This window comes from Mesoplodon mirus, assembly GCF_964341445.2.
Source record: "Mesoplodon mirus genome assembly, chromosome: 7".
NCBI classification, from domain to species: Eukaryota; Metazoa; Chordata; class Mammalia; order Artiodactyla; family Ziphiidae; genus Mesoplodon; species Mesoplodon mirus.
The window spans coordinates 74,950,764-75,094,942 of NC_138983.1; the positions used below are offsets into that span (position 1 = coordinate 74,950,764).

Genomic DNA, 144,179 nt, shown 5'->3' on the forward strand with positions numbered 1-144,179 from the left:
GAGACTACTATTCAAAATATGAAAAGAACTTAAAAAGAATAAAGCTGGAGGTATCTCACGCCCTGACTTCAGACTATAGAACAGACCTACAGTAAACAAAACAGTATGGTACTGACACCAAAACAGACATATGGAACAGAATAGAGAGACCAGAAATAAACCTATATACACTTATGGTCAATTAATCTAAGACAAAGGAGGCAAGAATGTTCAATAGGAAAAAGGTCTCTTCAATAAGTGGTGCTGGGAAAACTGGACAGCTACTTGTGAAACAATTAAATTAGAACACTTTCTCACATCATATACAAAAATAAATTCAAAATGGATTAAAGACCTAAATACAAGATCAGAAACCATAAAACTCCTTGAAGAAAACATAGGCAAAACACTCTGACATAAATAATAGCAATATTATTTTGGATCTGTCTCCTAAGACAAAGGAAGCCAAAGCAAAAATAAACAAATGGGACCTAAATAAACTTAAAAGCTTTTGCACTGAAAAGGAAACCACTGACAAAATGAAAAGACAACCTACTAAATGGCAGAAAATATTTGCAAATGATATGACCTATAAGGGGTTAATATCTAAAATATATGAACATCTCATAAAACTCAATATTAAAAAAACAATTAAAAATGGGCAGAAGACCTGAATAGACATGTTTCCAAAGAATACATACAGGTGGCCAATAGGCACGTGAAAAGATGCACATCACTAATCAACAAAGAAATACAAATCAAAACCACAATGAGATATCACTTCATACCTGTCAGAATGGCTATCATCAAAAAAGACTACAAATAACAAGTGTTGGCAAGGATGTGGAGAAAAGGGAACCCTAGTACACTGTTGGTAGGAATATGAATTGGTGCAGCCACTATGGAAAACAGTATGAAGGTTTCTCAAAAACTAAAATTAGAACTACCATAAGATCCAGCAATTCCACTCCTGGGTATATATCCAAAGAAAACGAAAATACTAATCCAAAAAGATGAATGCACCCAATGTTCACAGCAGCATTATGTACATTATTTACAATAGCCAAGATATGGAAGAAACCTAAGTGCCTGCTAACAGCCAAATGAATAAATAACATGTGGTATGATACACACACACGCGCGCGCGCGCGCACACACACACACACACAGAGAGAAATATTACTCAGCCATGAAAAAGAAAGAAATCCTGCCATTTGCAACAACATGGATGGACATGGAGGGTATTATGATTAGTGAAATAAGTCAGACAGAGAAAGACAAATACTGTATGTTATCATTTATATGTGGAATCTAAAAAATAAAATGAATGAATATAACAAAACTGAAATAGACTCACAGTTATAGAGGACAGACTAGTGGTTACCAGTGGGGAAAGAGAAGGAGGAAGGGGCAAGATAGGGGTAGGGGTTAAAGAGGTATAAAATGTGTAAAATAAATCAGCTACAGGGCCTCCCTGGTGGCGCAGTGGTAGAGAGTCCGCCTGCCGATGCAGGGGATACGGGTTCGTGCCCCGGTCTGGGAGGATCCCATATGCCGCGGAGCGGCTGGGCCCGTGAGCCATGGCCGCTGAGCCTGTGCGTCCGGAGCCTGTGCTCCGCAACGGGAGAGGCCACAACAGTGAGAGGCCCGTGTACAGCAAAAAAAAAAAAAAAAAAAAAAAAAAAAAATCAGCTACAAAGATATATTTACAGTTCAGGAAATATGGCCAATATTTTATAATAACTTTAAATGGAGTATAATCTATAAAAATATTGAATCACTATGTTCTACATCTGAAAGTAATATAATATTGTAAATCAACTATACTTCAATTAAAAAGTGAAATAAATTCTTAAAAGCAAGAATAAAAAGGCAAATAACCCAATAGAAAAGTAGGCCAAAAATTCAATGGACCCTTCAAAAAACAGCAAATCCCAAAAGCCAATAACTATATTTAAAATTGTAAAATATTTATATTTTCACTAGTAATCATGAAAACTAAAATTCACACCATAATGAGGTACCACTACACACAGATGAGATAGGAAATATTAAAATAAATGATAACAACTAATGTCAAGGAATTTAAATATGAGTCACCACCACTGTTGGAAGTGTAAGTTGATTTGACCACTTGTCATTATCTTGTGGTTTAAGGACATATTTTCTCTGTGACTCAGCATCTCATTCCTGAAACTTCCCTGTAACCCAGTAGTTCACTCCCTAGAGAAATGTGTTCTCCTGTGTACTAGGATACATATATAAACATGTATCTTGTTCAGCATTGTTCATGACAGCCATAAATAGAAAACAACACAAATATCTATCAACAGTATTACAGGAATGTGCACATAAGTAATAAATCTACAAAGAAAAACAATGAATGGGTTAACATAAAAGTTAGGTAAGTGGTTATTGTTTGTGCTATGGGAGGGTTTTGTGATGATGCAAGGCATGGAGGGGATTCTTGGTTGTTGCCAATGTTCCATTTCTTGACCCGTGTGATTGTAACAATTGTTACTGCTTCATAATTTTCATTAAATGTACATAGAGACTATAGATTTTCCATCTAAACTCACAAAGAGAAACAGCTATTGTGCTTACTACCTAGGGAGTTAAGTACACAGGAATGATGCTACAGATGAATACTTATGTCTCCACAGCGATGCTTGCCGGCCACAAAAGCTAAAGCACCAGGATAACTGCCTTTCCTTATTTTCAAATTCCAAGTCTCACATAAATGCACTGAGTTTGTGGAATTTCTTTTATATAAAGATCCCAAGCTGAAAGAGGGTTTGGGATTTTTTTTTCTTAACTTCTAACCTCTGCCTTAGGAAGGTATACTAGAAAATGCAGTAGCCCCCTTATCCTCAGGGTATATATTCCAAGACCGCAGTGGTTGCATGAAACAGCAGATAGCACCGAATCCTATATATACTGTGTTTTTTTCCTATACTTACATACCTATGATAAAATTTATAAGATAGGCACAGTAAGAGGTTAACAATAACTAATAATAAAATGTAAAAATTATAGCAATATACTATAAGAAAAGTTATGTGAATGTGGTCCCTTCCTCTCTCAAAATATCTTATTGTACAAATTTCATGCCTTTTCCATCTTAACTAAGCACTTATCATGCACTGTGGCCATAACTTTTGCAATTTGAGGTGTGACCGCAAAACTAGCATGAATTTATTTTCCTTCTTCACAATTTCACGTACAGAAGATTCATTCTTACCATAGATCTTAGCAACCTCAGCAAATGATTTTTTCTTTCCTTATTAAACCAAGAACTTTCACCTTTTCACCTAAAGAAAGTACTTTACAGCTTCTCTTTGGCATATCCAAATTGCCAGCATCACTCCTCTTTTGCTTTGGGGCCATTATTAAGTAAAATAAGGGTGACTTGGACACAAGCACTGTGATACTGAGACAGTCAGTTCTATAAGGAAGATGGCTACTAAGTGACTAAGGGGTGAGATACGCCAGACAAAGGGATGGTCCATACCCCGGTGGGTGGACGGATGATACAAGATTTCATCACACTACTCAGAAATTTATGAATTGTTTATTTCTGGGAGTTTCTACGTAATACTTTTGGACTTCGGTTGACCGTGGGTAACTGAAACAGCAGAAAATGAAACCTCGAATAAAGGGAAATGACTATAGATCAAATAGATGCTGAATGCCAATCCACTTATTTCACTCTAGGAGTAATCTTGGATGAATCAATTATAATACCATCTGAACTCTCCAAATATCCTTAGTTCTTTCAGATTGGTAAGAAGTGGTCTTGTTAATGAGATAAGTAATTCCTTTTCCCCTTGTCAATAAACAACATGGTGCACATATTCACTGAAGTGTGTCAAAACTCACACCTGTTAAATGACATTTTCAAATTAACTTCCTTAAGGTGATCTTGCCCTTAGAGAAGTAACTTTTCTTGCTTTTTCAGAGTCCTTAACTCCAAGAATCAAGTTTATTATTTAACTATACCTACACTTCCAAATACTCTCAACAATAGCCACTGTCCCCAAAGAGTTTAGACTCTAGTGTTACCCTGAAGCATTTTTTCAAAGGAAAAAAAATCTCCCTAGAAAAAAGTATTTATATTCTCTTTAGGTTTAGTCTTCCTATGGGTATCAAATAATATTCACTCCTTCCTTAAATCTAACACAGACCAAAAAATTCCTGAATCTATACCATGCCAACTTCTGAATTCTGAATTTGGGATATAGTAAATTAATGATTAATAGTTTCTTCTTCAACTTCCTTTAGTACAAACACACACACATCCTAATCTTCTTAGTCTTTTAAAATACCATCACAATTGAATAAGATTACTAACTTCGATACTATGATATCATAATATAGGATTTCCTACTATGGTACCATAAAACATTGATCTCTGATGGCTCAATCACACTGAAAAGCTACAAACTCTACAAACTCTAGGGTTCTACAGCTGTAGTTCTCCTTTTGCACTGCTTATTGAGAGGAAAAATTTGTATTCATACCTTATAACTTCTCTTTAAACTTGCCTTCCATTCTTAGGTTACTTAAGATTTTGTATATTCAAATCTGTCCATAAATTGGAGTCAAATATTACTCTGATATTTGATTAGGTGCTAAAATCAGTGGAATATATTGTTTAAGGGAGTAAAGTCAAAATTACCCTTGAAAATCTCTTAAATCAATCATAATATACACTGTCCACTAAATAATTTATATCAGTTCCTCTAAAGCTTATTTAATCAATTTCCCTTACCCATCCTCTCAATTAATTATTCAGTGAATTATTTGAGAATGGCAGAGAATCATGAATTCCTAAATAATGCATTCTTCTTCTCACGTACTTACTGGCTGTCTTCTCACTAGTTTCAAGCCCTGTTTCAAATGTAGCTGGAGCCAAATACTGTATCAACTGCATTGCCCCCATCAATATTGCCATATCATTCAGGGACTTTTCCTCCGTCTTCATAAACAATCTAATTTCCCTTCTATCATCCATTTTGGATGATGCAGATACACAAATGACCTTCCCCAGACTTCTTCCCTCTCTTCATAGCCTGATAACAGCTTGTGAATTTTTCCTATGGGAAACTAATAAACTCACAAGAAAGTATTAACCTAGGCATTCATGTTAAACCATGCATTCTCAAACTTGACACTCGGCCAGTGCTTCCAGGCCAAGATTACTACTTTTCTCAAGTTACTCCCCTGCTGAAAGAGTATTCATTACATCAATTTACAAAAGCTGTGAGCACTCCCCTTCCTCAGCAACAATCTGGTAGTTTAGATAAACGGTGGAGTATTTCTTGGCTAATTTCTATGGGAGTCTTAGATGGAGGCACAGCCATATGTTATGTCACAGTACAGTAATCTCAGACAAGACCACAAGTATATAAATCCTTATTTATGTAGACTTGAATATCTGGAAGAGCATGAAAGTGGGTCTGTTACTAGAAGAAAAGCCTACTTTACGATACAAAACACATAGAGAACAGTGGAGAGCATGGATAGTGTTTTCCTCTTTTCCATTTAAAGTCTATACAGGTTTCAGCTTCAAGCTGCATCTCTGTAGGTTCTCCCTAACTTTTCTCCTCTTCACCATGAACTTGGTTTTTTTTTAGCTTTCTTCTTACTCTGCAAGACTTGATTAGCAGTCAATAGGCTCCTTTCATCTTCTCAGCAAGATAGGCTGTGGGAGAGGTCAGGTACCTTGAAGGTCCTACGGAAATACGTTTTAATCTTTCAGTTAAACATCTACAATCAAAATTTCTCTTTCAAATGTTGATAGCCTTTATTTGGTGTTATGATAATAGAAACTTTCTTTTCTCATCTAAGCTAAGGCTCTCTTCTAGGAGGGGGAAATGACCAAAATAAAGGGAGGGGGGACTTGGAGAAAACAGATCTTGTCTTACTGCATAACACTGAAGACAGAGAACAGAATTATATGGCACTTTTTCTTGAGGAGATGATGACATTACACTGTGGTATTCTTTTTTCTTCTTTAATTAATTAATTTTTATTTATTTTTGGCTGCGTTGGGTCTTCATTGCTGCACGTGGGCTTTCTCTAGTGGCGGCGAGTGGGGGTTACTCTTCATTGCGGTGTGTGGGTTTCTCACTGCGGTGTCTTCGCTTGCTGCGGAGCTCGGGCTCTAGGCATGTGGGCTTCAGTAGTAGTGCCATGCAGGCTCAGTAGTTATGGCACACGGGCTTAGTTGCTCTGGGCATGTGGGATCTTCTTGGACCAGGGCTCGAACCCATGTGCCCTGCCTTGGCAGGCGGATTCTTAACCACTGCGCCACCAGGGAAGTCCTGCACTGTGGTATTCTAATGAGAGAAGTGGAATTTTTTAAAAATTGTTTTGCATAGAGGGAATTTACCACCATAGTGGTGATATCTGACTTCTCTTGTGTCTTAACTTCTGAGACCTAAAGCCATTCAGCAGTGTTTTCTTGGTAGCTCTTGAAATACCAGACTGTAGTAGAAGAAATTACAGACCTTTGTCCAATGTCTAAAGCCAGTTTATTAACCAGAAGCACAATTTAAGGACTCTGTACTTCAAATAAATCAAATCCTTATAGTCTCTAATTTATACATAATCTTTCAGTTCCATTATTTTTCATTTCCAAAGATAATTTTTTTTAAATCCACTAGGCTATATTTTCTACCTAAACTATATGTTCCATTAAAATAAAAGTATGGGGGTTGCTAAATGGGCCAAGGTCCTCTCATGTTCTATCATGTATGTCATTAAAAATAATTTAGAAAACAATGCCATGTTTATTATCAGATTATGTGTCTGTTATAAAAGATACATTGGAAAACCAGGTTAATCATATGTGGTTTGATTGAGAAATTCAATCTTGATGAAGTAAAAAAATTTAAATGTTTAATTTTTTTCAGTAACTGCTACAAGGGAAATTTAATGCTTTTGCAGTCTAGACCAAAAATTACATCTAATTTTAAAGAATTCATTTAAGTAAATGTATGGACATTTCATGTACCACTATTATTATGTTATTATTTTTATTGGGGGGATATTTGTTCAAAGCAACAACTCCAAATAGCCAAAAAGCTTTCCACATGCTCTTCTCTAAATTCCTGTTTTGTTTTATTATAACCCTGAGTCCAGAATTAAAAAGAAAAAGGGGAAAAGAGGGAGACCCTCCTCTGACTACAAGCACAATTAGCTGCCCATTAGCAGTTATGATCCTGGTCTTCTGCCTCTGATATCAGTGGCCTCTAATAACATGGGCTGGGTTCACTCTGTGGCTTCAGCATGGGAAGAGTTTATGGTTCATCCTCATTCTTGCCTCTTTTACAACGGGAGAACCCCCCAAAGTGGAAGCCATGTCTTACTTTTGTCACTTCCAGCAATAACCCCCTCCAACTTATTCTCTGGGCTACTGTTCGACCACACTGAGTTCTCTTTTAAGCTCTCTGAGAGTGACAGTGAACTAACTGGAAGGACTGGTATTTTCATCATCTCTTACCCAGAAACACTGTTTCTTCTACCAGGTCTGACTGGTAGAACAAATGAAACAAATTTTCAAACAACAAAGTTTCAAACACACAAAACCTATCAAATGATTTGTTTGTTGCTTTGTTTTAATCTCAATAACTGTAGCTTTCATCTCTAGAAGTTAAATTTGGTTCTTTTATATATCTTCTATATTTCGACATAACTTTTTTTAACGTGTGTGGTACAATTATTGTGGTACAATTGACGTCCTTATCTTCTCATTCTAACATCTGGGCCAGTTTTGGGTCACTTTCAAGTGATTATTCTTATTATAGTTCATCTTTTCCTGTCCCTTTGTATGCCTGGTAATCTTTGGTTGGATGCCATAACTTATTAATTTTGCCTTGTAGTAGTGATGAATATTTTTATATTTCTATAAATATTATTGAGTTTTGCTCTGGAACATAGTCAAGTTACTTGGAAAGGTTTTCACCTTTTTGTGTCTTGCCTTGAAGATTTGCTCTGCTCTCAAAAACTTCATTAGTTAAATGTTTTATATCTATTGTTTAGATGATGAAAATGAAATTCCTAGAGAAAATGTAAAAGCCATGTACCTGGCTGTGGTAGGATCTCAAAAATTATCATTGAATAATTTGAATTCATATCCCTCTGATTCTAAAAACACCATGGTGCCACTCTTCACAACGTTCCTCTGTTTGAAATTAACTCACTTATTAGCTAGATGAAAAGTCCCTCAAAAGTTTCTTAAATATAAAATTTAAATACTGTGCTAAAAAATATATATAATTATTTTCTTACCACTGGCTGTAACAATTTACTCATCTAATTCAGGCTTTTCACTTAACAGTAATTATATATGGTTATAATATGTGAGAATATGCAACGAGAACTTATGTTGGAAAAATATCTGTTCTTACATTTCATATTATAAAAATGTTTTCACTGTACAGGAAAAGCCAGACATATTCTAAAATATTTATTTGCAGCAATGTCTTGGATATATATTTTCCTTCAATAATTAATAAAACTAAGAACTGACAATAGCATTGATTGAGAAGGAGTATAATTTTGAGGTTCCTGCCTCAGAGATGATGTTAATCTTCATGTTCACATTTCATGTAGTTTAGTTCAGAAAAAAGTTTTCATTTTCCTCTTTGTAACTAAAAGGATCCCCATTCTGCATTCAGAACAGTCACAGTAAAAAACAAAGGCCTACTTTATATAGTGTCAGAATTTATAAAGACACACACACCCATATATACATATATGTATGTGTGTGTGTGTGTGTGTGTGTGTGTGTGTGTGTGTGTATATATATATATATATATATATATATAAAACTTCCTTATTCTTGTTTCCAAAATATTATTGTAAAGAAAATTATGACTTCTGTGGTATTTATTCATGAATAAACTCTAATGGAGAGTTCTACTCCTCGTTTTTGTCCAGTGTGTGAACCCATATATAAGTTATGGAAATCCCCATCTTATGAGGAAGAATCTGTCTCTCGTTGTACAGACTGAAAATGCCACCTACTTAATCTCTGAGTATCCTTTAAAGCCATAGGCTAGCATATGACCTTAGCTCTGACAGTCAGTTATGTTCATTCTGGAGACTGGACTAGAAGCTACTGACAAGAAGAAAAGACTGCTTAGAATATATTCTGGAAGTGGAAAGCACACACTGTTTTCAGTATCCAGAACAAATGTATCAGTGATTCATATTACTGTATTTAGCATCCCCTATCATTGATATTTGTAGTTCTAGCTGAAGTGTCTCTGCCCAGTGACTCTTGCACTAGGTTGTTCCCTGGACCAATTCTACAGCATGATTCCTAGGCATAAGTTTAAACTTCCAAACACCAATCCTGGTTGTTGAATCTTTTATTTAGAGATTCCATAAACTGTCCAATATCTTTTTAATCATTTATTTTCTACTTAATTAACCCAGAGTAAGTCACCGATTGCTCTAACATAAAAATTGATACCAGGAGAGATCACAGACAACAGATCATTGAGGATATAGGGGAAATTACCATCAGTTATCTAGCCTGGTTGGCACTGGAGACAGTAAATCTCTAGTTGGCAATAAGAAACAAATTGAGAAAAAATTAACCTTAGAGTGTCCTGGAACTTAAAGCCTACTAGTGACCTGACTAGGGAAAATCAAGTAGTAACTTACATGTAAAAGTATGAAGGTCCTGGGACTTCCCTGGTGGTGCAGTGGTTAGGAATCCACCTGACAGTGCAAGGGACATGGGTTCGAGCCCTGGTCCGGGAAGCAACTAAGCCCACGAGCCACAACTACTGAGCCCGTGTGCCACAACTACTGAAGCCTATGAGCCTAGAGCCTGTGCTCTGCAACAAGAGAAGCCACAGCAATGAGAAGCCCACACACTGCAATGAAGAGTAGCCCTCACTCGCCACAACTAGAGAAAGCCCGTGCACAGCAATGAAGACCCAATGGAGCCAAAAATAAATAAATAAATTTATCTTTTAAAAAAGTATGAAGGCCCTGGGTATTCCAAATCTGTAGGGTGTCATGGTTACTTCTAAGGGCACTGGGAGAGCATCCTTTCCTAATTGTATTCTTAGCTCCTTTGTCAATGATCAGTTGGCTGTATGTGCATATGTTTATTTCTAGTCTCTCTATTCTGTTCCATTCGTCTGTCTTTTTGCCAGTACCATGCTGTTTTGAGTACTGTAGGTTTGTAATATATTTTTTGAAATCAGAAACTCTTATGCCTCCAACTTTGCTCTTTGTCACAACTGACAAATGGTGTTGGTGAAATTGGATATCCACATGCAAAAGAATGAAACTGGACTCTTGTATCATACACAAAAATCAACTCTAAATGGATTAAAGACTTAAACATAAGATCTGAAACTGTAAAACCCCTAGAAGAAAACATAGGGGAAAAGATCCTTGACACTAAGTTTGGCAATGATGTCCTATCTATATGACACCAAAAGCACAGGCAACAAAGCAAAAATGGGCAAGTAGGACTACATCAAACTAAAAACCCTCTGAACAGCAAAGGAAACAATCAACAAAATGAAAAGGCAGCCTATGGAATAGAAGAAAATACTTGCAAACCCTGTATCAGATAAGGGCTTAATACTCAAAATTTATAAGAAACTCCTATGACTTAATAGCAAAAAAACCCCCCAAATAACCCAATTTAAAAATGGGCAATGGGCTTGAACAGACATTTTTCCAAAGAAGAAATATAAATGGTCAACAGATATATGAAAAGGTGCTCGACATCACTAATCATCAGAAAAATGTAAATCAAAACCACAATGAGGGAATTCCCTGGTGGTCCAGTGGTTAAGACTCTGTGCTTTCACTGCTGAGGATGCAGGTTCAATCCCTGGTCAGGGAACTAAGATCCCACATGCCACACAGTGCAGACCAAAAAATCCCCCATAAAACAAACAAACAAACAAAAAAACCACACAATGAGATATCATCCCGAACCTGTTAGGATGGCTATTATAAAAATAAAAAAATAAAGTATTGGTAAGGATGTGGAGAAATTGGAACTACAGGGTACTGTTGGTAAGAATGTAAAATGGTACAGTTGCTACGGAAAAGAGTATGGAGGGTCTTGAAAACCTTAAAAATAGAATTATCACGTGACCCAGCAATGCCACTTCTGTGTAGATAGTCTAAAGATTTGAAACCAAGATCTAGAAGATATTTCTGCACTACCATGCTCACTGCAGCATTATTCATGATAGCCAAGATATGGACAAAACCTAAATTTCCATTGATGGATGAATACATTTTTAAAATGTAATATATACATACAATAGAATATTGTCCAGCCTTAAAAAAGAAGGAAAACCTGCCATGTGCAGTAACATAGATATACCTGAAGACGTTATGCTAAGTGAAATATGCCAGTCACAGAAGAACAAATACTGCGTGATTCCACTTACATGAGATATCTAAAATAGTCAAACTCGTAGAAACAAAGAATAGAATGACAGTTGCCAGAGGCTGTATTATACACTTAAAAATTTGAGAGTAGATCGCATATTGTTTTCTTACCACAATAAAATTTCTTTTCATAAATTAATAAAATAAATTAAAAATAAAGACAACAGGATACACCAATGTAATAAGAATGTAATATTCCAGTCTTAAATTCCCAGCTCAAGGTAATGCCAAATATCATTAACTTTCTGTGAATGTGGTAAAAGTCTTACTTCTTGCATCCACAGGTTGAGATAGAATAACTCGAAACATTTAATTCTGATGACTGCTTTATTATGAGAGTTTAATTGGCATCTTGGAATGGGGCATTGACTGAAAAAGAACTGGACTTCTTTGTAGTGGGATGAGGATATAATGGTAGATTCCAATAAAGAAAGGACTCTCCAACCCTCACTTGCCATCTTTCTAAAGAGAAGTCAATTTTACGATATATAGTAACATTTTTTTCACCATGATTGGAGACATGTAATGACTTAGCCAAGAAGAGTTACCTAGAAAATGGAAGTCAATTTTTCCCATCCCAACCTCTTTACCCTTCCCTGTATTGATTCTTGGTACCTTCGATACCACTATTCTCCACTAGTCAGGGTGGAGACATGAAGATGATATGATAAATGGCAGTTTGACTTAAGTCTGCCTCCCAGTAGGTCTAGTAGGATGCCCCAAATGTCCATAAATATTTCATTAGTTTCTTAGTATATCATTAAAGTAGTACACTCAGCCACAAGCAGAATCACCATCTTGGCTGCATGTCTCAGGGAATAATATTTTTATTAGGAAGAGCCCAATAAAAGCCCCAAGAGCTTCCTCTATTTATTATAATAATATGTCAAAAGCATGATTAAATCCCTAAGAGAATCACAGTGATTAGTTTCACTACTGAAGATTTTACAAATTCAGGGTTGGTGATTTCTATCATATTCCCTTTTAAAATTTCAATTTGTCTACTGTAGAAGTCAGAGTATTCAGGAGTAAAACAGAAGACTTATAAATTAGATCAGCTAGAGACAGCAAATTGAGGCCGTTCTATATGTGGTCTCTTCACTAGAACAAATCAATAAGGTTCTAAGGAACCTGCTTTGCTTTCTAAGTAATCGATAGTTATTGATTAGGCACATGCTTTTATTCCTTTACTCTAAAAAGCTGAGAACACCAGAACAATTTGCTTGCAAATCACTAGGCAGCAGTATTAATTTCACCGTATTGTCTCAACTTTTTCATTCTATATCACAGCTTAGTTCATAGGGACCTTGACCTTCTGACATCACACTTATCCTCTATTTTAATGACATCATGCTCAGAGAACCTACAGATCAGTAAATAGACTATCCAAAGTGTCTTGGCAAGACCCATGTCTGCCTGAAAGTCACAGATAAATTGCATGAACCTTGTCCATTCCCTATGTTTTAGGAATCTCCGACTTTATGAGGCAAATCCACCTTTCACCATAGAAGCTAAACATCTCAAGTACTTGTTTTCTCAGCCTCCTTTGAAACTAGGGCATTAGCACAAAAACGGAATTCTATCAGTTGGATGCATATGCCCCAGATTTGTAATTAAAAGCTGCCAGTGAGTGAGTGGAAAACAGCAATTGTAGAATCGATTCTGGTCACACAAAAGAACCCTAGTGGAAGCAATATCCTCTTTCCAGCAGCATCTAACGTTCTGTGTTTGTGAGCTCAGCATTACAATCTGCAGAGTAATCAAGTAATCCAGCAGTAGTGGCAATCTCATCTTCACCACATCAGACCATGAAATAAGTTTAGACATTTCTCCTGGCTGATAGTTTAGACCCACGGTTCTCTGACTCTCGAAACCATTCTGTGAGCTACTCTATATCATTGTAATAAATTCATTTTCTTAAAGTTATCTAAGTCATATCATGTTGCTTAAAACCAAGAGTTCTGCCGATACACCCAATTAGCATTTAGTAAGCATCTTCAACTGGCCTTATCAGACCCTAAAGGAAACTAGATAGATAGGATACAAACTCTGTTAGTGCATATGCTTGTGGGGGAAACTGTGATGGTGTTAGAGTACACACATATGTAACAAACCATGGGAGTATAGCAGTAGAGATAAATATCTTTTAGATATGGGGATATCAATAAAGGCTGAAGTTTTACTAAGCTTACGGAGTTGAAAGTAAAAGGATAAGTATTGTTAATATCAATATTATCATTTAGAAAATGCTTTTTACATCTTATAGGCTTAGTTCAGAAACAAATAATGTTTTAAGTCATCTCCAAATGCTCAAAGGGCAAATAATTTATTCTATATATAACAATTATAATAACACAACACTTTGATTCCTTAAGTATGATTTGTAATTCAAACTTACCCCTCATTTATTATAAAAAAAGTTTATTCCTTTGATCTAAATTTACTAAAATAGATATAAATTGTCTGTGTTACATAATATTTTCAAATGTAACTTCCTTGTCTTATAATACCCTCACTTGAGACAGGCAATATAATAGATGTATTATTAAAATGCCTGCTCTTTCTACAATCTAATGGTTTTCAACATGACTTAGTCAATCAGTAAATACTTACATCAAAAGTTACTGAGACCAGGGACTTCTCTGGTGGTCCAGTGGGTAAGACCCTATGCTCCCAATGCAGGGGGCCCGTGTTTGATCCCTGGTCAGGGAACTAGATCCCGCATGCATGCTGCAACTAAGAGTCCACATTCTGCAACTAAGATTCCGCATGCCACAACTAAGAAGTCTGCATGCCACAACTAAGAAGTCTGCATGCCACAACTAAGACCCAGTGCAGCCAAAAAAATAAATATTAAAAAAAAAGAAAAAAAGTTACTGAGACCAGTGGTTTTTAAATTGTAGTTCTTGGAGTTTGGGGATTTTGTCAAGGACATTTATGAGTTTATGAAAGAGCGGAGGGTACAAATAATCAAAGCCACACTTATTTTGTATTTCATAAAGTTATTGGGATTACATGTAAAATTTTGTTTGAAAGATGGGATATGTTCTATTAAACATCTGGATGTCACTGACTGTACAGACGCTTTTCAAATGTAGAGGTTAATAATAATAATAATAATAATGCATATTGAGCATTCATTAAATACCAGGCACTGTTTTGAGTGCTTAAGACGCACTAACTTATTTCATCCTAACATCAATCCAGTGATCATTATCTCAATTTTAAAGACGTAGAAATCAAGGCACAGAAAAATTAAATATCTGTCCCAGTTAGTAAATGAAAGAACAATAATCAAACTCAGGCTGTTTAACTCCAGTACATTCACTCTTACCCACAACATTAATTCACTTTCTTAGGACCTCCTTAGAATAGAAAAATGGACAATCTTAAAAGTCAGAAAAAAAGAGACAAAATAGACTCAATGAAGTTTCTGATCAGAAAAGCAGCAATACAAAAGTGGTATTAAAAATATTCATCTGGGGCCTCCCTGGTGGCGCAGTGGTTGAGAGTCCGCCTGCCGATGCAGGGGATGCGGGTTCGTGCCCCGGTCTGGGAGGATCCCATATGCCGCGGAGCGGCTGGGCCCGTGAGCCATGGCCGCTGGGCCTGCGCGTCCGGAGCCTGTGCTCCGCAACGGGAGAGGCCACAACAGTGAGAGGCCCGCATACCGCAAAAAGAAAAAAAAAAAAAAAAAAAAAAAAAAAAAAAAAAAAAAAATTCATCTGGTAATTAATGTAAAATAAATAATAGGAGAACCTAACTTTGGGTATTTGGGCTCATTCATTTATTAATGAATATTAATTGAGCTAGTTATCATCCTTTGTGATTAGGCTACATTAATGAACAAAGCATAAAGAAAATTCTGCCCCCTTGGACTTTCTAATGGATCCAGACTAGTTACCTTGGCCCAAAGACCTGGCCTAGGAGGATAGCAAGGAGCCTACAGAGTGTTAGTTGAAAAAACAGTCAAAATTTTTTTCTATCTAAAGGCTATGGCAGAGATAGAAGAATGAGAAAATCAGAAAGAGGGACTAGGTTTGGAGAGAAAAATGATTTTGAATAGCTATCTTTCAAGGAATAGCAAAACATCCATTTATGAATATTTAGAAGGCAATTAGCAATACAAAGTTGGGGCTTTAGTGAGAGTACATTACATGGATACCATAGCCATTTCCCACTGAGGTAATAGCCAATCCAATGGCAGGTTTTAGCTGGAAACATAAAATTGAATCAATAGTCTGATAGAGGAGAACCAGTACACAAAATACAGAAGTATGGTGAATTCCCAAAATAGTGGAATGGAAAAAATCAAAAAGAAGCACTCAAAGTAACAAACTGATTTGCTAAATATGTGAAAAGAGTAACAGGTAGTACATAGTCAACACAATTACAGCAAAAAGATAAGAGTCATCTGTGAGGAGCAAAACATCAAAAGCAATTGAGATTTTAAGGTAAATGAGACAGAAGAAAAACCTTTGAATTTGGAAATTATAAAGCCATTACTGATGTGGAAAATGAAATCTTGGTGCAATGTGGAATGAAAGCAGGGTGAAAAGAGAACATAAAGAGTTCGTATATGTCATTTGTTTTGCACATATAGAAACAAGGAAGGGGAGGAGTAGACCATTAGGAAGAAGGGCATGCTTCATTTTGGTGGTAACTGCATCAAGAACACTACAGGACTTTGAAACCACAAATTAGCTGATGATTAGAGAAAACTTTACTTAGCTTTGGAAAAGCTGTGCTTCAAATAGCTTACGGATAGCCCAACTAATTCCTTAGTCTTTCCACTACTATATGCTACTTCCAATAGAGTAATACAAACCTGTCACTTGTTTTTAATAATGCTTGCTCATTGCCCCAGCAGTTTTCTCTTAATCTACTATCTTTGACTTCCTTGCCTTAGCTTACAGTAACACTTTAATACAGGGACTGTAACAATAATGCTGGACTCATTTATAATTCCATCTCTTCAAACACATTTTCCCACATGAAATGTTGTTAGGATTAATTAAAAAGAAAGTAAAGTGACAAATAAGAAAACCCTCTTTCAAAAAGATTTTTTAAAAGACCTTTGCTCTGAAAGGCAGATATGAATCACTGACAGCACACATTTGGGTATTAGCTAGGTGTAATAAAGTTCTCACACTCTTTCACTCAAGCTTTGTTTCAGTCCAACTGTGCCCTCTACAGTATTATCAAGTGAATGAAGGTGACTTTAGCTTGAAAGGAATCTGATTAAGTCTCTGATACTCAGTCCACACTTTTCAGACAGGAAAGCAATATTTGATTCTTTATAAAAATTTCCGACCTATTTAATTTGGGGGAACTCTCTAAGATAAAAGGTAATTAAATTTAACAAGTGGTACATTTGCTTGGCTGTGTGATGACCACTGGAAAAGAAAATAAAGTTTTATATAGTCTAATTGTGTCCTTCGATACTGAAAACTATTATTAGTGACAATGTGGAATTTTACCTGAGCCCTCGAATCCTGGAAAACAGCAAAAGTTAAGATATCCCTCTGCCCTTTGTGTTGTGGAAAACAGCTTATTCCTAAGAACCACCACAGATGCCTCCTCTTGTTTACCTATGGCAATGCCAGACAAAGATATTCCAAATTGCCATTTTTTTTGTCTCATAAATTATCATCTGAAGTGTTTATTCCTACTAATCAATTGGAACAAACTGCTTATTAATCAAACTGTAAAGTTTCACTCCTTCCTCCAGGCTCCAGAACTCTGACACACTGTCAGACTGAGTCAACATATAATCTCTCCTAAGAACATCTGACCTCAGGGTAAAATATTCTCTGATCTACCATCCACTCAAGCTACTCTTTTATCCCATTTTCCCACACCCTACACTTAATACCCTTGTTACTTCCTCTCAAGAGAAGAAAAACCCCTTTTGATTAACCACTGAGAGGCTTGCAGATCTTAGGGTCACAGCATTCTCCCTAATGCAACAGTTCTCCTCCCCCAATTGCAATAGGCCCCTCCTCGCACTTACCCTTTTGAGTAAAGTTTCTCCTTACTATGCTGCTATTGTTTGGGTTTTTTTAGTTGACATTGGCAACTGATAGAAGAAGTAAATATTGCTGCATCTGGATATATGTGATAATGGGGGATTGAAAGCTCTAAAATTTTTATTTGATTTTTATTGGAGTATAGTTCTTTTACAATGTTGTGTTAGTTTCTTGCTGTATAGCAAAGTGAAACAGTCATACATATACATATATCTGCTCTTTTTTAGATTTCCTTCCCATTTAGGTCACCACAGAGCACTGAGTAGAGTTCCCTGTGATATACAGTACGTTCTCATTAGTTACCTATTTTATACATAGTAGTTATATATGTCAGTCCCAATCTCCCAATTCATCCCACCCACCCCTTCCCCCCTTGATAACAGTAAGGTTGTTCTCTACGTCTGTGACTCTATTTCTGCTTTGCAAATAAGTTCATCTCTACCATTTTTCTAGATTCCACACATAAATGGTACTATACAATATTTGCTTTTCTCTGCCTGACTTACTTCACTCTGTATGACAATCTCTAGCTCCAACCACATCTCTGCAAATGGCACTATTTCATTCCTTTTTATGGCTGAGTAATATTCCATTGTATATATGTACCACGCCTTCTTTATCCATTCTTCTGTTGATGGACATTTAGGTTCCTTCCACGTGCTGGCTATTATAAATAGTGCTACAGTGAACATTGGGGTGCATTCATCCTTTCGAATTATGGTTTTCTTTGGATATATGCCTAGCAGTGGGATTGCTAGGTCATATGGTAGCTCTATCCTTAGTTTTTTAAGGAACCTCCATACTGTTCTCCATAGTGGCTGTACCAATTTACAGTCCCACCAACAGTGTAGGAGGGTACCCTTTTCTCCACACCCTCTCCAGCATTTACTGTCTGTAGATTTTTTTTTTTTTTTTTCTTTTTGCGGTATGCGGGCCTCTCACTGTTGTGGCCTCTCCCGTTGCGGAGCACAGGCTCCGGATGCGCAGGCCCAGCGGCCATGGCTCACGGGCCCAGCCGCTCCGCGGCATATGGGATCCTCCCAGACCGGGGCACGAACCCGTATCCCCTGCATCGGCAGGCGGACTCTCAACCACTGCGCCACCAGGGAGGCCCTGTCTGTAGATTTTTTGATGATGGCCATTCGGACTGGTATGAGGTGATACTTCACTGTCATTTTGATTTGCATTTCTCTAATGATTAGTGATGTTGAGCATCTTTTCATGTGTTTGTTGGCCACCTGTAGGTCTTCTTTGGAGAAATGTCTATTTAGGTCTTCCACCCATTTTTTGATTGGGTTGTTTGTCTTTTTGATATTGAGCTGAATGAGCTGTTTGTATATTTTGGAGATTAATCCCTTGTCAGTTGCTTTGTTTGCAAATATTTTCTCCCATTCTGAGGGTTGTCTTTTCATTTTGTTTATGGTTTCCTTTGCTGTGCAAAAGCTTCTAAGTTTCATTAGGTCCCATTTATTTATTTTTGTTTTTATTTTCATTACTCTAGGCGGTGGGTCGAAAAAGATCTTGCTGTGGAAAACTGTAAATATTAAATGATTTGGTTCATTCAGTGAATTATGAGTGTTAATGAATACATTAAACAGTCCACAAAGAGAGAGTCCTTTAAGCATCTGCTGTGTGCTAGGGTTTCCTCTACTAGGCCACAATTAGAAAAATCTGTTTGCTCAAAAAGCACATAGGTCAGTACAGAAGACTAACATAAAACCATCATGAGATGCATTGATAGAAATGTACACAAAGTGCTATGTTTACATTTGATAAAGTCATTTACTATGAGTGCCTAGGGCCTATGGCAGGAAAATGATGTGACCAGAAAAGTTTTAGAGTAAAGGTGATATCTGAGAAGACCATCAAAGAATAAACACGACTCTGTCAGATGAACAAACTGTGAAGAATCTGTATTTGGCATTGGGAACAAAGTGATCACAAAAAGCCCAAGTAATACCATGGTTCCTCTGGAGAGCAAAAGTAGTTGGAACTGACTCAACTGTAGCTCACATATGTAAGACAACTGAAGGGGAGCTGGAAAGATGAGCAGATACAAAGCAGCACAGCCTTTTACAACTATGAAAGTTGGGGACTGCACAACTCCAGGGGGTACCATTCATAATAATGTCAATGTGAATGACACAAGCTGGAGTTGTGTACAGCCCTGAGCAAGACCTCTGAGCAGGTACCAAATTAGTAGAGTATTTTTATGCTAAGTGTATAAGTTAGGATGCTTTTGGTAGCAAAAAAATGGAAACCAAATCTGTCTGTCTTCAACTTTAAGAGGATTTTGGAAAGAACATCAGGGCTCATGTAACAGAGGAGGACCCTATGGGGCCTTCCTAGGATAGAACCCTCCCCCATATCCTCTACTTTAGCTCCTCTCTGAAGTACATAGATAACAGTATTTGATGCACATTTCCTGCTTTACAGATGCTAAAACTCCCACCAAATGGAAGGTTAACTACTTAATGACCATGAGCACATAGCCCCCAGGCCTACTGGAGCCAAAGAATTGATGACGTTAACCCCTGTGACACTGTCCTGAAACCTCACCATCAACCAAACAGAGAACTGTGCACAAGCTGATCACATACACTGGGACTCCCCTCCCTCACCTTGCCTTTAAAAACACTTTGCTGAAACCCATCAGGAAAATGAGGCTTTTTGAGTACTAGCTGTCCCGGACTCTTTGTATGGCGCCTTACAATAAAACACGGCACTTTCTTTCACCACAACCCAGTGTCAGGAGATTGGGTTTATTGCACGTGGATAAGTGGACCCAAGTCTGCTTCAGTGACACTCACAATACTGCTATGGGGCTTTTGCACAGCAATGGAAACCATAAACAGGACGAAAAGACAACCCTCAGGATGGGAGAAAATATGTGCAAATGAAGCAACTGACAAAGGATTAATCTCTAAAATTTGCAAGCAGCTCACACAGCTCAATATCAAAAAAACAAACAAACCAATCCAAAAATGGGCGTAAGGCCTAAATAGACATTTCTCCAAAGAAGACATACAGATTGCCAACAAACACATGAAACGATGCTCAGCATCACTAATCATTAGAGAAATGCAAATCAAAGCTACAATGAGGTATCACCTCACACCGGTCAGAATGGCCATCATCAAAAAATCTACAGACAATAAATGCTGGAGAGGGTGTGGAAAAAAGGGAACCCTCCTACACTGTTGGTGGGACTGTAAATTGGTACAGCCACTATGGAGAACAGTATGGAGGTTCCTTAAAAAACTAAAAAATAGAACTACCATTCGACCCAGCAATCCCACTACTGGGCATATACCCTGAGAAAACCATGATTCAAAAAGAGTCATGGACCACAATGTTCATTGCGGCTGTATTTACAATAGCCAGGGCATGGAAGCAACCTAAGTGTCCATCAACAGATGAATGGATAAAGAAGATGTGGCACATATATACAATGGAATATTACTCAGCCATAGAAAGAAACGAAACTGAGTTATTTGTAGTGAGGTGGATGGACCTAGATAGAGTCTGTCATACAGAGTGAAGCAAGTCAGAAAGAGAAAAACAAATACTGTATGCTAACACATATATATGGAATCTAAAAAAAAAAAAAATGGTTCTGATCAACATAGGAGCAGGAAAGGAATAAACACACAGACGTAGAGAATGGACTTGAGGACACAAGGAAGGGGGAAGGTTAGGCTGAGACGATGTGAGAGAGTAGCATGGACATATATACACTACCAAGTACAGAATACTAGAGAGCTAGTGGGAAGCGGCCGCATAGCACAGGGAGATCAGCTCGGTGTTTTGGGACCACCTGGAGGGCTGGGATAGGGAGGGTGGGAGGGAGACGCAAGAGGGAGGGGATATGGGGATATATGTATACATATAGCTGATTCACTCTGTTATACAGCAGAAACTAACACACCATTGTAAAGCAATTATACTCCAAAAAAGATATTTAAAAAAAAGAAAAAGAAAATAATGGAGGGTTTGTAAAGAAAAGGGAAAAGCCAAAAAGTGCTGGATATAATTGAGGATTTCTGCATTAGGAATTCTGCAGCACTGTGAACTACAAGAAAATTGAGTAGGGGGATGAAGATTTAGGAATGTTCAACTTTTTATGAATTTAATTCCTTTTTTCACCTTTTTTTATGAGTAATGGTTAAAATTTGCATTCCTTTATAAATTACTTTTGGGTGATTAACTGTGTTTTTTAAAATGCATCTCTGTACAAAGACTCTCTCAAATTTATTATGGTGGCCTAAATAAATTAATACATCTTGAAGGTCTTAGTGGTAAATCACCATGTTTAATTCCAAGAGAATTTAAAAGGTAAAGAAAAATTAGTTTCAAAAATATTTTCAACAAGTTGACATTTATGAAAATTTTTGAAAGATGAGCAGCTATGGGCATACCACCTTATTTTAGCTGATGAACTAATGAATATAGACTTCACACATTTTCAAAGTATTGAACTGCCTTTTCTTCTATAGCAATCTGCAACATATACCAGGTTAAAAAAAACCAATCATCTTAAATCATGATTTCTTCCCTAAAATCCCCTTTCTACTAATTTATAAATCCTCCTTAATATTAATTTTTTCCTATCATATTTCTCAGCCTTGATTATTTCATGTATTTGATGTACAAATGTATTGAACACTTACAATATGTACAAGATAATTTTTTTTTCTCCGGTATGCGGGCCTCTCACTGTTGTGGCCTCTCCCATTGCAGAGCACAGGCTCCGGACGCGCAGGCTCAACGGCCATGGCTCACGGGCCCAGCCGCTCCGCGGCATGTGGGATCTTCCCAGACCAGGGCACGAACCCGTGTCCCCTGCATCGGCAGGCGGACTCTCAACCACTGCGCCACCAGGGAAGCCCCAAGATACTTTTTTTTTAAAGCTACATGTTAGTTGACGCTTTTGTGCTTGGCACTGGAAGATACACTGTTGGAAGATTCAGCCCCTGCACTCAATTTTCTCACAGGTTAAAGAAGATTCAGACAAGTAAATCCACAATTCAACACTCTACTATAAAAGGTATGAGAAAGGGTTGCCCAGGGGGTTTTGATTGTAAAGAGCAGGAGAAACTATCTTTTCCTGGGTATGGGAGGATTCCTAGAGATGTTACCTGAGAAAAGGAAGATGAGAAGAAATTGCTAGGTGAATAAGGGATATTTTTTAGCTTTTATTTCTATTCAATTCTCACACAAAAAGAAAAAGTCAAAAAAATAAATGAAGGTATGTGACTCTCAGAGCTCCTTAGGCTCTTTGGTATCTATATTTGTAGCTGGAGATACATGTGCCACAGTTATGTTCTAAGTTAAGGGAGTCTGCGTGTGTCATGCATCAAGCATGTAGCACAAGCTCATGTTAATAAAAATAGCCATTCAGGCATAATCAAGGTAGAAAAGCAACAACTCACTACATATTTACCGATACCTTTCCTCTAGTCTCCTCTCCTGTGTTCCTTTCACCCACCCAAATGTTTTGGTGTGTAAACTTTCCTCTCAAGACAATGGAGTCCACAGCATGGCCATCACAAGTTTGAGTGTTGAACAATAGGTGAGATCCCTAGTGAATAATTACACCCAGTTGGAGAAGACTAAACAGGGCTTGGAGCCAGGTGAGAGAAGTAGCGTTTGGCTTATCTGCTCTGAAATAATATCTGAAAGACTCAATCCATAAAGTTTCCATATGGTTGAAAGCAAGTTGAAGAGTGAACACTGGGTCTTAACATTGTGTGTGTGTGTGTGTGTGTGTGTGTGTGTGTGTATGTTTTGATTCATCAAATGTTAGGGAGAAACATTTTATGACAGAAAGAGCACTGGCCCCAGAGGCATGGGTTTAAAGTTCTGTATCTGTCACTCTCTTGACAGGAGGCTTTTTTAAAAGCTCATTTAATGACTCAGTTAATGCTTTTTTACATATGAAAAAGAATGAGCCTTTTTCAAACTTAAAAGTTGGATGATTTCATGGTCACTTTTAGTCGCAGCTTTTTAAGATTCCCCATCTAAATAAACTCTTAGGCTCCATGACGTGTGCCCAACCTAGACATGCCGAAGGGGCTTTGAAATCCTGGCCTGCTTTCAGCCAACTTTATGCATTTATATTAGCTGATTTGTTACTTGATAAAAATGTTCAGGATAATGCAGTCACTTTTTTCAATGTTGTAGAAGAGACCACTTCAGAAACAGATTACAACAGCCATGATAATGGACCGGAGTCCTGAGGCATTGAGCTGAGAATTCCATCTCCCCCTGCATGAGAGAGGCAGGTTGTTACCCTCTACAGAATCTAAGTTGGGGATTTGCTCCCTAACCCCCTAACTCTGGCTAACAGCTTCCCATCAGCCTACCATCTGTGAATGAATCTGGACCTGCAGATTTATAGTCTCAGTTGGTACCGTGTCTTAGGATGTGGAGGACAGCTCGCTTATTATTCCCTAATGCTGCTTCTTCTCAATCTTAAGAGCTAACTCAAGATTTAGTGAATAAAATATACACACGTTACATGAGCTACTCAGATTCCCTCCCACATCGTGTCTTCCAGACTGAGGAGTTCTTCCAACTGCCTATTCTCAAACCCCCAACCTCACCCACACCTTCAGCTGAGGAGCTGCTTCCTCAGCTGCAATGGAAGGGGGAGGCTTCTGGAAGCCTTCCATTGCCAAACGATGCAGGGGACACGGGTTCGTGCCCCGGACCGGGAGGATCCCACATGCCGCGGATCGGCTGGGCCCTTGAGCCATGGCTGCTGAGCCTGCACGTCCGGAGCCTGAGCTCCAAAGCAGGAGAGGAGACAACAGTGAGAGGCGCGCGCACAGGAAAAAAAAAAAAAAAAAAAAAAAACACAGGAAAGCATTGGGGCAGTAAGACGGGCAGTGGACATGAACAGGCCCTTCATACAAAAACAGAAAGACACCAGTCTGAAAAGACCACAGAATGAAGGACTCCAACTACGTGACATTCTCGAAAGGGCAAAAATACACAGACAGTAACAAGACCAGCAGCTGTCGGGGGCTTGGGGGCACTGGGCGGGTGAACAGGTGGCCCCCAGGGATGTTTCGGGCAGTGAAATGGTTCTGGGTGGCACTGCAGTGGTGGCTGCAGGTCATCACACCTGTCCAAACCTGAAAAGTAGGACACAGAGAGTGAGCCTTGATATAAACTACAGACTCCAGGGGAGAATTAGGTGTCAATGCCGATCCATCACTGAGATGATGCGCCACACAGGCCAGAGATGTTACCAAGGGAGGGAACCCAGAGGGACGGGTATAGGAAAGCGCTGTCTGCTCGATTCTGATTCTCCTATAACCCTAAAACTGCTCTAAAGACTGTCTACCAATTAAAAAGAAGAAACGGCTTCTAAGCACGTGAAAATACTCTCAACCTCATTCACGATTCAGAAAAACCCCAAGGGAACGTCCATACTGCTTACCGGGGCCTAGGATGAGCGGGAACACGCCGCGGCCTCGCCCCTTCCTGTCGGGCATCGCGCTGGAGCCCAGAGTCCCCCTGACTTGACCCACTGCACCCCACCCCGCGTTTCATGCCGTCCACAGTCTCTACACATGACATCTTTTGATCAGATGACTCACTGTCCCAATTACAAGGTTTCAGTTTCTCCACAGGAAGAAACCAAAACCAGCACAGAGGGGAGGCTCTTCAGTCAAACTCAGGGTCTGCCTGCCTTCACGTCCCGCTCTTCCTGACGGGAGGCCCACATCCTAAGGAAGGAGGTCCTTACCAGCACCTCAGGAGCCTCATCCAGTCCACCTCACGCTGCTCTGAGAGCCTCGCCAACCTCTGCAGCTACCCAAGTCCTGGTCACTTCAGGGCCGTCCCCCTTCCCCGAGTCACTGAGCCACGTGCTCTGACAATGCATTTCAAACCAGGCTCTCGGACTTCCCTGGTCGCACACTGGTTAAGAATCTGCCTGCCAATGGTGGGCACACGGGTTCTAACACTGGTCCGGGAAGATGCCACATGCTGCAGAGCAACTAAGCCCGTGCACCACAACTACTGAGCCTGCGCTCTAGAGCCTGTGTGCCACAACTACTGAGCCCACGACCCGCAACTACTGAGGCCCGCATGCCTAGAAGCCGTGCTCCACAATAAGAGAAGCCACCGCAATGAGAAGCCCACGCACTGCCACGAAGAGTAGCCCCCGCTCGCCGCAACTAGAGAACAAAGCCCGCGCGCAGCAACAGAGACCCAACGCAGCTGAAACTGAATAAGTTAAATAGTAAACAAATAAAAAATTAAAATGAATGAATAAATAAATAAATAAAAGCAGGCTCTGCTTTGTCAGCACTCTGGAGTTCCCTACGTATCGACGGGCAGGATTCCCGTCCTCTCCTGTAATTACGTCTGTGAAGTGCCTTTCCCGAGGAGCACAGAAGCTCCTGGAAGCAGAGAATTGCTTCTTAAGATCACATGCAGAAACTGAAGACATTTGATGCTTATGTCAAGGATAAAAGACACAACACTAGATGGTGTGAAGGGTCCTCGAGGCCAAGAGCCAGGCAAGCAGGACACTTCCTCTGGGGACCCTTCCATCAGCAGAGAAGAAAATGTCCGTGGCCAGAACTGGCACTCAATTCGCTTTGAGCCGAGAAGCACCCGTGTAATTACACAGGCTCCCCAAAGAGTAATTACTCCCACATTTAAGAAAGGAGACGGCTTTTCAGGCAGGGAGGCAAGTGCAGTCTTCCCAGCTGGACGCACTGTGTGCTGATGGTCACGACGGAGCTGGGCCCCCGAGCTCTGCTCTCCCCTCAAACCCCCAACCTCACCCTCACCCTCAGCTGAGGAGCTGCTTCCCTGAGAACACAGAAGCCATCGGAGGGCTTCCCCACCTGCAACCCTGCTCAGCCATCCCCTCCCCACTCCAGGACCACGGGCAGCAGCTCTCCCCTCCCCCACACGCATCTACTGGATCATTCCCACTGTTATTTCTCCCATCACAACACAACACAACACAACATCCTCCCCGGACCTCAGCTCCTACCCCAGCTACTGTCCAGTTTCTATTTTCCCCGTCACAGCAAAATGTCGTGAAAAAGTTGGGACCAGAACAAACCCAGTTCTCCCACTCCTCTCTCCTAAGCCTCTCCGATCAGGATTTTACCCCACAGATCCATCCAAACGCATCATCGGCGAGCTACGACCTCCCCCCAGTGCTGGGCTCGATGGTTAATGGCTCCGCGGAACGGCAACCTCGTTTGTCCAGTCACCCAGGGAACCTCTAAAGTGCTTCCCACATGCAGACAAAACGCTGTGATTAATATTTTAGGAGAAATACTCAGCGTGGAGAATACACTTGAGCTGCTGGACGAAAGAGGTAGCGGCACAGAAGAAAAGTTTCTGTAACTACAGGAATGAACAGATAAGCTGTTTTAATGGTAGCAAGTATGGGATGAAGGAGAACGAATAAAAACCATTCAGAAGACGACATTAACAAGCCTCACACCACAACGTGGTAACAGAGGATGGAGAAGGACTTTACAATGAACTCATTTTTCTGGGCAGGTGACAGGCTGGATGATGCAACGATGAGCCGCCAGGGACAACAGGACAAGGCAAGGGGCAGGGGAGCTGTAAATAATCGTTTCTGGATCTACTGGATCTAGTAATCCGAGGTGCCCTTTGGACAAACTCCATAGAGATGCTGGCAAGTGGCTGGACAGAGGCATCTATCTGGTCCAGGTGGGAGAACTGACAGAGTTGGAGGTGAAAAGCACCAGAGGGTGAGATCAGACAGGTTGAAGAGTCATGAACCAAGGGGGAAAAGACAACACACAAAGAGGGCGGAAGAAAGAATCAGTCAGGAAGACAGCAAGGAGAGATCTGTCACAGAAACCAACAGAGCAGACTCTGCAGATGGCAAGGCGACAGTGGTCTGAGGTGACGACTGGCAAATCTCCACTGCTTTGTATGCTGGATGCCAGGTCACCTCAACCGGATCAGGTTCCGTGGAGGGGCAGAACCAAGACCGCAGGCTGCACGATACAATTCAGCTGGGAAACAAGAATCTTTGCCAGAGACCTCACTGCATGGTGTGTAACGCGACCCTCTGAGATTGTAAGAGACAAAGAGCGCAATTTACTGGAAGGGTGACAAGGCTGTTCTTCCAGATGATCCTCATTGCATCCCTCGACTGAGCACTGGAAACAATGTACCTATGTGACAACGGTGTTCTACTGAACAGACAAGTTATATGCACTGAGTGCTCCCTGGACAGCACGCTCTCGGCTTACAGGAAGCACAAGGAAGGCACCAACGTCAACACGTTAGGGGCTGTCACTCAGGAAGGCTCGCGGCCTACAGCGGGATCCTCAAGGAAAGCTTTTAACGCTCGAGAACAAAAGTGCTTCGGCAGGACAATGTAAGTCAAGCAAGGGATGGTGTTTTGCCACAAATGTCAAGAACACGAGGCTTGTACTGTGGCTCTAAGAGGATCCTGGGATCTACACGTAGAACTTGCCAGAAACACTTGGTACTGACCTGCTCCTCTACGCTTTGTCTAACCACATCTTTTACCTACTCCTACTTTCCCATTTTAACTTTTGAACTATTCGCCTCCCAAGGTGTTATCACAAAAGAACAGCAGCAGGTAAACACATAAACAGCAAAACTCACCAGAGGCTGATTCATTTTCCGCTGCTCTTGGAACAACGTGCAGGACTGTGACAGTGGAGGCGGACCTGGAGAAGGAAAACGCAGGCAGTGAAGCTACGACTGAAGCGGCTCGGGGTGCACGAGCACCCGCCCCGCGCTCCACAAGAGACACCTGTGGGAGACCCATCCTTTCACCTTCAGAAGGGCCTGTGAGAATAAGGAGGGAGCAACCACCCTCAGGTCTGTAACTCCCACGTGACTCTGGTACCTGAGGGGATACTTTATTTTTCCGTAGCGAGTGTACATTGAATCCTATTAAAATAAACCTCCGTCATTAAATATGAAATTTAAAAACGCTTAGTTTACCTCTTCTCAGTCTGTTAACAACTTAGATCAGAACATCCACAGGATACCCAGAATAAAGGGACACACTCAGGTCCGTTTCAGTCTTGCAATGATTTGTACAAACTTTACAAACTTAAGTGCGACGCTCAAAAACATCTTTTATTAAAGCTGACTTTAAGTGAACAGAACACCTGGCCTAGGAGTTTGGAGTCCTGTGAGCGACCCCACGTGCACACCCGGTGAGGATCCAGGACAAGTCATCTCCCTTCTCAGGCCCCATCGCTTCCTTCCTCACCCGAGGCAGCAGGACAGAAGCTCTGCAGACTCGTCCTGCACCGATTACACTGGGCGACTCCACAGGGCACAACCCAGGGGGGCGGCGGACGCTTACAGTAGACAACCAAGGTGCTGACGCGCCTTGAGACACACGTGCGAGATGCCGAGACGGCGACAGGAGGGGGAGGACGAGGAGGATCGGGGTTGGACGGAGGGGAGGACGCGGCACGTCCCGGCCGAGCCTGTGGACCCTGCTCCACCAGGACACCCGGAGCTCACAAGTCCCAGGGGAGCCCCATCCGGAGCAGCCAGCCCTGTCCTCCAGCCCGGCCCCTCCACCTCCGGGAAGCGGTCAAACCCTCCCGGTGGCTCTACCGCGGGGCCCGGGACGGGCTACCCCAAGCCCTGCTCTTCAAGGGCCGCAGGCTCCACAACCAACTACAGGCCTGCAGACGCAACACCTACCCCGTCGGGACTCGCTCACCGGCCCCGGGCTCCCGAGGCTCCGGTCCGGGGGCTGCTCCTCGGGCGCGCTCCTCTCTCGGCGTCCCTCCGCTCCGCCTCCCGAGACCACTGGGCCAGAGGAGCCGGCTCTGGGCCCACGTCCCTCCCGGGACCTCGCTTGGCCCCGCGCTGCACATGGTCGGGCACTGCACCGCCGCCGGCCGCCCGGCCACTCCGGCCCAAACGCGGGCTCCGCGGCTCGAGCTCGGAGGTCACAGTTCCAGCCTCCGCCCGGCCCACGCGAACCCTCGCCCGCACAGCCCGCTCCCGCGGGCTGCCGGCCGGCCCGGACAGCGTACCGCCCCGCAGGCCCCGAAATGCTCGCCCGCAAGAGGCCAAGACGGGGAACGACGGACAGCGACGACCTGGGCACGCACAGCAAGCGAGGGCGGGGCGGCGACGGTGCGCGTGCGCCAACACGCACAAATCAGGAGGCGCACCTGCGCAGGCGGACGCCCGAAGTCCGCCTGCCAAAGCCCGCCAGGAGCGCGGGACAAGTACCCGGACTCCAGAAGCCTCCCAGAAGTCTCCGTGCCGTCAAGATAGTGAACGTATGAAATGTCTCCATCTCATCTGGCGCTCAAGTGCTGCTGTGCTGCGAGGGTGTGCCGCCTGGACCAGGGACTCCATTGCCCATTTGTCTTCACTCCTGTTAGGGATCAAGGAAAGGTGTAGCCTCAAGTGGGGGCTGTGTGATGGTCTCCAGGGTCCCTGGTCCCTTCCCGGCCCTGGGACATTTCGGGTTACATCTGAGATTCCCCCACCACCAGGAGAGGGGAAGGAGGGTATCATGTTCGCTTAACTGAAACGCTATAACTTTCATTCAAATCCTAGAATACAATAAATGCCCAGCCATGACACAAACTAATATTGCCCACGGAAGGAAAAGAAAATAGAAACTGTAGCTGTTTAGATTACACAACCAACGCATTAAAAGCTGTACGAAAATCAGAACGTACACACAAACCGAAAACAGAAAACAGATACCTGGGATCTTACCTCTTAAAGAGGATACTGTTTATGTTAGGTAAAAATATCATTTTTCAAAAATGGAATCAGAAGGGTAATGATTTATCACTATTTATCACTGGGGGTGAAATAATATAACTGTGTTCTTGGCCAACTGTTCCTTAAAAGCTGCTAGGGGAAAAGTTAAAAATAAAATCTCCAGGGACTTCCCTGGTGGTCCAGTGGTGAAGACTCCTAGTTTCCACTGCAGGGGGCACGTGTTTGATTCCTGGTTGGGGAACTAAGATCCCGCATGCTGCGCAGCACAGTCTCATTAATTAATTAATTAACGAACACACAAAATAAAAATAAAAATAAAATCTCTCGCCAACCGAGAAAATCCTCTCCACAAATGTAGAGATAAAGAAAACGGTTTTACTGTTGAATAACCATTAAACCAGACTGTGCTGTGCACCCACAGGTGAACCACTAATGTTTGTGCAAATGAAATCAACCTCACCTTTTTTTTTTTATAGCTCAGCAGATAAAATCTGTTGCATACAGGTTCTCAAGATAAACGGGAACTTGCCTCATGGGAATAGACTTGACACCACCATAAAAATGGCATACATTCTTTCAGAGTACATCCTAAATTCACCTGGTCATCTCGGTGGTTGCCCATGCTAGTTAATACCCTTTATCCAAAGGAGAAAGACAACTTCTCCTATCTCTAGGACAATCACGTACTTATAGCTCAGAGGAAAGTGCCTAACACCTAGCCTAAACTCCCCTGGTGACAGAGAGATAAAGAAGATAGCTCTCAGGTCCTTAACATAAACATTCCTGGGTTGTAATGCTGGCAAGAGACTGATTTAGCTTTTTAAAAGATTTAGATACTTACGAAAGGGACAGAGGAAGTATTTCTATTACAAGCGTCTTGAGGAAATCCTCTAAAAACGGAAATAAGAAGTGATGATTCATGCAAATGAATAAGCACCTAACCCATTCCTGATTTCCCCAGCTGAACTGCCACATTAAATGAATCCTGCACAAAATGTGTGCTTCCCCAAAACTGCTCTTGGAAGTGGCTGCTTAGAGCCACGAATGGTCTTTTCCAGTTCTTGCTGCTGCTGACTGTGGCCTCTGCCTGAATTCTCACCGATGAAATGCTGCTTGTGTGGGAATGACAGCGACCACACCTCCTCTGAGCCTGAGCCTGGCAAACCTCCAGGGCGCATTTCTCGCATTTTCCAAGTTCACCACGTAAGGACATCAGCTACACGGAGTACCTTGCTGGGAAGCGCCTTGGAAGGGCAGTGCGCCCATGAGCACGCCACCAGGCCTCCAATTCTCACCTCACCCACGTGCACTGACCGTGTCTCAGCAGAAGACTGGGGTGGCCTGTGAACCCCAGCTGTTGTGCCCACCTCCACACCTCACTCTATCCCTTCAGCCCAGAGACATGCTGGGCTCCCCAGCCCCCTGCCCTGGACACTCTCTGCAAGTCTTTCTATTACAAGTTGTCTTGAGGAAATGCTCTAAAAAAGGGAATAATAAGTACGGAGTCATCCCAATGAACAGGATGTCCAGCAGTGAGCTGATGTCTCTCACGACTCACCCCTCTCTCCAAAAGGCGAAAAACTGTCATTTCATACATTTCCCCCTTTTAAAGTTGTTGAAGCTAGGAGGGTAAACCTGGACCCTGCGATTTCACCCTGACCAGAAGCAGCAATGGCCACCTTTTAGTTTGCTTTCATTAAGATCTCTTCATATATATGGAGATTTACAATATAAAGCTTTCTCTTTTTGTATCTGCATTTCTATTAAATACAGATATTTTCCCTACTTTGTCACTTATCTATTTTTATTGAAGTATACTTCATTTACAATATTTCAGGTGTACAGCAAAGTGACTCAGTTACATGTATTTATGTAAGAATATACGTATTCTTTTTCAGGTTCTTTTTTCCATTATGGGTTATTACAAGATATTGAACATAGTTCCCTGGGCTATACAGTAAGTCCTTACTGTTTATCTATTTTACATATAAAAGTGTGTATCTGTCAATCCCTGTTCTTTATCTTTTTAACTTAATTTTTTACTCTCACATTCTGTTATACAGACACTTAAAAAGAGATTTTGTGTTCAAATCTTTCACTTTCACTTCATACTTTTCATCAGCTTGGACACTGTACTTGAAGAAGCCTTTCCCATCCTGCATTTCCTAAGTAGTTGCCTGTGTTTTCTCCTGTTTATTTTGGGTCTCTTAACATACCAATTTTATCAAGATAACTGGCACCCATCTTCAGGATTTGTAAAATCATTTTCCTCTTAAAGTCTCTCAGCCATTTTTTTCAACACTAACACATCTACCACAACCAGGAAACGCAATGTTTAAGAAGAAAACTCAAGTTTGTAATCTAACAGAAAAGGACAGGCTCTTCTTTGAAGCTCAGCGACATGTCTTAATTTAAAGGCAGGGGAGGGACTTCCCTGGTGTTCCAGTGGTAAAGAATCCGCCTTCTAATACAGGGTACGTGGGTTCAAAGCCTGGGAACACTGGTCCGGGAGCTAAGATCCCACACGCCACGGGGCAATTAAGCCCGCGTGCTGCAATTAGACACGATGCAGCCTAAGAGAGATAAATAATTTTTTACAAATAAAAATAAAAAAAATAAAGGCAGGGGAAGCAGGAAAGTGACCGTCTCATGTGAATTCCTTCTTATTCAAAATACAGGTCGTAGCAGTTTACTTGGGCTGCGTCACAAAATACGACACACTGGCGGGCTTAAGCAACACAAATGCACTGTCCGACATTTACGCAGGCTGCAAGTCTGAGATCAAGGTGTCAGCAGGGTTGGTCCCCTCTGAGGGCTGTACGGGAGGATGTGCTCCAGGCTTCCTGGTGGAGAGGGCGGTTTCCTCACAAGCACATGCACTATGTATGTACCAGGTAGGTGCCTGGGCTGAACTCCGATCCCAGGGCTGCTCATCCGCAGCAGCACCAGGCCGCTGGAGGGCTTGTCACGGACCCATTGGCAGGAGGACTGCAGGCTGACACAGACGTCCGCTCAGCTGTGGACCCATGGCCCGGCCACAGCCCTGACAGAGGCTGCCTGGTTGAAATCCAGGTCACGGTTCACCTCCCTCCTGCTTATTGCATTCAACGACGCCTTGAAGACCCCCTACTGCACCAGCCTGGGTGGCACATCCCACCCAGTCATTTCCAAATCAGAAGCATGTCAATTGAGAAGGTTAAAATTAGGCCCTGGCTCAGTGCTGTGGAATTAGAATCTGTGAGGCTGGGTCCAGGCATCTGTGTTGGAATATTTTCTCCACGTGACTCTCATGCCCAAAGGATTGTATTGACAAAGCACTTCTGCTTCACCCTACTGATATTTCTGCACGAGAGCTACAGCCGTTGTTATATTAAACTGCATCCACAGGAGGAAAAGAGAGGAGGAGAGGTGATAGTTTTGCTTATCTCCAAACACGCTGTTACTGAACCAAACTTCGGTCCACTCGCCCGCATGCACTAAAGCCAATCTACTGACACGGGTCACGGTGAAGGAAAGTGCCACGTTTATGGCAGGGCAACAAGCAAGGGGTCCAGGTATCTAGGGCTCAAAAGGCCCCCACTCCCCATCCCCAGTGGCTTTCAGGGAAAGGTGTTTACAGATGGGGTGAGGCTGTTGGTGGGAATGTACACTGGTGCTGCCGCTGTGCAGAACAGTGTGGAGGTTCCTCAAAACACTAAAGCTAGAGCTACCGTAGGACCCAGCAATCCCACTCCTGGGCATATACCCAGAGAAAACCATAATTCAAGAAGACACATGCACCCCAATATGTATAGCAGTACGATTTACAATAGCCAAGACATGGAAGCAACTTAAATGTCCATCGACAGAGGGATGGATAGGGAAGATGTGGTACATATGTGTGATGGAATACTACTCAGCCATAAAAAAGAATGAGATTATGCCATGTGCAGCAACATGGATGGACCTAGAGATTATCATACTAAGTGAAGGATGTCAGACAAAGACAAAGACCATATGCTATCACTCCTATGTGGAATCTAAAACAGTGATACGAATGAACTTCTTAACAAAACAGAAACAGACTCACAGACATAGAAAAAAAACTTAGGTTTACCAAAGGGAAAAGGTGGGGGAGAGGGATAGATCAGGAGGTTGGGGCTAACATATGCACACAACTATATATAAAACAGGAAATCAACAAGGACCTCCTGTAGAGCACAGGGATCTCTACTCAATATTCTGTATTAACCTAGGGAGTTCCCTGGTGGCCCAGAGGTTAGGATTCTGGTCTTTCACGGCCGTGGCCCGGGTTCAATCCCTGGTCAGGGAACTGAGATCCTACAAGCCACACAGCACCACGAAAAAAAAGCAAAATTCGGTAATAACCTAAATGGGAAAACAATCTGAAAAAGAATAGATATCTGTGTCCATATAACTGAATCACTTTGCTGTACACCGGACACTAACACAACACTGTAAATCAACTATACTCCCAATATAAAATTTAAAAAATGTTTAAAGTGAATTACAAACGAGTGGGGTGAGGGAGAGGAGGTTGAGGCGTGTGTGGTCAGCTTGTGGACATTCTTCCGATTGGTTGGTGGTGAGGTAATCTGAGGTCAACATCATCAACCAGCTGGTTCCAGCTGGTCTGGGGTCTACGTGCTTGTGGGCAGCATGCAGTTACCTTCCTCTCCCCTGCTGGGGGCTTCAGTCTCTGCAAAACAGCTCCAAGGACGTGGCTCAGAACAGTATCTACAGCCCTTGAGGAGGAACTAAAGGTCCTTGACTTTGTTTAACGGCTACACTAGTATTATTTGGTCTTTTGGGACTCTTTTCCTTGCTTTTGGCACTTTCTCCCTTCTCTGATTAAATTGTTTGTTTCCAACTCACGGAAGGCTAGGAGGCTAAAATTTTCTAAAGACAAGAAGCAGGCAGAAGACATGGGGAGAATCCGTCCCAGGAAGGCCCCACAAGGTCCTGCTCACTTACAATATCACATTCAATCTGGGCTGTTTACGCCATTTTTGGACAACATACCAACACATCTTAAGATGGGTCCCACCCGACTGTAGCACATTTGGACAAGGTGCGGTGGGGTGGGATTATGCAAATCCAGATCTGAAGACTAGATAAAGCAATCAGGGTATTTCACAGTACACAAGAGAAATTTTCATGGGGACAGAATACCAACCTTCTAATATTTGAAAGCCTGTTAGCCAAGAGGGAGAGTGAACTTCTGTTTTGTTATACAAGGACCCAATCAGCTGTGATGGTTGAAAGCATGAGGAACGCAAATCTGAATTCATTTGCCTCCTAACAATGCAACGTCTACAGCAGAGGGACACAGGTCCTCAAGCAGCAGTGCTTTTCCCAGCAGTGCAGACCCTGAGGAGAGCCAGGCTGTGGCAGCTCTGGAGGACCTCAGACACTCTTTGCACGGCCTCTGAGACCTAGAACATCTCAGAAAGTCCACGAGTGCAAACCAAAGAGACACTCAGTCCCTGCACCTTGGATGAACTGATTTGACTCTACGTATGCATTGCTTGGGCTAATTAGAAATATGGAAGTGATCAGAAGACAGAATAAACCTCTGGGCACATCCTGAACAACACAGATACTTCTCATCAAAGTCCAAACAATAATTCAAAAGCAAGATTCAGAGCCAAAATGTGGAAACAAACCAAGTGTTCACTGACAGATGAATGGATCAAGAAAATGTAGTGTATATATTCACACAACAGACATTATTCACCCACAAATAGGAAGGAAAGTTTCTAATTGATACAAAGACCATTTATGTATTTTTCAAAGATTGACATTTCTTTGTATGAACAGTGAAAATTTAACAATTCCAACTTTTAAGAGGAAAGGTTAGTGTTTCTTTGTAGAAACAATTAAGTCTCAGCAGTAGAGGCATAAGCACACACGTGCACACAGAGTAAACAGAACAGCGCCCCACTACCTCCCCGCAATCTGATCCCCCGATGAGCCCTGCTGATTCTCCCTCCAAATATAGAGAACCTGTTTACTTCTCTCCATCTTCTCAGACATCGTCTTCCTGGACTACCACGCCAAATTCCTAACCTTATCTGGGTCTCCCGACTTCCACTCTTACTGAATCCCCACCCCATCCATTTATGCAGCAGCCAAAATCAATTGTTCCCCTTTCAGTGCAAACTGGATCAGGACACCTCTCATTCACTGCTTTCCCACTGCACTTGGCAAACATCTGAACTTCTTCAGACCCACGGTTTTATTTCCTTCTCACTCACTGTGTACTGTGTACTGTCCACACTGGCTTTGGGGTCTAGGAAGGAAATTTTGACACAGGCTACCACACAGATGACATGCGAAGACATTAAGCTAAGTGGGTAAGTCAGATACAAATGGACAAATGTTACATGATTCCACTTCTGTGAGGTCCCCAGACGGGTCAAATTCAGAGAGACAGAAAGTGGAGTGGTGGGTGTCAGGGGCTGGGAGGGGGATGGGGAGTCAGTGTTTAATGGGGACAGAGTTTCACTTGGACAGGATGAAAACATTCTGGAGATGGATGGTCGGGATGGTTGCACAACAATGAGAATTCTTTTATTTTTCCTTAAGATTTTTGTTTTACTTATTTTCGGCTGCGTTGGGTCTTCGTTGCTGTGCGCAGGCTTTCTCTAGTCGCGGCGAGCGGGGGCTACTCTTCGGTGCAGTGTGCAGGCTTCTCATTGAGGTGGCTTCTCTTTGCGGCAGAGCATGGGCCCTAGGCGCATGGGCTCAGTAGTTGTGGCTCGCGGGCTGAGGAGTTATGGCTTGCAAGCTCAGTAGTTGTGGCGCATGGGCGTTAGGTGCTCCGCGGTATGTGGGATCTTCCTGGACCAGGGCTCAAACCTGTGTCCCCTGCATCGGCAGGCGGATTCTTGACCACTGTGCCACCAGGGAAACCCAAGAAAAAAAGCAAGACTCAGACCCAAAGGGGAGGAGTGGAAGTACGAGTTGGGAGGTTCAGAAGAAGCTTCCAGTGACACTGCATGACCCTGAGTTGGCTATTTTCTTCTCTGCATCTCGGCTACCATATACTTCCTACCCTCATAGAAAAATAACCTGTCTGGAATTGGAAATTTTTCCATTTAGTCTTTTTGTGCATGTGACATTTTTATTCAGAAAAATAATCTGTGTTGAACTGGAGTTTTTTCCATTTAGTATTTTGTACATGTGACATTTTTATTCAGGTAGTGAAATCTCTGGGTCAACAGTGATACCACATTCTCAAGATTTTGATAAGTAGAATAGAACTTCTTAACTGGAATCAAGGGGCAGGCTTTGGACAATCCATGGACTTTGTGACATCCAAAGGTGCCCTTTGTGTGTGTGTGTGTGTGTGTGTGTTTGTAGACACCCTTTGAAGGGTGCGTGAGCACCTGTAGTTTTCTATGATTTTAGCTTCTCCAAATGGCTCTTGGACTCAAAGGTGCCTGAGGGGAGCGGACGTGTACTCCCCCAGTACAGAATTCTGAACGCAGTGTCAGTAAACATTCAGCCAAAGAGCTTTGCCAAATGGCGTGTTTTAATGTAACTTTTTAATCCAGTGAGTCGATGTACCTGGGATCTTTTTTTACATACTTATCTCACTCTTTATTTATTTTTTTGGGGGGGGGGTACGCGGGCCTCTCACGGTTGTGGCCTCTCCCGTTGCGGAGCACAGGCTCCGGACGCGCAGGCTCAGCGGCCATGGCTCATGGGCCCAGCCACTCCGCGGCATGTGGGATCTTCCTGAACCGGGGTACCAACCCGTGTCCCCTGCATCGGCAGGTGGACTCTCAACCACTGCACCACCACGGAAGCCATTATCTCACTCTTATAAGGCTGAAACGTTGCTGCTTCCCCTAAGTTTCCTTGTCCCTCTCCCCACTCTCCCACCAGGCCGTGGAAGAGGAATGGGAGGGAGGGGGAGAGTCCAGCAGGGAGAGGACAGTGCACCTGCTGGGAAGCGGTAAAGAGGGGTCCAGGGTGGGAGGGAGGGAGACACAAGAGGGAGGGGATATGGGAACAGGTGTATATGTATAACTGATTCGCTTTGTTATAAAGCAGAAACTAATACACCATTGTGAATCAATTGTACTCCAATAAACTTGTAAAAAAAATTAGAACTACCATATGACACAGCATTTTCACTCCTGGATATATATCGAAAAAAATAAAACCAAAAAACATTAATTTGAAAAGATATATGCACGCTAATGTTCATGGCAGCATTATTTACAATTGACAACATATGGAAGCAAGCTAAGTGTTTATTAAGAGATGAATGGGTAAGGAAGATGTGATATATATACATACAATGGAATACTACTTAGCTAAAAAAATTTTTTTTTGAATTGAAATTGTATCAAGTATCTTTTCCGACCACAATGCTATGAGACTAGACATCAATTACAGGAAAAGAGCTGTAAAAAAATACAAACACATGGAGGCTAAACAATACACTACTTAATAACGAAGTGATCACTGAAGAAATCAAAGAGGAAATTAAAAAATACCTAGAAACAAATGACAATGGAGACATGACGACCCAAAACCTAGGAGAGGCAGCAAAAGCAGTTCTAAGAGGGAAGTTTATAGCCATACAATCCCACCTTAAGAAACAGGAAACATCTCGAATAAACAACCTAATCTTGCACCTAAAGCAATTAGAGAAAGAAGAACAAAAACATCCCAAAGTTAGCAGAAGGAAAGAAATCATAAAGATCAGATCAGAAATAAATGAAAAAGAAATGAAGGAAATGATAGCAAAGATCAATAAAACTAAAAGCTGGTTCTTTGAGAAGATAAACAAAATTGATAAACCATTAGCCAGACTCATCAAGAAAAAAAGGGAGAAGACTCAAATCAATAGAATTAGAAATGAAAAAGGAGAAGTAACAACTGACACTGCAGAAATACAAAAGATCAGGAGAGATTACTACAAGCAACTCTATGCCAATAAAATGGACAACCTGGAAGAAATGGACAAATTCTTAGAAATGCACAACCTGCCAAGACTGAATCAGGAAGAAATAGAAAATATGAACAGACCAATCACAAGCACTGAAATTGAAACTGTGATAAAAAATCTTCCAACAAACAAAAGTCCAGGACCAGATGGCTTCACAGGCGAATTCTATCAAGCATTTAGAGAAGAGCTAACACCCATCCTTCTCAAACTCTTCCAAAATATAGCAGAGGGAGGAACACTCCCAAACTCATTCTACGAGGCCACCATCACCTTGATACCAAAACCAGACAAGGATGTCACAAAGAAAGAAAACTACAGGCCAATATCACTGATGAACATAGATGCAAAAATCCTCAACAAAATACTAGCAAACAGAATCCAACAGCACATTAAAAGGATCTTACACCATGATCAAGTGGGGTTTATTCCAGGAATGCAAGGATTCTTCAATATACGCAAATCAATCAACGTGATACACCATATTAACAAATGGAAGGAGAAAAACCATATGATCATCTCAATAGATGCAGAGAAAGCTTTTGACAAAATTCAACACCCATTTATGATAAAAACCCTGCAGAAAGTAGGCATAGAGGGAACTTTCCTCAACATAATAAAGGCCATATATGACAAACCCACAGCCAGCATCGTCCTCAATGGTGAAAAGCTGAAACCATTTCCACTAAGATCAGGAACAAGACAAGGTTGCCCACTCTCACCACTCTTATTCAACATAGTTTTGGAAGTTTTAGCCACAGCAATCAGAGAACAAAAGGAAATAAAAGGAATCCAAATCGGAAACGAAGTAAAGCTGTCACTGTTTGCAGATGACATGATATTATACATAGAGAATCCTAAAGATGCTACCAGAAAACTACTAGAGCTAATCAATGAATTTCGTAGAGGTGCAGGATACAAAATTAATGCACATAAATCTCTGGCATTCCTATATACTAATGATGAAAAATCTGAAAGTGAAATCAAGAAAACACTCCCATTTACCATTGCAACAAAAAGAATAAAATATCTAGGAATAAACCTACCTAAGGAGACAAAAGACCTGTATGCAGAAAATTATAAGACACTGATGAAAGAAATTAAAGATGATACAAATAGATGGAGAGATGTACCATGTTCTTGGATTGGAAGAATCAACATTGTGAAAATGACTCTACTACCCAAAGCAATCTACAGATTCAATGCAATACCTATCAAACTACCACTGGCATTTTTCACAGAACTAGAACAAAAAATTTCACAATTTGTATGGAAACACAAAAGACCCCGAACAGCCGAAGCAATCTTGAGAACGAAAAAGGGAGCTGGAGGAATCAGGCTCCCTGACTTCAGACTATACTACAAAGCTACAGTAATCAAGACAGTATGGTACTGGCACAAAAACAGATAGATCAATGGAACAGGATAGAAAGCCCAGAGATAAACCCACGCACATATGCTCACCTTATCTTTGATAAAGGAGGCAGGAATGTACAGTGGAGAAAGGACAGTCTCTTCAGTAAGTGGTGCTGGGAAAACTGGATAGGGACATGTAAAAGTATGAGATTCGATCACTCCCTAACACCATACACAAAAATAAGCTCAAAATGGATTAAAGACCTAAATGTAAGGCCAGACACTATCAAACTCTTAGAGGAAAACATAGGCAGAACACTCTATGACATAAATCACAGCAAGATCCTTTTGGACCCACCTCCTAGAGAAATGGAAATAAAGACAAAAATAAACACATGGGACCTAATGAAACTTAAAAGCTTCTGCACAGCAAAGGAAACCATAAACAAGACCAAAAGACAACCCTCAGAATGGGAGAAAATATTTGCAAATGAAGCAACTGACAAAGGATTAATCTCCAAAATTTATAAGCAGCTCATGCAGCTCAATAACAAAAAAACAAACAACCCAATCCAAAAATGGGCAGAAGACCTAAATAGACATTTCTCCACAGAAGATATACAGACTGCCAACAAACACATGAAAGGATGCTCAACATCTTTACTCATTAGAGAAATACAAATCAAAACTACAATGAGATATCATCTCACACCAGTCAGAATGGCCATCATCAAAAAATCTAGAAACAATAAATGCTGGAGAGGGTGTGGAAAAAAGGGAACACTCTTGCACTGCTGGTGGGAATGTGAATTGGTACAGCCACTATGGAGAACGGTATGGAGGTTCCTTAAAAAACTACAAATAGAACTACCATATGACCCAGCAATCCCACTACTGGGCATATACCCTGAGAAAACCATAATTCAAAAAGAGACATGTACCAAAATGTTCATAGCAGCCCTATTTACAATAGCCCGGAGATGGAAACAACCTAAGTGTCCATCATCGGATGAATGGGTAAAGAAGATGTGGCACATATATACAATGGAATATTACTCAGCCATAAAAAGAAACGAAATTGAGCTATTTGTAATGAGGTGGATGGACCTAGAGCCTGTCATACAGAGTGAAGTAAGTCAGAAAGAGAAAGACAAATACTGTATGCTGACACATATATATGGAATTTAAGGAAAAAAAATGTCATGAAGAACATAGGGGTAAGACAGGAATAAAGACACAGACCTACTAGAGAATGGACTTGAGGATATGGGGAGGGGGAAGGGTAAGCTGTGACAAAGTGAAAGAGCGGCATGGACATATATACACTACCAAACGTAAGGTAGATAGCTAGTGGGAAGCAGCCGCATAGCACAGGGAGATCAGCTCGGTGCTTTGTGACTGCCTGGAGGGGTGGGATAGGGAGGGTGGGAGGGAGACGCAAAAGGGAGGGGATATGCGAACATATGTATATGTATAACTGATTAAATTTGTTATAAAGCAAAAAAAAATTAAAAATAAAGATGAAGAAAAAAAAAAAGAATAAAATTTTGCCATTTATGACAAAAAAAAAGAGGGGTCCGGATACCTTGAGGGGGGTTTTGGAGGATGGGCAGAGGTTGGGTCAGTGGCAGGAGATACCATTTACCCCTGATCTCTGGGACAAGTGCACGCATAGGTCTGACAGTTACTTGTGCTTTCCTTCAAACTGGTTTCCTTCAAACTCCGATGATGACATCAGAGGCTTCCGACCTTCCCGATTGGATGGACCAGACTCCTTGGTGCTCGGCAGCAGTAGTAGACAACAGAATCTCGCCAGAGCTTCTCTCCACTGACAGTTGCCCCGCAGCTTGGAGAAGGGACGACCACTTGTGTTTAGCCCAAGTCCAGAAGAAGAGTTGGGACAAAGCAGAGTCTAGGCTTCGAGGAAGGGAAGAGTCTGGGAGACATCATGGACAATCGTCAACCGACTTCCCAGGCTGAGGAGCTGAATTCCCAGTCCAGCTCTTCAGGGTACCCCCTGGAGTTGACTGTCTATGAAGAAAGCCCAGGACCGTCAGGTGAGGGAGCTGGCATGAGAAGGAATTTCAGAGATTTGACCAGTAAGGAGGAAAGGGTACAGAGGTCGGGAAGGAGCACCTGCATAAGGTGCCTATGAAAGAAAGGAGACATTCAGAAAGCCAGGGATTGAGGGAGGAGAGCACAGGAGCTGGGGACACGGAACACCTGGGGAGCAAGAAACAGGGTTAGGAGATGAGATCCAAGGATGAGAGAAGGGGAGAGAGGAAACAAGGGGAGGGTTCTTTTTTTTTATTCCTGGTGGGAGAAATTATCTACCATGAGAAAGAGTTTCGAGGACGGGAAGCTGGACAAATGACAAAAAGAGTCAGGGGAGGGATAGGTAGATGTGGACAGAGAAAGATGGAAAGATGACTTGGGGCAAGGTCAGCGGTCTGTGAGACTGGAAAGCACGGGGGTGCTTCGGGGGGGAGGCGGAGTCGGGGTGGGGTTGGGTGGTCACCAGTGGCTGAATTCCCAAGACGAGAGCGTCATACTGTAGTCTCTTCTCCTTCGTCAGCTCCCTGGGCTGGTTGCAGCCCCGCGCCTCAGCGCCCCGGCTGTAAGAGGAAGAGGTCAGTGGCGTTCAGAGCGGAGGTGGAGGGCAACACGGCCGCTGAGGCCCAGGACACCTGGGTCGTGGAGTTGCTGAGTGGGTTCAAGATGAAGCTGAAGCGACAGCGGGTGTCTTCAGTGCTGCCTGAGCACCACGAGGCCGACACCTGGGTCGTGGAGTCGCTGAGTGGGTTCAAGATGAAGCTGAAGCGACAGCGGGTGTCTTCAGTGCTGCCTGAGCACCACGAGGCCGACACCTGGGTCATGGAGTCGTTCAGTGGGCTCAAGATGAAGCTGAAGCGACAGCGGGTGTCTTCAGTGCTGCCTGAGCACCACAAGGTCTTCAAGTGGATGCTTGGTAAGGACCCACCGCCCTGCCCAGCAACCTCCAATCCTATACTTGAAAAACAAACAAACCAAAACTTCCCATGACTACACTTTCCCAGTGGAAAAGAATTCCCTGCTACTTGGTGCGCTCTCTGTCCCTGGCGGACTGTCTACGGATACAGGATACGGGGGACACATAAAAGATACAGGATGAGGTTAGACTTAGAAATGATACAAGACTAGGTTAGATTTAGAAATGATACAGGATTAGGTTCGCTTGGTTTCAACTGTACCCGAGACTCTAGCTCTTACTGGCCTTTTGAATCTTACTGGCATGTTCGGGGTGGGGGGAGGAGGGGCTGACAAGCCATCTTCACCCCCTGACGTGACTGTCAATTGAGACATTGGCTGAGAGTATCTTGATGCCCTCTGCAGGTACGTGAATGCATGATGAAGGGGCATCACTCCCTGTCACTCGGCCCCCCCAGAAGGGGAGTCACCCCCTTTCCTCCCACAGTGAATGGTCTTCCCTCCCCTCTTTCCGTCAGCTTCACCCTGGGCCACATCTTGGCATTTCCCCAGGGGGGCGCGGTTCACCCTCTTGGCTCTGGAATGCTCCCACGACAGCCCTGTTCCCACTGGCAACATCTGCCCTTTTTTCACAGAGGATCCCGTCGTTAGGAAATTCCTCGCCTGGGACAAAAACCTGGAAGTATCTGACAAGGTAAGTCACCCACTGAGATGGATTCCTGCTCCAGCGCCTGTTCTAGGTGGGCGCGCTGGGTGCTTTCTACACCCACGTTTCCACTCCCCTCCTAACCTCATGCCTTGTCAACACTTCCCTCCAGGGGCCTCGAGGTCCCCTCTGGGATCTGAGCCCCAGGAGTGCCCCTTTGGTGGTTGCTGCCTAAGTCCCCTCTCCTCTCAGCTCCTGGGGACTCGCCTTGGCTCCGGTTCATCGAACACCGTCCTGTGCCCGCGGCCCTAAGTCCACGCCCTCAATCCCAAAGCCTCCCATCCTTGGAGCGCCGCCAACTCTGACCTTCTGTCCTCTCCCCTTCCCCAAATAATCAGGCTCACCCCACACGGGGGTCTCTCCTCCAACTGGCACCACCCATTCCTCGTCCCCTGCTCCCTTCTCCCTCCCACTCTTTCTCCTCTTCCAGGATGTGACCTCTCTCCTACGTTTTTTCCCCTCTTTCCATCAGTATCTCCTGTCGATGGTGATAGCGTATGTCAGCCGGGCCGGGCTCCTCTCCTGGCAATTCCAGAGAATCCATTTCTTCATAGCTCTGTGAGTACCTTGCTCCATCCCCGCCATCAATATTCAACACCCTGGGAGGGCAGAGGGAGAGACGTGGGGCTCTGACCTTTCATCTATTTTTTTAAACCCCTTTGTACTGACTCTAGGTGTGAAAATGACAGGATTACGGTACCGTGGTTTCTTTTTCAAACCATGTTCTGTTTTTTATAGCATTCATTGTCAAAACAAACTACCCTAATGTCAATTAAAACACTGAAAGAAACAAAGCAAAACGCAAAACTTTCCTAAGAGGAGAGGAAGAAAGAACTGACACCATCCTGCCCCCGAGTAACAGACTTGAGACGTTTCCGGTTCGAATTCTCCGGTCTCGGGTCTTCCGACATCAGCACCAAGTGTGATTATCTTCCGTTTCTGCATTCCCACGACAAATGCCACAATCGGGGCCCGTATCACATAGCGCGGATTTGGTGTCAAATGCTCCCCACTGATGTTTCTTCCAAGTCTCCCAAGCCAGTTGGCTCTATTTGCCTGAACATCCTTCCAAAACACAGGTCTGACCGCTTCACACAATTTCATTGGCTAATGACATGCCAAATCAAGGCCAGAGTTCTGCGTTGGGATTTAACTCTCTCTGCAATCTCCAGCACACCGTCCTGATACTTTATTCCTGTGTTTCACTGCTCCTTCCAAATACCCTGCCCTCTAAGTTTCTATTGAGCTTTCTATCCAGGTATCTTTGCCATACATTTATCTGAAGAAAACGACCTTATCCTTAAAGTGGGTTCAAACACCAAAACCTTCACGATGCCCGATCTCCCTAACTTCTGCATCCCAGAGGCACTTTAGTTCAAATTGTATTATAATGTGATGCTTTGCATTACAGTCATTTCTTATCTCCCCCCTTCCCCTTCCCCGGTCCCACTAGACTAGACACCATGTGGAAGGCAGGTCTCGTCAAAATGTCAATGCATTCCCAAAACACTCAGCACAATTCTTTTCATTGGGCAAATGTTTGTTACTGTGAGACTTCTAGGTAATCAGTATTGCATTTGGCCATGAGATAAAATGTTCATTCATTCATTCATTCATTCATCTAACAAACCTTATAAAGTACACCCTACATGCTGGGGAATATGAGGTGGTGGGAACAGAGATTCACAAAAGGCTGTTGAATTCATGCATCAATATGAACCAAGCCCTAAATGTGTCATTTGCTAGGAGAGGGATGAATGCAGAAACAGATCAGATCAGCTCCTGCCCTCAGGAACTGTACATGTACCTACAACATAGGAAGAGAGGTGTGTGCACATAAAACAAGTTGAAGGGAACGGGGGCTTTGGATCGTGTCCTCATCATCAAGGTGTGAGAGGCACCCTTCCAAAGGTCCTGCCTGGCAGTGGCTCCTTGATGACTGGGCGGCTCCCGGTGACGCTGGGCAGGGCTGGGTGGGTCGTGTGAGGATGCTCAGCCTGCCTCTTTTCTGGGAAGCTGATCTCAAGTGGAGGCCCTTCCTGTCCTGATGACAGCGACCTGATGTCTTTCCCCAGCTATGTGGCCAGCGACATGGAAGAGAACAACCAGGCCCCCAAGCAGGCCATCGTTTCGTTCCTCTATGGAAAGAACAGCTCGCAGCATGCCTTGTTCCACAAACTGCGTTCCCAGTTCATCCGTTCCATGGGCTGGAAGACATGGGTCACTCGGGAAGAGTGCGAGCAGGTGGGTGGGCTGTGGCGGTCTCGGGGAGGGGGAGGGACGGAGAGGAGGTGGGGATCATGGGGGACTCGGTTTGGGACTTGGGGACAGACGAGAAAGAACCGGAGGCGGGGCAACGGGAGGCAGCGGCATCCTCATTGCCAGGGGCTGTTTGTCTTTCCAGATCCAGGCTTTTGATCCAGAGCTCTGGGTGTGGGGAAGAGATCGCGCCCTCTTGCCCCAGAGGCCCCAGGACCACGCAGGCCTGAGGTCATCGGCCTGCGCAAAGGTAGGTCTGCGTGCGCAAAGGTGCGGGTGGAATGACGTGTTGTCTACTGAGGAAATCGGAGGAATCCCACTGCTGGACCCACATCACCTCTCACACTGTGAAGGGGGCCAGCCAGGCACACAGCCACGTGCCGACTCTGCGCCAGCCACGGACTGACAGCCACACACAGACACCAGCACCGCGAGGCCCGTGGGCACCAGACCTCGGGGAAACCAGTTTGTCCCAGACGCATGGGTCTCACTGAAGTTATTTCACCCAAAGCAATTGGGTCCAAATAACAGCTTTGACGAGATGGTGATTCTTTTCCATATACTGCGTTTCCAGTTTCTCTTTTTCATTCATTTTTGGCCTTACATCCCTCAGGGTTATGGGTTCTAGCATTTATCTACAACAAAGTAAATGTCTACAAACAGGATATTAGATAGAACAGCCCACACGTTCAATAAGAAAAGATGAATTATGACTAGCTTTATATTCATCCAAATTTACTTTCAAATTGCCTATGGCCAGATCACCTGTGACTCTTTATTCCCCCTGACTCACCACTTCTGGACCAATGATTCCTCTAGTACAATTCACCTTTTCCCCCTCACGTTTATGGTCAAGGGGGTTTATCACAACGACTGAAGGTTAAGGAATGCCATCTTCAGCGTGGCTTATTACAATTGACACATTAGAGTTCTAGATGTGGGCAGAGGATTGAGCAAACATTTGGTTTAAATCTTGCAAACTAGCTGTCTTCGTCCATTCAACCTGCCCTACTACAGACCGCGTTGCTTAGAAACAACACAGCACGGTCTCTTTTACAAGGGCAATAATCTCATTCATGAGGGCTCTACCCCATGACCTAATAACCTCCCAAAGACCCCACCTCCTAATACCAGCACCTTAGGGGTTAAGATTTTAAGATTTCAACATAAGAATTTTGGGGGACACAAACATTCAGCACATAACACTAACCAAGTTTAGGGCTGAGTATTATTTAAACATTAGGACCCAGGGACTTCCCTGTTGGCACAGTGGTTAAGAAACCGCCTGCCAATGCAGGGCACACAGGTTTGAGCGCTGGTCCGGGAAGACCCCACATGCCGCGGAGCAACTAAGCCCGTGCGCCACAACTACTGCGCCTGCGCTCTAGAGCCCACGAGCCACAACTACTGAGCCTGCGTTCTAGAGCCCGCAAGCCGCAACTACTCAGCCTGTGCGCCTAGAGCCCGTGCTCCGCAACAAGAGACGCCGTCAGGAGAAGCAACGGAGAGTAGTCCTCGCTCACCACAACTAGAGAAAGCCCACACACAGCAACAGAGACCCAATGCAGCCAAAAATAAAAGAAAGAAAATAAGTAAATAAATGAAAACTTAATAATAACATAGACATTAGGATGCAGGGTTGGGGTTAGGGATCCGGCCTCAGGTCTCCTGGTCCACGATGTTGACTTGTCAGTGATGTCTGTAGTGTGCTTCCAAGTTCAGAATTTAAGTGGTGCCAAAGGACCAAGGTGAGTTAAGACTAAAGCAGCCTTCTCCAAATGCCAGCTCCCTGAGCAGAATCACCTGGAGTCTGGGCTATAAAGCAGATTACTGGGCCTGACCTTGGGTGCATTCAGTAGTTTTTGGAGTCAGGGTCACCAAAGTCCAAGAATCGCACTTGAAAACAATGAATGGTTCAGGACTGGGGTTCAGAATGGAGAATTTGAGATAAAACTCCAATCATAAATGAGTCTCAATTCTGGTTAGAATTGACTAAGAATGTGAAAACCTTTATATCTGGACAGTTGCCACTTTGAAATCTGACATCCTTGCTCCTTCTCTTACTTCCAGATCACAGAGCCCAGGAGAGATGAGGATGTTCAACAAGAGGTCAATCCAGACACTGACGACAGCCGTGAAGAAGGAAGGGAGAAGCCTCTTGTGCAGATCATCGAGAAGAAGCCAGCATCTTCTAGAATGAGCGGAGGCCAGTTTTCGTGTTATACTCCTAGGAGCGGGGTGTGCTTCTAGGAGTCTGTGGCAGGACAATAAGAAAACAGGGTTTATTCAGATTCCACCCTTTTGGAAGGCACCACCTCAATTTTCAGATCATTTCATTTCCATCTCCCCTGAGACGAACATTGGAGGTCCCATTTTTTATACACTTGTTTGCCCCAGTCTAGAAGCATTTGAAGGTGGAGTGTAGCGGCTCAGAATAGGAGGGAATAACATTAAAATATATAATTAGGAAAAAATATATATATATATAATTACAGCCACAGGGTCATGACTCATGACTTAAGTTTCACTGGCTTATTTTGAAAATGTCACCTATAAAATTATTGTATTTTTATATTTTATATTTATATATTTATTTTAAATAGTTTTGAAATAGTCTTCATTTTGAAACATCTTATTACTACAAACTTTTGTGATGAGAACTGTAGCTGTTGTATATTTACACATATATACAATTTTACTCACATTTTCAAGAGAGATTGTTGATTTTATCTATTACATCATATTTCCATTCTACTTATAGCATAGTGGGTATTTCCTCCCAATTCTTGTAAGCATAAATTTGTATTTTTTTAGTTCTCATTATTGAATTGTGGGAATTCAGTCCTAATTTTTTTAACTTGCCTCAGCATGTTTGTATGTTATTTTAGATTGTTCAAGAGTACCGTGCGATGCAGCTTTTGGGGAACTACAATAAAGATGAAAGTCTTCTCAGAGTCAGGATGTGTGTGGTCATTACCAGTCGGCTTCGCCTCTTTGCTGTCCAACGAGGTGTTACTTAATGGCGTTGTGATTATCCAACCACATTTCTTAACTCTGAAAAATAGTCCTCAATTATTTTTCATGTAGAGAAAACTACAGAAGATGAGGCAGGTCTTGCATCATTCAGGACTCCAATACTGAGAGACAACTCTTGGGTAAAAGGAAAGATAGCTTTATTGAGGAAGCCGGCAGTCCAGAAGAGAGGTGGACTCGTGTCCCGAAGAACCAACTCTCCCCTCCTGAAGTTTTGCTTGAGGACTATACAGGGAAAAGAGAAAGGGGCTACATGTTGAAGAGAGGGTTACAGGGTGCGTGATCAGCTCACGGTCATTCTTCTGAATGGTCAGTGGTGAGGTAACGGGGACTCAACATCATCAGCCTTCTGGTTCCAACTGGTCTGGGGTCTACGTGCTTGTGGGCAACATGCAGTTAACTTCTTCCACCTGCTGGGGGTTTCAGTCTCTGCCAAACAGCTCCAAGGACGTGGCTCAGAATATTACCCAATAGCCCTTGCGGAGGAACTAAAGATCCTTGACTTTGTTTAACAGCCAAGAGACGATTATTTTGTCTTGGCTGTTTTTTCGGCCTTGCCACGCAGCTTGCAGGATCTTAGTTCCCTGATCAGGGATCGAAAACAGGCCTCTAGCAGTGGAAGCGCAGAATCCTAACCGCTGAAGTGCCAGGGAGTTCCTGACAGTAGACTTTAAAAAAAAAAAAAAACCAGACCAAAAGGAACACAGTTTTAAGGAAGCTTAACTTTCTCAGAAATGCAGACATTTTGTTGTGCATTTATTTTCTTTCTTTTTTTCCCCCAATACATTTATTTATATATTTATTTATTTTTGTCTGCGTTGGGTCTTCCTTGTTGCACGTGGGCTTTCTCTAGTTGCAGTGGAGAGGGGGCGACTCTTCATTGCGGTGCGTCGGCGTCTCCATGCGGTGGCTTCTCTTGTTCCGGAGCATGGGATCTAGGCACGTCGATTCCAGTAGTTGTGGCTCACGGGCTCTAGAGGTTTTTTATGTTTTGCAAGTATTCATCAAATGTTTATTGCTTGAATGAATGACAAATAATTTCTTCCAACAATCTTCAAACTGCTTAACACTATGACAATATTTAGCGTTTCAAATTTCACGTGACCTTAGTCTTTCCGTGCTCTAGTTTCTAAAAGCACGTGGGATCTTCCCGGACCAGGGCTTGAACCAGTGTGCCCTGCACTGGCGGGCGGATTCTTCACCAAGGAGCCACCAGGGAAGTCCCTGTGCATTTATTTTCAAAAAAATAATAAGGCCGGATGGATTCAGAACTAGGTGCAGAAACCTCTTCCAGTGAGATACAGAATCTCTGCTGTTTAGGCAGATTTAGAGAACAACTTTTCCAACCACTTATTAAAGAGACCAATACTCCATGAAAAAAATTTATCATTTGTACAGAGAGAAAACCAAACTCCAGCTTTGCATCAATATAATATTTGCTACTAAGAGAACCATAAGCTCTTTTTTGAAAATCTCTGGAATAAACATCAAAACTGAGCTGCCTTCGGCTCAGACAAATAAAATTCCCTTTCGACCCGTCTCCTACAACTTTCTATACTCATTCAGGTTGTGTCCTTCACTATCCTCTTTCTGGTGCTGGAACAATCAGTCATTTTACTTTAGGACCAAACGATTTTTGTTCCTGTTAATAAACAAAACTACATCGCATTATCTTGCATACAAAGTTGTACCTCTCGGTTGCTGGAACCAAGCAGGACCATGCAGGGCCCTTCCATGTCCCCTGCCTCTTGTCTGTAAAATAGCTGCAGTCTCCCAGGCCTCCCCTGAGTCACCAAAGAACAGGTTCAAGCAGTTACTGATTAGGACAACAGCAGTCACAGAATCTTTAGTTCCTCCCGAAGGACATAAGTAACAGTGTCAGACACACACTCCTAACTTGTTTTGCAGATACTAAAACCACTACAAGAGGAGAAAGCTAACTGTATGATGACCAGACTGGAGCTATGACACAAGCTGCTCCATCTTGAGCAGACCTGAACCAATGGCTTACACAATTCCAGGAACTGGCCTCAAGGAAATGGGAACAAACCAACACTGGAATTGAAGATTAACTGTGCCTGAAACAATCAACAGACACTGACCACACCGCTGCATGACCAATTTCAAGAGGATGGTCAGAGCTGACTGTGCTACTCTGCACGGAGCCCCCACCGGCACAGCCCAGAGACTTCCCGTCTTTTCCCTATCAACCCCTTTTCCCTCTCATTGGCAACTGGGAGATGGTACTGGGGACACTAGCCCACCATCTTCCCAGGTTGCCAGCTTCCTGAATAAAGCATCTTTCTTCTTCCACCAACCCTTGTCTCTGGAACACTGACTTCTGAGCGATGAGCAGCTGAACCTGAGTTCTGTTCCAGCCGATAACATCACTATGGGTCAAGTCTCATTCATAGTATATTAATACTAACTTTGAACCAAAGTTACTTCCATTTCACAAAGAAAACTAGGAGTGAATGATTGACAACTGCCCATCACACATCAGCATTTCAGGCTAGCAGAGCTCATGAACACACATAACACAACTTTACACAGCCGCAAACATCCCTTACACAACTTATTCAAGTGGCAGAGACAAACACATTCATTAACACACCCACAGACAGAGCCTCTAGGTAACAAGTAAACATATGCAGCAAGAGCATATAACTTGAGATTATGCTTAGTAATCAATGTCTCAGGTTTCTGTCTTGCTTACAAATGACCTCGGTATCCAATGATTATCCAGTAAGTAACACAATTTAGTATCAGTTCAAGGGTTTACGTAAACTGAAGATCTGGGAATTTATCGACAAGCTAACACAGTAGAAAACATAGTTACTGTTGAAAGAAAGTCTGTCAGAATAAAAACTAAATGTGGTTAAACACAAACTTACATTTTTCATAACCTTAAACATTAAGTAGAAGTAATATGAGCTTAGTTGATGGGCACACCTATATAAATTTAGGAAGAACACACCCAAGTAGAATTGTTTTAAATGTATGCCTAATACTGATAAATAAGATACGAATAACTTTTTATTAAACCAAAAATATTAAACTAGCTTCATGTGTCAAAGATTTACCTAAATTATGTAAACTTGAAGTCTTTAAATTTCTGAGTTGATTTTTTTTTTTTTTTTGGCTGCACCGAGGGGCTTGCTGGATCTTAGGTTCCTGACCAGGGACTGAACCTGGACCCTGGCAGTGAAAGCACCGAGTCCTAACCACTGGACCGCTGGGGAATTCCCTGACTTGATTTCAATAAGAATATTTTTCTAGCACATTTAAAGTATTAGAAGTTCTAATTCCTTTCTCTCTGAGAATTTTAGGGATATATAATTTTTATAAGCACATTTGTATCTTTGTAAGCCAATCAGGACAGAAACCCTTTAATTTAACAGACTCTACAATCTACTTTAATAGATCCAGAAGTAGGAAAACATTACATACTCGCACTGTCAGAGGTAAAGACCTTTTTGAATTACAGACACACAGACATACAGAGAAATGGAACTTTTACCTGCAGTTTTAAGTCTTAGACTTGGGTCAGGAATAAACACTCACCAGTCTAGATATTAAAGAGCCGTTCTCATCCCATTGGGCAAGAGATTCTTCATTGATTTGAGCTTGTCAAAGTAGACAAATAGACAAACAGAAAAGACTAAGAAAAGACTAACAAACTAGATCCTCTGTTACCTCTCACCTAACTGAGATCAGTTCTGTAGAAACTTCATCCCTTTAGAGACCATCAAGTCTTCAAACGACAGAGCCAAACTCAGAACCACTGCTGCCACCAATGGGGAACCACTTCGCTGGAATCTGAAAACAAAGGAGAAACACAAAAGTAATAGAAGGGGAAACTAAAGAAACAGAAAGTGAGCCAAGTTCAAAGGCTGCTTGGGTTCACCCCTGGGAGAGGAGACAAGATGTACCTGGGCTTCACTGGCTCATGAAATACACCACTTGTTGCTGGGCTTTTACAGCTTTATTTACGTAGAACTGATATACAAAATCTAGCCCATGTTTAATGTATATAACTTGATAAGTTTGGACATATGCACACACCTGTGATACCATCACCACCATCACGGTAATATACTCATCACTTCCAAAAGATTCCTTCTATCCCTCTGTGTGTGTGTATGTGCGTTAGAAAGATGTAACACAGCACCAGGTACATGAAAAGGTGCTCAACGTCACTAATCATCTGGGAAATGCAAATCAAAATCATCATGAGATACTACCTCACATCTGTTAGAATGCCTACAATTTTTTATTTTTTTTTAAAGATGAGAGTTGTCAAGGTGGTAGAGAAATCGTAACCCTTGCATATTGTACGCAGGAATGTAACATTGTGCAGGCACTGTGGAAAACAGTATGGAGTTTTCTCAAAATCTTTTAAATAAAATTTCCATATGATCCAGCAATCCCACTTCTGGGTATACAGGCCCAGCTCAGAGACACTGCAGCTTCAGTTCCAGAACACTGCAATGAAGCCAATACCGCCATAAAGCGAGTCACATGAAATTTCTGGTGTACCCGTGCATGAAAAGCTTCTGTTTACACTATACTGTAGTCTGTTAAGTGTGCGACAGCCTTGTGTCTAAACAAACAATGTACATACCTTTATTGAAATACACTTTGGGGAAGAGAAATATAGATCAATGGAACAGGATAGAAAGCCCAGAGATAAGCCCACGCACATATGCTCACCTTAGCTTTGATGAAGGAGGCAAGAATATACAATGGAGAAAAGACAGCCTCTTCAATAAGTGGCGCTGGGAAAACTGGACAGCTACCTGTAAAAGAATGAAATGAGAACACTACCTAACACCATAACACAAAAATAAACTCAAAATGGATTGAAGACCTAAAGGTAAGGCCAGACACTGTCTAACTCATAGAGGAAAACACAGGCAGAACACTCTATGACATAAATCACAGCAAGATCCTTTTGGACCCACCTCCTAGAGGAATGGAAATAAAGACAAAAATAAACACGTGGGACCTAATGAAACTTAAAAGCTTTTGCACAGCAAAGGAAACCATAAACAAGACAAAAAAACAACTCTCAGAGTGGGAGAAAATAGTTGTAAATGAAGCAACTGACAAAGGATTAATCTCCAAAACATACAAGCGGCTCACGCAGCTCAATATCAAAAAAACAAACAACTCAATCCAAAAGTGGACACAAGACCTAAATGGACATTTCTCCAAAGAAGATATAAGATTGCCAACAAACACATGAAAGGATGCTCAACGACACTAACCATTAGAGAAAGGCAAATCACAACTACGGTGAGGTATCAGCTCACACCACTCAGCATGGCCATCACCAAAAAATCTACAAACAGTAAATGCTGGAGAGGGTGTGGAGAAAAGGGAACCCTCCCCCTGCACTGTTGGTGGGAATGTACATTGATACAGCCACTACAGAGAACAGTATGGAGGTTCCTTAGAAAACTGAAAATAGGGCTTCCCTGGTGGTGCAGTGTTTAACAATCCTCCTCCCAATGCATGGGACATGGGTTCGAGCCCTGGTCCAGGAAGATCCCACATGCCGCAGGGCAACTAAGCCCGTGTGCCACAACTACTGAGTCTGCACTCTAGAGCCCGCGAGACACACCCACTGAGCCCGCATGCCACAACTACTGAAGCCCGCATGCCTAGAGCCCGCGCTCCACAACAAGAGAAGCCACCGCAATGAGAAGCCCGCGCACCACAACACTGAAGCACCTGCTCGCTGCAATTAGAGAAAGCCCGCGTACAGCAACAAAGACCCAACACAGCCAAAAATAATGAATAGATAAAAATACATAAATTTATACAAAAAAAACCCAACTAACAATAGAACTACCATATGATCCAGCAATGCCACTCCTGGGCATATACGCTGAGAAGTCCATAATTCAAAAAGAGACACGTACCACAATGTTCGCTGCAGCACTATTTACAATAGCCAGGACATGGAAGCAACTTAAGCGTCCACTGACAGATGAATGGATAAAGAAGATGGGGCACATATATACCATGGAATTTGACTGAGCCATAAAAACAAACGAAATTGAACGATTTGTAGTGAGGTGGATGGACCTAGAGTCTGTGAAACAGACTGAAGTAACTCAGAAAGAGATAAACAAATACCGTATGCTAACACATATTTATGGAATCCAAAGGAAAAAAAGTGGTTCTGATGAACCTAGTGGCAGGACAGGAATAAAGATGCAGACGTAGAGAATGCACTTGAGGACACGGGGAGGGGGAAGGGTAAGCTGGGACGAAGCGAGATGGAAACCAAAGGAAAAAAAAAGTGGTTCTGATGAACCTAGTGGCAGGACAGGAATAAAGACGCAGACATAGAGAATTCACTTGAGGACACGGGGAGGGGGAAGGGTAAGCTGGGACGAAGCGAGACAGTGGCATGGACACATGTACACTACCAAATGTAAAACCGATAGCTAGTGGGAAGCAGCCGCATAGCACAGGGAGATCAGCTCAGTGCTCTGTGTCCACCTAGAGGGGTGGGAAAGGGAGGGTGGGAGGGAGACGCAAGATGGAGGGGATATGGGGATACAGGTATACATACAACTGATTCACTTTGTTATACAGCAGAAAGTAACACAACGCTGTAAAGCAATTATACTCCAATAAAGATGTTAAAACAAAATACTTTAGGGACTTCCCTGGTGGTCCAGTGGTTAAGAATCCGCCTTCCTACAGGGGGCGCAGGTTTGATCCCTGGTCGGGGAACTGAGATCCCACGTGATGTGGTGTGCAGCACAGCCGAAACAAAAAGAAAATTAAAAATACTTTACTGCTAAAAAATGCTAACCATCATCTGAGCCTTCGGCGAGTAGTAACCTTTTTGCTGATGGAGGGTTTGAAATAGTGTGAGAATTACTAAAATATGACCCAAGGACAAGAAGTGAGCAACTACTGTTGGAAATACAGTGCCAACAGACTTGCTCAACAAAGAGTTGCCGCAAACCTTCCATTTGTGAAAAACACAAGATCCGGGAGGCACAATAACTGTAATAGAATATAATGTAATAGAATATAATACAATATAATATAGCCTGTATATTCAAAGAAAAGGAAATCAATATCTAGAAGAGATACATGCACCTCTATAGTCATTACAGCATTATTCACCAGAGCCAAGGTAGGAAAAAAATGCAAATTTTCATCCACAGAGAAATGGATAAAGAAAATGGGGATATACATAGGATATTATTCAGACTTTCCTATTAGAAGGAAATCCTACCAGTTGTGACAACGGGGATATAAACAGAACACATTATGATAGGTGAAATAAGTCAGTCACAGAAGGACAAAACTGTGTGTTTCCACTTATATGAGGTGAGGTATCTAAAAGAGTCACCCAAAAATTGTCAGGGGTGGGGGAGGAGAGAATGGGGAGTTGTTCAACGGGTATAAAGTTACAGTTACACAGGATGAATACGTTCTAGAGAACTGCTGTATGACTAAGCATCTCTAGTTAACGAGGCACACTATTGTTTTCGTTTGAATTAAAAAAGTTTAATTCAAGTGTAACTGACCTACAACACTATGTTAGTTCCAGGTGCATAATATCAATATTTCTGTACATTAGAAAATGATCACCAAGATTAACTCTAGTTATGGTCTAGTTACCAGCCGTCACCGTACAAAGTTATAATGCTATTGACTGTATTGCCCATGCTGTATAGTTCATTCCCATGACTCATTTATTTTCTAACTGCTTATCTGTTCCTCTTAATCTCCCTCACCTATTTCACTCAACCACCTACCCTCTTCTGGCAACCACCTGTTTGTTCTCTGTATCTATGAGTCTGTTTCTGTTTAGTGACATTAGTTCATTTGTTTTGTTTTTTAGAGTCCACATACAAATGAGATCATACGGTATTTGTCTTTCTCTGTCTGACATATTGCACTTAGCATAATACACTCTAGCTCCATCCACGTTGCCACAAAATGGCAAGATTTCATTTTTTTTTAATTTTTAAATATTTATTTATTTTACTTTTGGCTGCATTGGGTTTTTGTTGCTGCATGCAGCCTCTTTTCTAGTTGCGGCGAGCGGGGATTTCTCTTCCTTGCGGTGCATGGGCTTCTAATTGCGGTGGCTTAGCTTGTTGCAGAGCATGGGCTCTAGGTGAGTGGGCTTCAGTAGCTGTGGTACATGGGTTCAGTAGTTGTGGCTCACAGGCTCTAGAGCGTGGCTCAATAGTTGTGGCACACGGGCTTAGCTGCTCCGTGGCATGTGGGATCTTCCCGGACCAGGGCTTGAACCTATTTTCCCTGCACTGGCAGGCGGATTCTTAACCACTGCATCCACAGGGAAGCCCCTCATTCTTCTTCTTCTTTTCTTTTTTTCTGGCTAATAGTCCATTGTGTGTGTGTGTACAGTTATATATATATACATATATATGTGTATATATATATATACGTATACATATAAATATATATGTATATATGACACATCTTCTTTATCCATTCATCTATGGATGGACACTTAGGTTGCTGCTATACACTGGCTATTATAAATAATGCTCAATGAACATAGGGGTGCATGTGTCTTTCTGAACTAGTGTTTTTGTTTTCTTCCGAAAAAATACACAGAAGTGGAATTTCTGGATCTTATAATAGTTCTACTTTAAAAGTTTTGAGGAATGAGGTGCACTACTTTTGAAACGAAGTTTACCTGGTGATGTTAGGTGAATCCATCCAAGATCTCTGTGAAGACCTCCAAAACTGTTAAAACATAAGGGTAGGGACTTCCCTGGTGGTCCAGGGTTAAAGAATCTGCCTTACAATGCAGGGTACCTGGGTTCAATCCCTGGTCAGGACACTGAGACCCCACGTGCCACAGTGTAACTAAGGAATGGTGTGGAGGAGGTTAAGGAAAAGACCATGCCAAGCTCAGAGGCCGTTTCAGATGGCAACAAACTCCTGACATTGACTGCAAATCAAAGTTCTTTATGTGGAACAATCGAAGAGGCAGGATGGGTTCTGTTAGCAAGGTCCCCTGAGATGCCAGGTCACCTGACCCCCAGCTCCAGATGCAGAGATGTCCGGGACCCAGGCTTTGCTGGCCTGGGAAGGCTGAGGGTGCCCAGCTGCTGACAGGACACACGAGGTGGGGGGATGAGGGGGGCCGGGGGAAAGAGTTGGTTGCCACCCAAGGCAGACAAGCGTCTGTGCAGAACTGCCTCGGCTCAGCCTCGAGAAGCCTGGCTCAGAAATCGACAGCAACTCTTCCAGAAGCTCTGAGCATATTCCATTCAGGTGTCACTGGTCACATCTGTGGCTGCCCGGATGAAGACTGGGGGCCCACTCGTTCACACACTGAAAGTTACTACCAAATGCAAGAGAGTGAGGGATCAGACCATGAACTACTCAAATTTTAATGCCTAAGTAGAATCACGCGCACCTTATTCTACTTTCCGGTTTTGCATTTGTAATTTCACAAAATGTGTGATTTGTGGGGCTTTTCTAATTGCTTGTCATTTTGCCTGATGCGAAAAAAACAGCACAATAAGAAAACATTATAGTTTTCACTGGTAATGGGCATAAAAATATACGCACTGTTCCTGCTTGAAAAGAGCATTAATGTGAATGTTCCAGATGATTTTCTATCTGGTGATGGGTTAAGCGGCTTGACCACATTCACTTTTATGTAAAAGGAAGATGAGAAAATTGCACTCTTCTTGCACTTTAAACTTTAAGAAAATGGATTTCGGGAAACCTGGATAACAAATTAAGAAAGCAATCAGAACTGCAAATATTTAGGGGTTTTAGGTTAGTTTCAAAACACAAGGGAACAACCCATGATGTATGTGTCTTAAAAGACCCCTTGGTACAGTAAGATTCCACAGGCAGCCTTGTAATCACAGAACTCAGAACTGGTTACACATTTCCCACAAGCCACTTTCTCACTGTTAGGTTAACAGTGTCGGCTCACTCCTCTGCTTGGGGGCAGAGAGGACCGGTCTCCTTTCCTTTCTGAGATTCCTTTCATGAGTGGCTAGAAAGCTTAAGCACTGGAATTTCATTAAAGAAAAGGAGTATTCCTCAGAGGATTGTAAATGACACAACCCCAAGAGGACTTTAACAGCTGCGTCCCTGTGTCAGAGATCTCCCACACATGGCTGGGGCCCAAATGACACAGAACAGTGGGGGCCCAAGGGCCGCAGTCCTAGGATGCCGCTCCCCAACCAAAAGAGTCCTCTTGCTCCTCAGGGAAAAACAAAGGTGTTCTCACACACACACAACTTCTGGAGCCAGGAAGTGAGGACCCCACCTGCCTGGCCTATCCCAGGAGAGTGGCTGATGCAGTGCCCAGAACCAGAAAGGGGAACTGAGACCCAACAGAAAGGGAACCACGAGACCGATGCATTCCTCCCCCCACAAAGAAGCTGCACCCCAGCACTGACCAAGGAGGGTGCTCTTCAACTAGGAATCTTATCCACACAAATGTGCTGATTTTGAGAAGCTTTTGAAATGCATGGTATTCAACCTCTCAAAGTAAAAAAAAGTAATGAATTATATAGCAATGCTGGAAAATACAGGAAAATGACAATAAACCTTGGAAAACAATGTTTACTAACAGGACCCCAACTGGAAAAATTTAGAAACATTTAAGACGACTCTGAAAGCCAATAAGACAAGGAAAACAAAACAGAACAAAACAAAACAAAACAAGACAGTATTGGGGCAGGAAGACGGGCAGTGGACATGAACAGGCCCTTCATATAAAAACAGAAAGACACCAGTCTGAAAAGACCACAGAATGAAGGACTCCAACTACGTGACATTCTCAAAAGGGCAAAAAAAAACACAGACAGTAACAAGACCAGCAGCTGTCGGGGGCTTGGGGGCACTGGTAGGGAAGGTGGCCCCCAGGGATGTTTCGGGCAGTGAAATGGTTCTGGGTGGCACTGCAGTGGTGGCTGCAGGTCATCACACCTGTCCAAACCTGAACAGTAGGACACAGAGAGTGAGCCTTGATATAAACTACAGACTCCAGGGGAGAATTAGGTGTCAGTGCCGAGCCATCACTGAGATGACGCGCCACACAGGCCAGAGATGTTACCAAGGGAGGGAACCCAGAGGGACGGGTATAGGAAAGTGCGGTCTGCTCGATTCTGGTTCTCCTATAGCCCTAAAACTGCTCTAAAGACTGTCTACCAATTAAAAAGAAGAAACGGCTTCTAAGCACGTGAAAATACTCTCAACCTCATTCACGATTCAGAAAAACCCCAAGGGAACGTCCATACTGCTTACCGGGGCCTAGGATGAGCGGGAACACGCCGCGGCCTCGCCCCTTCCTGTCGGGCATCGCGCTGGAGCCCAGAGTCCCCCTGACTTGACCCACCGCACCCCACCCCGCGTTTCATGCCGTCCACAGTCTCTACACATGACATCTTTTGATCAGACGACTCACTGTCCCAATTACAAGGTTTCAGTTTCTCCACAGGAAGAAACCAAAACCAGCACAGAGGGGAGGCTCTTTAGTCAAACTCAGGGTCTGCCTGCCTTCACGTCCCGCTCTTCCTGACGGGAGGCCCACATCCTAAGGAAGGAGGTCCTTACCAGCGCCTCAGGAGCCTCATCCAGTCCACCTCACACTGCTCTGAGAGCCTCGCCAACCTCTGCAGCTACCCAAGTCCTGGTCACTTCAGGGCCGTCCCCCTTCCCCGAGTCACTGAGCCACGTGCTCTGACAATGCATTTCAAACCAGGCTCTCGGACTTCCCTGGTGGCACACTGGTTAAGAATCCACCTGCCAATAGTGGGCACACGGGTTGGAACCCTGGTCCGGGAAGATCCCACGTGCTGCGGAGCAACTAAGCTCGTGCACCACAACTACTGAGCCTGCACTCTAGAGCCTGCGCACCACAACTACTGAGCCCGGGACCCGCAACTACTGAAGCCCACATGCCTAGAAGCCATGCTCCGCAATAAGAGAAGCCACCGCAATGAGAAGCCCGCGCACTGCCACGAAGAGTAGCCCCCGCTCGCCGCAACTAGAGAACAAAGCCCGCGCGCAGCAACAGAGACCCAACGCAGCTGAAACTGAATAAGTTAAATAGTAAACAAATAAAAAATTAAAATGAATAAATAAATAAATAAATAAATAAAAGCAGGCTCTGCTTTGTCAGCACTCTGGAGTTCCCTACGTATCGACGGGCAGGATTCCCGTCCTCTCCTGTAATTACGTCTGTGAAGTGCCTTTCCCGAGGAGAACAGAAGCTCCTGGAAGCAGGGAATTGCGTCTTAAGAGCACATGCAGAAACTGAAGACATTTGATGCTTACGTCAAAGATAAAAGACACAACACTAGATGGTGTGAAGGGTCCTCGAGGCCAAGAGCCAGGCAAGCAGGACACTTCCTCTGGGGACCCTTCCATCAGCAGAGAAGAAAATGTCCATGGCCAGAACTGGCACTCAATTCGCTTTGAGCTGAGAAGCACCCATGTAATTACACAGGCTCCCCAAAGAGTAATTACTCCCACATTTAAGAAAGGAGATGGCTTTTCAGGCAGGGAGGCAAGTGCAGTCTTCCCAGCTGGACGCACTGTGCGTGCTGATGGTCACGACGGAGCTGGGCCCCCGAGCTCTGCTCTCCCCTCAAACCCCCAACCTCACCCTCACCCTCAGCTGAGGAGCTGCTTCCCTGAGAACAGAGAAGCCATCGGAGGGCTTCCCACCTGCAACCCTGCTCAGCCATCCCCTCCCCACTCCAGGACCACGGGCAGCAGCTCTCCCCTCCCCCACACGCATCTACTGGATCATTCCCACTGTTATTTCTCCCATCACATCACAACACAACACAACACAACACAACATCCTCCCCGGACCTCAGCTCCTACCCCAGCTACTGTCCAGTTTCTATTTTCCCCGTCACAGCAAAATGTCGTGAAAAAGTTGGGACCAGAACAAACCCAGTTCTCCCACTCCTCTCTCCTAAGCCTCTCCGATCAGGATTTTACCCCACAGATCCATCCAAACGCATCATCAGCGAGTTACGACCTCCCCCCAGTGCTGGGCTCGATGGTTAATGGCTCCGCAGAACGGCAACCTCGTTTGTCCAGTCACCCAGGGAACCTCTAAAGTGCTTCCCACATGCAGACAAAATGCTGTGATTAATATTTTAGGAGAAATACTCAGCGTGGAGAATACAATTGAGCTGCTGGAGGAAAGAAGTAGCGGCACAGAAAAAAAGTTTCTGTAACTACAGGAATGAAAAGATAAGCTGTTTTTTTTTTTTTTTTTTTTTTCTTTTTGCGGTATGCGGGCCTCTCACTGTTGTGACCTCCCCCGTTGCGGAGCACAGGCTCCGGATGCGCAGGCCCAGCGGCCATGGCTCACGGGCCCAGCCGCTCCGCGGCATATGGGATCCTCCCAGACCGGGGCACGAAGCCGTATCCCCTGCATCGGCAGGCGGACTCTCAACCACTGCGCCACCAGGGAGGCCCGATAAGCTGTTTTAATGGTAGCAAGTATGGGATGAAGGAGAACAAATAAAAAACATTTAGAATACGACATTAACAAGCCTCACACTACAACGTGGTAACAGAGGATGGAGAAGGACTTTACAATGAACTCATTTTTCTGGGCAGGTGACAGGCTGGATGACGCAACGATGAGCCACCAGAGACAACAGGACAAGGCAAGGGGCAGGGGAGCTGTAAATAATCATTTCTGGATCTACTGGATCTAGTAATTCGAGGTGCCCTTTGGACAAACTCCATAGAGATGCTGGCAAGTGGCTGGACAGAGGCATCTATCTGGTCCAGGTGGGAGAACTGACAGAGTTGGAGGTGAAAAGCACCAGAGGGTGAGATCAGACGGGTTGAAGAGTCATGAACCAAGGGGGAAAAGACAACACACAAAGAGGGCGGAAGAAAGAATCAGTCAGGAAGACAGCAAGGAGAGATCTGTCACAGAAACCAACAGAGCAGACTCTGCAGATGGCAAGGCGACAGTGGTCTGAGGTGACGACTGGCAAATCTCCACTGCTTTGTATGCTGGATGCCAGGTCACCTCAACCGGATCAGGTTCCATGGAGGGGCAGAACCAAGACCGCAGGCTGCACGATACAATTCAGCTGGGAAACAAGAATCTTTGCCAGAGACCTCACTGCATGGTGTGTAACGCGACCCTCTGAGATTGTAAGAGACAAAGAGGGAAATTTACTGGAAGGGTGACAAGGCTGTTCTTCCAGATGATCCTCATTGCATCCCTCGACTGAGCACTGGAAACAATGTACCTATGTGACAACGGTGTTCTACCGAACAGACAACTTATATGCACTGAGTGCTCCCTGGACAGCACGCTCTCAGCTTACAGGAAGTACAAGGAAGGCACCAACGTCAACACGTTAGGGGCTGTCACTCAGGAAGGCTCGCGGCCTACAGCGGGATCCTCAAGGAAAGCTTTTAACGCTCGAGAACAAAAGTGCTTCGGCAGGACAATGTAAGTCAAGCAAGGGATGGTGTTTTGCCACAAATGTCAAGAACACGAGGCTTGTACTGTGGCTCTAAGAGGATCCTGGGATCTACACGTAGAACTTGCCAGAAACACTTGGTACTGACCTGCTCCTCTACGCTTTGTCTAACCACATCTTTTACCTACTCCTACTTTCCCATTTTAACTTTTGAACTATTCGCCTCCCAAGGTGTTATCACAAAAGAACAGCAGCAGGTAAACACATAAACAGCAAAACTCACCAGAGGCTGATTCATTTTCCGCTGCTCTTGGAACAACGTGCAGGACTGTGACAGTGGAGGCGGACCTGGAGAAGGAAAACGCAGGCAGTGAAGCTACGACTGAAGCGGCTCGGGGTGCACGAGCACCCGCCCCGCGCTCCACAAGAGACACCTGTGGGAGACCCGTCCTTTCACCTTCAGAAGGGCCTGTGAGAATAAGGAGGGAGCAACCACCCTCAGGTCTGTAGCTCCCACGTGACTCTGGTACCTGAGGGGATACTTTATTTTTCCATAGTGAGTGTACACTGAATCCTATTAAAATAAACCTCCGTCATTAAATATGAAATTTAAAAACGCTTATAGTTTACCTCTTCTCAGTCTGTTAACAACTTAGATCAGAACATCCACAGGATACCCAGAATAAAGGGACACACTCAGGTGCGCTTGTCTTGCAATGATTTGTACAAACTTTACAAACTTAAGTGCGACGCTCAAAAACATCTTTTATTAAAACTGACTTTAAGTGGACAGAACACCTGCCCTAGGAGTTTGGAGTCCTGTGAGCGACCCCACGTGCACACCCGGTGAGGGTCTAGGACAAGTCATCTCCCTCCTCAGGCCCCATCGCTTCCTTCCTCACCCGAGGCGGCAGGACAGAAGCCCTGCAGACTCGTCCTGCACCGATTACACTGGGCGACTCCACAGGGCACAACCCAGGGGGGCGGCGGATGCTTACATTAGACAACCAAGGTGCTGACGCGCCTTGAGACACACGTGCGAGATGCCCAGACGGCGACAGGAGGGGGAGGAGGAGGAGGATCGGGGTTGGACGGAGGGGAGGACGCGGCACGTCCCGGCCGAGCCTGTGGACCCTGCTCCACCAGGACACCCGGAGCTCACAAGTCCCAGGGGAGACCCATCCGGAGCAGCCAGCCCTGTCCTCCAGCCCAGCCCCTCCACCTCCAGGAAGCAGTCAAACCCTCCCGGTGGCTCTACTGCGGGCCCTGGGGCGGGCAAAGCCAAGCCCCGCTCTCCAAGCCGCGGTCTCGCAAGCCCTGCTCTCCAAGGGCCGCAGGCTCCACAACCGCCTGCAGGCCTGCAGACGCAACACCTACCCCGTCGGGACTCACTCACCAGCCCCGGGCTCCCGAGGCTCCGGTCCGGGGGCTGCTCCTCGGGCGTGCTCCTCTCTCCGGGGTCTCTATTTTTAAAATATTTATAAGTAACCCATTTTGTAGAAAACACCTATCTTTCATCATAAGAATTATGACACTTTATACTTTCATTCCAGCCTAACTTTTATACTCTATTTTCTACCATTTGGCAACTTATACCCTATGCTCTAGTCAAAAAGAATCTCATTTACAGTCACTTACATACATTGTGTTGGTTCTCAAGTCCAGGATGTTCCTTCTGCCTGGTATGCCCCGACCTTCTCTCCACGTGGAACATTCCTACTGACGTTCAAAACCTAATTCCAAGACCCCTCATTGTTGGCATTCTCTTTAATATCCCCTAGAAGGGTTACTGACTCCAAGTTCTGTTTTACAAATTTATATTTTTATGATCTATTTATTTAATAGCCTATCCCTATTCGATTGTAATGAGTTGTTCATGCATCTCTCACACTCTCTTTTGAGTTCCTCTGGCCTTTTTCTTTTATCTCTTACCCATAAGCACAGTGTTTGCCCCATAGTACGTGCTCAACGTGTTGGCTGAGTGAAAAAAGACACCTTTTAGCTCTAATCATTTGTGAAATTTCATTTAAAATGACATCAGATTACCCTTTGTTTCCTAACTTAATTTCTAGTACTATAGAATGTACACTCAGAACATCGTCAGTGGCCTACAGAAACAGTGTTCTCACTGGACTTCATGCATATAGTCAACCCCCTTATAACTTTCTCTGGCATACAACTGCCAGACATGTTATTAAAAAAAAAAAAAGATGTACCAACCCCTCACCTATTAGAGCTTCCAGAAGCTCTCCATTCCTTATGGTATCTTTTCTACTTGATTTTTCAAATACCTCTGTCTTACTTCAACTATTCAGAACTGCCTTTTCCACCTTTGGCTTTCATTTTCAATTTCATTCATATCATTATCTGCACTTACCCATAGAACCTAAGCATATTTCAGTTTCTTATGCAAGTTTCCTCACTAGAGGTCAAAGGGGCAAGGACTATTGTGATAAAATAGTAAATAAATAGACGATAGAACTTTGTTCTATTGGTCTGGGAAAATTACTACCTGAAACAAAATAATTCTGGAAACTGAAGGGATCAGACCAGTCAGCTTTGTTTACTTCAGACTCAAATCAATGTCTTGTCTTTACCTGAGCTCTGGTTACATTTAGAAAAAAGTACTGTAAATACAGTGAATGAGCAAGGCCACTACCTGAGACGTGTCTGGGTCCTTAGTATAGTAACTGGGGGAATGGTAAGCGTTGGTCAATGTTTGCTGATTGATGACTCAATACATCTGGTTAAGCCTCACCATCAGAATTCCAGATTTTTTAACAAGCTTCTCAGTCTTTTCAACCCAAAGAAAAAACTAAAGAAAACCAGATGACAAGAATTTCAAATTGTAAAATATCCTGGTTGTCAAATTTAAATAGGGATATCCTGTGCAATGGAGAGGCTGGCTGGTGCCAATTTCACATTTTGTTCTCTAGTGTCCGGACGAAGCCTGCTCTGCCAGTGAGCTGACAGGTCGAGAGCACTCCAGCTTCCACAGACACCCGAGAACTTTCTATTTTTCATGGTGTTCCTGCCTTACCTAAGGGAAGGACTATATTCACAATGAAAAGAGTTATGATTAATCACCAATAGAGAGATTCTTCCACTTTCTGGGTGCTCACGTTGAAAGTCTGGTATAGTCAACACTCCCTCTAACATAGATCGTGTATTGAAATGAGAAAACTATCACCTAATATGGCCAGAGAGATGAAGGGACTTGGCCCAGCTGAGTCCAGGAGACACCTCTAATTCAAAACCTCAACCATTAACGTAGTGATTGTGATCAAGGAGACTTACAGCACATAAGAGATTCAAAAAGCATATTAATCCACCTCCGGCAACACTGCCAGTTTAAAAGAATGATTAACCTTCTCTCCCACTTGATTCAACCTGGCTATGTATTATACCACTCTAAATGCTAGCAGACTCTATGCTTATGGCTTCCATTAGGTAGCACTTAGTATACACGAAAACTTTCTTCAAGAAGTAATTACTTTTGAAACCATAAACGTTTCAGTTGGGAAAAGAGAAAAAGAAAGGAGGTGCAAGTAAAGGGAACTAGGAAAAAATAAGAAAATACCCTCAAATATAACCTAACGTGGGAAGCCACAGGCAGCTTGAAGCCTGGAAAAAAGACAGATACAATGTAATGATTATCCTAAGGATCCGGATAATGATTCCTATGATTTTCTTTTAAATATTAATGGCAGAGGATTCTGGGGAAATGATGGTGGCTACAGAGAAGATTTTTATCCCTGAATATGCCACCCCTCCCCTAAATACACAAGCCCCCACCCCCACAAAGAAGAAAGAAAAGCATCTAGAATAGCAAGATCAAAAACCCACAGACAACATCTACAACAAGGTGTCCACATTAACTGCAACATATAGCCAGGTAGGAACAAATCAACAACAGGAAAAAGACCTACATATGTGTATCCCAAGGTGTGTGGGAGGAAGACAAGGGAAGGACTCTCTCTCTCTTTCAGGAGAGCCAAAGGTTACTATGGTTCAAGAACTCACTGAGATTGAAAAACTCACTGAGAACAGCGACAGAAACCGGGTTGCAGGCTCCACTTTGCAGCTGAGTGCAAGAACCTTGAAATGTTCTGAGGATGCCAAGTGTTCTGGGGTCTGTGAAACCTTGACACCTATCAAACCAAAGCACCATTCCAGAACAAACCCCCATACTCAACAAGGAAAAGAAAGAGGAGCCCTGGGTAAATGGGCAGAGGAGGGCCGAGGAGGAAGATTTGAGAAATTTTAAGGTCATTTTTAAAAATTATGTTGTGAAAATAATAGAAGATAGTGAGCCCTGGAGTTCTGAAGCTAGAAATTATATTCTGATCTATGATTCCCTCCTAAAGTGGAAACTTATTTCATTTAAAAATGAGTGACAGAAGAGTATTCCACTCACATCCTGTAGAAAATCAGTGAGAAAAAAAAAGAAAAAAGAGGGTGAAAAGAAAGTTCCAGCAAATCCTGAAAACGTGACAGAAAGACACGTCCACAGAACAAATGAAATTTATTGCCTGATATTGCGGAAAAAGTAAAAGAAATTTTAAAAGGAATAGAAACTGGTTTTAAGAAAAACATAAAATTAGAAAAAATCAGAAATGAAGTGATTGGAGAATAGCAAGATTTGAAAAGGTGAAAAAATTCAGTAAGTAATTTGTTTAAAAAAAAAACATGTCTCGAGAGAAGGTTAAACTAGAAAGAACACAAGTTTGAATAAACACAGTGGATAATGCCTCCTTGGAGAAATAGCTGATTTCAAATCCAGCATAAGAAACGAATTAGATGTTCCTGTTACACCTTGTCGTACAAGAGAGCTGGGAAGACTTCAAAGACTACTGTGGTTGTGTGCAAAGGACTCAGGAGCCAACTTGAACAGGATCCGTGAGCCTAAGAGGGGACAATCTCTGCATCGATATTTATAACAACCTCACTGAAAACAACAACAAAGAAAGAAAATACCTCATTAGTCATCTTTGGAAGCTACTTTGCAGTCAACCTTTCTCTCTCCTGTTTTTTCTTTTTTTTGTAAAACTGGTAAATAAAATAAAAGAAACATTTATTCTTCCTTTCCTAATTAAACTGTAACTCAGGGCAACCAAGTAGTTGATGAAATAATCTTCTAGCTAGTAAATGAATAATAATCTAATTAGTAGAATATCACCATTTGGTACCCTTAAGAAATTAATGGATCTAGACATTGATCATTAATGGCTGCAACATCACAGTAAGACAGACACTTTATAGTTCCTTTTGGAATTCATCAATATTATCTATGAAGTAAACTTGACAAAAAATCACACCTGAATTATGTCAGTGCTCTAGATCTATCTACCAACTGACAGTAAATACATGGGCCAAAGGAGCATGATAAATATATAAGCATAAAGGGGATGCAATCAGCATAATCCAGACAGTTGGGAACCCTACTGGATGAATGCTTTGAATTCAATGACAAATACTTGCAAGAAAAATGAACAAATTGAGTTCTTTTAAACCTATACTTTAAAAGAAATTGTGTTTGGATCAGCAATCAAATAAATAATGGTTATTAAAATAAAAATACATTTATAGGACAATCAAGGAAACATGAACTGACTGGCTATTTGTTGATATTAAGGAATTATTATTATTTGCGGATGTGTGATAATGACATAGTTGAGCTTAAAAAGGGCAGTTCCTGCATTTTAGAAATATGTATACTGACGTTTTCACTGAGAAAAAGAAATCTGGGATTTGCTTTAAAATTGCTGGGGATTATGGCGGTAGTATTCAGAGAGGGTGTAGAGAAAATGTATTGGCCTGAAATTGACATTTGATGAGAACAATTGATGAAAGTTTCTACTTCTTTCTTTTTACTTCTGTAGATGTTTGAAATTTTCCATACTAAAACATGTTTTATAAATGTAGATGGCTTGCAATTTGCTCTTCTGAGCTCTCAGAAGGCAAAAAGCCATTCTTAAATTAGGAGCTTTCTTCTCTAGCCAAGAATTCTAATGATAATTGTGTCCCAACTGGCCAGTGCACTCAGATTGCTCTGAGATCTGTTGGTGGAAGAAAATAAAGAAACTCTTTAGTCTTAGAAGAAAACAACAAAGAGTAAAGGCTGCTGCTAGGTCTAGGGCAATAGTGTAGTATCAGTATAAGGCAAAATATTAGTTCCTTCCAAAATCCACTTGTTACTACTGTGTATACTTTTGCAGCAAAATATCTTTTCTACATTGTCAGCATTAAAGTAAATTTACTATTTAGGTGGCATTTAAATTATCATATGCTCAAAGCCTAGAAAGAATCCCCTAGGCTGAAGTGACATTAAATCTTATTTTGGCCATTGTAGTGTATTCTCCAGTCCTACTTGCTTTGTCTATAACTGTCCTAAAAAGGTGTGAGGAGATCTGCCAATATTAATGCCAGGATTCAAAATGAGTTCTTTGCAGCTTGCTTCCTTCAGGATCTTCTGCCCTCAGACCCATGTATTTACTTACTGCCTCAGATTATTGTATATGTCACATCTTTCCAACTAGAAGACAAGCTCCTTTAAGGGCAGTGACTAGTCTCATCAACATCGAATTTACTCCAACACCAGTGCTTTCAAAATGTGTGTTGCTTAGTGTACGTCTGACCGTGAGAAGTTACAGAAACAATTCTACTCTAACTAAATAATAATGATACTGCTGCTACCATTTCTACTACTGCTGCTAATAAAATGTATGAAATAGAGTATACATGGGAAGATAAAGATAACACTGGAAATCCCAGGCTATAAAATGAATGACCCCAAAGCCACTTGCCAATCCATCGACTGTAAACAGTTACTTGTGAATTGGTCAACGTTTAAATGCATAATTCAGAGAAGGGTTAAAACAAATTTTATTACCAAAAAACACAATTTTTATACCTACAATTTTTGAGCTCAACTGACCTGTAGTTTTAACAGAAATAGATGAAATTCAAAGTATTCATTCAGGTTCCTAAATGATCCATTCCCTATCTTTCCTTATGAAACAATCAGTTATACCTCTAATAATTTGTCAAGGATTCACCAATCTCTACTTCCTTTATTTTCCAAGGTTTGGTATCATTACAAAATCAAGTCCTTTGGCGGAATTTAATAGTTTCAAAATCCCTCATCAGTATTATTCACTGGGATAAAATAATATGAAAATTTAACAAACACTGACTATGTGCTGAGAAATGATCCTTCAGTGATTCACTCCAGGTGGAGACTAGCATTCAGGCTGCACCTGAGGTAGAATTTGAATTCCAAAGTGGACCTTTAAACCACAGCTCAGCTTCTCTTTTTAAAACCATCAGAAATAAGCCTGTTGCCTGACCTTTGAGATTCTGCAAAGAGACCATATTTACACCTTTTGTCTCTTTTAACTTCCCTAGTCCCCTTCTCTACTTTCAGAATAGTGATTCCCAGATAAGTACAATGAGTTCAAACAGTGTGGTTAAAGGGGTAATTAGTCTGCTCTGCAGCCAAGTTACTCACAGAAGAAATAAGTTGGCTTTCACAGTTGTTAGTTTCTTCCTGGGCTTTGTTTAGAGGGGTCTCAGCTCAAGCAAGCAGCCTGTCAGCAGCCTGAAATAACTCTGTGGAAATCTAATGGCATATATGTAAAATATGTCTATGAAACCTTTTATTCAATCTTAGATCCATAATTTTACTACTTCTTTAGGCCTGGAAAAGGATATTCAGCTACAAAAGGACAGAAAAGAAAATGTGTATAATACCTCATGCCTGCCTCACACCCTAGAACCTTATTTTACCTGTTTCATCAGAAAATGATGGGGCTTCCCTGGTGGCGCAGTGGTTGAGAGTCCGCCTGCCGATGCAGAGGACGCGGGTTCGTGCCCCGGTCCGGGAAGATCCCACATGCCGCGGAGCGGCTGGGCCCGTGAGCCATGGCCGCTGAGCCTGCGCGTCCGGAGCCTGTGCTCCGCAACGGGAGAGGCCACAACAGTGAGAGGCCCGCGTACCGCCAAAAAAAAAAAAAAGAAAATGATGTATGCTGTAAGAAACATTTTTTTAATTATTTGATCAAATATTTAAGTGCACTAAGTCTCTGTATTTATTAAAGCAAATATAGTTACCTTTCTGTCCCTTTCTAAAAGAAAGCAAAAGATACAGTTCTTTTTTCTTAAGACTCAGGGTTTATGGATATTAATTATTACACTATATTGACACCCAGACATGTTTATAGGAGGCTTTTGAGACATACAGAGCTAGTTATTCCCATACCAAATGGCACTTCTTTTTCCTCTGCCTTCTGCTTCTATTTTTTCTGTTGTGATTATATCCTACTGAGGCTGCTACATGTCTTTGTTTGATTTGAGGTTCTAAAGCTAAGACTGTATAGTCTCCTTTTTACAGAATAATAATGGGTTTTATGACTGTTTGCCTTCAGAAGCCTCTTTTTCCACTCATTCTCATTTCATATCTATGGTGAGGTGTCTAAAACAGATGAGTTAGTTCTGAACTGGTGATATATAAATCAATTATTATTTGATTCATATTCAAAGCAGCTCCTCCTAAAATAGTGGCCTTCCTGCCTGTGGGATGTAGTCTAACCTACTGCCTGGATTTACACCCACCAACATCCATATTTTGTCTATTGTTACCTTGGACACTTGTAGGAACTGAGTGAGTTTCTGTTTCTATAGTGTCCATTGACAGACAAATGAATAAAGAAAATATGGCACATATGTAGAATGGAATGTTATTCAGCCTTAAAAAATAAGGGAATCTTGCCACTTGCAACAACTTGGATGAACCTTGAGGGAATCATGCTAAGTGAAATACGTCAGAGAGAGAAAGACAAACACTGCATAATCTCACTTTTACGTGTAATCTAAAAACGCTGCTCTCACAGAAACCGAGTAGAATGGTGGCCGTCAAGGGCTGGGGAGTGGAGGAAATGGGGAGTTGTTGGTCAAAGGGTATAACCTTCCAGTTGTAAGATGAATAAATCCGGGGAGTCTGATGTACAGCATGGTGACTATAGTTAACCTCACTCTATTGCATACTCAAAAGTTTCTGAGATAGTAGATCTTACATGTTCTCATCACACACACACACACACACACACACACACACAAAAGGTAATTAATTGTGTAAGGTCATGGATGTGTTAACTAACCTTATTGTGGTAATCATTTTGCAATATATACATGTATCAAATTATGATGTTGTACACCTTAAACTTATACAGTGTTACATGTCAATTACATCTCAATAAAACTGGAAAGAAGAAAAAGATTCACATGGAGAAGGGTGAGGCTGGTAGAAAAAAGCCACTGCATTGAGCAGTACCGAGGTGGGCGGAAAGCCATGGGGCTCTATGAGCACTGCTGGGGAGGCTCTGTTCCCACGTGTGGGGAGGGGGTAGGACAGCACAGCTGTGATCCTTATTGCAGACCCTAGGCAGCCTCAGGCAACTTTTCAAAGTTAGATGCTGAAAACCAATAAATGAAATTATAAGGAAGAATTACATAAATGCCTTTATTCTACTTCTGGTCCTCTTGGCAACCTTTTCCATCTAAAAGCTGCGCCCTGCAGTTCTCAAAGCAGGAACATTAACATGGATCAGAAGTTTCCAAACTTTTCATCCTCAACCCCTACACCAAAAGAAAAGTTGAAATTTTATGACCCCTAGTATAGGAAGTATCTTGTGTGTTTTTAATATTTATCAAGAGAACATTTAACAGTTACCTACTATGTGCCAAGAGAAAATAAAAATAAGACGCAGACTTTAACTGCAGACTTTGTTCCGGTATTATTCTTCCTTTTGACTTCAGTATAAGAACTATTGAGCTGGGCTTCCCTGGTGGCGCAGTGGTTGAGAGTCCGCCTGCCTATGCAGGGAACGCGGGTTCGTGCCCCGGTCCGGGAGGATCCCGCATGCCACGGAGTGGCTGGGCCAGTGAGCCGTTGCTGCTGGGCCTGCATGTCTGGAGCCTGTGCTCTGCAACGGGAGGGGCCCGCATACTGCAAAAAAAAAAAAAAAAAAAAAAAAAGAACTATTGAGCTATTTGCTGTCCCAGTAAGGGGGTAAGCAAACAATTACAGAATCCTGTGATCTCTTCCCAAGTTTGCAACTATAGGGTTGGTCCTAGAATTGCTCAATAACTTTGTATTTTGATTTAAGGGGAAACTAAAAGAACTTCCTGTCCCAAAGTAACTCTGCTTTGCGGAGACTGGAGGTGCCGTGCAATTGACTCAAGATACTGTTTATTTGTTTAAACAGTTAAATGAGTAGTTTCTATTTAACAAGTGAGCACAAATTTTCACAACAGTACCTACCCCATGACATAGCTCAGACGAAAACTCTGAGGGAAAGGAAAACTATATGGGCAGAAAGTCCAGGTTCCATCCACTGTACATGGGATATTGATAGGCTTGTAAAACTTACAGAGGTACCTGGGGGTACCCAGGAACCCTGGGTATTTAGTATACAGATCAGCAAAGGATTGTGGAAAATAAGAAGACACCAGGTCAGGGGACAAATTAAGCAGGTGAAGCTGGTCCTTTATACTCTTTTCCCTTCTGATATACCACTGCTCTGTCATGTGCAGAATACGTTCTGTATCCTCAGTAGACCTACACACACACACACATGTGTAACACACAAACATGCACGCATGCATGCGTGTACACATACATGGAGTCCCCAGTCTTCTCAGTTAAAATTCAGCTTGTAGTAACTAAAGAAAATGTATAATGCCCTATATTTTATAGATTTTAAAAATACTTGCACTTTAAGAGAAAACTTTTAATGTCTGAAAATCCCTTCTAACGAAGGAAGTTATTTCTGATATTGGAGGTTGACAGTTTCACAGAGAAAACTTCAGGAGCACAGAGACATGCCTGACCCTCTCCCCACGCACCATCTGGGGAGAATTCACCAACACAGAGGCTCAATCCCTCTGCTAAGTCAAAATCAAGTATACCAACATCATTATTTCACAGAGAATACCCTACCTCATGTTAGGCATTCATATGTATTTTATTTGTTGAAGAGAGGAAGAAGATATAAAGGAGGGAATCATCCGAAATTACAGAGGACAGCATTTAAGTCAATATAGATATTTCAATTTAAGGTAAAATTCAATGATAATTTGAAATTATATGTGGAGTTTTATTTACTAAAGAATATTTTGCAAAGTTCAACTCCTATTTTAACTTATATTTTCAGAGAAGGTATTTGGTCCAAATGAAGAATACCTTCAATTATTGTTCTTTCATTGCAAGCAAAAAAGGATTTATACTTCTTTTCATGAAATATGGTTGTTTGACAACAGAAGGATAAATATTTTATATTTTTAGAAACAACAGTCAGGCTACTGATATTCTTAATTAGTTTTAATAAATCTGAATGCTTCTTATCATCTACTCTTTAGCTTGTACCTGAGGAGTTGAATACCTCCGGGAAGATATGTGCTCCAGACCCGTAAATATGCAGTTCACAGAGCCCACTACCAGAGGGCAATAAAGAAGTCAAATCTTGAAACCATGGAGTGAAAATAGTGGGAGTTTAAATAAAAGCAACATTTCGCAGTATGCTTTTCTGACCAACGTTATATCTAATAACTTAATGGATTGTATGTACATGGATTCTGAAAAGTCAGCAGCACACTTCACTGGTCAATATTCTATGATAAGGGGAACGTAATTGGAGTGTAGAAAAACAGTATACTTACATCTTAAAATTCCACCCCTACAGAATCTACTACTCACTATTGAAAAATGATAAGAAGAATAGCTTTCTGTGTCTCAGTCACCAGTTAACATTTTCAAGAGTAGAATTTATCTTCCTATGATGCTCAAATACACAGGAAAAATGCATATCTAGGACAATGGATAAACTCTATATGACATGTGAAAATAATTCTTCAAATGGAAAAAGTAAAAGATCTACAAGGAACTGTTTTATATGCATTAGTGTGGATATATACATAAAGAGGCTCTAAGAAACATAAAAATCACTTCCAGGAAGTAATTTTAGGTAGAAGAGAATTAACATGGATGAGGAAGAAAAGAGAGTTGGTTTTAAGATAGTTTCATTTACTTGTTTTTTTGTGTTTATTTATTTGTTTTATTTATTTGGTCTTTGGAATATAAGGAAACAGTGGCTTTCACATCCGTATCCCAGTGGAACAAAGGGACCGAGGTCTATACTGGAGCCCAGCCATTGTCTGACTAGCTTGTAATAATACTGGTGAAATACAGCCAAATCATTTGAACTACAAGCATCCTCTCTGACAATAATCTTAAGACATCAACATTATAAATTAAAGAAAGGAAAGAGAGAATACTGTTTTCTTTAGAGAGAAAATACAGATTCTGGATCAAATCAATAATGTCAGCAAACCTCATGGCTATAAAATATTCTGCTGCCTATCATTTAGATCATGCCTCTAGAAGAGGGAAACTGGGTGATAATTTCCCCAGATTTTATATTTAATTCAAATATTTTAGATAAGAGGCATCTCTAGTAAAACACTGTATCATTGATTTTTTCCAAAATGATAGCTCACAGGAGTTCCTCTTTCCTTCTCAAATACATATGGGGAAATGGAGGTGGGTGGGTTAGAGGAACTATCTAAATAGAGCATAGTAATCAACAGTTTGTTTTTTTAAAAATAGAAATTTCTATTTCAATTGTTTCCAGAGACAGAAACACACAGAGACAATTCCATGTGACAACAGTGGAAGAGACCAGAGTGATGCAGCTGCAAATCAAAAAATGCCAACAACGGGCCTCCCTGGTGGCGCAGTGGTTGGGAGTCCGCCTGCCGGTGCAGGGGATACGGGTTCGTGCCCCGGTCTGGGGGGATCCCATATGCCGCGGAGCGGCTGGGCCCGTGGGCCATGGCCGCTGGGCCTGCGCGTCCGGAGCCTGTGCTCCGCAGCGGGAGAGGCCGCAGCGGTGGGAGGCCCGCGTGCCGCAGAAGGAAAGAAAAAAAAAAAACAAAAAAACAAAAAACAAACAAAAAAAAATGCCAACACCAGTGATTGATGGCCACCACCAGAATCTGGTTAAGACAAAGAAGCATCCTCCCCTTGAGGTGTCAGAAAGAACATGGCCCTCTCAACACTCTGAGTTTGATCTTCTGGCCTCTAGAGCTGTAATAAAATACATTTCTGTTCTTTTAAGCTAACAAGTTTGTGGTATCTTGTTATGGTAGCCCTAGAGATAACAGTATTTGATTCCTGAGATGGCAACTGTATTCTGACTATGTAATGACTATTCCAAGATGATCAACAGACACAAAGATAAAGAAAGGCAAAACTGAGACTAACTAAGCCCAGTTCTTTGTATTCCCAGAATAATAAATGATTTTTTAATTAATTTAGATCTCTTTGTCTAACCCCTCTGCTTTTCAAAAGACCATGTGCGACCAATCAAGTATTAATATGTTATACTTTCATTTTAATTCATCTCAAATTATTTCTAATTCCCCTTATGAGTTCTTACTTGACCCATGAATTATTTAGGAATATACTGTATAATTTCCATTTGTGATTTTCAACAAATTTCTTTCTGTTAACGATTTCTTATTGCATTCTGTTGTCATCTGAGAGCACTCTTTGTATTGTTTATATCCTTTAAAATGTACTGAAATTTGTTTTATGGCCTAGCATATAGTATATCCACGTGCATTTGAAAAGAATGTATATTCTGATGCTGTTGGGTGCAACATTTTATAGATGGCTGTTAGGTCTAGTTGATTGATAATGTTGTGCAAGTTTTTTTATTTTCTTGTTGATCTTCTGTCTGTTCTGCTATTGAAAGAAAGGTATTAAAGTATCCAACTATTATTGTAGAACTGTCTGTTTCTCTTTTCCGTTGTGTCGATTTTGCTTCATTGTATTTGGAAGTTCTGTTGTTAGGTGCATATAAGTTTATAATTATTATACATTCTAGATGGTATAATCCTTTTATCATTTTAAAATATCTTTGTCTCTAGTAAAAATTTTCATCTTAAAATATTTTTTTCTGATATTTTCTTAGCCACTCCAGTTTTTTTGTTGTTGTCTTGTTTTGTTTTGTTGTTACTGTTATGGTATATCTATTCCAACCCTTTTACACTTCACCTATATATTTTCTTGACTCTAAAGTGGGTCACTTTCTTGTTGATGTTATATACATATATAACTGTATATTACATTCAAAAATTACATATATAATAACAAATTATGGCAGACTTTGAACTGGACCTTTTTTTTTTTCGATACGCGGGCCTCTCACTGTTGTGGCCTCTCCCGTTGCAGAGCACAGGCTCCGGACACGCAGGCTCAGCGGCCATGGCTCACGGGTCTAGCCGCTCCGCGGCATGTGGGATCTTCCCAAACCGGGGCACGAACCCGTGTCCTCTGCATCGGCAGGCGGACTCTCAACCACTGCGCCACCAGGGAAGCCCTGAACTTCACCTTTAAATGAGTATGATTTAGACAGTAGAGCTTCCCTACCAAATGCAAATAACTCACTTGAACTCTCTTTTTTGTAAAGGACAGACCAATTCTTCCAAGGGGAATTCTTGAACTCATTAGATATGTGATATTCATTATAATTCGTCGCATTTAACACCACAGAAAGGACTTGATCAAAGGCTATTTTACTCTTTTCTTCCTCACTGGATGATTAGCTAGGTTCATTTTTAAATGGAAGATATACTCTAGATATTTAAATGTAGGGCATCTCTTCCTTTCAAATCTCAGAAAGAAAGGTGTGCTTCAGATTCCCTGCAGAAACCTCTAGTATCTTGCCCCCCTTTTGAAAGAGGAACTAATCTTTCTTTCTCTATTCTTCTTTGTCTTCTTCCCTTCATCAGCAATGAGCCTCTTTATCATTTTTTGTCAGCCCAAAGAATAATTTTTCTCTTTCCGGGCCATTCAAAAATTGTACACTACAAAGTAAACGGAAAGAGCTTTATTTATAAAAATAAAACAGCTATGGCATTAGTTCTTAAAGAGTATAAAATGTTGATCCCTCATTCCAACAAAAAGTCTTGTTAGCATTTAGGGTTCAATGAGAGGCAATAAACAAAAATGTTTTGGTGACTCCTCTGACATCTTTACTAAAAGGTTTGAACTCATAATGGTGACTATCAGACATATTTGTGTTAGGCAATTAAAATTAAATTATATCTAGACGTATTTTAAATTACCATATTAACATTAACAAGTAATCTTAGAACTCATCTTGAAAATAAAAGGTACTTTTATACTTTATAATGAAAAAATCAATAAAATGTGCCTTTATGAAGAGAAAATGTAATTATAATACCAATTAATGTTAACTGGTCACTTTTTATTGAAGTAGAGTTGACATACAATATTATGTTAGTTTCAAGTGTTCAACATAGTGATCCAACATCTAAATACATTTGAATTGGTCACTATGATAAGTCTAGTAACCATATATCACCATACAAAATTATTACAGTATTATTGACTATATTCCTTATGCAGTAGATTGCATCCCCAAGACATTTATTTTATAACTGGAAATTTGTACCACTTAATCCCCTTCACCTATTTCTCTCAGTCCCCATCCCCCTTCCCCTCTAGTAATCACCAGTTTGTTCTCTGTATCTACAAGTTTGTTTCTCTTTTGTTTTCTTTTTTAGATTTCACATGTAAGTGAAATCATACAGTATTTGTTCTTCTCTGTCTGACTTATTTCACTTAGCATACCTAGTACTCTAGGTCAATCCATGTTGCTGCAAGTGAAGAGATTTCATTCTGTTTTAGGACTAAGTACTATTTCATTATATATGTGTGTATATATACACCACATCTTCTTTATCCACTCATCTATTTATGGACACTAGTTTCTTCCATATCTTGGCTAGTATAAGTAATGCTCCAATGAACAGAGGGGTGCATACATCCTTTCTTATTAGTGTCTTTGTTTTCTTTGGATAGATACTCAGAAGTTGAATTGTTGGATCATATGGTAATTCTATTTTTAACATTTGGGGGAACCTCTGTACTGTTTTCCATAGGGGCTGCACCAATTTACATTCCCACTAACAGTGCACAAGGGTTCCCTTTTGGATGATGGCCATTCTGACAGGTGTAAGGTGATATCTCACTGTGGTTTTGATTTGCATTTCCCAGATGATGAGTGATACTGAGCATCTTTTCATGTGTCTTTTGGTCATTTGTATGTATTCCCAAAGCAATGTAACCCCTATCAAAATACCAATGGTATTTTTCACGGAATTAGAACAAATAATCCTAAAATTTGTATAGAATCATCCAAACAAACAACCAACCTCCAATAACCAAAGCTATATTGAGAAAGAAAAACAAAGCTGGTGGTATGACATGCACTGATCTCAGACTATACTACAAAGCTATAGTAATCAAAACAGTATGGTATTAGCATAACAACAGACACATAGGTCAGTGGAATAGAATAGAGAGCCCAGAAGTGAACCCACAGTTATGTGATCAATTAATCTACAACAAAGGAGGCAAGAACATACAATGAAATAAAGACAATAAATGGTGTTAGGAAAATTGGACAACTACTTGCAAAAGAGTGAAACTGAATTATTTCCTTATACCATATATAAAAAGAAACTTAAAATGGATTAAAGACTCACATTGAAGACCTGAAACCATAAAACCCCTAGGAAAAATACATTGACATCGATCTTAGCAATATTTTTTGCGGGTCTATCTCCTCAGGCATGGCCAACAGAAGTAAAATTAAACAAGTGTCATTATATCAAACTGAAAAGCTTTTGCAGAGAGGAGAAAACCATCACAAAATGAAAAGGTAACTTACTGAATGAAAGATTTTTTCAAATGATATATCTGATAAGGAGTTAATATCCAAATTATCTAAAGAAATCATACAATTTAATATCAAAAAACCCCAGATATTCCAATTTAAAAATGGGCAGAGAACCTGAACTGGTCACTTTTTAAAGTGTTTGATACAGTACTTAGATGCATTCTTTTTTCATTAGCCTTGAATATCAATACTCTTAACATCTCCGTTTATAAATGAAGAAATTAAGGAATGGAGAGATAAATGACTTGTCTAAGGTACAAAGCTTATTACAAAAAAGATTATACTAAACCAGACCTCTGATTCAGATTCCTATACTTTAATCATTATGGCTTACTGCAGAAGATTAGAGACAGAACTTGACATTGAAAGCTTAGATTCCAGTTTTTAATGAGACTTCTTCACCATGCCTTTATGTCTAAGGGAAAAAATTCTGGTCTGTACTGCCATTAATGATAATACTGCTTTAGAGAAATGTTCTGGAGGGAAAGGATATTATTCAAATTTATTTTTAAAGTTTTTCTTTGGTTTGACTTTGTTTCTTAATTTTCTCATGCTAGGATGGGAGGGCAAACAAAACCTAAACTAACAATACCAACTATACGTGTGTGTGTGTGTGAGTGTGCCTGTACTTGTAAGTATGAAAATACAACTTACAAGAAAAGGCAAGGCCAGAATCTATAAGGCTAAGGATTTTGACTTTATCTTAGATGCAAGAGAAAGCAATTAAATGAAAAGATAGTTGTGTAGATACTAGGCTGTTCAAGTAGAGCAAAGGAGAAATGGTAGTGGCTAAGATGGTGGCAATGAAGATGAAGAGAAACATTATATAAATGATGAGAGAGAAAGAGATGAGATTCCAGAGGACCTAATGATGCAGTCTATGCAGAAAGTGAAGAAAAGGAAGGAACTGAGGATCATTCCCAGGTTTCTGCATGGAGTTACTTTTTGTGTGAATCATGGCACCATTCACTGAGGAAGAAAAGATTTGCAGGATGGAAAAGTTTGGAAGAAGGAATAATTGAAGTTTCATTTTAGATATCTTAGTTGTAGAGACGTCAAGCAGTGTTCCTCATATTTCTCCAATGAAAAGAATCACCTGGGGATCTTACTGCACATATGGATTATCACCTTTTCTGCTAGAACTTCTGGTTTGGTAGTCTGAGTTGAACACAAAGTACTAGATTTTCTCACACTGCAGAAGAAAAAAAAACACACTGAAGGAGGTGGGAAAGAGCTAACCTAAGTAACTTTGGAAAACAGTATTTTAATATACTGTAATTAACCATGCACAATATATACTGAAAAGCTAAAGACAAAAAGAAATGTACACAAATACTGAACTTGTTAGTAAATTTATTTTTCACATGTGTACAGGTTAATGATTTTTAAATATTTTATGTGTATTCCAGAATTGAGCAAATGAATAGACTGCAAATAATGAGAATCAGGTTTCTAATTGTTAAAGAGTGACAAATAAGGAAAGGGTAAGGGAGGCTAGAACAAACCCTGTGCTGTTGGATTGGAATCAAGGTATCAATGTGAATTCATATATCAATTTGAAGTTATATATATATGTAGATAGACAGATGATAATGTGTGTGCGTGCACACGTGTGTGTATATACATACACACCCAGATAGATAATATGAAAATAGAGATACTTGTATATTTTTATGTATTCGTATATATATTTTTAGCTCTCTCTGATGAAAACACAATGAGGTAGCTTGGATAGTGATAAATCCACCTCATACCAAGATTCTGGTTTCTGAATACCATTATTAATGCAAGGAACAAGAACTCCATGGAGAAATGACTGATTCAAGGCTGAGACAGAGGAAAGTAAAAGATGGGTCTGGAGCATTTTGTGGTGTCAGAAAGTAAGATATTACTCCAAAAATTGTATGGCCATGTAGGAAAAAATATAGGAGACAGCTGGAAGGAGTACCAGTGACCAAATATGGAACACTTTGAGAAACAAAACTATTAATGATAGTAATAAATTTTAACCCGTAGAATAAAATAATTATCCACAAGTTCATACTGATGTATGTATATATATGAACAAATAACCAGATAAATACATAAATGAAGGAGAAGAACAGCTCTTTCTTATACTCAAATTATAGTTAATAAATGTAGAGGGAATGATGGGAATAGAAAATGAACAATCATCAAACACCACAGTAATGGGTGGAGTCAAAAATTATTGATGGATGCTAAAATTAGTATGGGAAAATTAAACAAGAAGCAGAATATTTGAACAATCTCAAAAAATTACAAAGGGAAAAATAGTGATTTTGCAGCTATCATTAGAACTAAGTCATCAAAGTTAGCATCCCCAGTAGTGAGACATACAGATTTGTTTGTACCTCTAATATGTACTGAAAATGGCATAATATCTCTCCTGAAGTGTTCTTGTCAAGAAATACATATCCTCAGTCTAACCATGAGAAAATATCAAACAAACCCTATTTGAGAAAAATTCTACAAAATGACTGGCTAAGATTTTCCTTTAGTTCAAGGTCATAACAGACAAAAAAAGACTGAGGAACTATCCTAGATTAGAGAAGAACGGGGAGATATGACAAGCAAATGCAATAAGGGATCCTAGATTTGAATCTGGACCACAAGACAATAGGCAATATTTGAATACGAGTCTATAAATCATTAGTAGCATTGTGACAATGTAAACTTTCTGCTTTCAATAATTATACTCTAGTAATAGAAAATGTTAACATTTGGGGAAGCTGAGTAAAGGGTATATGGGAACGCATACTGCTATGTTTGAAGTTTTTTGATAAATAAGATTTGATAACACAGTTTTATAAAAACTTAGTTTGGACATTTCTGAACCTCTTGTTTGTTTCCTTATGGAAGAAAGTTGCTTGTTTAGGGATAATACTAAATCAATGGGGGTAAGATTTACACAGGACCAACCCTAACATTCATAGTGTGTGGCGCAGGAAACAACTTTGAATGGCCATTTCAAGGAACAATATACTTAAGTGTATACAATGAGTAAAATGGATGAACTACACAAATTAATGAGTTGAAAAACCATAGAATCATAGAATTTTCTCACTGTAAAGGCTCTTACTTTCATAACTTTTCAGAACTTTTCCGTTCCTATGGGTAAATACCAAAGAGCAGGATTACTAGATCACTGTATGGTAAAAGTACGTTTATTTTGTAAGGAACTGCCAAGTATCCCGCTAGCCACAAATGAGAATTCCAATTGTTCTGCATCATCACCAACTTCGGTATTTCAGTTTGGGGATTTTAGCCATTTAAATAGGTGTGTAGTGGTATCTCATTATCGTTCTAATTCAAAATTCACTGATGACATGGAATGTGTAGCATCTTTTCATATGCTTATTTGCCATGTGTCTATTTTCTTTGTTTAACCATAGTAGTTTTGTTGTTGTTGTTTTTTTAACCAAGGCCTGCTAACTCTTGTCCTCCTGTGTCTATTTATGTTGTCTTTTTTCTTTCTTTCTTTTTTTGAACTTTTGATCATTTAGTCTTTTTCCTGGTTATGTCCAATTATTTTTTATACTAAAACTGGGCTTAACTTATTTTAGGAAACTATAAAGATACCTCCACATTCTGGATGTTGTTATCTTTCTCTTGAAAAGATTTACTTTGGCCCATGACAGACAGTTACTATAGGGACTGGTAACCTTAGTCCATTCTCAGTTTGAGCTCATTCAAAGCCGTTTTTCAGTCTGTGTGAAGGTTGGTCTATTCCTGTCTTGTCCTTCCTCTACGGGTGTTGCCCTTTGGGATTACCATGTGAAAGTTTGGATTCTCCCTATTCCCAACTACCCTTGTATTTGTTAGGCTTTAAATGTAATGGTTCCCGCAGCCCTGTGAGACTAAAGATACACTTAGCTTGTCATTCCACTAGTTGTTGCCTTTAGCCTGAGCTGTTGCCCATTGGCTTCTGTGGTTAGAGTCTTTTGAACTCCTTGGCTTTTCAGTTCGTAGGCTGTAAGATTTGAATCAGCAAATGCCCCAAGGAGAAAAGCTGCACCAAATGTCAAGCTTGTGTATGTGTTTCCCTTCTCTCCACAACTTGGCCCACGTCTTGGTGTCTCTCTAACATTCAGATGGCAGCAAACAGATGTTTTCTTACTTTATCCAGCTTTTCTAAAATTTCTTTAGACTTCACCTGATCTTACGTTATTATTGAACTATCATCTCAATTACCCCTAGGAAGAAAATTTACAATTTTATGTTTTATTTTTTTATTTTCTATATTACCTCAGTTTCTGTAGAGACCTTTTACCTCACTGTTCGGTCTAGTTCCTGTGTTAGCAGTAAGATGGAGATAAGGTGGAGACTAAGAATACTGGGGGGAAATCACTGATGAATGATATGTCTCGTTCTTTTTGTTTTTCCTCTCCTTATTTATTACTCTGGCAGCCTACACCTGCCTTTCTTCATTTGACCCAGTTGCCCAGATAAGAAACCCACTCTGGTAAAGACCTGACTTTACTCTCATGAATGTCTGCATGTTAGGATTAGCTAGATGATGAACACCATGCCAGAGTTCTTTGTGTGAGACTTTTGCAGACTTTTGTTAGCCCTTTAGTTTGCCTCTTGCCAACGCTGCTCAGATTGTTGAGGTTTTCTAAGATTCTGTAGGTCAAACCTCTCTCTCTACCTGCATACCAGATGAGCCCTTCTCTCTTTCCTGACTTCACTTGTGGGAGGTTAGCCCTCGGTTCTTCTTTTTCCCCATCCAATCATAATTGTTCATGAATTCCAGAAGGCCCTCAAAGTATCTGTCGTCCCTTTCTCTCTTCTCTTTTTTATCAACACTGTTAAATATTAACCATATATTTGCATAACTCTTTCTTACTTACAGTGGAATATTGGAAGGCTCGATCATTAAGTGTGAGCCCCACCAAACTAGGACTCATACAACACTCTCCTCCAGGCCAAAACTTTTGATATCCACTGGGTTTTTTTAATACTATCTTATATGTATCTAAATTTGTAAGGATTTAGTTAATGCCTGAGTTATGTGACAATAAGAAATCAGTCAAATCAGCACTACAGAAGTGCAGCTTAGACCTAGGGACCGGAACCAAGGACCACAAAAACCTGTTAACCAATAAGTTTCACTTGTACTTCATGTTTAACAACTGCTGAGGGTGAATGGGAAGTGAGGGAAAAAGAGTTTAACTTCATATCACAGAAACTTGCACTAAAATGAAGAGGAAAATGACCCAGTTCCTGGTTCAAGTCACTGTAATCTGCTTCAAGAAATAATAACAGCACACAAGGAAAACAAACACTATATGATAGGAACAATGGATAATTAATTACCAGATCAGGGAGGACAGATTACACTTGCTATGGGATTTCATTAAAGAAGGATTCCAAAAAGTACTGGCTTCTTCTGAGAAGACTTCTCAGAACAGGTAGCATTTAAACTGAGTCTTGAACAAGTATATAGAGGGTAGGGAACAGGCCTTCCGGGCAGGGAACAGGCACAGTGTCAGGAATGGCACAAAGGGCTTCTGGAATAGGGGACAAAACTGGCTGAACACAGGACTGCTACGTGTTGGGGAATATGGGGGAAGGCTGGCTGAGGTTGGTTAAATGAAACATAATTAGATGGAAGAGAAAGTAGGTGCAAAGACACACGGAAGACTGTAGAAAGCCCCTGAAGATGGAGGTCAGCATAATAATATGAAGAACTCAGTGGTACTTTGACACTGTATGAATGTCTAGGTTTAAAAAAATCAGGAAAACACAATAAAAGAATAAACTACTGATATAATGATATGTAACCAGAGGCCAGATACCAAAGAATACACACTGTGTGTTTCCACGTATGTCATATATGGTGATAGAGGTCAGCTTAGGTGTTGCCCTGGGAGAGTATGGAACAGAAAGAAGTAACAGAGAACCGTGTAGGGTGTTAGAAATATTTTATAATATCTTGATCTGGTGTTGGATACATGGGTGCATAGAGATGTAAAAACTCAGTTATTAGCAATGCAGTTAACCTACTAGAGTTTTTTAATATATGTGTACATTAAAAAAAACTCTAGTAGGTTAATTAGGCTGTCAGTTGTGTGAAGTAAATTTTGGTCAAGGAATAGCCAAGGTAGTAATGCAGTAATAAGTTATAAATGTACTCACTGTGCTCTAGAATGTCACAATTGGAATACAAGAAATATGTGTAAGAAAAAAGACAAATATTCAATATTGATGGTTGGATGAGCTGAATAAGTTAGATCACTCTACTTTCAATTTAAGAACTTGGCCAGTGTTTGGATACCTTCGAACAAAGAAAAAAAAGAAATACAATTTTTTTTTTTTTCTTTTTTTTCTTTTTGCGGTATGCGGGCCTCTCACTGTTGTGGCCTCTCCCGCTGCGGAGCACAGGCTCCGGACGCGCAGGCCCAGCGGCCATGGCTCACGGGCCCAGCCGCTCCGCGGCATATGGGATCCTCCCAGACCGGGGCACGAACCCGTATCCCCTGCATCGGCAGGCGGACTCTCAACCACTGCGCCACCAGGGAGGCCCCAGAAATACAATTTTTATTACGCATATGCTATGTATCAATCCCTGACTTCTATTTTGACACATATAAACATGGGAAATATTGCACCTTGTAACTGAGACAATGAAGATGAGTGAGGTAGCTGGTTTTGACACTAGAGGCTGAGAAAACCATCAGCTCATAATCGTAAGAAGTCTGAAGTCGGAGGAAAAGAATCAAGAGGAAATAGTGGTAAGTGCCAGGAGCTTCTGGAAACTACATCAGAGATGAAGACTCCAGGATTGTTGAGCTTTCTAAGAGTCCCAATAACTCAGATAAAAACAGAGGGCTTAAAACTGAATCCTGGGGATATATGTATGCATATAGCTGATTCACTTTGTTACACAGCAGAAACTAACACAACACTGTAAAGCAATTATACTCCAATAGAGATGTAAAAAAAAAAAACTGACTCCTGCAAAGTAACAATTGTTACGACAAACAGTAAAGAATTATAAGAAGAATAATCACATGCCTGTCCCAACAAAGAAATATCCTAAGCTCCATCTCACCATTTCTCCGATTGGCCTTTCACAAAATACAGTCCCATCAGCTGAATATAGGTTTGTCAAGTAACTGTGAGTAAGACTGAATTAAACAAAAATAAATCAATTCCTTCCTCCAAAACTTTTCAGAGTATGTAATGAAACAAAGTGAAACTTGAATTTCATGTCGGGATGTAGAGTACAGTTCTTCCCAAATGCTTCTGTCTTGTAACTACATTAACATCATCTAAAACCAGTGTTCTGCAGGACAGAGATTGTGAAACGCTGCTCTCATCGTGTAAGATATCAAGTCTTTCTGAAAATCCATTCTTCCTTCTGCCCTTTCTCCTGTTGTCCCTGTCACCTGGAATGTCTGTCCTAAGCTCCACCTGCCAAAACCCTACCCATTTTTAGGATCCAAGAGATAATAAAAGGCTTACATTACTGAAAGGCAGAGAAAGAAATCCCTTCCTAGGGATCTACATTTCCTTCCTAGGGAAAAGAAAAATTGTAAAGTATACCACAGTGACCTTAAGTCTATGAATGTAACTACGTTGTGTTACTTGGAGTTCTGTAAAAGTCAATGTGCTACAATATACATGGATATGAATGTTTGATCTCTTACAAGTAGAACTTGCTGATAACTTTCATCATGAGCGAGGTTAATGATTAAGGGAGCCATTGTATTTGGCTCAGCCCTTATAACTAGGGAATATTAAAATTGGAAACGTCCCTAGATATTAGCAAATCTATCCACCTCCTATTCTAAGTAAGGAAACTGAGACCTTCATAGATTGGATACTTATATTAACAAAGGAAAAGGATATAAGATTGGCAGACCTACCTTTTAGATTAAGAATTTTGAGATTTTTATAGACTACTAGGACATTATGTCCACTGATATTGAGACAATGTGTTTCTTTTATTAATTAATTTATTTATTTTTGGCTGTGTTGGGTCTTCATTTCTGTGCGAGGGCTTTCTCTAGCTACGGCAAGCGGGGGCCACTCTTCATCGCAGCGCGCGGGCCTCTCACTGCCGCGGCCTCTCTCGTTGTGGAGCACAGGCTCCGGATGCACAGGCTCAGCGGCCATGGCTCACTAGGCCCAGCTGCTCCACGGCATGTGGGATCCCCCCAGACCAGGGCTCGAACCCGTGTCCCCTGCATTAGCAGGCAGACTCCCAACCACTGCGCCACCAGGGAAGCCCCGACAATGTGTTTCTTAGTCATCATTTCCTATTGCACTGACCAAGCGAGGTGCCAGTCAGTAGTTGTACAAAGGGAAAAAGAAAACTTTAGAAACTCCCAATTTATATACACAGGGAAATTCATCATTCATGTTATTTAAGCTAACTGGATGCAGTTTATCAGCTACATTGAGGAATGGTGAAGTGAAGTGTCTTTACAATTAACATGTTAGTTTGTGTCATGACCTCCCTGGTGTTCAAGTGAGTTAACGGTTAGCACTCAACTAGGCACTTAAGAGTCCATTATAAATCTGGACTAAACATTTATTTGTGGCATCTTTATTCTTCTTTGGTGCCCTTAGGCAGAATTAGCCCTCTTATGTTTTGATAAATTCAAGTATTAAACAGGGCTAAGGTTTCACAAGTTCTTTGGCCTAAACATGCGGATAAGGGAGACCAATGAGCTGGAGTACTTCTAGATTTAAGAATGGTCAGATTGAGGAAGAAGAGTCTTATGCCAGAGGTGAAAGAAGACTGATTATAATTACCTATTTTTAAAAATTGCAACCCTTTTCAATGTTCTAAACTGATCAGGAAGTACATGGGTATGCTAGGAAGTAAGGGAGTCAAGCAAGAATATTCTCTAAGAGTTTGTGGATGGCAATGAAGAGGAAAGGAAGATAGAGACAATCCTGGAAAAGGTTTTGGTTGGCCATAATAATGAAGTCAGAAGGAGAAGAAGAAGAAGAAGAAGAATGACACATGCAATGGGAAAGAGAAAGCAAGAATAGAGAAGCAAAAGGGAGAGTAGAAAAATGAGACAAATTTGGAGAAGGAAATGAGGAAGAAAACTGGGTGAAAGAAGGAAGCACTGATGGTAGACCACTTGACACTCAAACATTAACACGATGCACATTTAAGATGTGCCATCAACGGCCATGGTCATTACCCTCAAATAGTTTACAGTATGTGTTTCAGAGACATTTATAAATTGAAAATGCCATTAAAATAAGTGCCAGGGTATAAGTATTCATGGAATTGTATGGGAGAATAAAAAGTCCCCCATCAAAGAGCCTTCTGAGACATCGGAAAAAAAGGAAAAACCTAAAAAGCGTAAGACTCTTCCTATTTTCATTTCCAATGATACATCCCAATCTTGATGATCAATCAGCGATTTAAATATCAACTATAAACACAGTATTTTATGAGCTGCTATGCAGTATACTATACTAGAGCAATAGAACAGAGAGGACCTCAAACCCTCTGTTCCCTCAAATTGAAAGGCACGCTTCCTGACCTCTCCAGACCACTACTGGACACAGGGAACACACACTAATGTTTCAGGACCCCAACCAGCAGTCACCTGCTTAGTGATTACTTCCATGACACACCCTCACTAACACCACTGACTTTCCTGCTCCTACGGGACATGACACATATTTCCTATTTTAACACATACCACAGTGCATTATGATTGCAGGTAGATGTTCTAACAACTTAAAAGAGAATGATGACTTTTTTGCTCTTTACATCTTGTTATTTCCCTACTCATAATATTTCTTGAAGAGAAACCATAAAAATATAAACAAACACAAAAAACAGATAATATACAAAACGTGTGCTTTGCACCTTAACACAAACTTAAGTAAAATTAGTTCTGACAGTATCCGGCATGACAAACTTCCATGGTACAAATGAGAATGGACCAAGGTTTGAGCAGGTACAGGAGACAATCCAGGCATGAACACCACCAAGGAAAGGTAGACAGGAAGTAACATGGTGTGTAGGAAATCACGAGACCAGTCTGATGGGAAGAGACTTAAACAAGACTGAAACTCACTTTCTAAACCTCCATCTCCAATTGGACAATTCGCAAGACACAGGTGCACCAAAGTGGCCAAATATTCAATCCCTTTAATGGGGAGGAACAGTTTAAAATTTTATAAATTTAGTTTGCCCAAAAGCAACTGTCAAATGTTGGCAGGACACAATGAAGGCTTACCTTTGTTAACATAGTTAAGTCTCTCTCTCTCACAACTAGCCCACTTGGCTCCACGTTCCTTAGAGCACCTGACGCACTTACACAGCATTGATGGGCTTTACACAACTGGAAGGTCACATCTTTATTTCTTATTGCAGGAACACAACATCCGGAAACTTTATTTCTATCAGAAGCTAAAGCAAAATTATTGTAAAAAGAGTCATTTAAACCATACATTTTATCACCGTTAAAAAGCATCTGCTCTGTGCTAAGGATTAGAAATGACTCCTGTCCTTAAATCCTCATTAAGGAGGAAGATCTATAAACTCAAAATTTCAATCACATGAGATAAAGCACAGAAGTGCCTATGGAGGCCAAAAGTTGTATCTAAGTGACGGCTTCATGATAACCCTGAAGTACAGTCTGGAAAGATGAGGCTATGCAGAGGTGGAGTAGGAGGTGCATTAACTGCACAGGGAGCACCTGTGCAAAGACACTCAAGCCTGACTCCTGCTGGGCACTGTAAATACTGCAGGTGGGGATGACTAAAGACCAGGGGTCCAAGTGTGAGAAGAGACAGAAATGAAAATAGAGATGTTGGCCCAAGCAAGCCTGGGAGAGAGCATGGCTTGTATCCCACAGGTGATGAGGCCTGGGGCTACCACTGGCTGAGTAAGGGTGCCTCCGCTGATTAGAAAAAGGCGCCCCGCAGCTGAAGGACTGACTAGATAAAGGGAGTGATCACAAAAAGCTCCCCTTCCTCAGGGCCAAAGAGCCCCAGGAGGCTTGGCAAAGCACAGTTCAGATTACAGGCCTCTGTGCAGAGCACACGCTGGGCGGCTAGTATGCACTAACTCTGTGTGGGAAAGCCATTAGCAGCATTATTTTAGGCATATCTTGTCATGTTAGAAGATCACTCAACCCGAGTAGGCAGATGAACTTAGAGGAACTGAGACCAGGGGCCGCGAAACCACCCAGGAGTTTCTGCCATAGTCGGGGCAAAATGTAATGTGGATGAAGAAGCAAATTTAGGAGGAGGCCAAAATTTACAAGCTAGACCCACTGGATGAAAGTCATAAAGAAAGTTCAGGGAAGGAATTCTGAAGAGAATGGGCTCTACAATAAATTTTTCTTACATTCAATGTAAAATATTAGGCAAAATTAAGTACAGTGGCTTTTAAGGTCCCTTCCAGCTCTAATTTCTTATGATTTCTAACTTATTACTCTGGTTAAGTAAAGTCCCTTCAGAGGTACAGAACAGTTCCTACACCTGAATGGGATGCAAAGAATAATCTGACTTCTCTTCACCAGGGGATGAGTTGAACTGTCCTTGCAGAAGAGGTAACACATGGTGAGAACCCCAGATCCTAGAAAAGGGCCAGGCACACGATAAGTATTCAGCTTTTTGAAAACAAATGAACAATCATTTCCTCTCCTAGATCCTCACACCCCTTCTCTGCTGGCTGCTTTCTTTCAGCTTATAAACTTCCTCAGTATACCCACTTAAAAAGCCCTCAGACCTATGATTCTTTGGATCTTCTTGTGGGTAACCTAAGTCTCTCCCATGCCTTCAAACACCTCTCCTCCGCAAAAGCACAGATCTGAACCTTGGGCCCAGACCTGTCTACCAGGCCCCTCTAAAGCACTGAAGATGAAGTAAGATCCTCTTCCCACCCCCAATACCTTCCTACTGTGCTCTGTATCTCTCAAAAAGATGCAGCTGTAAACTGTCACCCACGCTTGCTGCCCTCCCTTTTCTAACTGGTCACCAGGCCCCACCCATTCTCTCTCAGATCTGCAAAATCCAGTCCAACCTTTTATAACTTAAGTGGGAACCTTAGATTACAATTCACCCTGCACCCAATCAAGTGCCTTGCACATGGAGGTCCGAGTAAGTCTCTAAACCAGAAGTCCATCTCACTGTTCTTCAGGGTTTCCCACAGCCTTCAGGATAAACATCTAAACTTCTGACAGGACAAACAAGGCCCCCTTCTCTTGGGCCCCACTAAGTTTCCAGTATCAACTCTCATTTCTTTCCCAAACCCTGAGTTCCAGTCCTATACCTTAGTTTTGCCATATTTTCTTATATTTCTCAAACTTTGACACACACTGCTCCCTCCTGCCACCCCAGGAGCTTCTACATATCCTTAGAAAGGATGGCACCTCCTCCAAGAAGCCTACCCTGAACTTCCCCTTCCAAGATTCTGTGCTCTGCAAAGGGGAAAGGTGGGGGGGAGGGATACATTAGGACTTTGGCGTTAACATAGACACACGACTCTATATCAAATAGATCATCAACAAGGACCTACTGCACAGCACAGGGAACTCTACTCCATAGCCTGGAACAAACTGTGCGGGAAAAGAATCTGAAAAGGAATGGATACATGTATAACGGAATCACTTTACTGTACACCTGAAACTAACACAATATTGTACATCAACTATCCTCCAACAGAAAATAAAAATTAAAGAAAAAAGAGATTCTGTGCTCTATAGCACCAGAACTCACTTCTTCCAGAGCACTGACTACTGTGCTTGTGTTTACCTGCCGCCCAGTAGAAGGGGAGATTACCTAGGGCAGAAGCATCGTCTCCAGCAGCCCTTGGTTCTGACAACTCATTCAAGTGCCAGGATACTTTACACACATAACCTGCTTAATTAATTCTAAGAACCCACAGAAAGAGTGGTTATTAATGTCATTTTACAAGTGTGGGGATTGCAGTTCAAAAGTAACCTGCCCAGGCCACAGACAGCATAAGCCCTGGAATTCAAACCCTAAGCTGCCTTCACACCAGTGCTCTTTCCACTATATGATACGACTACTGAAAAACAGATTTTTTTTTCCTGAGCCCTGTTTTAATGGAAAGGAAATAAAGCTGGGATATACCAATTTCCTAATCGCTTTGGCGTGTACCAGGCAAAGTCGTTCAACAGACCAGGTAATATCTGTGGAACAATTAACGATGCTCCAAACTGTCCTAAGTGTTCTACATTGTAGGGTCTACAAGCATTAACACAGTTCGACCTTGTAACCTCCAGAGAGAGTGAGTCCTGTTCAGCCCATGCTACAGATGAGAACACTGAGACCTAGAAGCCTTAGAGCACTCGGCCGGGGTCACCGAGCCGGCAGGAGTCCTAGGCCGCACGCCCCATCTAGCGCACGCACACCCGGACACTGGGCACCGGTTCTAGTGCCCACCCTCCACCTTGCACCATCTAAAACCCCGCTTCGCAGTGCCCACACAAGAGCCCCTGGAAGCGGGAAGTACAAAGCTGTCTCAAACAGATGAACCAGTTTGCAGGGCAGAAGTTGAGACACGGATGTAGAGAACAAACATATGGACACCAAGGGAGGAAAGCCGTGGGGGGTGGGGATGGTGGTGTGCTGAACTGGGCGACTCGGATTGACGTGTATACACTGATGTGTATAAAATTGATGACTAATAAGAACATGCTGTATAAAAAAATAAAATAAAATTCAAAAATCAAAAAAAAAAAAAAGAATACTGTCTACTGTCCTCTGCGCCCCCTGGAACACTCACTGTAAATATCCAGGAGGTGCTTGCAGAATGAATGAATCCATGAACAAACAAGCTCACTCATTTCAAACGTGCAGTCACATGCGAAATCTGACCTTCTGAAAAGTTAAGCTTCTGGAAGGAGCCCATTTTTCTTAATGTATTCAGCATCGAGTCATCACAAAATATGAACTCTTTTTTTTTTTTTTTTCTTTTTTTTCTTTTTTCCTTTTGCGGTATGCGGGCCTCTCACTGTTGTGGCCTCTCCCGTTGCGGAGCACAGGCTCCGGACGCGCAGGCCCAGCGGCCGTGGCTCACGGGCCCAGCCGCTCCGCAGCATATGGGATCCTCCCAGACCGGGGCATGAACCCGTATCCCCTGCATCGGCAGGCGGACTCTCAACCACTGCGCCACCAGGGAGGCCCATAAAATATGAACTCTTATAAAGTACTGGCCCCTCACTTCCCATGAGAAAGCAAAATTCCTCAGCAGGGAAATGGGAGGGTAGCAGACATTACCCGCAAAGCTTTAGGAAGGCTGCGGCTCGCTGAGCGCGTCACTAGGGCCCCTGACCGCCTGCCTGGTAGTAGGACAGACACACCAGGAACGGCTGCTGACCGGCAGAAAGAGCGCCCGGCCAGGCAGGCAGCACACCCCGCACCCTGCCAAGCGAGGTCTGGCCAGCAAGGGAAAGACGCTCTCCACTGCAGAACCGCCCACCACTAGAAAGCCAGGTCCTGCCACGGCCTGGACACACGAGGCCTTCCTTACAAGGGTTACACATCTGTGGCCTTGCTCTGCCTCGAAGAAAAAACAGTGACGGCGACAACGTGACCATCTCCAGATGAACTTTCAACTTCGTTTCAAGTGCCTGGGTGCTGGGTCACAGTGGATTTCTAAACTCTTCCAATATTCAAAAATACCAATTTCTAAGATGCAGAAGGGGTGTTAAACATACACTTAGCACAGACCCCAGTCCCACTCCTGAGTATTTTCTCAAGTGAGGTAAAAACCCAAGTTCACATGGAAACCTGCCCTGGGATGTTTACAGCAGCTTTATTCCTGATCCCCTCAAAACTGGAAACATCCCACAAGTCCTGCCACCCGCACGCGAATGGACAAACGGAAAATGGAATACAACACAGCCAGAAAAAGGAGTGGCTTCTCATACCCGCAACAACAGGGATGACGGACTTCCCTGGTGGTCCAGTGGCTAAGACTCCACACTCCCAATGCAAGGGGCCCGGGGTCCATCCCTGCTCAGGGAACTAGATCCCCCACGCCGCAACTAAAACATACTGCACGCGGCAATGAAGATCCCATGTGCCGCAACAAGACCCAGCACAACCAAGTAAATAACTACCTAAATAAATATTTTAAACAACAGCAAAAAAAACAAACCCGGGAGGAATCTCGCATAGGTTTTGCTGAGCCAAAGCAGCCAGAATCAAAAAGCTACATGCTGTTGTTCCGTTTATCTGACTTTCTGGAAAAGCCAAAACCTTCGGGACGGAGAGGAGATTAGTGGCCAAGAGGCTAGAGGCACCCTGGCGCCAAAGGGCAGCAAATGGGATGACAGGATTGCTCTGCCGCCTGATGGCGATCAAAACTCCTACAACTGTGCACTACAAGTGAACTACGCTTCACGGCTACTAAGGACACACAAATTCGTACATTTTGAAAAATGTGCCGGCCAGCCATCCCCGGCATGACAAGTGCAGTAAGAGGGGCGGGGAGGCGAGGCAAGTGGATCAGCTGGAGTTCTGAAGGTTCTCCCCACTTTCAGTTTCCCTCCCCTGGCATGTCTCCCCGCCCGGCCCACTGCTGCTCAGGCCGCCCACCCGGGCCGCCTGGAGTTACCCAACCGGAAAAGCCAGAGCCCAGGCTCAGCCGCGCCTCCAGGCACAGGAAGGGCAAAAATAGAAAGCGCCAGTGCGCAGTGGAGGGCTGGAAACCCTCGGACCTCAGATAACTGCGGAGAACCGGGGCTCGGAGTCAACATCGGCTCCAGGCGGTCCCAGCGTCCCGACCCCGGCCGCGACACACTTTCCACAAAACTGACACACACGCGCGGGTCGCGCGGGCTTCCCCGCCGGGTCGCCTGGAGGCCGGTCCCCCGCAAGCTGAGCGCACGAAAGGGCGCCCCAAAGGCGCCGGCCCAAGCCGCCCGCTGCGCTTTCCCTCCGGAAGGTGGGCTGCGGGGCCCAAGCGTAAACCCGGAGACAAGGTACACGCGCACCACGCCGCCACAGGGGACGAGGGGCCGGGCGCCCACCTGGCCGGACACACTGCATTTCTGGAATCACCGGACTTGTGTGTAAATTTCCCTTTGGCGTGTCATTTTCCAAAGGCCACGCAAGATCAGGGGACAGCACGCCTCCTCTCCAAGTGTCCTGCCAGCCCACCCACTTAAGATCAGAGGGACAAAATGCCTAACTAAAACAAAACAAAACAGAAACACAAAAAACTGGAGAGAGGGAGGAAAGGGTGCCCTCAAAAAAAAAAAAAAAAAAAACCCTAAGCACGTTGAAAGCGCTAAGAATAAACTACCAGGCAAAAGAAACCCTACATGTCAAATCCTAAAGTACAGAAGGGCAAGCCCGCCGGCAGTCCAGGCCCGGGGAGACCGGGGTCCCCAGCCCTGCAGAGCCAACCGCAGACCGGCTCGGGCGCCCCTCAGAAGCCCGGGGTCCCCGCGGCCGAGTCTGCGCCCCCGGCCGGCGCCGGCTCCCCTCTGCCCACCCTGCGCGCGGGGGCTGGAAAAGGCCGCGGAGAACCACGGCGGGGCGGGAAGGGGGGCTCCAAAGAAGGTCTGGCGACTCGAGTCGCTCCGTTTCTCGGTGGGCTCAGCGCGCGCCGTGGGGGAAGAGGGGCGGGGGTCCGGAAGGAGGGGACCGGTGGCACTTACGTAGACCGGCAGCGGCCACGGGCAGACGGCGGGCTCGGCCCCCACGAGCGATTCCAGCCTCAGCTCCAGCTTCTCCCCCATGTCTTCGCGCGCCGCCCCCGCACCGTGCTAGTCTGCCGGTTGGGGGAGGGGCGCGGCGCCGCCGGCGGGGGCGGGGCAAACAGGCAGGCGGGCAGTGAGGGGAAGGGGCCTGGCCTGGGCCTCAGCCACCGCCGCCGCGCTCCCGTCCGGCCCCCGCCTCCCTCTTTGTGGTCACAGGCCCCGGGCCTCCAGCGCTGCTGCGAACTCGGGCCTGCGTGAGGCGAGCACAATGAGCCGGGGACCGGGCCGAACCACTCGCGGCGCCCGCGGCCCACCCTGTGGACACGCCCGCTCGCACGCACGCACGCACGCACGCACGTCTTCGGCTGCCCCCAGCCACACCCACCGGCCCGAAGTGGGGACCCGAGGAGACCCCTCGGGGCCTGGGGTGGCGGGTTCGACTCCCGCCCTTGACGTACCGTGACACCCCCCCTCCCCCCCAATAAGAAGACTATAATTCCTCATTAAATATGACAGCTGGAATCCCGGCTTCTGTTCACAAAAATGCCGTGTATTTAGCCTATGCTAGGCACCAGACCGCGGACGCTCAGTACTGGCAAAAAAGGAAATGCCCTGCCCTCATGGCACTGCCATTTTAATTGGAATAGTAGGGACAATGTTCAAGGGAGAAAATAAAGTGTCATCATCGCCACGGGGATGGTTAATCTCATGTGCACACTGCGTGGGGCCCCGGCAACCACAAACATTATTCCAGATGTGGCCAGGAAGGTATTTTTCAGAAGAGATTAACACTGAAATTGGTCCACTTTGCGTAAAGGAGACTGTCAATGCCGCGGCGTGGGTGGGCCTCGTCCATCAGTTGAAGGACTGGAGAGAAAAATGAGGTTCCCTAGAAAGAGGGAACTGTTCCTCCAGTGGCCTTGGGACATCAGCTCTTCCCTGTGTCTCCAGCCCAGAGTCCTGCCCGGACTTGCCTGCCTCACAGTCACATGAGTCAACTCCTTAAAACAAAACTATATATGTAAAAATACTGAATATATACAAGCCTATTAATTTGTATATGTGTATACATATTATATATATGTATACACATGTTTATATGTGCGTGCGTTTGTATTATATGTGTAAGTACTATATACAGTATACATACAAGCCTATATATTTGTGTGTATATATTGTATACATGTATGTATGTGTATATATATAGTATACATATTATAAATGTGAACATGCTGTATATATACACACACCCATATATTGATATATGGGTGTGTGTATATATACAGTAGATGTACGCTGTACGTATGTATGTATACAGTGTATATTTATATATAGGTGTGTATATATGTTGTATACCTGTATGTGTATATGTTGCATAGGTATTATATGTATATATGTATATACTATATATAGACACACTTGCATATATATTTATATGTGTATGTACATGCGCATATTTACATATAGGTGTGTATGTGTGTGTATACATTGTGTATATGTATGTGTATATATCTTATATATATGATATATATGTATATATATGATGAATTTATATGTACAGTACATATATATTTTTATGCTACATGCTTTTATATGTAGGTGTATATATGTGTCTATATGTATGTATGTGTATTGCATATATTATATATGTATGTATACTGTTTATATACACATCTAAATATCTTTGTATGTGTGTATATATGTATGATATATATGTACCTAGGTGTGTCTATTGCATATGTTATATGCATGTGTACATACTGTATATATACAAACTATGCATTTTATATGTGTGTATGTATAGTGTATATGTGTATTGTATGTGTGTATACATACTGTATATATACAAACGATGCATTTTATATATGTGTGTATATATGTATGTGTGTATTGCATATACTATATGTGTATATGTCTGTATGCATACTGCATATATACACAGCTGTATATTTTTGTATGCGTGTACATATGTATGTGTGTGTATATACACACACACACCCTATGGATTCTGTTTGTCTGGAGAAGCCTCACTGATACAGACACTTATGACAATTGAGCACCTGCTCTTTGCCAGCCAGGGAGCCAAACGCTTGTCTTTTTGGTGTCTCCCTTAAGTGTCACAAGTCCCGGGAGGGAAGGTGATGCCGCTCCTACCAGTTGAGGTGCCTCAGGGTCAGAGAGGTGCACAGGGCGGGGGGCTGGAGCCTGGTGGAGCCCAGGTGGAGTTCTAGCAGCAGTACAGCCTAGCAGTCCCACTTCCCCGGGTGCTTCTCACAAAGACGCCGAGGGAGAGACAGGGTCTGAAAGAGGGGATGAGGAAGCTTCCATGGGTCCGCAAGCCCAGACCAAGGCTGACTCGTCAAGGGTGTTAGAGGTCAGGACTGTGGTTTCCCTGGGGGTGGGGTTACACAGAGCCATTCCCATTCTGAAAAAGTATCCATTCTGCTCTTGTTTGTATGCTTACCCCCCTCCCCCAAATCTTTTAAAAACAGATTCTCTTGGCTGCTGGGAGCACACATGGGGAAGTTGTGTGTGAGGGGGTGTGATCCAGGGGACAGGGAGGATAAGCCCCCCACTCGTAGGGCCAGGGGTGGCTCAGCTTTGTGAGCTAAGGATGGCCCGCGAGGTCCCAGAGAGAAGGGTCCCTACTCCGTCCCTGCTCCGTGCATCCCATTCCCAGCCTGAGAAGCCCAGAGCTACCCACACACACACACACCAGGGAGGAGAGCCAGTCACCCTGGCTCACAGGCTGTGGCTCCAAGGCTCCTGGCACTAGGAGCTATTTTCAGCTTTCATGCCCTAGGACATGGCCAGAGCTATTGTCTCCGGAAACTCTCTGTCTCTCGCCCACCCTCCCTCCCTCCCTCCTCCGCCTCTTCCCCTCCCGCTCCAGCTGTCCTGCCCTCCACCCTGCATTTCTACACAGGATGGCTCACAGACAGCTGCTCCCCGTGTCCACCCGCCACCATTCGATGGATGTCAAAGCAAGCCCTGGGGACTTCCCTGGAGGTCCAGCGATTAAGACTCCGAGTTTCCACTGCAGGGGGCGCGGGTTCGATCCCTGGTCAGGGAAATAAAATCCCACATGCTGCACGGCACAACCAAAAAAATAAATGAATAAAAAATAAAGTTAGAGGTTGCGAGTTCACTTAACCTGCGTAGCGCCCTGGGTTCTCATTCTCTGGTTCTCGGCCTGTGAGGTGCTGAATTCCGGGTCTACGGAGAGAGACCAGATGGTGTCTGCACCCTGGAGAAAGGAAGCTCAAGAGGAGGAGAAGTGGGCCCAGCACATGGAAGAGGACCATCCCTGACGACCACCACTGGCCTTGCTTATGGTGTCTTTCAGCTTCAAAAGTGGAAGCACCTGAAGCTACTTTGTTCAAGTTTCCTGAATTTCTGGGAAGGCCTGGTTTCCCCAAAGGAACGATTTCTGGTAGAAGTCTGAAGGTCTGACCCAAGAAAAAAAATCCAGTATAGCCAATGAATTGAGGACAAGAAGTTTTCCAATCAGGTTATTACAAGATATTGAGATCGCTCAGCCCGAACCCAGCGAGGCCAGTGCCCCCTGGACTCACAGTCCAAGTGAGAGCTCTCTCCCATGGTCACTGTAGAGCTCCGACTCTGGGGCAGTGACGGCAGGCCGGAGCAAGGGCAGCCAATGTTTGGTGACGCCGCTTCCGTCGCCCACCTCCACGCAGCCACCAGCCACGACTCAGGCCCACCGTGCCCTTCACCATCAAGTGTATCCAATTTAGCTCATCAGGTTTAACTGGCTTCTGGTGTGCCCAAAGGCTAAGTGGGGTGTTTTGAAACCTATCCTCATCACGAGGGGAGTGAATGGACCGAAGAGCTGAATCTTGGCCTTTCTTCTTAATTTGAGCTGCACTTACTTCACTGTGCATGGTCCTCTGAAGCTCGTGCCGGGCGGCCTTTGAGATGATCTTCTGAAGTCCTAGACTTTAAGAAGAACGACAAAGGCTCTTGGTGCTGCAGCCAGGAGTCAGGGCTGTGCCTCTGAAGTGGGAGAGCCAACTTCAGGACCCGGGTCCACAAGAGACCTCCCAGCTCCACATAATATCAAGCAGCGAAAATCTCCCAGAGATCTCCATCTCAACACCAGCACCCAGCTTCAGTCAACGACCAGCAAGCTACAGTGCTGGTCACCCTATGCCAAGCAACTAGCAAGGCAGGAACACAACCCCACCCATTAGCAGAGAGGCTACCTAAAAACATAATAAGGCCATAGGCACCCCAAAACACACCATCAGACGTGGACCTGTCCACCAGAAAGACAAGATCGAGCCTCAACCACCAGAACACAGGCATTAGTCCCCCCCACCAGGAAGCCTACACAACCTACTGAAACAACCTTAGCCACTGGGGACAGACACCAAAAACAACGGGAACTACGAATCTGCAGCCTGCAAAAAGGAGACCCCAAACACAGTAACATAAGCAAAATGAGAAGACAGAAAAACACACAGCAGGTGAAGGAGCAAGATAAAAACCTACCAGACCTAACTAATGAAGAGGTAATAGGCAGTCTACCTGAAAAAGAATTCAGAATAATGATAGTAAAGCTGATCCAACATTCTATTTCCAAGATCCATAATCTTGGAAATAGAATAGACAAAATGCAAGAAACAGTTAACAAGGACCTAGAAGAACTAAAGATGAATCAAGCATCGATTAAAAACACAATAAATGAAATGAAAAATACTCTAGATGGGATCAATAGCAGAATAAGTGAGGCAGAAGAACGGATAAGTGAGGTGGAGGATAAAATAGTGGAAATAACTGATGCAGAGCAAAATAAAGAAAAAAGAATGAAAAGAACAGAGGACAGTCTCAGAGACCTCTGGGACAACATTAAACGCACCAACATTCGAATTATAGGGGTTCCAGAAGAAGAAGACAAAAAGAAAGGGACTGAGAAAATATTTGAAGAGATTATAGTTGAAAACTTCCCTAATATGGGAAAGGAAATAGTTAATCAAGTCCAGGAGGCACAGAGAGTCCCATACAGAATAAATCCAAGGAGAAATACGCCAAGACACATATTAATCAAACTGTCAAAAATTAAACACAAAGAAATCATATTAAAAGCAGCAAGGGAAAAACAACAAATAACACACAAGGGAATCCCCATCAGGTTAACAGCTGATCTCTCAGCAGAAACTCTACAAGCCAGAAGGGAGTGGCAGGACATAATTAAAGTGATGAAGGAGAGAAACCTGCAACCAAGATTACTCTACCCAGCAAGGATCACATTCAGATTTGATGGAGAAATTAAAACGTTTACAGACAAGCAAAAGCTGAGAGAGTTCAGCACCACCAAACCAGCTTTACAACAAATGCTAAAGGAACTTCTCTAGGCAAGAAACACAACAGAAGGAATATACCTACAATAACGAACCCAAAGCAATTAAGGAAATGGGAATAGGAACATACATATCAATAATTACCTTAAATGTAAATGGACTAAATGCTCCCACCAAAAGACACAGAGTGTCTGAATAGATACAAAAACAAGACCCATATATATGCTGTCTACAAGAGACCCACTTCAGACCTAGAGACACATACAGATTGAAAGTAAGGGGATGGAAAAAGATATTCCATGCAAATGGAAATCAAAAGAAAGCTGGAGTAGCAATTCTTATATCAGACAAAATAGACTTTAAAATAAAGACTATTAGAAGAGACAAAGAAGGACACTACATAACGATAAAGGGATCGATCCAAGAAGAAGATATAACAATTGTAAATATTTACGCACCCAACATAGGAGCACCTCAATACATAAGGCAAATACTAACAGCCATAAAAGGGGAAATCGACAGTAACACAATCATAGTAGGGGACTTTAGCACCCCACTTTCACCAATGGACAGATCATCCAAAATGAAAATAAATAAGGAAACACAAGTTTTAAATGATACATTAAACAAGATGGACTTAGTTGATATTTATAGGACATTCCATCCAAAAACAACAGAATACACATTTTTCTCAAGTGCTCATGGAACATTCTCCAGGATAGATCATATCTTGGGTCACAAATCAAGCCTTGGTAAATTTAAGAAAATTGAAATTGTATCAAGTATCTTTTCCGACCACAATGCTATGAGACTAGACATCAATTACAGGAAAAGATCTGTAAAAAATACAAACACATGGAGACTAAACAATACACTACTCAATAACGAAGTGATCACTGAAGAAATCAAAGAGGAAATTAAAAAGTACCTAAAAACAAATGACAATGGAGACACGACGACCCAAAACCTATGGGACGCAACAAAAGCAGTTCTAAGGGGGAAGTTTATAGCAATACAATCCCACTTTAAGAAACAGGAAACATTTCGAGTAAACAACCTGACCCTGCACCTAAAGCAATTAGAGAAAGAAGAACAAACAACCCCCAAAGTTAGCAGAAGGAAAGAAATCATAAAGATCAGATCAGAAATAAATGAAAAAGAAATGAAGGAAACGATAGCAAAGATCAACCAAACTAAAAGCTGGTTCTTTGAGAAGATAAACAAAATTGACAAACCATTAGCCAGACTCATCAAGAAAAGAAGGGAGAAGACTCAAATCAATAGAATTAGAAATGAAAAAGGAGAAGTAACAACTGACACTGCAGAAATACAAAAGATCAGGAGAGATTACTACAAGCAACTCTATGCCAATAAAATGGACAACCTGGAAGAAATGGACAAATTCTTAGAAATGCACAACCTGCCAAGACTGAATCAGGAAGAAATAGAAAATATGAATAGACCAATCACAAGTAATGAAATTGAAACTGTGATTAAAAATCTTCCATCAAACAGAAGCCCAGGACCAGATGGCTTCACAGGCGAATTCTATCAAACATTTAGAGAAGAGCTAACACCCATCCTTCTCAAACTCTTCCAAACAATATCAGAGGAAGGAACACTCCCAAACTCATTCTACGAGGCCACCATCACCTTGATACCAAAACCAGACAAGGATGTCACAAAGAAAGAAAACTACAGGCCAATATCACTGATGAACATAGATGCAAAAATCCTCCACAAAATACTAGCAAACAGAATCCAACAGCACATTAAAAGGATCATACACCATGATCAAGTGGGGTTTATTCCAGCAATGCAAGGATTCTTCAATATACGCAAATCAATCAATGTGATACACCATATTAACAAGTTGAAGGAGAAAAACCATATGATCATCTCAACAGATGCAGAGAAAGCTTTCGACAAAATTCAACACCCATTTATGATAAAAACCCTGCAGAAAGTAGGCACAGAGGGAACTTTCCTCAACATAATAAAGGCCATATATGACAAACCCACAGCCAACATTGTCCTCAATGGTGAAAAACTGAAACCATTTCCACTAAGATCAGGAACAAGACAAGGCTGCCCACTCTCACCACTCTTATTCAACATAGTTTTGGAAGTTTTAGCCACAGCAATCAGAGAAGAAAAGGAAATAAAAGGAATCCAAATTGGAAAAGAAGAAGTAAAGCTGTCACTGTTTGCAGATGACATGATACTATACATAGAGAATCCTAAAGATGCTATCGAAAAACTACTAGAGCTAATCAATGAATTTGGTAAAGTAGCAGGATACAAAATTAATGTACAGAAATCTCTGGCATTCCTGTACACTGATGATGAAAAATCTGAAAATGAAATCAAGAAAACACTCCCATTTACCATTGCAACAAAAAGAATAAAATATCTAGGAATAAACCTACCTAAGGAGACAAAAGACCTGTATGCAGAAAATTATAAGGCACTGATGAAAGAAATTAAAGATGATACAAATAGATGGAGAGATATACCATGCTCCTGGATTGGAAGAATCAATATTGTGAAAATGACTCTACTACCCAAAGCAATCTACAGATTCAATGCAATCCCTATCAAACTACCACTGGCATTTTTCACAGAACTAGAACAAAAAATTTCAAAATTTGTTTGGAAAAACAAAAGACCCCGAATAGCCAAAGCAATCTTGAGAACGAAAAACGGAGCTGGAGGAATCAGGCTCCCTGACTTCAGACTATACTACAAAGCTACAGTAATTAAGACAGTGTGGTACTGGCATAAAAACAGAAAGATAGATCAGTGGATCAGGATAGAAAGCCCAGAGATAAACCCACGCACATATGGCCAACTTATCTTTGATAAAGGAGGCAGGAATGTACAGTGGAGAAAGGACAGACTTTTCAATAAGTGGTGCTGGGAAAACTGGACAGGGACATGTAAAAGTTTGAGATTAGATCATTCCCTAACACCATACACAAAAATAAGCTCAAAATGGATTAAAGACTTAAATGTAAGGCCAGAAACTATCAAACTCTTAGAGGAAAACATAGGTAGAACACTCCATGACATAAATCACAGCAAGATCCTTTTGGACCCACCTCCTAGAGAAATGGAAATAAAAACAAAAATAAACAAATGGGACCTAATGAAACTTCAAAGCTTTTGCACAGCAAAGGAAACCATAAACAAGACCAAAAGACAACCCTCAGAATGGGTGAAAATATTTGCAAATGAAGCAACTGACAAAGGATTAATCTCCAAAATTTATAAACAGCTCATGCAGCTCAATAGCAAAAAAACAAACAACCCAATCCAAAAATGGACAGAAGACCTAAATAGGCATTTCTCCAAAGAAGATATACAGACTGCCAACAAACACATGAAAGAATGCTCAACATCATTAATCATTAGAGAAATGCAAATCAAAACTACAATGAGATATCATCTCACACCAGTCAGAATGGCCATCATCAAGAAATCTAGAAACAATAAATGCTGGAGAGGGTGTGGAAAAAAGGGAACACTCTTGCACTGCTGGTGGGAATGTGAATTGGTACAGCCACTATGGAGAACGGTATGGAGGTTCCTTAAAAAACTAAAAATAGAACTACCATATGACCCAGCAATCCCACTACTGGGCATATACCCTGAGAAAACCATAATTCAAAAAGAGACATGTACCAAAATGTTTATTGCAGCTCTATTCACAATAGCCCGGAGATGGAAACAACCTAAGTGTCCATCATCGGATGAATGGATAAAGAAGATGTGGCACATATATACAATGGAATATTACTCAGCCAGAAAAAGAAACGAAACTGAGCTATTTGTAATGAGGTGAATAGAGCTAGGGTCTGTCATACAGAGTGAAGTAAGTCAGAAAGAGAAAGACAAGTACCGTATGCTAACACATATATATGGAATTAACAAAAAAATGTCATGAAGAACGTAGGGGTAAAACAGGAATAAAGACACAGACCTACTTGAGAATGGACTTGAGGATGTGGGGAGGGGGAAGGGTAAGCTGTGACAAAGCGAAAGAGAGGCATGGACATGTATACACTACCAAACGTAACGAAGATAGATAGTGGGAAGCAGCCGCATAGCACAGGGAGATCAGCTCGGTGCTTTGTGACCGCCTGGAGGGGTGGGATGGGGAGGGTGGGAGGGAGGGAGATGCATGAGGGAAGGGATGTGGGAACAGATGTATATGTACGACTGATTCACTTTGTTATAAAGCAGAAACTAATAAAAAATAAATAAAACAATAAAAAAAATAAGTAAAGTTAGAGTGATGAAACATCCCTAGTGGTGCAGGATGGGACGTACAGCTCTATGGTATAGAATAAAGGTCCAGAAGGAGATATGTGAGAACCTGATATGACAGAAAGTGGGGAAATTAAGGAGTTTCCAATAAATGGCATTCGGACAATTGCATACCCACGTGGGAAAAAGTAAACTAGAAAAAAAAAAAAGCAAGCCCTGGTCAGGTGTGACCTTGGGCCCAGGGCCATTGGCACACATTGTCGTGTGGGATGTTCTTCCTTAGACCCCTCCCTCCCTCCTGTGTCACTTTCCCCGCCAGGTAAAGAACTCTGCCTGGTCAGTAAGACCCTAGAGGTCCTTGGCCATTGCTATTGCAGTTGGAATTGTTACTGTTTACATAGGGTGACCAACACCCACCCCCAGTTTGCCCAGGACCGCTCAGGTTTGAGCGCTGGAACTGTGGGGAAACCCTCATTCCCAGGGAACCCCAGAAGGCTGGTCAGCCTATTTAGCATGGATCTCTCACTTGATCTCCCAACCCCAGAGAGCCAGAAAGGGAATCTCCCCCCTCCTTCCATGGTAACCTTCATTCATTCATCCACTCATCCCTTTATTCAACTCCTTTATTCAGCAAGTATTTATAAAGCATCTACTACACATCAGACACTCCTCTAGGTGCTGGGGACAGTAAACTGAGAAGGTGTGATGGATTACATGGGGATGATGTCTCGGAGACCACTGCAGGGCAGGGGAGGTGGGAGAGGGAAGGGGCAGTTCTAAATGCAGGCTCTGACGGGATTGGGGCAGACCTTGCCCTGGGCCAGGCTGGTTGCTTCAACACAGCTGTCCTCACCCAGGGCCATCCTGCCCCCGCCTCCCCCAGTTTTTTGGTGATGTCTGGGAAAATTTGTGGTGGTCACTACTGGGGTGGAGAGGCCCCTGGAATCAAATGGGTGGGGCCAGGGATGCTGCTAAACCCCACACAGTGCCCAGGAGGGGCCCCCAGCAGAGGATGACCCACCCCAAATAACCCCAGTGCCGTGGGGGAGACCCTGCACTAATATTATTCAGACCCGCTGGTGCCCCTAGATTCCTGCACAGGGAGGGACTCTAACCGGGTCACCTGGGTATCCCGAGGTGACCTAGAGTGGGGCAGCCAGGAGGGCTGAGTATCGGGGGTGAAATGATAAATCTCTGTGCCCACTCTCCCCACCACACCCCAGGGTCGATGGCCTCTATCTCCTCCCTGTGCAGGTAGCTTTTCCCTGAGCCATTTCTTCTTGTCAAGGTCCCTGTCGCAGCTTGGGTTCCCCGAAGATGACGTTGAGAGCAAGGATTGGAGTGCAGGTGGTTGATGTGAGACGTGCAGAGAACAGATACAGCTGCCATAGGGTCCCGCAATTCCACTCCTGGGCGTAGACCCGGAGAAAACTCTAATTCAAAAATATACATACAACCCTGGGATTTCCCTGGTGGTCCAGTGGTTAAGACTCCGTGCTTCCAGTGCAGGGAGCATGGGTTCCATCTCTGGCCAGGGAACTAATATCCCACATGCCTTGTGACAAGAAAAAAAGAAAGAGAGAAAGAAAGAAAAGATACATGCACCCCAATGTTCACTGCAGCACTATTTACAATAGCCAAGACATGGAAGCTACCTAAATGTCCACTGATGGATGAATGGATAAAGAAGATGTGGTACATATATACCATGGAATATTATTCAGCCATAAAAAGAATGAAATAACGCTATTTGCAGCAACATCGTGGATGGACTAGAGATTATCATACTAAGTGAAGTAAGTCAAAAGAGAAAGACAAATAAATGATCTCACTTATATGTGAAATCTAAAATACGGCACAAATGAACTTGTCTACGAAACAAAAACAGACTCACAGACACAGAGAACAGACTGATACGGGTTTGGGTCTCTCAGGGCCTTGGCTGTTTTATCAGTTTATCAAGCCTCTCATGAACCATGCTGAGTCTGAAGAGTTACTACGATACAATTTGATTTTACAGCACTATCCCCAAAATTTAAAAACAATCTCAAAAGCAAGCCAATCCCCCACTCCTAGAAGAGTGAAACTAGGCACATTTTTGTTCCCAGAATCCAGTACAGAATTTGACCAAAGAACATAGCAGAAACTCAATGGCATTTGAGAGAAAGAGAAAGTCTCTTTGGTTTTAGCCTCACTAGGATGTCCATTAGTCTATGCCATTTCTTTGAAATTTCTGACCTGCAAACTTCGAACCAGGAGGAATCTTTTAGCCTGACGTTGATTTGTCACCATGAATTTGCCATGTGCAGTGCACAGCCCTGAGCATCTATCACACGTGGACTCTTGAGCTATCCTTCCTGTTTGATGACCTTGTGGTTCATACTGCAGTACTGAACTAATTATGGGTTCTGTCTAGTGACATTACACCTCCAGGTCTGAGGCGTAGATTTGACAGTCCTATGCCGCCATGGCCATTTTCACTGCCTTCTGCTATGGAACTGCCTAGACCAAAGGCAGCTGCCTTGAAGAGAACATTTCTTTCTCCAACATAATTGACAAATCCAGTGTCAGCTTGGGTCCACATGTAAGGGGAGTCACTTGAGCCTACGGTAGACCATATGTGTCAATGCCGACAAGTTCTATAAAACATGTTTTCCTTACAATTGAGTCTTTGTCTCAGTCAAGCCTGCTTGGGAAAAACTGGACCTGAAGGGTACAGTTGGCTGTGGCTGCTATTGCAGCAGCTGGCTGATGGACAGCTGCCTGAGACGTTTCTGCCCTGTAAACTCCTGCACACTCTCAAGTCAAGTGCCAGGTATACTAAAGACCCTCCAGGTGCCTTATTCATTCCACTCCAGGTATTGCTCAGTCACCTGCAACTCCCTAATGCCCCTTCTCTTTATGTCAGACCTTTACTTAAGTGGCTCGAAAGAAACAGCCACTTTCCCACACCATAAGCTGCAGCCATCAGCCAAAATCAAAGTATCTTACGGCTGGTAGAGTGGGTTGGATGGTGGCCCCCAAAAGGATATATCCATGTCCTCATCCTTGACGGTTACTTCATTTGAAAAAAAAATGTTTTTGCAAATGTCATTAAGGATCTTGACATGGGATTTCCATCTTATATTATCTGGATGGGTCCTAAATAGGATGACAATTGTCCTTATTATACAAGAAGGGCAGAGGGACATTTGAGACACACAAAAGAGAAGATACAGACACAGAAAGGGGGTGATGTGAAGACAGAGACAAAAACTGAGTGATGTGGCCTCAAGCCAAGGAAGCTGGCAATCACCAGAAGCTGAAAGAGGCAAGGGGTAGAATCTCCCCTAAAGCATCTGTAGGGAGAGCAGCCTTGCTGACACCTTGATATCAGACTTCTGGCCTCTACAACTGTGAGATAGTAAATTTCTATTGTGTTAAGCGTCCAAGTTTGTGGTAGTATGTTACAATAAGCACGGGAGAATAATACAGCATGTCTTAAACCTTTTCTAGGCTTCAGCAGTTTACTGCACAAACTTAAATATTTTCAAACAGTCAAAGGTCCCAACATCCCACCATATATTAAAGACCAAGGCACTGGAATACCTTCCTTGGCAGTACCAAAAGATTTTCCACATGGACATTTTCCTCTCCAAAATGTCTGCTCCTTTCTTTTTATTTCTCAGTGTTCCCAAGTAATGCACCAAATGTTAGGGTCTTTTAATTACCTTTCAGCAGCTACAATGCCTTAATTCCATTTGGTTTGGCATAAATTAGAAAATAAGAGAAAAGATGGAGGGCCGAATATTCCTGTTACTGTTGATAACCCTGGCTTGAGAATCCAGTTTGAATGAAATGATCACATAACTGAACCCCAGAATGGGGCAGATTTACTAACTAGTAATACACAGAATGAGAGAAACAGAAGACACTCACTCACACTCTCAAGGGAGAGAACAGAATTAGTCAGGGCAAGCATGCTCACTTAATTCTTTTCAAGCTTTCTATATAAGTCACTTGATCACCCTGGGGCAGAGTCAGTAAAGAAGCAGCGCTGATAGGACCCTACGAGCTCTCTTGACAGGACTAAAACATCACGAGCAGGAAAGGAACATTCCCTCACTCCCCACCACCACCACCCCCAGCAGTAAAAAATGATCATCCACATTGACAATGTAAAAGAAATCAGAAGCTCCGTTAACTCTGATTTACTCTTAGTATACCAAAAGCTTATCAGGAGCCTTGTGCAAAAGCGTCTTGATTGGGCTTCTCTGGTGGCGCAGTGGTCCGGGAAGATCCCACATGCCTCGGAGCGGCTGGGCCCGTGAGCCATGGTTGCTAAGCCTGCACGTCCGGAGCCTGTGCTCCGCAACGGGAGAGGCCACAACAGTGAGAGGCCCACATACCACAAAAAAAAAAAACCCAAAACACCCATCTTGATTAGTTGCTAATAAAAGTCTTTAGAAGCAGAACCCTCCACATGCAGCAAAGGGAAGATGCAGACCTGTATGCTTCAGGATTTTCTCACCAAAACCCCACACAATTTCTTTACTATTCCAGCCAAGTATGGCCTAGCCCTACACTTATCCCTGTTTTTCTTGGTGTAGTAATAAAGAAACATAGATGGAAATAAAGAAGACATGTCAGGTAGAAAGATATAAAATAGTGGGGAAAATAATATGTGAAGTCAAGTACCACCACCATTTACTAGCAGTGAACTTTCAGCACCAACATTAATATTTTTTCCTGTTATATCTGTAAATGATAATAACTAATATGTACATAACAATTTTCAATTTAATCAAATCTCATTTTTATAACTAACTACTTCACAACAAGTAACATGCTAAGGCAACATCAATAGATGAAAAAAGGTAGTCCCTGGCCCCAAGGAATGTTGCCCAGGAGAAGACAGAGATATGTAAAAAATACAATCACAATACAGTGTAGCGAGTGCAACAACCAGGAATGAAGAAGTGCAAGGGTAGCAAAAAGGAGCGTGTGATCACAACACTCAAAAGAAGACTGCACAAAAGACATAATATGTAAACTGAGGTTTGAAAACTGAAGTGGGTTTCCCAGGTGCCCCATATGGAGAAAGGAATTCTTGAAGGAGGGAAAAGCATAAAAGAAGACAGTGAATTGTTCATATAATCCAGAAGTGAAGTAGGCAATGGCAGGAGAAATGATTGGACACAGGCGTCATGAATACTTGCAGGTCTGCATTTTAGCAAGTCCATTCTAAAGGAAACTTTGAGGATCAACTCGGGGGCGGGGGACAGTGGGGGGACAGAGCTAGTCATTCCTGCCAGAAACACTGGAACCAGTTTCTACCAACCCACCAATAGAACGACTTCAAAGGCAACATGGTATCACAGAAAGGGCTTGTTCTTTTGTTTGTTTGTTTTTAGTTCATTAGGCCTCACTTAAAATTCTGATTCCACAATGCACTTGCTTTGGGATCTTGAACAACGCTCATAACCTCTGCAAGTTTCAGTATAGTAAGTTTATGTGATTACCTTCATCTGTAATATCCCTGCGTTGCAATCTTAATGGAAACTCAAGTTCAGGTCAAAGACAAGTTTCTCTGTGACTTCACCTCCGAATTGATTCAAAAGCCGTCTCTCCCGTCCTCATTTGGCTTCTCTTATGGAATCTCATAAAAACTTCTAAGACCTCTTTGGGTTTTTGTTGTTGTTGTCTGTTTGTTTGTTTTTTAATTTAAGTATAGTTGATTTACAATGTTGTGTTACTTTCAGGTGTACAGCACAGTGATTCCTTTTTCACATTCTTTTCCCTTATAAGTTATTACAAAATATTGAGTAGAGTTCCCTGTGCCATAGAGGAGATCCTTGTTGTATCTATTCTATGCCTTCTTTGAATGACCGTAGCACTTGTTGTCTGTATCATTTTTATGTCTCTGGTTGCTTTGTGACTGAAAATGAAAAATTTCTATTTGTTCATGTCCTGGCCCTTCCTTAAAAATGTGTTCATTTATGTATTTCATATTTATTGACTACATCTTAGACACCTTGTTAACTGCTGGCTCTAGATGTTAGTAAAATATAGACCTTCCTGCTCAAAAGGTCGCAGTATTTGTGGGAAAACAAAAAAATGAACAACCTATGTCTCAAAGAGCTTTGTACTTCCCAAAGAGAACACACCTAGTAGGTACAATAAATACATGTATCATACATAAATGTATAAATAGTTAATGGGATTGAAAACTAGAGATAACTGCTTTTCGATTCTGAGGAAATGATGATTATATTTCACCAGGAGCTCAATACCACTCTGAGAATGAGGGCTTAACCCCCGTCCTCACTCACTGCATCGCTTTTCTGTATAAAAACACACAAGTCTGTACATACGCTCTAGAAAAAGGCTTATCTGGCATGAATTTCAGATAGCAAGAAGAAAACTTCAAGAGGTTCAGAGAAGCATCCGGAAGCTCACGTGATTATCTGGCACTAATACAACTTGCTTGACAGGAAAATAGAGCTGTAAATCTCACAAAATTAGATGATCTTTGAAGAATTTCAAAACCTCCTGCTATTAATTGGAAATCCTAGAAGAACCGCTTCTTTTAAAGCATACTGATAATATGCTTTACAGCTTAATATTCAGAAGCCTATGTTTTGGCTAAGTGAGCTTCAGGAAAGAAGGAAACTTGAGGTTCAGTTCCGTCTACTCTGGAACCTCTGGTCAAGACATCTACTTCTGTGCTCAGCCATCTTATCACCTGTAAAATGGAGGCAACTCTAAGAACACATAGTTACACAGATGCTGCACAGTTTCACGTGTCATCGTCCTCATTTGTTTCAGAAAAACCAGTAACATCTAAGCTACGACTGCAAAGAGTGCAGTGTTCCTTGGGGTCATCTAGTGCAGCTCTGTCAAAGGAAAGAAAAGGAAAGGGGCCTAGAATAACTATAATTTTCCCAAGAGGACACTATTAGTTTATGGTAAATCTGAGTCAAGAACCCTGATCTCTTTGATGCCATTCCATTGTTCTTTCATTGGGTTCTGAACATCCCAGAGAAAGAAAGAGAAATAAAACTCATATGTGCTGTGTCACTGGTACAGGATGTGGCAAGATTGGAATTGGAGAACTACATATTAACAGGTATTTGGGAAATTCTTCAAACTAATTAAGATATATACCAGGTCCATAAAAAACAGTATGTTTTCTCAAGATGATTCTGTGGAATGAACAGAACGGGTAACTGAAAGTGTCTGTGTGCTGCAGTTCCAAACAGGATGGGTGAATGCTTGTCTTCTGGCACCTTGAAGACTCCACCCCAACATACACATTAAAATAAAATTAACATTTCAACTGGGTCATAGTTAATTCTGCATGTTCTTGTAAGTCAGCAAAATATTCCATATATCATTTAAGTTGTCACTCAGTTTTTTTTTTTTTTTTGCGGTACGCGGGCCTCTCACTGTTGTGGCCTCTCCCGTTGCGGATCACAGGCTCCGGACGCGCAGGCTCAGTGGCCATGGCTCACGGGCCTAGCCACTCCATGGCATGTGGGATCTTCCCGGACCGGGGCACGAACCCGTGTCCCCTACATCGGAAGGCGGACTCTCAACCACTGCACCACCAGGGAAGCCCCATATCTGATTTTTGTATTAGGACTCTTCTAATTTTTTATATACATTGGAAAATAACTCATGTCTTTCTAAGGTGTATATCTTTGATTATATTTTCTATTTTCATAAAGCTTCTTGTATTCTCTACTCAAAACAGGTATAAATAATGGCTGCATGTAAGTAATCAATAATCAGCCATTTTGTCCAGATTTTCAAATGTGTTGGTATAAAGCTACCATAGTATTCTTTTGTAATTAAAAAAAATTCATTCTGTTTTATAGCTAGTCCCATCTCTATCATATTTGGCAAATATTGCTTATTTTATTGGTCTTTCTAAAGAACAAGCTTTTGGTTTTATTTGTCAAGTTTACTGCTTTTCTTCTCTATTTTTGACTTTTCTCTTGATTAATTTTGTCCTTCCACTCTTTGGGATTTACCTTGTTCTTTTTCTATGTCTACTGTCCATTTCCTGTAGCTTCAAGAGCCATTTTCAACAACTCAACGAGTTCTGCTGGCTGTGTCAAGGCCACTTCATCATATGCCATTAAAACTTAATCTCATACACTGGGTGAAGACTCAGCAGTCTTATTTTGCTTTCAAAATTGTTCTATAGCCTTGGATCCTTCTTCTTCTCCTAAATTAGCACTATCATCAGGGAAAATTCTAGTGGGCCTAGAATTCTAGGCTTGCCTCTCCTGTAGTTTCATAATCAAAGAAAAAACATTTCCACCCTTTTTTTGATGTTGATCGAAAATTTAGCAACACTTCTTTGCACTGTATTCAAATCCCAAAATATAAGCAAGCCTTCATGCACACAGGCTCACTGAAATGTCATAATTTTAAACTATGTATAACCTGGAACAATGACCTTTCCAAATACTCCACACTCTTCCTAGGTGTTCAGACTTTTTCATTCCTACAACATCTTTTACACATGGTCGATTTGTGTCATAAGTTCCTCCTCACTCCCACTTCTGAGTATATATCCAAAGGAAACATCATCATGATTTGAAGAGATATCTGTACTCCCATGTTCATTGTAGCATTATGCACAAGAGCCAAGGTATGGAAACAACCTAAGTGTCCATAGTAGATTAATGGATAAAGGAAATATGGTGTATATATACAATAGAATATTATTCAACCTTAGAAAAGAAGAAAATCCTATCATTTAAGTCAACATGGATAAAACTGGAGAACACTATGCTAAGTGAAATAAGACAAAGACAAATAGTGCATGATGTCACTTATATGTGGACTCTAAAAAAATAATGAAATAAATCAACTCTTCCCTCCCTGAACATTTTCCTCAGCAGAATCTAGCAGCCTCTACTATGAGTCTTATCTTTTTTTTTTTATTGTTGTACCAGATCACAACCCCAGGGAACCTATGTATTTACCGATGTATATCTACATTATAGTTTACCATTGTTCTTTTTCTTTGTAATTCATTCCTTCCACTTCTGGCATCAGAACCTCATTTTTACTTTGGAGAAGTCCTTGTGATTCACGTAGGCTGTGTGTCTCCTCCCTAGGCTGTGTGACTTGGGGCTGGCTAGACACAGTGTTTTACATATACTCTATATGTCTTAAGTACTTACTTCTCTGTTTTCCATCATTTTCCCTCCAAATTTTTGTGTAGTTATTTTTTAATTGACATTTGTATTCCTTTCTTTTGTTTGACTAAGGTACTGTTCAACCGATCTTCTGAGTGCTTAATTTCAGCTTTTTTAATTCTAGAAGTTTCTTTTGGTTGCATTTCACAGATCATTTTTGCTTAAATTGTACATGTTGTCCTTTTCTTAATACATAAATCATAATTTTAAATAATAGTTTCATTGAGATATAATTTACTTTCCATATTATTTAAAGTGTACAATTTAATGTGTTATGCATCTACCACCACAATCAATTTTAGAACTTTCATCCACCCCCCAAAAGAAAAAGAATCTATTATAGGTCACTCACTCCCCCATTTCTCCAAACCCTAGGCAGCCACTAATATACTTTGTCTCTACAGATTTGTCTAGACTGGACATTGCATACAAATGGAATCATACAATTACTTAGCATGTTTTCAAGGTTCATCCATGTTGTAGCATGCATCAGTACTTGATGTCTTTTTATGGCTGAATAATATTCCATGGTGTGGATATTATTATGTTTCATTTATCCATTCACAGTAAATGGCCATTTGGGTTATTTCCACTTCGGGGCTCTTATGAATAATGCTGCTGTGGTTGGATTTATGTGGAAGTTTTGTATGCAGGTCTAGATTTGATTTTTCAATTAACAGACTATTTCAGAGCAGTTTCTGGTTTACAGAAAAATTAAGCAGAAAGGACAGAGTTCTCATACCTCCTTACCTCTCTACCCAGTTTCCCCTATTATTAACATCTTACATTAGCGTAATACATTTGTTATAGTTACTGAACCCATATTGATACATTATTACTAACTAACGTCCATGGTTTACTTTAAACTTCATTCTTTGTTTTGTACATTATATGATTTTTTGACAAATGTGCGATAACCTGTATCCACCATTACAGAACCATACACAGGAGTTTCTTTGCCTTTAAAATTCCGTGCTTCACCCATCCTTTTCTCCCTCCCCACAACCTCTGGCAACCACTGATCTTTTGACTGTCTCCACACTTTGGCCTTTTCCTAAAGTTCATATAGCTGCAATCATATAATATGCATGTAGCCTTTGCAGATTGGCTTTTTTTTCACTTAGCAATATGCATTTAAGCTTCTTCCATGTCTTTTCATGGCTTCATAGCCTTTTCTCTTTATTGCTCAATGCTATTCCTTTGTACCGATATACCATAGTTTGTTTATCCATTCCCCTACTGAAAAACATTTGGTTGATTTCAAGTTTTGGCAATTATGGAAGAAACTGTTATAAATATCCATGTGCAGGTTTTATGCGGACATAACTTTTCAGTTCCTATGGGTAAATACCAAAGAGCATGATTACTAGATCACTGTATGGTAAAAGTATGTTTCGTTTTGTAAGAAACTGCCAAGTATCCTGCTAGCAGCAAATGAGAATTTCAGTTGTTCTGCATTGTCAACAACTTTGGTATTTCAGTATTTGGATTTTAGCCATTTGAATAGGTGTGCAGTGGTATCTCATTATTGTTCTAATTTAAAATTCCCTGATGACATGGAATGTGTAGCATCTTTTCATATGCATATTTGCGGTGTGTCTATTTTCTTTGTTTAATCATAGTTGTTTTGTTTTTTAACCAAAGCCTACTAGTCCTCCTTGTCCATTTATATTGTCTTTTTTTCTTTCTTTCTTTTATTTTTTTTTTGAGCTTTTGGTCATTTAGTCTTTTTCCTGGTATGTCCAATTATTTTGTATATTAAAATTGGGCTTAACTTATTTTAGGAAACTATAAAGATACCTCCACATTCTGGATGTTGTTATTGTTCTCTTGAAAAGATTTCCTTTTGCCCATGGCACACAGTTACTATAGGGACTGGAAACCTTAGTCCATTCTCAGTTTGAGCTCATTCAAAGCTGTTTTTCAGTCTGTGTGAAGGGTGCTCTATTTCTGTCTTGTCCTTCCTCTATGGGTGTTGCCCTTTGGGATTACCATGTGAAAGTTTGTATTCTCCCTATTCCCAACTACCCTTGTATTTGTTAGGCTTTAAATGTAATGGTTCCCCCAGCCCTGTGAAACTAAGGATAGGTGTAGCTTGTCATTCCATTAGTTGTTGCTTTTAGCTTGAGCTCTTGCCGTTTGGCTTCTGTGGTTACAGTCTTTTGAACTCCTTGGCTTTCCAGCTCCTAGGCTGTATGAGTTGAATCAGCAAATGCCCCAAGGAGAAAAGCTGCACCAAATGTCAAGCTTGCATCTGTGTTTCCCTTCTCACCAGAACTTGGCCCACATGTCTTGGTGTCTCTCAAACATTCGGATGCTGGTGAACAGATGTTTTCTTACTTTATCCAGGTTTTCTAAAATTTCTTTAGACTTCCCCTGATCTTATGTTATTATTGAAGTATCATCTCAATTATCCTTAGGAAGAAAATTTACAATTTTATATTTTATTATTTTATTTTCTATATTACCTCAGCTTCTGTAGAGACCTTTTACCTGATAGTTCAGTCTAGTTCCTGTGTTACCAGTAAGATGGAGATAGGTGGAGGCTAAGAATATTGGGGGGAAAATCACTGATGAATGATATGTCTCATTCTTTTTGTTTTTCCTCTCCTTATTTACTCTGGCAGCCTACATTTGTCCTTCTTGATTGGACCCAGTTGCCCAAATAAGCAACCCACTCTGGCAAAGACCTGACTTTACTCTCATAAATGTCTGCATGTTAGGAAAAGCTAGATGATGAACACCATGCCAAAGTTCTTTGTGTGACCAGTCAGAATGGCCATCATCAAAAAATCTACAAACAAGAAATGCTGGAGAGGCTGTGGAGAAAAGGGAACCCTCTTGCACTGTTGGTGGGAATGTACATTGATACAGCCACTATGGAGTACAGTATGGAGGTTCCCTAAAAAACTAAAAATAGAACTACTGTCCGACCCAGCAATCCCACTACTGGGCATATACCCTTAAAAAAACGTAATTAGAAGAGACATGTACCACCATGTTCATTGCGGCAGTATTTACAATCGCCAGGACATGGAAACAACCTAAGTGTCCATCGACAGATGAATGATAAAGATGTGGCACATATATACAATGGAATATTACTCAGCCATAAAAAGAAACGAAATTGAGTTATTTGCAGTGAGGTGGATGGAACTAGAGACTGTCATACAGAGTGAAGTAAGTCAGAAGGAGAAAAACAAACATCATATGCTAACACAGATACATGGAATCTAAAAAAAAAATTGTTCTGAAGAACCTAGGGGCAGGACCGGAATAAAGATGCAGACATAGACAATGGACTTGAGGACACGGGGAGGGGAAAGGGTAAACTGGGATGAAGTAACAGAGTCGCTTGGACATATATACACTCCCAAATGTAAAATAGATACCAGTGGGAAGCAGCCGCATAGCACAGGGAGATCAGCTTGGTGCTTTGTGACCACCTAGAGGGGTGGGGCAGGGAGGGTGGGAGGGAGATACAAGAGGGAGGAGATATGGGGATATATGTATATGTATAGCTGATTCACTTTGTTATAAAGCAGAAACTAACACAGCATTGTAAAGCAATTATACTCCAATGAAGATGTTAAAAAAAACAAAAAGTTAGAGAGTAAAAAAATTCAAAAGAATTGGCCACACTCCTCCAACAGATTCTCTAACCTTTAGCAGAACAGAATTCACACTGAATCTGGTTTATGAGTAAAAGACAAGTCAACTTTAAAGTGGATCAGAGATGACAACATTTCTTTTCCATGTGCCTGCTTTGGAGCCATATTTATGCTGACCACTCAAAACCTTCCTCTTGAGTATTCTGTGATATATTAGAACCAGGAATAAGGGGTGTTAGTGCTGCAAGGGTCAGCCAGTGGTCTGCGATTTAATTCACATATCCTTTCTGCACCAGACTCTTTAAGATCATTGAGTTAGCCTAAGAATTTTGAAGCTGTAGAATTCAAGACAGTACATTACAATAGGCCAATATTACTATTCTCCTGCTCTGACATTCTCCACTGATGGACAGATGAAGGAGAAGGAAGGGCAGTCACCAGTAAGTGAGAGTAAATGAAACTGGAATATTGTAATTCAGTATCATTTGAGTGACTGAATTGGCTGGCAGAGTGTTCTCCAGTTAAGAGTGAGGGAAGATTAATTCTGCACATGACACCACTACTGTATTTATACAAGTCTACTGGGACACTTGTTTGCCTTGAATTGTTTCTTCATTCATTTCAGTCAGACAGTTGTGTTGACTGATTTTCCTTTTTGATGTATGAAATGACTGTTTGACTGAATTTACCATTTAATTTACACTAATGCACTGTAAAAATGATACATTAGTCAAATTGGATTGGCAGGTATGAAAATGTTTACCCCAGAACTAGACAGAAATATAATATTGCCTTCTACAGAAATGTAAGTCATATGCCCTGGATTCTGGGGAAATGTTCCAATTTTAACAATTTTACCATGTTTCAAAAATGTAGGGTCACTGATCCCATAGTAAAAATAAGAAGATCTGTGAAGTCCAGAAAAACACAGTTTTGTGTGACTCTGACAATCACATAACACAAAAGAAAAAACTATGATGAGATAAATTTTACTGAGTTTCATACTTATCAAGAGGTGTTTCTATGTTAAACTTCTGAGTCTTATTCTAGAAGTTCTTTAGGAACAAACACTTCAAATATATTCATAGAAAACCCTTTTTATTTGTAATTTCATTCTTCCAATATTTATAGTTACTAAGACAGGCCATTTCTCCACATCCCATCCCATGATTCTCTGCTCCTATTGAACATTTGGAAATTCGTGGCATGAGCAGGAAAGTGAAGAAGTTTTTGAGATTATTGAATAATGCTGATTTTATAAAGACTGCTTTGTTCCATAGTTGACAAACTTATAATGGTACCGATGGTTGGATACTACTCTCAGAGATGAGAAAGCTCTTAAGGAACCTTCCATATTCCATTCACCAATCTGTGTTCTTGTTCAAAGCAAAATTAATTCCTTTCAAAATTATATTACCTTAATTTTTAATCTTAAAATAAGATTAAAAATTAAAATAATTAAAAATTAAAAATAAAATTAAAAATCTTAATTTTTAATCTTAAAATAATCTATCTGTGAGAATGGGAATTTTGGGTAGGAAAAAGTGACAGAAGATGGGACAAAAAGAGAATTCATAGAAAGACAAAACAGAATTGTTTAAATGGTGGGTACAAACTTCTGTTTCCAACTATATCAGTTTACTTTAGGGAAACGTACTAGAAAGGCCAAATAAATCATAAGCAACATTGGACTGTGAGCGTTAGAAAGCTACTGAGGTAGCCATGACCTAGAAAAGTAAAATAGAGAAAGAAACTCACTGAAGTGAGAACAATATTCTGCACATGCTTCTCTAGCCCAGTCATTTAGAAACTACTGATGAAGAGCAAAAGTCTGAGAAACCAAATGTGGCTCCTAAGAGATAGAAAAGCCAGTAGATCTTAGGACAATGTCATAGGACTAAGGAAACCAGAGTTGGAACTGAGAAATAACAAGGCAGCTAGAATTTTAAGGACCAAACTCACAGAGAGAGTAAAGATTCAGAGAACAGAGCTGGATTCAGCAACAGTGTTCCCTTGCAGTATTTTCCATGTATAATAGGTAGATAAGGCAAGATGCTAAGAAGTCAAACAAAAGCTAACTGAAGTCAAAGCAAAGACTTAGTTGGCTCATAATGCTGAAGAGACAAAATTGGGGTTCAGAACCTATGAAAGATTTGTGGCCCAATGGAAAACGAATGATATGAATTAGGACATTGAAAGTCTCTACATATGTGTGTGTGTGTGTCTGTGTGTGTGTCTCTGTGTGTGTGTGTGTGTGTGTGTGTGTCTGTGTGTTAGGAAGGTTGATGCAACATCTACACTGAACCTTATAAAGAAGGAAAATGAGTATGAAGTTGGTCCAGTGACTGAGGTGATCTTCCCCTCTGCTCCCTACCTAAGAATAGGAAATTCTCTCCTCAAGAAAATACAGTTGACCCTTGAACAAGGTAGGGGTTAGAGATGCTGACTCCCTGTACAGTCAAAAATCCACATATAACTTTATGGTCGGCTCTTCTTATCTGTGGTTCTGAATCTGAGGATTCAACCAACCACAGATCATGTAGTACTGTATTACTTATTGAAAAACAATCCATGTATAAGTGGATCTGTGCAGTTCAAACCCAGGTTGTTCAAAGGGCAACTGTAACGTCATTCAGGTTCCCTACAACTTGTCATATCCCAAGTCTCGTATTCACTGAAGAACCACCAAGACTACCAAGAAAAGGAGAATTAGAATAAAAAACAAAACAGAATCAGAATCATAGATGACCTAAACATTAAAGTTCATACATATTTTGGTAAATATTATCAAGATCAAGAAAATAGATGACAAGGTGGAGAACTTAACTTGACAACTAGAAACTATAAACTGATTGAAGTTGAACTGATAGAATTAAAAATTATACGAAATTTAAAATTCGGTAGTGGATTGGACACAGGTAAAGAGAGGTAAGTGAACTGGAAGATAGCATAGTAACAATATTAACACTAAAACATGGGAAACGAAAAGAATAAAAAGTACACAAAAGCGCATTTGAGACATATGGGCCACAGTAAACATTTTTATCATATGTGTAAGCTGGAGTCCAAAGAAAAAAGGAGAGAGAGATTGGGATGAAAACAATATTTCAGAAATATTAACAGCTGAGAGTTCTCTAAAACTAAAAAGAATATGTGGAGCCATAAATTCAATAAGCACTAAAGAATGCAACAAGAACAAATACAAAGAAAAGCACACCTAAGATCACCACAGTACAATTCATGAATGGTAAAGAAAATCATGACATCTTAAAAGCAGCCCAAGGAAAGAGAGATTACTTTCAAAGGCACAATAGGATTAAGATTACAGCTTTCTTCTCAATGAAACTGGATACTAGAAAATAATGGAATAACATTTTTAAGTGCTAAAGAAAAGAACTGCCCACTGGGAATTCTAGAGGCAGAGAAAATGTTGTTTGGAAGGAAAGATGAAATAAGGAAATTTGCAGACAAAATTTAGAAAATATGTTCTCATCAGAACTGACTGAATTAAATTATAAAAGGAGACCCACAGGTAGAAGGAAGTTATCACAGACGAAAATAAGGAATTTATAAAGAATTATGTATAACAGAAAGGATAAATAAGTGGATAAACCTAAATAAAATCTAACAGCACAAAAGAGTAATAATAAAATATATCAAAAATTAGAATGCATTAAAACAAATGGAAGAGGAAAAGTAGTAAAAGAAATTTAAGATCTCAGCATTGCTTGAGAAGCAGTAAAAGAGCTAATAAGTCATGGTACATGTGTAACTGCTACTTATGTAAAAATAACAAGCTAATACAAGGGAAAATGGAATTTGAAGAAATCTAAAAGGAAGAAAGAAGAGCAAAAAGAACATAACAAGGTGGGACAAATAGTAAACGAAGAGTAAACGGTCTATAAGAAAATACATTAACTGTAAATACTCAAATTAAAGGACAAGGATTATTGAAACAAACAAAAAACCTAATTCTATGCCACCTACAAGAGACAAGAGTCAGATTGAAAATTAAAGGATTCAAAACTTACGTCCTAACAACAATAAGTAAAATTGAAGAAGAGTTTTTAATGTTAACATAGATTTGAAAGGAAAAAGTATCACTGGTGATAAGGCAGGATAATAAAACCCACTGTTACTTTACAAGGAATATATTATAAATCTAAACTTCAATGCAATAGATGAAGGGAAATTCCAAAAATCTAAGTAGAAATAGAAAAATCTAAATTACCTAGATCAGTAACGTAGAACCACAAGAACAAATGAGCAGATTAGAGAAGATCTGAATACCATCATTAAAAACTTTGGCCTACATTTACATAAAACACTGCACCAACAATGATGGAATATATATATTATGCAGAAATTTTTAGGTGCATATGGCACATTTATAAAATTGACTATATTCCAGTTATAAAACAAGACTCCGAATAAGCAAGAAATTTAAAAATATATAACCAATATTTTACCAAATAGTTGGATATTAAAAACATACTTCTGATCATTATGTAGGTCAAAGATAAAGTCGCAATGGGAATTAGAATTTTATTAATTGAATGATAATGAAAATATGCCATAACAAAACCTGTGGGTTGCAAATAAAGCTGTGGTCACAGAGAAGTTTATGTATTCAAATTAGATTCTCTAAATGTAAAAGGGACAGGAATAAAGCAACTAGAAGATAACCTATCACCCTGAGGTAGGCAGCTCCTGGACTGTACCTGGTGGGGAAGGCAGGGCAGAACTTCAGGAGGCCAGCTGAGAGCACGGTGAACGCCACGTCAGGAGCAGTCTCCAAGAAAGAGCACTTCATGTACAAAGGGATGACTAAAATATATTTAAGAGCTAGCACCTGACTCCTCTTAAGGATGACTTAACGTTGCTGGGGAAAAAATAAGAAGTGCTCGGTGTAGAAGGTGAACAGCTTTATAATTCCCAGGAGAATCTTGGTACCAGGACCACACAATGAAGAACTTGGAGTCCCCGTGGCTAATCCAGCAGAGAGAAAAGGAGAAACAGAGATGCGAGAGAAAATAAAGGGAACTCTTGGTGCAATTTGGTGCTGCTGCAGGCCCAAGTCCAGGTATGTGCTCTCTAGCTCCCCATCTTAAATAAAAGCCACCATGTTCCTTAGTCTTTCAGGTACTTAGAATTTCTCTTTAGAACCTGAAAATGGGGTCAGGTTTCCTGTCTGCATTGCTACAGTCCAAAATAGAGGCAGGATGGTTGAAATAGTTCTCTATCTGGCAGAGGAGGTCTTGAAGCTGTGAGCCACTCACTGCAAACCAGCAGGACATGAAGGATTCTTGAGCAGATCTGAAGCTACTGGGAGGCCTTTCAGGAGTTAAATCCCATAGTAAATACTGTACCTTCATTGGCCCCTTCTCCCTCTCTTTCCAGTCTTCCTCCACTCCCATGGGGCCCTTTGGGGTTAAGTGAGCACTATTTGACTTGTACTTGGTGGTCCCAGAACTTGACTTGGGCTCGGAGACTTCCATGAAAAGTCTGCCTTCCACCTACTGGCTTGGGTTTCTTGGTCTCTGTGCTCCAGGCTAATCCCTTCAACCTGATTTTTCCATTTCTGCCAATAATCCCCCTCTCCAAACCTTCCTAATGCTCTTCTGGGGTGGGGGAGACTTACTGAGGGCAATGTTTATTTCTAGAGGGAGAGGTGACCACATGACTTCACAGTGGTCGTCCCCTTGATTCCTCAGTTTCTGTCTAGATTAGTCGTGGGTGTCTGTGCACCCCAGCCTCACCCCAGGAGGCTGTAGAACACTGTCCTTATCTCAGCCCTGAGCCGCTCTTTATCCTCCTTCCCTCTCTCTCCTTACCCTTCTTTACCCACAGACTCGCAGGCTTTCTGGACCCCTGAGGAAGATAAGCGCTTCACAGAACCTCTGCTACAGAACAAAACATACTGAAACAAAGCTATTGAAACAACAGAAAAAGAATACATGAGGATTGTTTCTCCTGAGCGTTCAATTACCTAGAGGGCCTTTAGCAAACTTTGACTGATAAATCTAACCTTTCTGTCCTTGGCAATAGTTGATCACACTGTGAGGAAAACAAGTTAGGGAATGGAAAAATAGTATTTGGATTTCAATGAAATAATAAAGATGCAGGGACTATCTTTGACTTTTGCAAGGTGAGAAGAGAGTTTACATTTTGATTATTGATGGCAGGAATCCCTTTTAAAACAGGGCCAGTCTGCATGATGCATTTAAAAATCAGCCTTTTCAAATATAGCCATAGCACCCACAAGATCTCTTGATTTCTCTGGGGTCAGATAAACCATCACATTTCACAGTGGTGTCCTGTATATGAAAGTGATAAACATAATCTGGAAGCATGGCAGTGGCTAAAAATATGGAGCTGGCAGCCACACGTTGAAAGGATTTTTTGCTTTTAATTCATTGCATAAAATGCTTATGTCCAAATTCAGGCAGGTAGATCTTACCAACCATCAAGAGCTTCAACCCTGCTAACAGCTAAGTATGCACTTTTAAACCCTACTTTGACTGCTCCAGAAACTTACTGGGTTTCTTTAATGCCTCTGTTACTATTTCTTTTGTGTCATTTTGTTTTTCTTTAAAAACATAGCTGTTTGACCTTGGGGAAGTTATATTATTTCCTTGAGACTTGGTTGCCTTCTCTGTGACTATCTGGGTATAATTTTAGTATTGCTCAATAGAATTTTGGGTGATAATGAAAATATTCTATATCTGTACTATGCAAAGCAGTATTCAATAGCTACATGGAGCTAATAAACATCTTTGAAATACGGCAAATGCAACAGAGGAACTGAATATTTAATCTTATTTTTAAATTTGTTTACATATAAATAATGCCACATAGCTAGCATCTGTTGACAGTACAGATCTACATAATATTTTAAGGACACTCTCCACTCAAAAACTCTACCATTCATTAACTCAATCTAAATATTTTTGCCCTCTGACAAACAGAAAATAATTTATGCTTCCCTTGAAATGATCTGTCAAGACCTTTATCAGTTTGGGGACATTATATTCTTAAAATTGTCTTTGCTTTATGAAACTTTAATAATGTTGGAGTTCCCTGCCCTTGCTATCACCTTTGTGATGGTGGGAAATATTGTGGATGATCAAGGACCATTTCAAGAGATCATGGAGAGAAACCTCCTTCTGGATTTAACTTCATTATGACGATGTCAAAATGCTTAATTACCTAAAATAAAACCCATACCGTTTTTATGCTGTTATATTCTACATGTAGCTGGAAAAATGTTAAAAATATTTTTAAAGAACTGCACATCTATTTTTGAAGCTGATTTGGCTGTTCAAGGCTTGCTAGCACTTTATCCATCTCAGTACTATTTCACTTAGTAAACAAATGCAGTTGCCATAATTGCTGCATATGTGTCTGTGTTCCCTTCTAGGTTATATGTTTTTGAAGTTAGAAACTATATTTATATCACAGCCCCTATGTATAGCACAATATCCATTGCTAATTCAGATTGTGTTTTAAGATATGAGACAAAATTTAAGACTTTTATTATAGTCATAAACATCTAGCAAACCAACCAGAAAATAAAAGCTAATTTTCAATTGGTTGGCCAAGAACAAAAAAGAGAGGAATACCTAGTGCAAAACCATATCTCTAATTACTACTGTTGGATTTAGAGCATGCAAATGCTAAACTTCTTTTAAAATATCTTCTTATCAAAGATTTGAGGTTGGACCTGAAAAAATTATATCAAAAGTGAAAATAATCATGTGGTCTGACCAGCCTGGATCACACAAAGTAAGTGATACTATATATAAAGTAGATAAACTACAAGGTCCTACTGTATAGCACAGGCAACTATATTCAATGCCTTGTAATAACCTATAATGGAAAAGGATCTGAAAAAGAAATATATATATCTGAATCACTTGGTTGTACACCTGAAACACAACATTGTCAATCAACTATACTTCAAGTAAAAAAAACAAAACAAAACAAAGTAAGTGGAAAGGGAAGTATAGTTTTATAAATTCACCTCTGATATCCAATGGACCAACTTAAAGACAACAGAAACTACAACTTTCTAGGAGACAGGACATGGCCAGTAAACCAGGCCGTTACCCTCGGCCATACCTGCCCAAAAATATACAGAGTAGCCTGCATTCATGAATACATAGGAAATCTTCATTTATCTGGCATTATTAGGCAATGAGGTATTGTATGTTAGAAGTTTTTTTTTAATGACAAATTTAAGAGGAGTTATTTTAACCTTCACTCGGTAATTTTTTTCTAAAATTAAGAAATGTATCCACTGGTGTATCTAATGTTTCCGTGATAACTCGGGGTCATCAGTTCAATCAACGTCTGCATGAATAATGCAAATGGAAACAAGACAGGCATGCTTACTGAAACTGAAAATGACATATCACTGGCTGGAATAACTGAGGAGAGAGCAAAAAAACAAAAATGAAAACAAACCATGATCAAGAAACAATCAGTCAAGTTCTGACTTTCTGTACTTACTTTCAAAAAGAGATACCACAAATCCCAGCGAGAGACTCCAGCAGCATTAGCTGTCTTTCTCCTTTGTTTCCACCTTCCTTTCCTTTTCCTTCTACCCTAGATTATTCCAGGAAATGTTTATAGCTGCTTCCAAGACAAATTCTAATACTTTCTCTCACACAAACTTCACAATATTTCCATGGGATAAGTAGTGTGGAGGTAAAAGACAATTCATCACAGGGACATCTCCTATGAAAATAAAATTAGAAACTAGCTTCTAAACATGCAGAGAGAAGGGCGTGGTGTCAGGCACTAATTTCCTTGAGAATTCCTCTCCATTTCTAATAGACCTTCTTATTTACCAAGATCCCTTTTTATTGGTGTCCTATTCCAGACTGTTCCACTCTGCCCATCCTCATCCTGTCAAATACATTCACACTCTTTTGTGACCCTACTTATTTGCCCATTAAATAATCAATCATAGAACTGTCGGAATTAAATATAGAGTGAAATTAAAATACTGGAGTCACTTGGAGGGTTTAAGCAGCTCCACCAGAAAATACTGGGCATGGATTTAAAGAGGCTGTGCGGGACTTGCTCTTGTCCAAGTTCTTTCTCAAGAAGTATCTGAAATAAGCCTAAATTCAGAGTTAATCACATTGGCCTGCTTTCTCAGGTGGACTGGAATTCACTGCTCTTTCCCCTCAACTCCCTGATGTCAGTGGCACTTTCCGGAGATGAGGTGGACTTCTCTGCCTACTGCAGAAGCTCAGTTCCCCCCGGGCCCACTCCCTGTCTGAATCCCACACTTGAGGCCAGATGCCAGCCTTCCCAGAACATTCGTGGTCTCATTTCAGTTTTTGACCTGCTCAGATTGAGTCCCTGTAGACTCTTTCTCAGCTTGAAACCTGATCTTCAACCCCTTTCCCTGACCTCGATGGTTACCTTCCTACATTAGGCCTCAGGTGCTTTAGCTATAAAATGATATAGTTGCCCTTAATTCTAAAGTCTTCTTCCTAAAGCTCTACAATGTGCTGGCTCCTTGAAAATGTTTCTCTTTGCTGGTTTTCATTTTGTAGAGAATTAAAACCACAGCTACTCTAAAAGACAGTAAGTTACACTGGATAAGGAAAGTGTGCTTTTGTAGTTAGATTAACAGGGATGGAAGACGACTTAGTATGTTTTAAGATACTCATGATCCATTCTCGTGAGAGTCAGGGGAAGAAGGGCAAGAGAGTTAATAAAATACCAAACGATTGTGACAAATTAAGTTCACAAAGATGTAGCTGATTAGTTACTACTTGAATAAGCCACACATATCCAATTCAAGTTTTCCTTTATTTTTCTAAGAAGGGATCCCAGTGAACTGAGTCCCATGTTCAGGAACTCCACGTTCAATGGCTTAGTCTTTAAAAACTGTTCTGTTGCTGGAAGGTGAAATATTGCCCATCAGTCCTAACTGATGTTTAGCTATCACGCACATTTGAAATAAATTTATTACTTTGCCTGATCTCAGTGTAATACATTCCAAAGGGACAAAGAGCACACGAAAATTTATGGAGTCTCCATCTTCTACAATAAAGTGTGCCATAAATTACATATTATTTGGCCATGAAATTCACAAGCCATAGAAACCACACCATTAGCAATGTATACAGTGGTAAACAGCAGGTAATGATAATGATATAAAACAAAATAGACTGTGTATGTTGGCACTGCTGCCAATAAAGCAATCATTAAATACATTCATATGCATCTACGCTAGGTAAGCTCTTTGAGGACAATTGCTATGAATTCTACATACCTGTCAGGATATTATATATAGCCCAATCTCTAAGGCCCTTATTCAGAGACGCTGAGAAAGGGTTACTGTGGGTAAATTCAGACCTTTTCTCAATATAGAATTTGGTCAACATGCATTCTGAACAGCAAAATTTCACACTGCTTTCAATTTTCCTACAGTAATTGCCACCTCAACAAATGCAGGATTAAGTAGAATGGATTATAAGAAGTTAGAAAGGAAAGATGGAAGAAAAGAAGGAAGGTAGAAAAAAGGTGGGTATGGAGTACTTCAACATTTACATAAAGAGTGGACCTAAAACTAACCTGAGGTTACCCTAAACTATTAGCATATGCTATAGAAACTTAAATGAAAAAATAAAAAGAACCCAGCAAGGGAAACTCAAAGATTCTTTGTTTTTTTCACTCTATTGCATATACACGTCCAACTTAAACAATCTATATGCTCATGTGCAATAAGAGAGCATAGTTTTGCAAGGCTATTTGGGTTCTATCAGCATGTAAAGGTCGGACAACTCAACTTTAGCAGAGCTAGCCTTCAGGTGAATAACTGCTTCTTTCAGGTTGTGAGCATCTGAATTTTCCGGAAATATTTCCCAAAAAATGAAAACTAAAAGAGTCCTAGGACAGCGTCCTTTAGAACTTTTATAGTATCAGAGTTTTTGGAGGAAGAGTATCTTTGTCGATTATCAACACGATGATTCCAAGCAGGTCAATTTATGCTGAGAAGATTATATAACAGAACCCACTTCACCTCCATTATACTGACAATGGTCTTCCTTACTTCAACCTTGTGCTTCTTAGTAAAGTTGAAAATACTAAGCCAAGAACAGACAGTGACAATGCCAGAGACTCAGATGTACCTATAGGTGCCTTCAGACAACATCGCCACCCAGGCTAAAGTCCTGGTTTAAAACATCCCAACATGAATGACTCTCAAAAACCGTATGCTAAGCAAGTGAAGCCAGATCAAAAGGGCACCTACTGTATTATTCAACTTACAGGAAATTCTAAACTGGGCAAAATTCATCTCTAATGATAAAAAACAGACCTGTGGTTGCCTTGGGTTGGGAGATGGGGATACTTTTGCAAAAGCCTAGGAGGAAACTTTCTAGGGTTTTAGAATTGTTATCGATCTTTATGGGGGTGGTAGTTATACAAATGTATACATTAATTAAAAGTCACTGAACCGTTGACTAAAAATGTCTGCATTTTATTGTAGGTAAATGATACCTTAATAAGGTTGATTACAAAATGAACCAAAACCAAAACAAAGCAGAAGAAAAACCTCTCAAGACCTCAAAGGAAATACACTGTTTTCTTCCAGGGTACCAGATTGGAAATGAGGCATTGGTCTGTTCGACCTCAGATTATCCCTAGGATTATCTAGTCTATTTTAAAGCACTAGAGTCCCGTATCAGAAAAACTCACCCCATGTTTTATTACTTTGATTTCTTCTCTGCCTCTTCTCCCAACATGGTGAAGTCATTTACGGAAGAAAAACCAGCTTTTTCCAACTTTGCATCATCACATATTCTTTCCAAAGCTATTATTTATGGAATAAAATTTGGCTACACTTTGTAAAAATCTAGCTTCTTGAGCCTTACAAATCTTAACAGTTAACGCATTGCCTCCATTGGAATTTGGAAAAAAATATTTTGAAAATGAATAGCTGAGATTTGACATTTTTGTTTTTTGTGATTTTCTCTTCCCCTAAGTGAGAAGTGAGTACGAATGAGAAACACATACATAAAGAAAAAAAATTATCTTGCTGCCTTTGCATGGTTATAATTTATAGGAGGCCCTTTTCAACAATACTCTATTATCAGAATCAATAAAATATAATCTCCATGAAGCCCAGGCCAGGATATTTGTCTCTTTTTCAGTAGACTGCAATACAAACCACATTCATGGATTTGCTTCTTGATGATCTTTGTAATACTGTAACAGCTGACCATTTCCTCATGCCTCTTCACCTTAACTTAAACCTGGTTTTTCACTAATGACCTCACATTTCCTTCTCTATCACTTGGTTGTCGGCCTCTTTTCCAACTCCAACTCCAACTCACATTTCACTCTGGAACCAAAGGAAGACTTCCACCTTCCTGCTTTTTAGTGATACCTCAAGGTCATTACCATATTGTGATCACCCTGAAGAATAGCCAGACAATTGCTATTGCAGAGCCATCTGACAGTTTGTAGCTCTAAAAATTAACTAAGGACCACATTTGTCCAAAATATCCTAGTTTAAGATTTTGGTAATACAGCAACAGTAATTCCGAAGTCATTTATGACAATCAGTGTGGGAAGCACCCTCCTTCAGGAAGATCCTTTGCCATACAATACTCTTTCCCTGTCAGGTAATAAGGAAGCACGGCCGTGGAAAGTAACCTCCTGTGGAAAGAAATACTTGGCTTCGAGACGGCTTGAAGTTCATACATTTTATTTGAATTAGATTCCCCATTAATTACTTTATCCACAAAGAGGTAATTATCAGAATTCTGTAAGCAATTAAGGAGATGCTACTGCACATTCTTTCAGCTTGTTGACCTTTCTCACTTTATTTCATGTGGCTATCTGAAACTTCAGTGATTTACATGTCTTTCTTTTTTTTTTTAGCAGATTTCTGTGTGTGTGTGTCCCCATGATGAAAACATCATTAAAATAAGATATCATGAATAGACTCTTAAGAAGCAGAGTCTACTTAAAATCCCGGAAAATGTGAAAACACTAACATTCATGGACAACTCTACATTCTGAAAGTTACTCCAAATTTTATTGATCTCTATTTTCTCTAGGAGTTTTTCAAATTTTCTACCATGATCATTTGTTAGTTTTACAATTACATAATAAAGGCATTACATCATACAATCTTTTGTAATCCATTGCCGCTTTAAAACTATTTGTTTCCTTGTCCTCAGCAGATATGTCATAGATTATTAGTACACAAGCAAAGACTTTCAACATAACAGTACTTTATAGTGAGAAGAACTATACTGAGCTATCTCTATCTTAAGACAATGCACTAGGAAAGCGCTAGGAATTCTTAAGCACTAGAAATACAGACACGATCAAGGGGCAAGTTCCTTGCCTTCGAGTATACATAATCATTATAGCAAATGCTTAAATAGCACTTAGTATATAACTCACCACAGCAGTCTTATTATACTCCTTTTTAATAGGTGAGCAGAGGAAGCCACAGGGAAGTCATAGGGTAAAGCCAGAATTTGAACCTAGGTAGACTATAATACACTCTCCACTGCTTTAACTACTACGTTAAAATATGTATATATAAAAGTTATATATATATATATATATATATATATATATATATATATATATATATATATATATAAAACTCCAAGTATTTGAAAGTTACAAAACACTTATCTACCAAAACTCAAAAAGGAGCATACAAACTTGCTTAGAAAATAAACATGTAAAAGTTCATGAATAAACCACAATATAATCTGCTCCACATAATATACTGACTGCAGTGTCCTGGGCCTCTCCCATCCTTAGGTAGCCGGAAATTACAACAAAATAATACTTTTCACCTTTGTAAGCCACACCATCTCTCATACCAAGCAACCAATTACTTCCTTAGAGAGAATAGGAAATTAACCTAAATATCATAAATAAATAAATAAATAAATAAATAAATAAATAAATATAGCATTACTGATGTAGAATCTTTGTTTAAAGACGATAACTTCAATAGCAGAGGGAACTTTACCATTGCAGGCTTCAGATAACCTCTATATTTCTCAGATTTTATGCTAAATCATAAAATGCCATATTGTGTCTGAAGCTATTTTTTCAATAGTCCATTTTCTTAAATGGACTAGCAAAGCAGTAAATACTGAGGAACATTTTGGCTCCCAAATCCTAACAAACAATAGAGCAGGGGTCAGTAAATTATGGATAGTGGGCCAAATCTAGTCCTCTACCAGCTTTTATAAATGAAGCTTTATTGGAACACAGCCATGTTCCTCAGTATATGTATTGTTTGTGTCTGTTTTCACATCACAGCAGCAGAGCTAAGTAGTTGCAAAAGAGATTGTATGGCTTGTAAAGCCTAAAATATTGACTGTCTGACACTTTATGGAAAAAGGTCTCCAACACCTGCAATAGTATATAATGAAAGTGATGCTATGTAACATCTAAGACTAGGTCATAAAAGGTCATGCAGCTTTTGCATGATTCTCATGGAATGCTTGAACCCTGGACACTCATTCTTGGGATACTCTATCTTGAATCCTAACTACCACATTATGAGAAGTCCAAGCCACATGGGCAGCCATCTATAGGCACTCCAGTCAACAGTCCTTGTTGGGCCCAGTCTTCAAGTCATCCCATCTCAAGGGCCAGAAATGGGAATTAAAATTATCTAGATGATTCCAGCCCCAGCCATTTCAATCCTCATGAGCTGAGGTTTCAGACATCAGTCATGGAGTAGAGACAAGCCATCTCCTCTGTGTACTGTTTGAATTGCTGACCCACAGAATCTGGGCACATATTAACTTTTTTTTTTGTTTCAACACTAAGTTTGGACTTCTTAATTATGTAGCAGTACATAACGGTGTTATCTATTAGATAACACAGTTAGATATCTATTATCTAATAGATAATATAGCACTGTGTCTGTACACAGGAGATCTACATTTCACAGAGCACATACTTTTAGATGTGAATGTTGACTGCTCAATTTCTAAGAAGAACGTATACACACATCTAGGTACAAAATGTTTATGTATATGTAAATATTAGACCTATATAAACTAATCAATATTATCCATAAAATGAGGGGCCCTTGATAATGGCTAACATTTCTTTCTGGTATTTATTGTGTTCCAAGAACTGATAAATTCTTTCATTGTATGAATTTTCTCTTTTAACCCTCATAGTAACTCGCTGAGAGAAATAATGTTATCTCTATTTTATAGATGAGAAAACTGAGGCAGAAACAGATAACATGCTCAAGAGTACTCAACAAGTAAATTTGAGAGTCAAGATTTGAACCCAAGTTCTCAAGTTTTAGATCCCTTACTCATAGTCACTAAGCTATATACTGAGGGAGGGGATGAAAGCTGAAGCCATTACCTCATGCTCAAGAAGTTAGACAGAAACTTAGCAGGTATGGTTGAAAGAAGACAGGACTTGGAGTCGTAAGTCCAGAGCCTGAGTGATGAAATGACTTCTCCTCTCCTCTAGATGTAGGTTTGTGTTTAGAAAATGAAGAAGAGCACTGCACATTTGGATTGTTGATTTCTGGACTTCATGATGACCAGAGAGTGGAAGTTTACCAGGGAGCTATTCTGTAATGACATAAATTATTGATTCAAAATCAAACCTTTAGTATAAATTACTGATTCAAAATCAAATCTTTATCATGTCTCCCTTGCATCAGAAGTCTTTCCCACTCTTCATTTCTTTTTAAACCCTTTCCTGTCTACTCTTGGCCAAAGCTTGAAGCCTGATTTAACATTTGGAAATAAAATAATGAAATAGTCATAACACAGCAATTCCAATGCCTACTGAAACAGAAGCTCTAAATAATTTTTCAGATAATTTAGGAAATTAAAAATATTTACATCATAGATGCAAAGACAGAAGTTACTTGTGTAATAAAATAAATGGTGAGACAAAAGGTTTCTGGTCAAGTAGATTTGTTTAAATAGGAACACTAATCTGAGTTCTACCCCTGTGCTAAAACCCAGTGACAGGTTGCATACAGCTTCTAAAGGGATAGTTCAGTGCATTGGGTCAAATTCATGCCCTAAAATGTGGTATTATTAGTAGTACTAGAAGACACAGTGTGACTGTCTTCTTTGGGACATAGATGAAGACCCCAAGATAGACAATATCAAGGACAAGTTATGTAGAATAAGATATTATCTCAGTCCTTGGGACATGTCATCCAGGATAGAACAAAAAGTAGATTTATTATCAAGTACATGAAGCCAGAGACAGTAAGCAATGAGTGGTAGTTGGTTAAAATAGATAGGTTTTAGAAGTAGAGGCATGGATGTAGAAAACAAACTTAGGGTTACCAGGGGATTGTGGAGGGGAGGTTAAAATGGGAGATTGGGACTGAAATATACACACTACTCTACATAAAATAGATAACTAATAAGAACCTGCTCTTCTTATTAGCACAGGGAACTCCACTCAATACTCTGTAATGGGCTATTTGGAAACGACTCTAAAAAATAATACAAGTGGGGCTTCCCTGGTGGCGCAGTGGTTGAGAGTCCGCCTGCCGATGCAGGGGACACGGGTTTGTGCCCCAGTCTGGGAAGATCTCACATGCCGCGGAGCGGCTGGGCCCGTGAGCCATTGCCACCGAGCCTGCGCGTCTGGAGCCTGTGCTCCACAACAGGAGAGGCCACAACAGTGAGAGGCCCGCGTGCCGCAAAAAAAAAAGAAAAAAAAAAAAAGTGGGTATATGTATATGTATAACTGTTTCACTTTTCTGTACACCTGAAACTAACACAAAACTGTAAATCAACTATACTCCAATAAAATTGTTTTCAAAAATAGGTTTTAAGAACCATAGTCAGGGAGCAGTGTGGATTGGAAAGACCTGACAAGAAATATTTCTGCATCCTCAGGCAGTGCTCCCCAAGCTGGCTATTGCAAGGGTGAGCATTTAAGAGATCTTTGACATAAGGAGGACATGAGATTAACAATCTATCCCAATGTGCATGAATTATTCTCCTCGGGGCTATCAGAAATCAGATGGCATCCTAGAGCAAGGGTCAGCAGATCTTTTCTGTAAAGGGTCAGAGAGTAAATATTTTGGATTTTGTGTACCATACGTATCCGTTGCAATTGCCTATCTGCTGCTGTAGCACAGAAACAGCCATGCACGATACCTTAATGAATGGGTGTGGCTGTGTTCAAGCAAAACGTTATGCACAAAACCAGGAGTCAAGCGAGATCTGATCAGTGGGCCAGAGTTTGCGGACCCCAGTTCTGGGTCAGTGTTCACAGCTGAATGAGTCATGAGGCCTTAAGTTCCAGTTCTCATTGTACTACTTTCTACCTGGGTGAACTTGGGTTCATCCTTTTATTTATATGTGCCACTATGTTAGTCAAGTTTCTCCAGAAAAACAGAACCAACAGCAGGTGTATACAATGTGCCCATATATATTGATAGATATAGATCTAGATATCAATATTGGTACCTAGATCCATATCCATATCTATATAAAGATAGAGAAAGAGAGAGAGAGATTTTAAACAATTGGTTCACACAATAATAGAGGCTTGGTAAATTCATAATCTGCAGGTTAGGCTGTCTAGAGACTCTAGGAAGAGTTGCAGTTCAATTTCTGTAAGTCTTCTGGCAGAATTCCTTTTTGCCACAGGGAAGTCAGTCTTTGTTTTATTAGAACTTTAACTGATTGGATGAGGCCCACCCATATTATGGAGGATAATCTGCTTTACTCAAAGTACACCACCAATTTAAATATGAATTTCATCCAAAAACACCATCACAGGGACTACCCTGGTGGCACAGTGGTTAAGGATCTGTCTGCAAATGCAGGGGACACGGGTTTGAGCCCTGGTCTGGGAAGATCCCACATGCCGTGGACCAACTAAGCCCATGCACCACAGCTACTGAGCCCGTGCACCTAAAGCCCATGCTCTGCAACAAGAGAAGGCACCGCAATGAGAAGACCGTGCACCACGACGAAGAGTAGCCCTCGCTTGCTGCAAATAGAGAAAGCCCGTGGGCAGCAACGAAGACCCAACGCAGCCAAAAATGAAAGAAAGAAAGAAAGAAAGAAAGAAAGAAAGAAAGAAAGAAAGAAAGAAAGGAAAGAAAGAAAGAAAGAAAGAAAGAAAGAAAGAAAGAATTAAAAAAACACAAAAACGCCATCACAGAAATATCCAGAATAATATTTGACCAAATAACTGGGCATGGTGGCCCAGACAAATTGACATGGAAAATTTACCACCTAAGCCATAGTTTTGGCATCTGTTACTGAGAAATTTGACTTATCTGAACTATTTTCATACCTAGAAGATACCTTCTACAGGTAACATGATTTGGCGCCCAAAGCCATAAGCTAGAGCATTTCATTCCAGGTCCCTCCTCAAATATCCATGATAGGTAGAAATTGGACATCAGTAGTTCTTGAAATCTCCCCAGTGAATATAATATGCAACCAAGGCTGAGAATCTGGAGATGTAGAGAGAATTTAAATTGAACTTTAGTTAAACAGTAAAACAAGCTCTGACTCTACTGGCTGGAGCTAGACAAGGGATATGCATTTAGTGGGATGAGAAGATAAAGAACACTAGGGAGTAAATCAAATGCTTTACACCTGTGCTTAGCTAATTGTTACTCAGATAATTCAGACAATCTTACAGCATCTGAACCCTGAAATTCCTTAGTTCTGTTTAAAAAAACGTAACTCTTCAAGTAACTGAACTCTGAGAATCATGTAAATCATAAAGAAAAAGAAGAAATCTTATTTTCTGAAGTAGTTGATTTCATATATACTGTTTCACTTTCATGATATTAACTAGTTATCTTTCTTTCCATTTTATGTTTGAGGAAAGTAAGGCTTTAAAAATCTCAGTCATTTTCTCAAGGTCACTTGTTAAGGGTGTGGTAGGCAGCATAATGGCTCCTAAAAATGCCCTCACCCTAATCCCTGAAACCTATTAATATGTTACCTTACATGGTGAAGAGGACTTTGCAGATATGACTGAAGTTATAGACCTTGAGATAGAAAGATTATCCTGGATTACCTCATGGAACAAATCTAATTGCATGAGTCCTTAAAAGCAGAAAACCATTCCCAACTGTAGAAAGAGAAAGATAGAGATGACTTAATAGAAGCAGAATCACAGCGATGCAACATTTTGGGTTTTGTAGGTGGAGAAAGGGGACTCTGAGTCAAAGACTATAAGTGACCGCTGGCAGCAGATAAAGTCCAGGGAACAGAAACACCCCTAAGAGCCTCCAGAAAACAATGTAGCTCTGCCAACACTTTTTTTTTCTTTTTTAACCATCTATATTGGAGTATAATTGCTTTACAAGGGTGTGTTAGTTTCTGCTTCATAACAAAGTCAATCAGCTATACATACACATATATCTCCACATCCTCTCCCTCTTGCCTCTCCCTACCACCCTCCCTTCCCTATCCCACCCCTCTAGGTGGACACAAAGCATAGAGCTGACCTCCCTGTGCTTTGTGGCTGCTTCCCACTAGCTATCTATTTTACATTTGGTAGTGTATATATGTCCATGCCACTCTCTCACTTCATCCCAGATAACCCTTCCCCCTCCCTGTGTCCTCAAGTCCACTCTCTATGGCTGCATCTTTATTCCTGCCCTGCCCCTAGGTTCTTCATAACCATTTTTTCTCTTTTTTTTATATTCCATATATATGTGTTAGCATATGGTATTTGTTTTTCCCTTTCTGACTTACTTCACTCTGTATGACAGTCTCTAGGTCAATCCACCTCACTACAAAAAACTCAATTTCATTTCTTTTTATGGCTGAGTAATATTCCATTGTATATATGGGCCACATTTTTTTTTTTTTTTTTTTTGTGGTACGTGGGCTTCTCACTGTTGCGGCCTCTCCCGTTGCGGAGCACAGGCTCCGGACGCGCCGGCTCAGCAGCCGTGGATTATGGGCTCAGCCACTCCGCAGCATGTGGTATCTTCCTGGAGCGGGGCAGGACCCGTGTCCCCTGCATCAGCAGGCGGACTCCCAACCACTGCGCCACCAGGGAATCCCTGTGCCACATCTTTATCCATTCGTCTGTCGATCCTGCCAACACTTTTACTTGACTCAATTGAGACCAATGTCAGACTTGTAAGGTAATAAATTTACCTTGTTTTGAGTCACTAAGTTTTTGGTAATTTGTATGAAAGCAATAAAAAACAAATACAGAGGTTCTACAAGAGCCAGGCTATATATTTATACTTAAGTATTTCTGAAATGAATTTAACATTGTGACTGACAGCAACAGCAGCAGCTTCCATGGGATCCCATCACACACCTGAGGAAAAGCAGCCTAATACAAAGCAGTGACAGCAGCAGGTCATTGCCCCACACTTGGAGTAGAGGGGCACCTGTTCTACTGTAGCAGCAGCATAGCCTGAATGGGAACCCATCCTCCTGTGGCACTAGTCCCATCAACATTAGTGTAATCTGCTAGCATCTGCTGAGCCAACAGGCCCCACATATACAAACCCTCCAACTCAGCAGCATTCAGTGAGCCAGGCTCAGGGTTTCCTGAAACTCATATCCAATGGCACTGGAAAGACCAGATATCACCTACACTTATGAAAACATAAAAAAACAAAAACAGAACACTGGGAACTTCAGAAAGAAAAGGGGAACAATGGAATGGGTGAAAACAAATGGGGTAAATAGAAGAGACTATCATTAGTCTCATGAGTTTCTTAAATACTATATGATGGTCAAAGCAAAAATTAGGACACCATCTGATGTGGTTCTCAATGTAGAGAAAGGAAATACTACAGAAAATCATACTTTAAAACTGGGGAATATTAAGAGACCTAAATGGAAGTAAAATTTTGAAACTTCACTTGAAGTCATAAAACACTGATTCTAGTAGCCTATGATAAGTTACATATGTATACTGTAATGCCAAAAGCAACCACTAAGAAAACTATACACACAGTATACACACATGATTATAAATAAATTAATTAAAATGGGCTTATTAAAAAATGTTTAAGTAACCCACAAGAAGGCAAAATAAGAGAAACACAAGATTCAGAAACTAAGGTAAAAGACAAAACAAAAAATAAAATGGTAGACCTAATCTTTAACATAGCAATAATTACATTAATGTAAATGATCTAAGTAACCAAGTCAAAGACAGAGATTGGAAGAGTAGATTAAAAAATCACAAGCATGATCCAAGTATATACTGTCTATAAGAAGCTTACTTTAAACATCCTGATATAGGTAGTTCAGAGTAAAAGGATGAAAATGATATATCATGTGAGCATTAATCAGAAAAAGCAGGAATGGATAAATTAATATCAGATAAAGTAGATTTCAGAGCAAAGGAAATTATTAGGGGCAAACAGGGTCATTACATAAAGATAACAGGAATAATCCACCTAGATGACCTAGTGATATGAAATGTGTGTGCACCAAACAACAGAACTTCAAAATACATGAAGCAAACACTGAAAAAGGTAGTAAAAGGAGAAAATTTTAAATCCACAATTATTATTTGAGACGTCAACACAGCAATTTATAGAACTACCAGACAGAAAAATCAGCAAGGAGATGGAAGAGCTGAAAACATCATCAATCAACAAGACATAACTGACATTTAAAGAACACACTCAATAAGAGCAGAATACATATTCAAGTGTCTGTGGAACATTCACTCATATACCATATATTGGGTGATAAAATAACATTAGCAGATTTAAAAGAATTAAAATCATAGAGTTCTCTAGCCATAATGGAATCAGACTAGAAATCAATAACAGAAAGACAACAGGAGAATCTTCAATCACATGAAAACTAAACATCACAATTCCAAAGAACTCATGGGTAAAAAAGACAGCGTCAAGGAAAAAATTTTTAATGCATAGAATAAAAGAAAATGGAGATATAACAGATCAAAGTTTGTGGAATGAAGTGAAAGTAATGCTAAAAGGGAAGTTTATAGAACTAAATTGGGAAATAAAATATTTCAAAGCAATAATCTCATTTTCTATATTACAATAGTAAAAAAGGAAGAGGAAAAAACACTAAACAAGCAGAAAGAAGGAAATAATAAAGATGAAACTGAAATCCATGAAACTGAAAACAGGAAAATGGGGGGGAAAACCAATGAAACAAAAGGCTGGTTCTTGGAAATAAACAATTTAATCAATAAAGATCTAGCAAGACTGATAAAGGTAAAAACAGAGATGGCACAAATCACAGATATCAGATATGCAACCCGGGATACCATGACATATCCTGCAGGTTAATAAGGGACAAGTTATTATGAACAAGTCTACACTCTAAATTCAAAAATGTAGATGAAATGGGCCAATTCTTCTACACCCAAAACTACCCAAACTCAGCCAAGATGAAATAGATAATCTCAATTTTCCTGTAACCATTAGAAACACTGATTTTTCATATAAAAACTCCCAAAAGAAATATTCAGGCTTAGATGTTTCACTTTTACCCAAGACTTAAAGAATGAAAACCAATTTTACATGATTTGATAAGAAATAGAAGTAGAGGGAACCATTCCTAATTAATTTTATGAAGCCAGTATTACCTTGATACCAAAACCAGACAGGAATAGTATAAAAAGAAGAAGACTATAGACCAATATGTTTTATGAAATTGCCTGTAAAGATCTTCAGCCAGATATTAGCAAATTAAATCCAGAAATATATAAAAAGAATAATATATCATGACCAAGTGGTATTTATTCCAGTTATGCAAAGTTGGTTAAATATTTGAAAATCAAACAATGTAATTTACCATATCCAATAGATTAAGAGGGAAAAGTCATGTGATCCTATCCATTAATGCAGAGAACGCATTTGACAAAATCCAATCCCATTCATGATTTGGCACATATATACAATGACATATTACTCAGCCATAAAAAGAAACAAAATTGAGCTATTTGTAATGAGGTGGATAGACCTAGAGTCTGTCATACAGAGTGAAGTAAGTCAGAAAGAGAAAGACAAATACTGTATGCTAACACATATATAATGTCATGAAGAACCTAGGGGTAAAACAGGAATAAAGACACAGACCTACTTGAGAATGGACTTGAGAATATGGGGAGGGGAAAGGGTAAGCTGTGACAAAGCGAGAGAGGGGCATGGACATATATACACTACCAAACGTAAGGTAGATAGCTAGTGGGAAGCAGCCGCATAGCACAGGGTGATCAGATTGGTGCTTTGTGACTGCCTGGAGGGGTGGGATAGGGAGGGTGGGAGGGAGGGAGACGCAAGAGGGAAGAGATATGGGAACATATGTATATGTATAACTGATTCACTTTGTTATAAAACAGAAACTAACACACCATTGTGAAGCAATTATACTCCAATAAAGTTGTAAAAAATAAAAATAAAGTTAAAAAATTTAAAAAAAGAAGAAAAAAACCCCCAAGAAAACTAGGAATAGAAAAGGAACATACTGAAACTCATCAAGAGGATCTACAAACAACCTATACCGACATTATATTTAACTGTGAAAGACTGAATGCTTTCTCTGTAAGATCAGAAACAAGGCACCGATATCTGCCCTCACCACTTTTATTAAATATATTAATGGAGGTTCTAGTAAGAAAATAAAGCAAAAATAAATAAATACATAAATTTAAAAGTTAAATTTTTAAAACATTTATTTAAAAGATAAAAGGACTATTCCTACTACGTTGAATAGGAAGGAATATATCCTACTGAATGTTGAATAGTAATATATACTACTATATTAAATAAGGAAAAGTAAAACGGTATCTGAAGAGGAGATGATAATCTAAATGGAGAAAATACCAAGGAATCCACAAAAAGCTTGAGAAATAATATTAGTTTGTAAATGTTTTAGAGTACAAATCAACACAGTTTTATCAAATTATATATTAATAACAAATGTGTAGAAGCTTAAATAAAAATATGTGATGCCATTTACAACTGACCTAAATAAATACTTAAATATAAGCCCAATAAGACATTTATAGGTCCTCTATACTAAAAATTACAAAATGCTGATGAAGAAAAATGTAAAAGTCCCAAACAAATAGTGAGACATACCTTGTCCATGGATTAGAAAACACAACATAATAAAGAGGTCAATTCTCCCCAAGTTAAGAGGCTTAACAGAGTTACTCTTAAAATGCCCTCAAGGTTTTTGTGGATATAGACAAGCTTATTCTAAGATTTATATGGTAAGAAGAGGCTGAAGAATAGCTAAAACAATTTGTAAAGGAAGATTAAAATGGGAGGAATTCATCTACCCAATTTCAAGATTTTGCAGTAATGATGGAGGGTAGATAC

The 144,179-nt window shown here is 41.2% G+C and overlaps 1 protein-coding gene and 2 long non-coding RNA genes across 5 annotated transcripts; 1 reads left to right on the forward strand and 2 right to left on the reverse strand.

Annotated features, from left to right (window-relative positions):
- Window positions 1–42,478: 42,478 nt before the first annotated feature.
- On the forward strand, window positions 42,479–48,093 carry LOC309808806 (speedy protein E4-like; the record flags this gene model as incomplete). The annotated part of the gene is made up of 6 exons (XM_082629381.1): window positions 42,479–42,587; window positions 43,106–43,327; window positions 44,133–44,191; window positions 44,676–44,761; window positions 46,279–46,447; window positions 46,608–48,093. The coding sequence occupies 6 exons, from the start codon at window positions 42,479–42,481 to the stop codon at window positions 46,866–46,868; spliced, it is 906 nt and encodes a 301-aa protein (XP_082485507.1). The 3' UTR covers window positions 46,869–48,093.
- Window positions 48,094–48,111: 18 nt separating this feature from the next.
- LOC309807105 lies at window positions 48,112–97,746 on the reverse strand. Of its 3 annotated transcripts, none has more exons than XR_014294502.1 (3): window positions 97,418–97,744; window positions 64,229–64,293; window positions 48,112–48,716 (listed from the first exon to the last, which is right to left on the reverse strand). It is a non-coding gene; the product is annotated as an uncharacterized lncRNA (long non-coding RNA). The 3 variants fall into 3 exon arrangements; XR_014294503.1 differs by lacking the exon at window positions 48,112–48,716 and adding an exon at window positions 54,209–54,294 and having other exon boundaries at window positions 97,418–97,746; XR_014294504.1 differs by lacking the exon at window positions 48,112–48,716 and adding an exon at window positions 58,766–58,853 and having other exon boundaries at window positions 97,418–97,743.
- Window positions 84,248–87,066, reverse strand: LOC309808208. Its single transcript, XR_014294710.1, has 2 exons — window positions 86,934–87,066; window positions 84,248–86,305 (listed from the first exon to the last, which is right to left on the reverse strand). It is a non-coding gene; the product is annotated as an uncharacterized lncRNA (long non-coding RNA).
- Window positions 97,747–144,179: the final 46,433 nt, after the last annotated feature.